The sequence below is a fragment of the Colossoma macropomum genome, unplaced genomic scaffold (genome assembly GCF_904425465.1).
Source record: "Colossoma macropomum unplaced genomic scaffold, Colossoma_macropomum, whole genome shotgun sequence".
Lineage (NCBI taxonomy): Eukaryota > Metazoa > Chordata > Actinopteri > Characiformes > Serrasalmidae > Colossoma > Colossoma macropomum.
In genome coordinates, this window is record NW_023494791.1 from 41,041,182 (window position 1) to 41,163,077 (window position 121,896).

Here is a 121,896-nt window from a genome sequence, read left to right on the forward strand (position 1 = left end):
TACTTGCATAAGGTATTTGCAAATCATGCAATGAACTAGCAATCCCACAGTCCAAACTTCAACATCACTGAACGTGTTTGAGATTACTTGAGTACAGAATGCAAACAACTACTAAGACTGAACTTTGGAGATGTGGAAAAACATCCCTGCAGATTCCCCAAGTTTTCCAAAATGAATAGAGGTCAAATATTGAATAGACTCACTAAATACTGAAAAAATAATTATTATATTTAGTTGTTAAGAATTTTGTGTAATAACCTGTACTTAATTGCTGCTGGACTGGAAGTCACAGAAACAAATTTTGATGGGGTTCATACAACAACTGCCAAAAACAGTATGATTTATGTACTATAAAAAACATTAGCCAGAAAAAAAGTGTTCTGTAATTCTGTGATCAGACTCATCTATTTGTATAGAATACAAATTTTAAGAATATATAACAATAACCCATTTTGCCGCATTGTTCCAATATCTCTCTCCCTATCGCTCTCTCTTTTGCTCGCTTTCTTGCAGGTGCAGTTTGCACAGCATATATTAGCACTGCACTCACTTAGAGACCAATAAGAGCTCTACAGTGTTTTCCACACATTTGAGTTAATAACACAAGGAGTGACTGTGATTCTGTTCTTGATATTCTAAAAGAAAACGGAAAGTTAATCAGCTACACTCAGCGCCTGACTCTTTTCATCCACCTACAGCAGACACTCGAAGAAAAAGGATTCTTCTAAAACCTGCATGGATATTTAGTGTGAGATGAATAGATGTCAGTGCCCCTCTTTGTTCTCATGGAGAGAGATTAAGACACACTGCGATGATATTATATAATTAGACAGTAATGATCCTGGCTGAAAGAAAGAAACGTCACGCCGACGCTCCGATTCTTTTACATTTGTTCTGCAGCGTGACTGCCTTATCGAAGCCTGCTCTTGAAACTTGTCATTAAAGCCCGAGCTTTGATGTGCAAAAAGAGGAATGTTCAGGTTAATCTGTCCCTTCATGTGTCAGCTTAATGAGAAATCAAAGTGAAGTTCGGAACCGTGGAATCATGAATAAATCACACGGGACCCGAGATGTGAGCTCTGTAAGGCCAGCAGAGCAGCCGGACATTTCTTTTGGGTCATGCCAGAGGAATTAATGCAAGTACAATTATTGGAACTTTTTTTTAATAAAACCAGGTTTACCCTGCAGTAAAATCTTACTTTTTCAGAGTATAAATCTCATTTATTTGTTGTGTTTACCTTAAATATAGTAATGTCAATAGTGTGTTTTTTTTTTCTTCTTGCTTTTTGAAAAAGTGAAGGCTTAAACCTGTTGACACAGAATGTAAATTGAATATAAATGTAATCTTTTATGTTAGTAACTATGTAATTAATGGCAAAATTAGATTTAAACAAGGTCATGTCTAAGTCCTGGGCTATGGTCTTGGGCCATTTTTCATTAGAGACATTTTAAAGCCAAATTATCATTACAACTTTAACAATTATTGTTACAAGGAGATCTTTGTGAGAACTTTACACTAAAACAGGTTCTAGATATTAACTGAGTAAGTGTGGGGTACGATCTCCAAAGTAGTGTGGAATTATTTTGGGTAATGTGATGATAATGTAGCCTTTACTGCTGTAAAAGAAGACACACGGCTTACGCAGAAGTCATTGTGCTTTATTAAACAGCTGTAGTCAGCCACAGCCTTGCTGTACATAAGCAAGGCTTTTAGCTAACAGCTTGCTCTACACTCAGCTCACGTCTGCACTCTCTCGCTTCCAACTCCGACTGCTCCCCAGTTCCTGTCTGCTCAGACACACATCCTCCTGAAGGTGAACTAGCCCCACCTTTACATTAAGAATCTTTTTGAGAATAAACCCAGAGAATAACTGCCGGGGAACAACATCCAGAATAAGCATGCAGAACATTTCTCAAACACGCTACAGTAAATACCAGTCTAACTTAATTACACTGAAATGATAAACAGGTTCCAGCTATAAAACTGATAAAAGGCATACTAAATAAATATAAACATTTTGACCAAAATATCTCTGTAATTTTACATTTAAGCAGGAAAGTAAAAATGCAACACCTTCAAGTACTGGAAATTTTTAAATAATGGCACAAAATATGAATATTTTGAGCTGTCTGAAGTAAAAAGTAAAAATCCTTTTACAGCCTAGCTTCAGTTTTATCTATTGCAAATAGACAGGTTTATAGGGCAGCGACATGATGTGCATTTTTGCTGTCCAAGTCCATTATTTTCTCAAAAAATAATCTAATAAATACATTATATATATATATATATCAAATTATTCAACAAGACCTCTTTTGTGTGAAACAATTTTCATTTTATTTTTTTATTTTTTTGCCTCCAAAAGTCTAAAAACACGTGGTGCAATCATCCAACCATATATGATGATTAAGTAAACTACCAAATGTATGTATGTTTGAAACCTTGAAAATAAAAACCATGTTTTAATTTAAAAATACTAAACTCACTGAAAAACCTTTTCTTATGGCCGTTTGGCAGTTCATGTGTAGCTGTTGATAACTGAGACATTTTACAAATATAGCACCATGGTGATTATAGCAAAACAAATTTGGTGAAAATCAGTTGAGTAATAAGCGAACAGTGATTGACTTGATCATGAGAACTCATCATATTTCAACACATGAGCATATGTTTACAAGTGGATATTGACCATTCGAATATGCCAGATGTGCAGACTGAGACTATTGCCACGACTGAGAACTGACAAAGCAGCGTCTATGTATGTATATCTAGGCTGAGGTTGATGGTGTGAGACACTAATAAGAACCCAAGAACCTGAGGTGAAAAATTGTAGGTGCAATTATTAATTGACTCTACAATTCCATCAAAACCTGAAGAACTGTGGCTTGCCAAACCCTTTTTACATCTGTTTGTTGTTATTATAATTATAGAACACTTCTTCTTCTTCTTCTTCTTCTTCTTCTTCTTCTTCTTCTTCTTCTTCTTCTGCCAGAATGTACAATGTCTTTTGAATGTCTTTATATTGGAAGACTCCAAATCATCTCGGCTGGCTCACAAATGATATAAGGCACATCACTCTGCTATTGTAGTCTGAATGGATGGTCACTATGTGTGACACCAATATTATGATACATTTAAAACTTATCTTTCACACATGATAATGATAACTTTAACATTGTTGATAAAGTACATCAAGCTCTTTTATATCAAATGTATTTTTCATGATATGGACCCCTGTGAAGGTAATTTGATCTTCAATCAAAATGGTTTACAGCCAGTGTTGCCCTTATTGTCTCAATACTTCTGTAAATTGTTTTGCTTTCAGGAGCCACTTATGAATCATCGTGTGTTATTAGTGCAATAGGCCTGCAGGGCCTGGGCTAACTCATCCTCTCCTGAGTAGCCTGTGGGGTATTTCGGCACGAGTCACTGACCTGTTTCTGACTGAGAGGAAACACAAAGAGGAAAAACAGCCTGATAATTAGCCTCAGTATCATAGCAATGCTGACAGAGAGCAGCACCGCCGACTGCCAGCGGCTTGTCCTGTCTCAATTGTGTTTATACAGTAATCATTACGGATGAGTGTCCCTGGTGCAATAAACACTGTAATTATGGGAAACATCTGCGGACGGCCGTTTTGCACAAGATGATTCTTCCGTGCGGTCATTTAGATGTAAATCAAACACGCTTTTTTGTTGTTGTTGTTTTTCTTTTCTTCTTTACCCTGTCGTTCCTTGCCCCTTATCATGCGGGCTAGCCAAGAGAGAAGAAAAAAAAAACAAATCAATAAATAAATAAAAAAGAAATGACAGCTCCAGCCTCCAGCTGTTCCTTAAAGGACATCTGTCAAACTCTGTGTCACACTGTGCACGAGTTCAGCATTCACTTCTGAGAAAAAAAAAAACAAAGGCTCTTAACAACCTGTAGGGGTTTTTGTTTATTCTACTGAAACTGAGTAGAATAGCCCAAAACCAGCCTCAAGAAAACACGTTGTTACTTCACTGGAATAATGACTCAAGAAGAAGTAGCTACCAAAAGTAGCAACTCAAGTAAGAACTCCTCATGTTCCATACAGAATTGCAATGAAAGTACATCCAGCATCAGCACAAGAAAGGAAAGAAGTGCTCTTCTCACTCTGGGGTCATTTTGGTCCAAAATGAAAAGTTAAGCCTCAAACGTACGAGCACTGACCCTCGTTGACTGGTTGTATGTTTGATCCCCAGTGATGCCACAGCCATCCATGGCTGGGAGTCCAGGTACTTAATTGGCCTTGCTGTCTGAGTAGGATGGCCCTCCCTCTCTCCCCATCAATCAGATGCTATCCAAAGCAGATGTCTGTAAATTCAGCACCTCCTTTGCCACAAATTCAGCTATTTAGCATAGTAGTTGACTGAGGTCTTGATAAATGAACAAATGATCACAGAACAAATGTTTAACAATCGACACACATGTCTGCAGTTAGTGCTGTAAGAGGTAGGCCTCTGGTTAATGAGATCGTAACCATCATGGCTTGCTCTCAACTGATATAACAGGCAGCTAAATGGTGGTTAAGCTGTCATGTATATGACATGCATATATGTATGTTTAACTCTTTAATGAGGATGTTTTTATTATTTATTTTTATTTTATTTTCACCCAATTTTTTAGCTATGGGCATGTCCCAGCCTCTACCTAGATCTTTCCCTATCACACAATGCTGCCAAGGTGGAAGGGTGAAGGCTAGCATGTGCTTCCTCCAAGTGAAGTATAATTTATACAAAATGCCACTAATGCAACATCATGCAAAGCTCAAAACTCATAGAAAACAACACTAACTGCTAATTCTATTACATCAGCTGACAGATGGCTGCATTAGCTAACATGGTGCTGAGTGATTGGTGGAGAAGGATTTTTATGTGTGTTTGTGTGTCAAAGTAAGATTTTGAGCACAAAAAACAAATGTGTTTGAAAAATATACACATCAGATTCTTTTATCTTCTTTTATTCTGTCATCATTACTCTGTTGGAAGAAAAGAATAAACAGCCCATAGCAAAACTATCACAGTGCATCCAACAATAAAGGCAGCATGGAGCTTCTTTCATACACTGATATACAATACAGTAGCACACACTCCACATGCTGATCCATTTTACTATGGCCAGTCTAGACATGGATGAGACCCAACTACTCTTTGGGCAGATTATAATTAATTAAAACAAAGCCAAAGACTCTGAATCCATTGCAAGTGACTCATTTCTGATTATTGTTATGGGGTAAATTTCTAATGACAAATGGACTAAGGCTAATATGTGCTGGTCATGTCAGTTAGAATGAAGTTAATGGTTGTCATCCTCAATATAATGATGTATCTAAGACACACTTACCACACTCTTCAAATTTAAGGTGGCAAAAAAGCACCACATTTGCTTCCCTGAAAAACAACAAGCTTATTTTTGTAAATGAGAACTTTTGTGTAAAGAACGTCCATGCAATGTTTTTTCTAAAACATTTCCAAGCCAACAACCATTTAGGAACCACTGTTAGAAGCACACTGTTTTGCTCATACGCACATTGTACAGTTGTGAGAAATCCTGTGTTTTTGATTCTGCTTTCCTCCTCCCTCTCTCTCCTTTACCCCTGAGCCGTCATTTCTCTGCCTTGTGTCTGACGGAGCTTAAAGAGCCAGTTGTTTTGGAAAGGCCCATGGGAAAAGCAAACAACATAGAGATTACACCGCTCTTTTTTCATCCTCTGACAGCATTTATCTGCTCTTCCTTTTCTTCTTCATCTTCTTCCTCTTCTTTCTGCTTCACTTCAGAAGCCTGAGATTTCCCCTCTCATCCTCCCGGCGTGTAAAGCTGTTGTCTCTCCAGTTCCGCTTCTAAGCCATCCGCCGCGTCGGCTTCTGTTTCTGCCTTTCAAAGCGGAGCTCACACGGCGTTCCGAAAGAGCTTTGAGAGGCTGGACATGGCGGCCTGCGCTCATCCCACCCTCCTGCTGGACTTATCGCGCAGGACAGCACACGCACACACAAACATACGATGCTGCCATATGCCCATATTGTAGACTTTGAGCTCAAGACTGAAACACCATATCGCAGAAAAAAAAACAGTGTAAGCATCAGGGGTTTTTGCCAAATCAATCAGGATTGAAGAGATTTACAGCATTCTGGAGTCGGACTATTGGAAATCAACAGAAACATTCTGTTGGCGTTGTGTGAGCTCTCAGGTGAGGATGTCAGTGTGGCCTGCATATGTTGGCTACAGATTGCCCAGGGGTGTCTTAAGGCAGGGAGAGGGGTTTAGGCTCCATAGAGGCAGGGGCCAACAAGGATTGTACCTTGTTTTTCATTTGCATATGATTATTAGGCTAAATGAAAATTTTCTTAAATGATATGGGTTCACTATTTGGCAAACAACAGGCCATTGTTGCCCTTTTTGTTTGTGTTGTGTTTTAACTGTGAGATAAGCCAGCAAGAAAACTGATTTTATCAGATTTATACAGGATATAGGTATGAGAACATGGTAGGAAAGAAGTTCAATATGTGTAAAAAAGAGTCTCAAGAACAATCTGTGATCAGAGTGTAAGGACCTAACTTGCCACCTAGGCTTAAAATAGCATGTCCAAGCCATATGAGGGACCAAATGGACTAATTTTGAGGGTAATTCTAAAATCCTCTTTAACCCCTTATCTCTGCATGCAATTGCCAGCTCTCTTGGAGGTAGAGAGATGTCAATTGTTTTAACAGCAAGGGTTCTCACCCCTTTCCTTTCACCATAATCGCTTACTAGCAGCTCAACACAGAGAACAACAGTGTCCTTGTTCAACTGATAACAGAGTTATGGTGACAACATATTTTATTTGATTGTATAGATTAAAGCATAAAGCACAATATAGTCAATTTTGCATTGAACTGGCAGAATGGCCACAAGGGGGCCTGCAGCACATAAGCATACAGCAGAAAAGAAGCATATACTTTTAATTACATTTCTTTTTGTATTCTTTTAAGTTTCCAAACTGATCTTGTGTATGACTACCTGCTAGTAATCATACACAAGATTAGTGATTTTTAATTTTCTAATTTGTACTTATTAGAATGGCAGCCCTGGTCACTTGAGGGCATGGAGAACACATTACAATCAAGTTGTCATTTTGCAAAACTTGCTTTTGCCTCTTCATGCCGGTATTTAAAGGCTGCAATACTTTCTATTAGTTGAGAAGTAATGTAACAAATCATCCAGTTACATGAAATAAAGTTTTAAGGTGGCACCCAGGGTGGTCGAACAGATTTCCACCCCTCTGGCTTTGCCTCTGACCACACTGAGAAGAACTTTAAACAATGTTACATTAATTACATAATGGGAACAGGAATTTGACAGACAGCTGCCATTCAAAAATCATGTTTAAGGAAAATGAACTATAACACATAAGCTAGTGTAGGCAGTGGAAATTTAAATACGGGCTGATAAATTGCCTTTCAACCATCTTTCTACATCTGGGCATGGTTATATTTGGAGAAAACCAATGGATGTCTTTAACTTGTTAAACATGCTGGTGAATTCATAACAGTATGACCACAATCTGCTTGTAGTCATTCATTCCAATAATTGCTCTGTTGCATCCAACATCTGATTTTACACAGCTCATAACTTTGATGAAGGGACCAGAAAATGACTGAAGCTATTCTGAAGGCAAAGCCTGACTCTACTTTTTATTAGGTTTTATACAGTGTGCAAAATTCCAAGACCACTACTCACATATTTCAGTCAATATCACTGTTAAATTTTAGTTATTCATTTTTCCATATAAGTATTTTTTTTTCATTATTACTGTCTCCATTTGCTGCCTTTAGTACAGCTCCCATTATTTTCCGGAGACTTGCTTTCAGCTCTGCGGTTCGATTTTCCAGAACTCCAAGGTTCAGTTTTAGTTGGTTGCACTTTCTGATTCTCATAGTCCAAGTAATCCCAAAGAATTCAGTGATGTTGAGGTCTGAACTTTGCAATGGTCAGGCCATTGTTCTGCGAACAAAGTAGTTGCTTTATTTGATTGGCAGGTTTTCCTCTTTGTCTGTTTCCTTTTCTCAGTAAAGGCTTCTTAACAGCTACACATCCTTTCAGACCCATATTGTTGAGTTGTCTTCTCAAAGTGGAAGGATGGACAGAAACATCAGTGGATTTTTTCAGATGTGAAGCAAGAGTGGAGCTTGATTTTCTTCTCTCTCTCTCAAAGATGAAAACTTTGAGAACAGTTTATCCATTTATCCAGTGGTGATAGTTTTGGTGGTTAATGTCCATTTTCTCCGTATCACATAATAATTTTTTGAATGCCAGTTTTTGAAATGTGTTTTTTTCCTTTGACTTTTCTTTCCTTATTCAAGCAAATTATTTCATGACTTATCTTTTCAGAAATCTCCTGAAAAATGAGTTACCTGAGGGCTGAAGATTGGTCTCTGACTTTTGCACAGTGCTGTATTTTAGTCATTTTTTCCAGCCCCACAATATACATGATTATGTTATTATGAGAACTGCCATTTTCTGATTTTCACACAGCTCTTCTTGGCCTTGCAAATAACCAACAGGTCTTGCAGTTGAAATAAAACATGATCTAAATGAATTAGCACTTTTTTGCTAATGACAGGAATAACGTCAGATCAATAAACATTAAACGTAGCTAAATAAAATATCACAAATTTGCTAAAACAGCTTTTCAGCTTCATGCACACCTCAGAATTTTTATAATCACCAATTTGAGTAATTATTATCGAGCACAACAGTAATTTCCACAGTAATTTGAGTGAATGTTGTACTGCAGTGCTAATAGGACCATTTGGACAGGTTCAAAGCTTGCAGATGGTGAAACACCAGGAAAGACACTGAGGTATTACTCTCAACTGAGAATAATTTGAAAATGTCACAGCCTTTGCTGTGGGTGTCAGGTGAATTTGTCAACACTGCAATGGTTCATCCGTGAAGGACTCTGTGTTTTGTGTTTGTGTGGACAAGTCTGCATTTGTAGTTGAGTTTTCCGTCCATCTTTAAATAGTTCATCTTTAGATATCCGGCTGTAGACTTTTAAAACATAAAGGTGACAAAAAAAGTTCTTTTTTGTTCTGTGAATTTTTTTGTTTTGTTCAGAGTTCTGTGAACAACAATTACCTTTACTAAAGAACTCATAAAGAACCCATTAAAAAGGGTGTTAAAACCCCCTTTTGGTGCTATGTATATTTTTAAAAGATTTTTTAAAAAGCCATATATGTTTTCCATCTGTGCCTTTAAATGGTCATTGGAGCTATCATGGTTCTACATCATGGTTGTCATGATTATGTACATAACCATTGCCTTTACCAAAAACCTATGAAGAACCACTTTCTAGTGTTATACAACAGTTTCTTCATCATAGCCATTTAACCATGTAAGGAACCATTTCTTTGACCTGTCACGGTTCTAATATCAAGTTGTGATGGTTCTATACCACGGTTCTTCCAAGAATTTTTACCTTAGTTAAACTAAAAGGCCCTTCACACTCATATCTCATTTACAAAATTGCTTCTCTAAAGAACTATCCACTGAAACGTTGCTTTCCTTTTTGTTGCTATGTACAACCATTTTTTGAAGGTTCTTCAAACAAACAACAGGTTTTTCATGATAGAGAAGAACCATTTAACAATGCAAAGAGCCAGTTATGTATTCATATGGTCCTTTGAGTCATCAAGGTTTTATATATTACCATGGCCTTTAGCTAAAAAATCACTGAAAAACACTTTTTTAAGGGTACAGATGTGCAAGTGAGAAGAGCTTCATTGAAGAAGACTGGGCAACTCTTCTACATAATGTTAAATGTTCTTCGGTCTTTTTCCAGAATTGAATATATCCAGGCCAAGAACCAACTGGGAACCTTTATTTTTATGAATGTTTTGGTGAGTTTCTGACATTTTTAGATCAAACGTCTGCTTATGGACAGTGTCATGTGATGCACCGTTCTGGACAACCTCGGCTTTTATTTCACCACTTTACATTATCGGTCTCTGTGTTGTTCGCCAACCCCATGGTGAGCCAGTGGTCACAACAGACAACTCGCCTTTATTACAGACAGACAGAGGTGCTTTCGGAATAGGGAAATCAGCAGGGGTTCGTTATAATGAGCTCTCTGTTCTCTCTCTCAGACAGAGACAAACTTCTCCAGGTGCAGCTCCGGCTGCCGAATCCATAGCCGTCTTGGGACGGCCTGAAAGAGCGTTTCGTGGTGCCATGGGACTGAGCAGTAAATTGTCTTGTAATTCCCAGCTACCTCGCGCTTTCTCACATACATTCACACCCGCGCCTCTTTAAAGCGCCTGTACAATAGGGAACGAGTCTATTGACTGCATGTTGAAGAGCCGGTTGAGGAGATGAAGGGGAACACCAAGAAGAGGTGTGAAACCCACATGATTTCTCAGATAGGCCCAGGGACCATGTAGCGCAAATTGCTCGGCTTCCGATGGGCGGAAGCCAATTTCTCACATTCCGTGCAGCTTCTGGCCCTCCGAGGAAAGCCAGGCCTCTCAGAGATTACCACCAAAGAGCTAGGTGTCAGCACAAGGACAGAGTGAATGGTAGCGATTGGCTTATCACAGCAAACACTTTACTAGCTGTGGCAACAGCAGATTACGGTCATTGTAACAATGCCCAAACACCATGGCTGGAAATGGCTGGGCGAGATACTAGCAGAGAAAGTCTGCAGAATGCAGGTGTAGAAATGTGCTTTAAAGCCTTAAAGCACCATTCCATGAAGAAGATTGTACAAGCTCTGATTTTCCACTAAGCCTTAATGAGTTTGTGTAAGCACAACAAACCTTTTTCATTTCACAAAAAGAAAATACCTCTAAATCACCAGGACTGTCGCTACTCTTAATTACCTCTTGGTTATAATGAGACCACCACCATGACTATTTTATTCCCAGAAACATATTCATTATCTCTTTGTAGTATTTTCTCATTAAAATATCTCTGCCATGGTTAACGCTTTGCAAAGATAAGGCACTCTGGATATGCATTTTATTGTAGCATCATTTTCCCTGCTCTAAGCAATTTTCTTTTTCATGCACATCCTCCTAATATTCTCAGAAACAGAAGAAACAGTAGTGAGTCATGACTGGAGTTAGGCTTTCAGTTTGGGTCATAAATATCAAAACTTGGTCATCAAAACAAGAAAAACATCCACTTTTACAATGTTGTTTCCAAACTTTCCGAACTAACTGAAACCTGGTCAGGCTACCGCTCATATATGCAGTCAGCGACATATCTAGGACTTCCAGAAGGCCTAGGTTTTTGTTTTTTTTTTCTCACAGGATTGGTCCCCTCCTTGTTAATCAAAAGGTGATTGGTTGATTCCACTATCACATCTTAATTACAGTGTATTGGTAGTTAATCTAATATGTAAGACCTTCTCTCCAGATCCTGAAGGCCTAATCAATGTGAGAATTAGATTGGCCGTATCTGCCTAGATACCACAGGACAAAAAATTATTGGACAATTTTCCATTGGGTGTTTTTAAGATTTTAACCCCTTTGTATCCAACCAAAACACAAGAACGATATAAGAACATTCCTTCAATACTTGCAGAGCTCAAAGCATTATGATCCTATAAAATAAAATAAAATTAAAATTTATAGACATGTATTTGTCATTTCTAGGAGATCATTTGGCCTCTTCTGATTCCCTGACACTGCTAAACTAGTATTATGGATAGCCCAGACTGAATCTGAACCTCGCTTTGAAAAATTTAATTATTAATATTTCTTCCCGTAAAGCAACTAAGCACATATGTCCTATCAGCTAACCTCTGTCAGACATCCTAAACTGTGTTACAGTTCACCTACACCTTTTCCAACCAAGCAAATAAAGAGAGCTTCATTCCAGTGTGAGGTCATTAGATGCTTCTCGTTACACAGTATTGTCTTGTCTCTCAGGTTCCCCTGGGATTCTTATCTGATCCAATGAGAGGCCGTGGTCCGCAGCCGAACGATGGTGCTTGGAAAGAAGAAAACTCATGCTGATATTGCTTGTAATTCAGTGCAAGCACAGCATCTATTAGGATGTATCGAACCCTCAGGAGCTGGAGAGAGTGCAGGTCGAGGAAGGGGTCAAAGTTACCTCGGCGCTGGAGGAACCCCCTTAAATCTGCCACAGAACATTCTGGAATCACTCAACAAGATTAAAAGGAGAGAGGGAGGGAGATAGAAAGAAAAGAAAAAAGGAAAACCAGGCACAGCCAATCTCAGCCCACTGCTGCTCTGTTGACTTAACAAATGCGATTGGGCCCACAGTCCAATTGGATTACAGACATCTTATTCCATTATACAGCCCCCCCTTTACTGCGTTATTACACAAAGAGTTGGAAACATACCTAATAGCTTTTTAAGCAGCTCCCCGTGTGAGCCACTCAAAGCTTGCCTCGTTCACGTTGAGCATCTGTGCATCGCCAGCCGATCGATCATACGATGTTCATTGATGTCTTTATATTCCCATTGCAAAGTAACTCCGGGTCTATGTCTGAAACTGAAGAGCAGACTCTTAAAATAGTGCACTAAATAAGAATCCAGTGTAAACTGAATGACGCTGGAGTAATATGTCTTTTCCTGGTTAGCACAAGCTGCTGCATGCTGAACTAGTTGGGGGCTGTTTAGAGATACAGCAAGGCAACCAGCCAGGAACACGTTTCAGTTGTCTAATCTGGAAAGGATGAGCTATGAGGGTTGGCAAATGTTTTATTTTCCATGTGTCTTTCAAGTAATAAAATGCAGTTTTAGATACATTACTGTTGACATTCAATCATACACCAAGATCATTATTCTAATATTTAGACTTAGTATATAGTGCAAGAATATAGTATAACATGCAGATGTGCACTTGGGGATATTGGAGAATATCTGGTGCACTCTTAGAACCCCACAATGCACTGCAATATTATACAACTGATGCATATAATATCCCATAATGCCTAATGCAATCTGCAGTGTTCTCCATAGTAGTGTTCTATAAAGCGCACCTGATTTTCCAATATAAGGAAAAGAAATTAGAGAGCAATTTGTGTTTAATAGTGTTCTAGATAGTGCTCCTAATTTTCTAATGTAGGGTATAATGATTACAGTGCCATTTCTGTTGTCTATAACAGTGTTCTAGATGCTGAGTTTCTAATATAGGGTGTAGTGATGTTCTCTGTATTTGTGTTCTAGAGAGTGCTCCTGATTGTCTTATGTTGGGTATAGTGATTACAGTGTCATATCTGTTCCCTATAGTAGTGTTCTAGATGGTGCCTTTGATTTTGTAATGTAGAGTATATTGATTGCAGTACCATTACTGTTCTCTATAATAGTGTTCTAGATAGTGCTCCTGATTTTCTAATCTTGGGTGCAGTGATTACAGTGCCATTTCTGTTCCCTGTAATAATTTTCAAGAGAGTGCTTCTGATTTTCTAATGTAGGGTCTAATAATTAGTGTCATTTCTGTTCAATGTCATAGTGTTCTAGATAGTGCTCTTGATTTTCTAATGTAGGATACAGTGATTACAGTGCCATTTCTGTTCCATGTAATAGTGTTCTAGATAGTGCTTCTGATTCTCTAATGTTGAGTATATTGATTACAGAGCCATTTCTGTTTCCTGTAATAGTGTTCTAGATAGTGATCTTGACTGTCTAATGTAGGGTATATTGACTACAGTGCCATTTCTCTTCCCTGTAATAGTGTTCTAGATAGCTCTCCCAATATTCTAGTTTAGGGTTTAATAATTACAGTGCCATTTCTGTTCCCTGTAATAGTGTTCTAGATAGCTCTTCTAATATTCTAGTTTAGGGTTTAATAATTACAGTGCCATTTCGGTGCTGAGGGTGCTACAGCTCCTCCACATTTTAGGATTGACTGCTACTGTTAAAAAAAGATACATAATAATAATAATAATAATAATAATAATTAGAATAATAATAATAATCATCATCATCATCATCATCAACATCATCATCATCATCATCATCATCATACATTCTGAAAAAATTGAACACAGTGAAGATCTACATGTGTTCATTTTAGAGTAGAGATTTTTATTTAATTTACATATTTTCTGAACCTGCAGTAGCCGTGCTGTAATGGGTCAGACGCTCATGGATAAAAAGCATAAAAGAAGCTTTACTAATAAGTTCATTGTCCAAAGTCATCGTCAAAAAACAGGCCAAGGTCAAATCTAATGAAGGCAAGATGCAAAAACAGACAAACATAACAAACAAGATCAGGCAAACAAATCCAATAGGGCCAGAGCAAAAAGGGCAAAGACAAAAACAGAGTAGCAAAGTCAGAACCGGAATGAAGTACAAACACCAGGAAAAGAACACTCAGTAGCTCTGTACAGAAGCAGTACCTAAAGACTAAGGCTAAAGCCTGGGCTTATAAACTATCCTAGCTGGGTCATGTGATACATAGAACAGGGGAACAGAATCAATAATCCGGTGAGACATATCTCTAGGTAGTGTGGGATGGCATCATGATCATGTGTTCACTCAGAGGATTCTGGGAGATGGAGTCCTCCAGAGAGCCAGAACCAGAGGAATGCGTGACACGTGCACTGTTTAAGTTAACTATGTTTTTTTTTTTCAACTGTTGACCCCTTTAGGGGTGTGTCACTAAAACACAGTCAGGTTGAGGTGCAAAAAGGGAAAGTGTATGCAGAGTATTAGACTATTTCTGAGCCACAACGCCACCTGTATTTTTTAAACCTTAAAGAATCATCTAATGCAGTAATGCTTTGAATACAGTTTTTTCTCAGTGTGTGACTGTTGGCATGACAACCAGTTACTGCACCACATATCTGTCTGATTGGTCGCCACTCAGCTCATTTACATAAAGTTCATCACAGAAAGAGAGAGCAGAATGAGCAAGGTGTTTATCAGTGGCTAGATGTGCATGTTATACGTGTGTGTTGTCTCTCGCTACATCATTGCATGTTATAGTAAGTTCAGTTTGCTGTAAATTAAAAAAAAATATCAAAGGAAAAAAGGCTAATTATTTTGTATGATGTCACCAATCATATCATGCTTAATATTACAGTTCCCTCAACCTAAAACACCTTCCCATACTCCTGCTCTAGATAGTGTTCCTGATTTTCCAATGTAGTCAGTAGTGTTTAGGGAACAATTTCTGTTGCCTAAAATACCGTTCTATATAGTGTTCTTGATTTTATGACATATGGAATATTTAATTGGGGATCATTTCTTTTACAGGTAATAGTGCTTTATTTAGTGCCTACAATTTTCCTGTGTAGGGAATTTTGAACACAGCAGAAGAGAGAGATGTGAAAAGGACATGAGGGGAGAAAAGAGAGAGGAATATACGAAAGCTGCAGATCTCTGCAGGTTTAGAGAGACTATCGTTGTTTTTCACCTGCTGTCATAATCATGCTGTGTACTGGCAGTTTCAAACAGCAGGACTCAAAAACACCTTTGATCACCTGTAAAAAATAAAGTGGAATTTTATTATTTTCCATTTTACTGGTTTTCTGGATTCATTTGTACAGTCTGAGTAAGAAAAAATGGAAACGTTGAAACAGAACAGAAACAGAAGAAACACTGTCTCCCTATAGAACCTTTCAATGTATAGATCGTTAAAGAACCATTTCTGTGAATGAAATGTATGAGTGTAAAGAAGGATCACTTCACAGTAACATATCATCATACTGCCCACCCAAAGTTGTTTTATGGAAAGAAAAAAACATCCCTTACTTTTATTGCCAGGTATATGGTTACAGACTCAAACCTGTTGACATAGAATGTGAATCAAATATAAATGTAATAGGCTACACTAATTACTCTGTAATTATAATGTAATTACATTAATAAAGCAGAGAAAATGTCAATAAAAACTCTGGAATTCACTTCTATGGGTTATCTGTTTAAAATCTCAGGGGCTTGTATGTTCAGTACTTTACTATCGTAACTACTTAAGTTCTATAAGTTTTGTAATAGTTACTTAGTAATTACTTAACAGTTACAGAATATTACGTTTTAAGATAGAGATTAATTCAGAGTTCAAATTGAGGGGTGGTAGAGGGGGTCCTGGACTGTTCATGAGAGTAAAGAGACCTCAGTGAGAGAGACTGAAGTCCTGTGCTATTTCCTTAAATAAAATATGAATTTTCTGATAGAATTAATTGACTTTTTTCTATGTTTTCGTCATGTTTAACATGAGACCTTTTCCTGGCTAAACTGCAAACTCATCCAACACAAATTTGTGATCTATTCTCATAATCTAGTGCTTTCACACTTTAAAAAATGTTTAAAACTTAAAAAACGCTTAAAGCTCAATTACATCTTAAATTGCTGAGAAACGTTAGATACTTTTATCTTTACATTAACAGGCATGAAGACCGAGAAAACAAATGCTGTTAGCAGCCAGACATAAGCAATCTAATCTCCATTTTTGTCTTTTTTTCAGTTTTGACATAATTTGAAAATGCCTGATGCCCTTTACATTGTGTCAAAATTTCATGATGATCAAAAGAAAAGTTACATCATAAATCTGGCCATTTTTTGATGAAAAATTTACTTGGCACCATCTAAATATTTACAATTCTTGCATGCATACTATCAAAAACACTGTCAGTTCAGACATCTCTTCAGATATGTTTAGGCTGAGTGCTAAAACCCGGATATGCAGCAAAGCGAAATCAATGGAAACTGAAAACTGAATTATTAATATTTTGTCTGTCTGTATATTTTTAGTTCCTACTCATTTTCACTCTTGAAGAGTTGAAGACGTTTTGTTGGAATGGAGCCAGTCTTCACAGCCCCCTGCTACCTAATTTCAGCCCCCCAACCCTGTTCACCACCACCCCCTCACCCATTTATTCTCACAGACACAAACAAAGGCAATAACTTCTGCCTATTAATACCTGTGAAAAACAACAGGGGGTAAAGCTCACAAAAATATACTGTGAAAATAGCATTCATTAATGCATAGGTAACCTCATAGTCAGACTTTCCACCAGGGGACCCCCCAAGACCTCAGCCACACTTTACACCCTGATTTAATCACAACCTCAACCACCTGAAGGAACAAAGGATGAGGAAGTAAAGAGCGAGAAAGGATGGAGGGAGGAAAGAGAGGAAATAAATAGGAATTCAGCTCTGTTCCGGATGACCGGAGAAAGTGATGACATCACGAGCGAACCCCCTCTCGCCTTAAGCCAGCCACACCTTCATGATGGATGAGGTGCTGGAAGGACAAGCAGGCGTTCCAGCGCAGTGGCCACAGGGACAACACATCAGAGAAAAATGAGTGAGAGAAGAAATTTGTGTATGTGTGTGTGCATGTGTGAGGGTGTGTGTGTGTTTGTGTGTGTGCATGTGTGAGTGTGTGTGTGTGTGTGTGTGTGTGTGTTTGTGTGTGTGTGTGTGTGTGTGTGTTCATGATAGAGGAGGATGACAGTGATGGAGCAGTCTCTCAGGAGACGGCCACGTTTGTGCGCTCGAGCTGATGATGAGGAGTCTTTTCTTCATCAGGGACCATGTCAGCTGGCAGACAGGCTGTGTGTGTGTGTGTGTGTGTGTGTGTGTGTGTGTGTGTGTGTGTGTGTGTGTGTGTGCACCTGTGTGCCTTCATATTTGGAGTGGATTTTACCCTGAACAGAAGAAATACTAAAAAATAAGCTTTGTAAAGCTTTTGTAAAGACTAATGGAGGTGGTGACCATTGCGCAACAAAGTAAAAGCTTTTAAGTCCAGACAGTCGTCCTACTTCCTACTTAGTTCTTGGAGTTACATAATCTATTACATATCATAAGTCTACAGTCTAAAAAATAAAGGTGCCAAAAAAGCATTATTTGGGGTGATGCTGTAGAGCAGTGGTCACCAACCGTGGTCCTGAAGATCTTCCTTTCTGCAGAGTCCAGTTCCAACCACAATCTGCCACACCTGCACCAGCTCGTTAACTTCTTCAGAAGTTCATGATTGGCTAGATCAGATGCATTAGTGTAAGATGCAGGTTAAAACTAAACTAAAACTAAGGAAAGTAAATCTCCAGGAGGAGGGTTGGTGACCACAGCTGTAGAAGAACCACTTTTGGTTCCCCAAAGAGCCTTTCCATGGATGGTTCTTTATAAAATGAGACATATTGGATATCTAAATAAAGGACTCTTTATAGTTTAAAAACAGTCCAAATAATGTAAAGATTTAGTGACAACTTCTAAATAACATTTGCACAACCTCGCCAAGGCAGATGTCATGTGCTGTGAATGCTGCATATTGCATGAAATCATCCCAACTAATTGTAACATCTTTATAATGAGACTAGGTTCAATTTGCATGAGAACATTTTGGTCAATTTGTATGTATCGACACCATTTCAACACACCAGCGGTCCTTTACACTGTGTGAAATTTTCATAATGAATTGACCAATAGAAATGCTCTAAAATCACTTGTAATAAAATCTCTTTACATTAACTTACACTGAAAGGTAAGATTGTTTTTGCCCTCTCCTGTAAATGTACTATTTTGTAGATACTTGCTTTTCTTTACACAGTGAAATATGATATATCAAAACAAAAGTATCTGAATGTTTGTTTCTCCTCATTGTAAATTGCCTATTACAAAGAACTAAAATGTATCTATGTTTATTTGCACTTGTTTCTTTTGCTAAAACAAACAATAATATTCTAATATGCTAGTATTTTACACTTGCAATCATTTTCACACTGTAGCAGGGCACTCCTCACCTGGGTGCACTCCTCTGAAATAATTTGCTCCAGTTGTCCATACAGTGACATGCATTCATCTCGGAGGCATACTGTGATAAAAAGATTCTTTATTATTCATTATTAATGTTGGAAATGAAAATGGATGGCCCTTTCGCAGCGTTTCTATAGCGACTCTTTCCACTCTATAGATCCAGTCATGAAAATCAGCATAACACTACATCATGTCTGGTGTTCGCCTGCTGCCAAAATAAATCGGACATATTCACACTTATGAGAGGCTGTTAACACGTCGTGAATGCCTTCAGGAAAGCCCAGCGGAAAAGAAGGCTGTGATATTTCAGCACGACACAACAATGTCTCTGATTTAGCATTTTTCTACCTGGCTGAGTAATTACTGGTCAGTTTGTCAAGAGACGTATCCATCTCAGTGCAGACTAAGCAAATGGAGCGGATAGAGAAGCAGTAAGGAGGTGATTTGCAGCCCAGCAGGGTGTTGCGGAGAATTCATAATGAATGTGGAAGCCGCCGCAGGATGAGAAAACAACGGGGGGCACGTACAAATAATCATTGTCATTATGACAATTATAATCAGTGCATGTGGGTAATAAACATCTTTTATCAGCCTTGTTACTGCTGTGTTAATGTCTGAGGGTTGCAGAGGCAGGTGGTGGTAGGTGCAACATTGAAGAGGGAATAAAATAAATAGATTATTGTGTGTGCTGGTAAAAGCCTTAAAAAGAAATGATCATGTTATGCTTTAATGTAGAAACGAAGCTTGAGCTACACTTTACTGAAACACCTTGCTGGTGTACAAGTAGAGACTGTAGCCCATCTGTTGATGCATTATTTGTGTTAGCTGTCCTCTAGACCTTCATGAATGGTCAGTTTCTGACTAAACTTGGCTGACTTATTTGGTAGGTGGTCAGTGATGGTAATTACCAAGCAGACATATCAAATAAAGTGAGTGATAAGTGCATATACAACTAGAAGATGAACAGACTTTAAGTTGGCTTGAGAAAGCCTTTGCTATGTTTTCCCAATTTAAGTGACTTTTTAGTCCCACAGTGGGGAAATTTCACCTCCGCATTTTGACCCTTCCATGCAGTGAAACACCACATACACACTAGTGAACACATACACACTAGGGGGCAGTGAGCACACTTGCCTGGAGTGGTGGGCAGCCCTATCCACAGCACCTGGGGAGCAGTTGGGGGTTAGGTGCCTTGCTCAAGGGCACTTCAGTCACGTACTGTCAGCTCAGGGGATCAAACTGGCGACCTTCCAGTCACAAGGCTGGTTCCGTAACCTCCAGCCCATGACTGCCCCAGCTGGGTAGTCAAGTGGCTGCTAAGGTGTTGCTAGACATCCCTGGTGGTTGCTAAGGTGTTACTTAGAAGTTGCTTTGGCATCCCAGGCAGTTGCAAAGATGTTGCTAGGCAGTCGCTATGATGTCCAAAGTGGTTGCTAACTTGTTGCTAGCCATTGCTTTGTTATCTTTGGTGGTTGCTAAGGTGTTGCTTGGCCACTGCGACTTTATTCCAGATGGCTGCTAAAGTGTTGCGAAGCAGTTGCTATGGTATCCCCAGTGGTTGCTAAGGTGTTGCTAGATCCATTGCTATGATATCTCAGATGGTTGCTAAGGTGTTGCTAAGTTATTACTGTACACAATATATACATATAAGTCAGTGGTGCTAACTCTGCTTAAGCTAATCTGAAATTTGGAACTCATCAATAAAGTGAGAGGAAGATCATTCCATATACTTTTGTCCCAGAACTCAGAAACAGTCTCGCTTCGATTCTGGCACTAATTTCTTCTCTTATCTTAGCAGGAAGGAGATCTAATCTCAAGATTAGGCAGCAGACAACTTGTCATGTAGACAATCTGATGTGAATCCAAAGGGAGTATTCAATATTTTGGCCTTCCTAGCTATAATATCTGCCCTTGCCTTTGTGCCATATTACCCACCTCAGACTTTCATTGTGATGATCGCAACAAATAGATGCAATCATAGAGGCTGTTATGTTGTGAATGCGTGCTGTCAAGGTAATGGCTGATGTTTTTTTGACCTACATTTACCTCTCAGTGATTGCTGGCTCTCATACAATGGCTCTCACAGCCTCATCCACATTACTAGAGAGACAATGGCCCTTATTTATCAAAGTTGCACTTTCAAATCTGATCATAAAATGAACATACACAAATTTCATCAGTATTTGTGTTATTCTTCAGTTTCATCTATGGCATATCTGTACAAACTCATGTCTGGCAGAAGTGCATGTAAATTTGAGTGGAATATTTTAACAGCCTCAACAACTGGTTTTAAGTTGTGGGCAATAACATAGGAATATGTTATTAGGAATATACTGCAGACTTCAGTCGCCTCATATTGAGCTATCTAGTATTAACTGCAGCAGGATAGGGCAGCATGTTGGACATGCAGCTTTGACAGTATTATCATTACTTCCTTTAACCTATTTAATCCCTCTGGTCACAGTTATGAAATTTGAAAGACTCTAATCTTTTCCATGTTCTTCATTGTTTTATGCAAATTTATGCTCATTTTGAAATCAATGCCCACAACATGTTCAAAAAAGGCAGTTTAAGACCATGAATGTTGTCAAATTGTTCAAAAAACAAATCTTAAACAGGTGATGAAGTCATGCTTGGGTATAAAAGGAGCATCCAGGAAAGCTCAAGTCCTTTATGAACAAGAATAGATCGAGGCTCACTGCTTTGCCAAAAATGCCGTAGCTCTATGGTGCTCAACAAATTTGTAAAGATTTAGGAGTCAGGGAATCCAGAGAAACCTTGGTGCGTAAATGGCAAAGCCAAAATCCATAACTGAATCAGAGAGACCCTGCAGTCCAGACCTGCCTACCATTTAAGACATGTTGCACACTATTTACAAGCCATCTTTTGTGTTTTATGAATTTTACTAAATGAATTAATTAGGAATTCATAGCGGATATCATGATTTTAGTAACATTAAAAGTCCCAAAGCTCCTGCAGTCTGGGTCTGAAAGGGTGTGTAGCTGTCAAGATGCCCTTACTGAGAAAAGGAAACAGCCAAAAAAGTAGAAAACTTCTACCTACATTTGGTTGGGCACTGCACTTTGTTGATCACTTCTAAAGTTGAGACCATAAAAATAATGGCAAAGAATGCCCACATTTGACAGACAGCTAGTGCAGGCCTAAATTCCCAATAGATGCCGGTCCACCATTGCAGAACAGTTTAATATGACAACTGTGATTACATTCAAAATGCTCAGCTCACTCACAAAGCACAAGGATGCTGTTCTCAGTCTGTGCTCACAGTGATGTGATGTCTGTTATATAGACTGGAGGCCTACAACAGCTTATCATGTGCATTTCTTCTTCAAGTCTGTTGGAGAAGCATCCCAGGTGGCTTCTTATGAAGCTGCTTGAGAGAATGCCAAGCGTGTGCAAAGCTGTATCAGAACAAACTTTAGATTGTTTTCTTTTGTTAATGCATTTTTCTGTATGTTATACAATTGTTTTGGTATCAAAAACTGATGTACACTACATGTCCAAAAGAAACCCTTTTAATTTGTGAATTCAGCTGCTTTAAGGCGCACTCTTCGCTGTGGTGTTTAAAAGCACACATAGCTTGTATAATCTGCATAGAAAAGATTTACCAGTAGAATGGGATGCTCTTGAGCTACCACAGAAGAGCATGGAAACATACTTTGAATGTTGTGAGGACGTCAGTAAGGACTGTGGGACCCTACAAAATAAATTTTAAAACAGTTCTGAAAACATTCTGAGAACGTCTATGTGCTAACTGAGTTGATATGAACAGTTTCCAAATTATTGTTAAAAGCACATATTAAAATTCATTTGGGATGATAGTGGTTCAAACATCTGAAATGTTTGAGTGCTGATGACTACTGACACCACAACGAGGGGTACACCTACCTTGTATCTACACTCATTGTCCATTTGATCAGTTCCACTTACCATATAGATACACTTTGTAGTTCGACAATTACAGACTTTAGTCCATTTGTTTCTCTGCATACTCTGTTACTCCCCTTTCACCCTGTTCTTTAATGGCCAGAACCCCCACATGACCACCACAGAGCACGTGGATCAGACACAGCAGTGCTGGTGGAGTGTCCATTCTCTGTCCACTATATTAGACACTCCTACCTCGTTGGTCCACATTGTAGATGTAAAGCCAGAGAGGATAGCTCATCTGTTGCTGCACAGGCTGTGTTGGTAGTCCTTCATCAGTGACCACAGGATGCTGCCCACAGCACTGTTGGCAGGATATTTTTAGTTGGTGGACTATTCTCAGTCCAGCAGTGACAGTGAGGTGTTTAAAAACTCCAGCAGCACTGCTGTGTCTGATCCACTCATACCAGTGCAACACACACTAACACACCATCACCATGTCTTTGTCACTGCAGTGCTGAGAATGATCCACTACCTAAATAACACCTGGTCTGTGGTGGTCCTAAGGGGTCCTGACCACTGAAGAACAGAAGGTGCACCTAATAAAGTGCTCAGTGAGTGTATGATCCTTCATTTTTACCCCACAAACTGTGAGATCTATGCAACTTTCTGTGTAATATGTCGTTATTGCACAATTACAAAGAAAACATGCTGAAAATGCTTATTATCCCCAGAAATTTAGCGTAAGAGATGACTGTATGTGATCATTAAAGCACTGCTTCTTCAATCTAGAGCAGGTATGCTATCATATTTCTAATCTAACCTCAATCAAGCCTGTGTAGGTGAGTGGGTGGCCTGCTCTCGCCCACCACACTGGGTGTAAATATGCACTTGCTTCTAATTAAGTCCATAGATTCTGTTTATTGCGCTCAAATTACGGACTGCTAACAGTAATTACAACCAGCCTCCCTGTATGAATGTTCTTCATGTCTTAATCTAATTATGTTTATTAATCAGCACAAGAAAGAGAGAGAAAGCGCGAGGTAGAACGAGAGAGAGAGAGGCCGAGGCACAGGAGGAAGCATCAAGAGAAGGGTGATGGCGGGGCATATTTGTTTTACCTTGGAGACAATTGGTGGATATTGCATTGCGCTTTGCTGGCCCATAATTGGATCCGATAATGATAAATTATGGAACATTTCCTGGAGATAAAACATCGCTGAGGCGCTTGTTTGAAGCCGGTCCCGTATACATCAAAATGAAAGGTGCGGGATAGCTGTGCTCCCTCAGCGAGGGGAGGCATCAATTACTTTTATTCCTTTGGAGTAGCGACAGAAGAACAGCCATAAACAAGGTGGTGCTACCTGTGGAAAGGCAGATAAGGGGGACAGTGGTGGGTCAGCTGTGTTTGAGCATCCGGTAAAGTGGTGAGGGAGAGCATTGGCGTACAGTCACCGTTGGTTAGCACGCTCCCCCTCAGAGCTGTGGCCAAGCTGCATGCCGACACACAACAGGACACGCTGGACAGTTATTTGGAGGCGAAATGGTCAGTTAGCTGTAGCTGTCCTAGTAAAATTCTCTCTGGGAACCCCTGCTGTGTCCCTGTGTTGGGCTGTCTTTTCTGAATTTTGTTGCTATTTGATGTCTGCGATATCTTTGGCCTCAGCTATGTTTTGGCAGAAATGCACAGTGGGATGGAACAATTTAATGCAGTTAGGACCATCGCAAGTTCACAGATGGACTGTAAAGGCCTAAGAACCTTTATGTGTCACATGTTTGGTGTTTGGAAAGACAGCTCTAGAAGCCGACTTAATGAAAATGCAATAACATTCCAATAAAAAAATAGTAATTAATCTCTAATGATTGCATTATTTGTTTTAATAATGCATGCTAAAGACTTTGACCTTGTTTTTTGTTATTGAACAGGAACAATCACCTAAATCTTACTGTATAAATGGCATATTATATACGTTCTAGGCAGTGTCAAGTGACTTTGGAGTTTATTGCTTTAGAGATAATAAGAGTTTAACAATCAGTCATATTTAAAGATTTGCTTCATTTTCAAAAAATAGAGTTTTAGTCATCATTTTTTAGGGGCTAAACAAATTATCAGTAAGTCAATTTTCATAATAAAGTCAGTAGCTATTCATATTTTGCTAGGAAAAACAGTAAAACCTACAACAGTTTAAAACATCCACAGTTGTTTGTTAATTTGGGTTGAAACTAATTTAAAATGTATGTTTTTGGCCACCAGTGTGCATGTATGTGGGTGTTTCACTGCATGGATGGGTAAAATGTGGAGGTCTGAATCCTTTGTGTGCAAACGCAGTTGGTCAATGGTTCTAATTAAAAACTTGTTTGACTCTTTTTAGCCTCTAAATAATGATGACTAAAACATTAGAATATGAAACACATCTTGAAGTATTAGTGGCTTATTAAACTCTTATTAGCTCTAAAGTAATAAACTCCAGAGGTCATTTGAGACTACCTACACACTTTAAAAGGATAGTTCTTCAAGGGTTCTAAAGTAAAAACAGAAGTTCTACGTAGAACCATGAACACTCAAAGGACCATTTGCATGCATTAAAGGGTTCTTTGCATGGTGAAAAGGTTTTTCATATTGATGGAGAATATGTTGTGCATGATATATTAAATACAACACCAAAAAGGGTTCTTCTGTTGTAACAAGCTTGCCAACATAATAATAGCAGAACCGTTTTTGATGCTATATAGAACACATTCTCCATCAATCTGAAGAACTATTTCACCATACATTAAGCATGCAAATGGTTCTTTGAGTGTTCTATATATTACCATTGTCTTTAATAATGAACCCTTGAAGAACCATCTTTTTAAGAATGTAGAAACTAAGTGTTATATTTCAAAATATTCCAATAATGCCACACAATCGCTCAGCCACCATTTTGCAGGGTAACAAAGTTAATTCAGTAGTGCAGTGTTGGTTTTTTATGAGAGGCCAATGCCACAACCACTCCAGAAAAGGCAGTAAAACAGGTTATCTGGAGTTTAAAAATAATTTTCAAAGCATATTAACATATTAGCAATATATTTGAGTGTTTTGCTTTGATTTTATTTGATTTGTTGATTTTATTTGCTTTGATTTTATTTGATTTGTTGCTATAGTGATAACAAAACAAAGATGAAGTCCAAAAAGGCTGAGATTTCCCACTGTGTTACTTCTCTCTTGAGAATATACTGTTACCTTGTTTAACTTGCCGTCTAGGCTATGTAAGCATGCTAAGGGGTGGAAGACTTGATGTGATGGTAACTGATAAAATGAAAAACTACCAACCATGCACAGCGTCAATTGAAGGCTCTTCAAAAAGCCATCTTCTGTTTTATTTTCTTGTCTATTGATGTGGTAAAATCAACCACGGCTTGACGTGATCACAGGGTTTTGATTGAATTGTTTCATCAAACCTGTTTCACGAAGTTGAGATGGCTGGAGATTTTTGCTGGACTTGGCAACCCTGTGTATGGAGTGTGGCCTCGTTCCCCATCCTGTCTAATGCAGAAGAGCTGCGTAAGAGATGGCACTGTTACTTGAGGAGCAGCATGTAAATGAACTGAGAGACAGAGAAAGAGGTTGAGTGAGTGAGTGAAGAAAAGTGAAAGGAGAGGTGGTGAGACAACCTGTCACTTGTTTAATTGCTGTCAGTGTCTTCATTTCTTAAACCCTCAGTGACAGCTGACAGCACCGTTGCTTACTGTGCACTTTTAAGCCACCTGTTGAACATACAGTGAAACAAGTGCAAAGTCGTTGAAATATATATGCACGAGAATCTTTTCTATCACCTGTCATTCTGTAGTTCCTTACTAAAACAAGTAAAACAATAATTTAGTTTCATTTCCTTTCTCAATGTAGCAGATTTTAAAATAGGCAAATTGGTTCCTGCTGATAGAATTCAATGACATACCTTGTTTTTTTCTAAAGGCCATGAAATAAAACAAACTCAACATTATTTAATGTTGTCCTATGTTGTATAAGAACAAATTTTACTAAATTTTTTAAATATAAGATGTAAATATTGTTAAAGGGTATCAGCCATGCTGTCAAAAGTCTTAATAAAATGTCCATCACTCTATAGATAAAAAAAAAAATCATGACAATTTGCTATATAGTTTTAGACATATTTAACTGTTTATATGTACGTGTTGTTTTGGGTTAGTACTCTGTTAGAAATAAAGGTTCTGTACAGGTACATTTTTGTTTATCAAGGTATAAACAATGTAAATGTGCCCTTGAAGGTACAACAGTGGTTTTAAGTCCAATTGTGCACCTTAAATAATTTTTTTCCAGGTGAAAAGTACATATTTGTAACATTTCATAACCTAATGTTTGAAAACAACACAATAAAATAAAAAGCCTGGAAAATAGACGGGGTTTGTGGAGTCAATACAACTTAGAAAATACAATTTCAATGGATTATGGTACAGTTATGTTCCCTGACTAAAGGTAATGAGATGTACCCTTAAGGGTTCCACCCCTGTGACAAGAAGGGTACTGCCCCAGTGACAGTTTAGTACCTTTATTTCTAAGAGTGTAGGTCTGTTGCTACATTGGCTACATCTACCAACATTTATGGCATTTAGCAGATGCTCTTATCCAGAGCAACTTACAAACTGATCATTTTACACAGGTAGGCAAAGGTAGTGTTAGGAGTCTTGCCCAGGGACTCTCATTGGAGTAGTGTAGGGTGCTTGCCCATGCGATGGATTGTAACCCACTCTCCAGAGGTGTTACCCACTACACTATACCAACCACCACTGACATAAACACATCCTTCCTCTCCCAGGAGTCACGAGTTTAACTAGATGTCTGTGCAATTAATAAAAGTTAACACTTTGCTACCTCAAAGTGCTAGCCAAGCGAAGATGATAAAAATGGGCGCATGTTCAATAATAACCTAGCATTTTGCATTTAACTGAAGCTCAATGGGTATTCAGAGGCCCAGTGTGCAAAGAAAACATTCTCCACACCTTTCCACCACTTCCAACAGTCTGAACTGTTCACACAAGGCAAGTTGGATCCATGCTGTATGTGTAAAATTCTGACCCCACAATCTGAATGTTGCAGCAAATTGAGATTCATCAGGCCAGGTGATTCAAATGTCAGTAATCCAGTTTAGGTGACCTTTTGCCCAGTGTAGCCTCAGATTCCTTTTCTTGGCTGACAGAAGTGAAAGTTGAGGTAAACGTTTGCTGTTGTAGCCCATCCACCTCAAGGTTCGACATATGTGATCAGCACTATTGCAAGTGTGGTTATTCAAGTTACTGTAGCCTTCCTGTCAAGTCAAACAAATCTAGCCATTCTCCCCTGACATCTCTCTTCAACAATGCATTTTTACCTAATGGACTGTCGCTCACTGAATGTGTTCTTGTTTTTCACACCATTCTGCGAGAGACTGTTGTGCATAAAAATCCCAGGAGATCAGCAGTTTCTGAAACACTCAAATCACAACATCTGGTGCCAACAACCATATCAAAGTCAAAGTTGATCAAATTTTATTCTCATTCTGATTTATGTATTGTGCTGCTGCCACATTATAGGCTGATTTATATAGTCGCATGATTGAGCATGTGTACAGGTGTTCCTAATAAAGGGGCTAATAAGTGAGGTGCACTTAATGAAGCGACTGGTCAATGTATATAAATGATCTTTGTTCTGATTGGCTGCACAGTATTATGCCTTATCCGACAAAGCAGTCCATTAAAACTTCAATGTGAATGAGTGGAGCTATGGAGCTTGTCTGATCCACTTATACCAGCACAACACACAGCAGCAAGATTACATAAGTGTCACTGCAGTGCTGAGAATGACCAGCACCCAAATCATATCTGCTCTGTGGTGGTCCTGTGGACTACAGTCTGTAACTGTAGAACTGCAAAGTGCTTCTATATGGTAAATGAAGCCGACAAAGTGGACAAAGAGTGTAGACACAAGGTAGCTGTACCTAATAAAGTGCTCAGTCAGTGTATTTCCCAAACTTGCAGACTGTTTTGCCACTGCCTTGCAATCCACATTTGGCACATAATGATATTTTCTGTTCATATTTACAGTAGTTTGAAAATTCTATGTAGTGTCTCAAAAATGGAATGTATAAAATATTCCTCCAGTGTCATTGCACTGTTGAAATTCCTCCAAGATGCATGGCTTCATACATAAGGAATGTGTCCCTAATTTGGAAGTCACTTGGGGAATTTGGGTTGAGTAGTATGTAGTAATATATATCAGTAGTGCAATGTTAAATTAGTTATTGTGAGGCATTTTATTTCTTGCTTTGAAAAGAAGTTTTTAGATTCTGAATTTGGGATCTGAGACCGTGAGCTCCATACCAAATCAAAATGAATAATGTAGAAAGTTTCAATAATGTTGTGTTGACAGTTTGTCAATGAGTTTGACTTGTATGGAAAACAGGTGCTTTGAATGTACCTATATGGTCAATAATACATTACAAACATGTCTGTCTCTGGAAACATGGACATGTTTAAAGTGAACAAGCTTCTCCAATTCAAGACAAGGTAGACAAGGAAACAGGAGGAATCTGAGATTAAAAACTGAGAACTACAGGAAATTCGGGGCAGCGTACTCAAAACTATGTCAAAGGAACAGAACATGCCAAATAGCTTAATATGTAGTAATGAACAAAATGTCCAGATGATGAACAGGTCAAGTCTGAAGCCCGAAGAAGTAAATTTTAATTTAGTCTTGTTATTCAAACTGTACAAAAAAGTACTAAAAACCTTTGTGGTTAAATTCAGCTTCAAAACAACTTGAAAACAATTTGAAAAGGCCGGGTAGTCTTTAGTTAGTGTAGTTATCTAGCACAATAGCTAATCCAGCTGAAGTGTTACTATGTTTGAAAGGAATATGGTTAGTAACTTAGAAAAACTTCAGCTAAATAAAATGAAAACTGCAGAAAAAAATTAAATAAAGACTTAAGCTAAACTAAATGCAAACTTTTGCTGAATTAAATGAAAATTTCAGAAAAAAATGATAAAATCTTCAGCTAAATGAAATGAAAACTGCAGAACAAAAAAGTAAATAAAAACTTAAGCTAAACTAAATGCAAACTTCAGCTAAATGAAATGATTACTTCAGAAAAATTAAATAAAAACTTTAGCTAAATATAACAAAAATTTCAGAAAAATTAGATAAAAACTTCAGCTGAATATAATTAATACTTCAGAAAAATTCCTGGATCAGGGCCTTGTCAAGGCGGAAGGGCCTGTGTGGTCTAGGGATCTTCAGAGCTAAGTCGTCGGGAGCAGTATGCTCCTGGTAGGGTCTCCAAGGGCGAGCAGGTCTGGAGTGAAGACCCAGACTAACTCGATCCAAAAATCCTCTATGAAAAATGGACACAGACAATTGTGTACCCTGCCCGGGAGAGGGTCACTGGGACCTACCCCTGGAGCCAGGCCTGGGGGTAGCGTCCCCCCGGCGAGCGCCTGGTGGCCGGGCAGCCCACGTAACCCGGCCGGGCTCAGCCCGAAGAAGCAACATGGGGAGACCATGTGGGCCCACCACCCGCAAGGTCCAGCATGGGGGAGCAGTGCGGTGCCGTATAGGCAGTGGGAGATTGCGGGGGGGCCCCTGGTGGCCTAGGCCCCTGCGGCAGAAACTGGCACTTGGTACGTGGAATGTAACCTCACGGGAGCTGGAGCTTGTGCGGGAGGTTGAGAGGTACCAACTAGATATAGTTGGGCTCACCTCCACCCACAGTGTCGGCTCTGGAACCAAACTCCTTGATAGGGGTTGGTCCCTCTCCTACTCCGGGGTTGCACAGGGTGAGAGGCGCCGGGCGGGTGTGGGGATACTCATGAGTCCCCGGCTGGCAGCCGTGCAGTTGGAGTTTGTCCCGGTGGATGAGAGGGTTGCCTCAATGCAAATTAAAATCACAGAGAGGAAAACTGCTGACTGTTGTTCTGTGCCAGGCATGGATTGTCCATAATGAACACCAAATTCGAACACAAGGATGTTCATAAGTGTACATGGTACCAGAGCTCCTTGGGTCATAGGTCAATGATCGACTTTGTTGTCATCTCATCTGACTTGGGACCATATGTTCTGGACACTCGGGTGAAGAGAGGTGCTGAGCTGTCAACCGATCACCATCTAGTGGTGAGTTGGATCAGATGGCAGGGAAGACGGATGGTCAGACCTGGTAGGCCCAAGCGAATAGTGAGGGTGTGCTAGGAACGACTGTCGGAGGCCCCTGTTCGTAAAAGATTTTAACTCCCACCTCTGGGAGAGCTTTTCTCATGTCCTGGAGGAGGTAGGGGACATGGAGTCTGAATGGACCCTGTTCAAAACCTCCTTTGTGGAAGCTGCCAGGTGTAGCTGTGGCCAAAAGTTTGTTGGTGCCTATCAGGGCGGTAACCCAAGAACCCCCTCGTGGACACCAGGGGTGAGGGAGGCTGTCAAGCTGAAGAAAGAGGCCTTTAGGGACTGGATGGCCCGAAGGACTCCCGACTCAGCAGATAGGTACCGACAGGCGAAAAAGGTGACAGCCGCAACGGTGGCAGAAGCAAAATCGAGGGTGTGGGAGGAGTTTGGAGAAGCCATGGAAAAAGACTTTCGGTCGGCCTCAAGGAGGTTCTGGACGACTGTCCGGCGACTCAGGAGCGGTCTGGGTGGCTGCGACCAAGCTGTATTCGGCAGGGGTGGGGAAGCTCTGACTTCAAATGCGGATATTGTCGGTCGGTGGAAGGAGCATTTTGAGGAACTCCTTAATCCGGGAGATATGCCTCCCTCATGGGAGTCAGGGCCAGAGGCTTCTGGCGCATCAAGCTCCATTTTCCCTGGTGGAGGTCACTGAGGTAGGTGGTTAGATTCATCCGGAGATGCTTAAGGCTCTGGATATTGTGGGGCTGTCGTGGCTGGCACGCCTCTGTAATATTGCATGGACCTCGGGAACATTACCCTTGGACAATGCAGATTCCGTCCCAGCCGTGGAACAATGGACCAGCTTTTCACCCTCTCACAGATTGTTGAGGGGGCATGGGAATTTGCCAACCCAGTCTACGTGTGTTTTGTGGATTTGGAGAAGGCTTACGACCGTGTTCCCCTGAGATATCTTGTGGGAGGTCCTCCGGGAGTATGGGGTGCCGGGGTTACTACCTCAGGCCATTCAATCTCTGTACACCTGGAGTGAGAGCTGTGTTCATATACTCGGCATTAAGTCGGACTCTTTCAGTGTTAGCGTTGGACTCCGCCAGGGTTGTGCCCTGTCTCCACTCCTGTTCGTGATATTCATGGACAGGGTGTCAAGGCGTAGCTGTGGTCAGGAGGGCATTATGTGTGGAGGCCGAAGGGTGGTGTCTCTGCTATTTGCAGACGATGTTGTTCTTTTGGCTGGATCACATGGATGCCTCCAGCACGCACTGGAGCAGTTTGCAGCTGAGTGTGAAGCGGTTGGTATGCGGATCAGCACCTCCAAGTCTGAGTCCATGCTGAGGTGGTTCGGGCATCTGATCCGGATGCCAACTGGACGCCTCCCGGTGGGGGTGTACTAGGCACGGCCTACCAGGACAAGACCCCGGGGTCGTCCTAGGACGTGCTGGAGGGATTATATCTCCAGGTTGGCCTGGGAGCAGCTTGGCATCCCCGGGAATGAGCTGGAGAAAGTTGCGGGGGACAGGGTCGTCTGGGATTCTCTGCTCTCCCAACTGCTACCGCGACCCTAGCTGGACTAAGCGGTTAACGACGATAAAGATGATGATGATGATGATGATGAAAAATTAGATAAAAACTTGAGCTGAATATAATGAAAACCTCAGCTAAATATAATTAAAACTTCAGAAAAATTAGATAAAAACTTCAACTGAATATAATGAAATCTTCAGCTAAATTAAATGAAACCTTAAGCTAAATTAGCAGTTGTACTAGCTAGCACCCTTGCTCATCAGACATTTAAGTTGTTCTGCCTTTACACTCTAAACATCACATTTGTGGCATGTAGCACTTTGTTTTTGTTCATCAGACTGAAGGTTTTTGTCTAATGAAAGGCTCATAATTTGAAGCCATATTAAACCGGAGGCTGCTTCGGGCTGCAGGAAACAGCATTGCAGTAATGACTACAGCAGAACAGTCAAAGTCCCATATAAAGTTGGAAACCAAAGTGGAAATGTTGGCATTCCTAATTTTTTTTCCCCTGAGGCTAAAATTTCACTTCTCGATTTCATTGCTAGTCAGGGAAGGGTGAGGGTGAGTCTGAGTGTGACTCAAGTCTGAGTCACTGACTCCAGTCCGCATCCCTAAGTTGCACTGCTGTCTTATCAATTATTCCATTTCTGTCATGTGATCATAGCACATAGTATGCAGTTGTATGTATATACTATGTAAATATGGATACATATGTTATATATTTTATGTCTATATTGTCTTCCTCATTATTATTAATAAGGTGTAATAAAGGTGTATAAAGGTATTCTATTCTATTCTATTCTATTCTATTCTATTCTATTCCATTCTATTCTATAGGACTATAGACTACAGTTGTATGCAAAACTTTGAACACCTCTGGTCAAGTGACATGTTTAATTGATTTTCCAAGTGAACGTATTCTCTACATAGAACACACTTCTGCAAGTTTCAATGTACAGTTACTGTTTATTTGATTTAACATATTGGGAAAAGCAAACAATACAATGCACCCTGTACAAAATGATGGTGTATTTTATATACTGTTTTTTTGTTTGTTTGTTTGTTTGTTTTTTTTTGCAATATGTTAAACTCATCGAGTAAATAAAATTTTAAAATTGTCCTATTTGCATTTGCTCTCCATACACTTAATTTAGAAAGAAAATCAACAAGATGTGTAATTACTGTGTATGTATTGCTCAAAGTTTGTTTTATTTAGTCAGGCTGTGATCAAGTTATCTTTTTTTGCACCACCGCTTCATTGCAGGACATGCTGTGGTCTGGTAAAACAACACTACCCTTTGGCCTGAATTTATCACTGCTCTAGTAAATTAAAGCAAAGTGGCAAGTTATAGCGTAATGTGAAAAAGTACCATTTTATTAGTCATACACAGATTCAGTCATATGCAAAACTCTGAATGCCCATGGTCATTAAATGTCTTGTTGATTTTCTAGGTATTTTCTAAGTTCTAAAATAAGTTCTCAATCTCTACATCAGGGGTGGTGAACTTTAATCCTGGAGGGCTGGTGTCCAGAACAGTTTAGTGATTTTCCTACACAAACAGATCTGGCAGGTTTAGTAGCAGGAAAACTTTGCTACTAAAATTAATAACTCCAAATTTTAATATGGCACTTTTCCACAAATTTTAGTTTAATATATGGGGAAAACATAACATATACAATTTAAATTGCGCTATAACTTCTGCACAAGAAACTTTTTTTCCAGTATGTTTAATTCAGCAAATAAACAGTAATTGTGCATTAAAATGTGCAGAAGTGTGTTCTCAGTAGAGGACGTGTTCGCTTATTATCACTTAGAAAATCAACCAAACATGTCATTTTGATCGGGCACTTAAACTTTCAAACTTTTGTATCCTGAGCAAAAAGACTGTAGGCTGAAGCTTCATTGTGGCAGCAAGACATCATGTGTGAAATATGCAAACGTAAGCTTTTAAAATCGGGATAAAACTGGATAAATTATATAAATGATTCATCCTTGTCTTTAAATACTAATTGCTACAGTAGAATAAAGCTCATTGCACCAGCTGAGATCGCAGACAAGAGACATTTGATTGCGTGACTTCACCCAGGACCTTTAAATGTTGAAGAGTCACAGACAATAGCAGCTATGCTAATGTGATGAATAAATGGAAGAGTGCATATCTTATTTAATCACAGTAATATATGGGAGAGGGGGCATTAGATTGCACAAACTCATTTGGGGTGCAGAGCATTGCTGCATGTATTAGCATAATTGCATAGTGTAAAGGCCTTGGACGGCGGTGATCTTACTTCAGGCTGTTCAGTATCCCAGGCCGCAGCTTTAAATGCTCCATGAGATTCAGATACATGCAATGTGAACTGCAGAGGCAACAAATATTCACTAAAATGTGATAATTCAAATATTTGCCCATTTACTACTTTATTAATCCACACACTTTTGTGAGGAAAGAAGCATTTGTTTATCATGCCAATGCTAGCTTGCCGCTAGTAGCATGCAGTTACCTGCTTGGCACACTAGACTCACCGGTGATTTGGCACACTTCCAGGACTTGTAAGGCAGCAGCTAAGTTTCCTACTGATCCAGGTTGTTAGCTAGCTAGCATGCTTTCCATTTCAGTTATTTCTGAGAATAAATAAGAGTGTAGTTAGCTGTAGCAGAATTACTGGCTGTCTTCAGAGCTGCTGTAGTATAAAGTGTTTTATGTGGTTTAAAAACCTTCATCGCTCCCTCTTCACTGATAAGAGCTGACCTAAAGCCGTTTTCATTTTGAGGACGATGGTTAAAAAGACGCTGCTTCCTCTGCTTTTCTGTTCTGCTCACTGCTGTTCAAACAGAGCCAGCAAGCTGTTCAGGGCTGCCAGAGTGGGCAAGATCCCAATTTAGCATTTTAATGAAACTTCCTTTTAAAATGGTTATTTATCAGTGATGTTTTTTCATAACCTTGCAGTATTATGTTTTATGAAAACGTGATGAATAAATAAAATTGATGCAATACATTTTACATTTTTTCTAAAAAAAAGCAGTAAATTACAAGAATTTATGCAATAGTACATAATAATAATAGTAATAATAATAATAATAATAATAATAGACAATGGTTCTTTATAGAACCATAAATACTCAAAGTGCCCTTAGTGTGACTTAAGTGTTCCTTGCTTAATAAAAGGGTTGTTTGGCTTGATGGAGAAAGGCTGTAGATGGTTCTACATAGAACCTTTTTAAAAAGGGTTCTATGTAGCACTAAAAAGGGTTCTTCTATTGTTATGATTTCAAGCTTGTAACAATGGAAGAACCCTTTTTGTTGCTATACAGAACCCTTGTCATTAAGGTTTCATGATGCAAAAACCTTTGATGTGTGTGTGTGTGTGTGTGTGTGTGGTGTGTGTGTGTGTGTGTGTGTGTGTGTAAAGCGTTTGAGGTGAGCTGGTCTGCATCATGTATCAAATCCCACTCTGAAAACAAGCCCCACTCCAGCTCTGTGCTAAACTGTTGGTACTGTTTTTGTTTGTTTGTTTGTTTGTTTGTTTGTTAAACATACTACATAGTGCACTAGTATGTGGTTTGGGACGCAGCAGAAGTAACGCAGCAGAAAAACGCAGTCATTTAGATTTCCTTTGTCATCACTACAGCAACAAATCAAATACATTCGAGGTTAATACTCTCATATACTTTATGTTGGTTAACAAGCTTAAATACACTAAAGATTTGTTTTAAACAAAATACCTTAACTGGATCGGTTATGGCTTTGTCATCCCATAACAAACCACCACTGCACTGCTAAATGAACTTGAAGCTGCCTGCCAAAATGGTGGCCTCATGATTCTGTGATGTTATCGGAACAAGACTTTTATATTACTGACCAACAAGACAGCAAGTGACAGCAAGTGACAGCTGTCATAACATGTTCATGGTATGATTATGTCATGTATGTATGTTCTACAGCAGGGTCCAAGCAAACTGTTACGATAGTACTTTAGGTACAGTTTTTGACATTCAGCTTCGTGTGATTTGAGGTGAAATGTCCCATTTTAGAGAAACTTAATCAGTCAGATTTATTCACAGTGGTGGTGATAAAAGCCAGACATGCAAAGAGTTGAATGCCTCTGAAAGCTCCCTCACAGAAAGTTATTACATAAAATGATGGCAAAATGGTGCCTGATGTCTGAGATATTGTTGTATAAAAGCTTTGAAATAAGATTTTGGCTTGAAACCATTGAAATTATGAAAAACTGGTAGAATTCCATTTCAGGTTGGGTTCATGTTTCATGGTAAGGCCTTTGTTATTAATTTGTCTACATAGATCTTGTCTTTTTTCTTTTTGTTTCTTAATGTTTTTCACATGTTCCTTTTCTTCTTTTATAACCGTGAAAGCTCCATATGTTTCTACAGTGACCAGAAACTGAGCAGCATGACTGGAGCTTCATTCCCTCACTGCACTGATGCTGCATGTGCTCATGTACACTGTACTCATATAGGCTGTTCAATAGTGCTGTCTTGTGGTCAGAATGATTCACTTAAAGGACTCACAGGGCAATATAGTTGCATCCTGACAGTTCACAGCTTGTAGAGCAGAGGGCAAAGCTGCTAACTTCATAACTTTTTTCCATTCTTTTTTGTGAGTGCCTCCGCTTCCCTGCTTGCTTCTTCATGCCTGCATGTCAGAAGGATGTACATTGAACTCCTTTGCCCCCATTAGGGGTAACATTAAGCTGGCGAGAGCCGCGGCCGTTTCCAGAAGTGTGTTAGGATAATGAAAGATCACAGTGAGGGTTTTATGAAACGCTATAAAACATGAGCTCCGCGTGTTTGTTAATAAGATCCCCCGAGGAACAGCCACACAGTAGAGAAAAGACTCAGGCCTACAGGATCAAAGAGGAGCTGTCGGAGAGAGAGAGAGAGAGAGAGAGAGAGAGAGAGAGAGAGAGAGAGAGAGAGAGAGAGAGAGAGAGAGAGAAAGAGAGGAAGGAAAGAACAGAAATGAGAGGAAAACATTTGGGAAAATGAAGTGAGTAGAAACTAGCTGGAGAAATCTAGAAGCTGTTGAAGATGGCGAACTAAAGAGAAGTGTTAGGCGTAGGCGTCCAGCTTACTCATGAAAGAAACATATGCAGATAAATGGATTAAATGTACTTGATTCAAATGAAGGGATGTCTCGATACTGTTGACCAATGCTAATATTTTTGCCCATATTTTTCATGTTCTTATCTGCTAATGCCAATACCAATATGCAAACATTTCATCATTGTCCAAAAAAATAAATAAATGAATTTCCAATTTCTTCCAATTTTTTTTCTTTATCAATTGAACACAGCCGCTGCCCTTTTGAAAATGTCCAAAATTGCTCCAAAATTGTTTGGAGTAAAATCTTTTTACATGAACTTACACTAAATATAAAAAAGTTACAATTTGGACAGCAACGATTTATAAAATGTACAAATTGAGACTTTTATTTAATACACAGTGTGTGGCAAGGTGGCGCTGTCACCTCACAGCAAGAAGGGCTTGGGTTTGATTCCCAGCCGGGTGACCAGGATCCTTTCTGTGTGGAGTTTGCATGTTCTCCCCATGTCTGTGTGGGTTTCCTCCAGGTTCCTCCCACAGTCCAGAGACATGCAGTCAGGCCAACTGGACATGCTAAATTGCCCCTTTGTGTGAATGTGTGATGTGTGGGTGAAAATATATGTCTGTCTGTCTGCCCTGCGATGGACTAGCGACCTGTCTAGGGTGTTTCCTGCCTTCCTGCCTGACTGCTGGGATAGGCTGCAGTTCCCCCTGTGACCCAGAAGGATAAGCGGCTTAGAAAGTGTGTGTGTGTGAATCAGTAAAATGAATGAAATGCAGATATTTTAGCACAGTAGTCCAGCATCACCTAAACATTCTGCTCTTCCAGCGTACAATAAAGACATAATCAAATATCAGCTTGAAATATCAGACAAATCTAAACATCCATCCAATGCTGATATAAATCCAATACAATCCTGCAACCCTATTTGAACGCTATATCATTTCCTACATGAATGGAAGATGACATCAACGAAATTCTTGCTAAAAGTAAGCAAATAAAAGACAAACATCCAGTACATGTTTGAATTAAGTTAACTCAATGCTTCAATGCAATGTAGCCCCCTTTAAAAAAATAAAGGTTCCAGAAAGGTTCTTGGTTTGGACACTTCGTTCTAAGAAAAATCTTTCACCACTGTAGAACCTTTAGAATCATTTGGAGGTTGTTTAAGCTTTGAAAAGGTTCTTCACACTTGCATGTGTCATTTACAAAAATGGTTCTCCCATTACAATCTTTAAGTGAACCAAAATGCTTTGAGTAGCTTCCACAGCATTACTCTAAGAACCACTTTTGGCATATATATTTATATTTATGAGTGTGTTCTTTGTGAGTTTTTTTTTAAAATATAGCTTTTCTTTGAGTTTGAAGTGTCCTCTAAAATCATCTGGTTTATTAGAGGCCTGGGTGATGTCTATTAATAATAAGCACGATACTTTCTTTTAAAATTAAATTATAATAATAGTATTTTTAACTTATATACATGCTTTTTCAACATGAACTAATTCAATGAAAATCATACATTAAATAATCACCAATTGCTTTGAAAGTGCATCCGTGAGTTCCTGCTGGTGTGGCTTCATGGCTGTTTCTCCTCTTTAAACAATGCACACGAAAGAGATTTGCATGCTAATAGATCCCCTTGTGGAGGAACTTAAGACTGCTACATGTGGTCGAGTGAATGAGTGAGCTCCAAATTCATGTCTATGTGCTTTACATATTAAAAGAAACAATGTTTTCCATCAAGACACACAATTTTTAATCAAGGCAAATCATGATGTATTACATTTTCACAATTTTACACCTCACCCAGAGCATCAAGCCTCTACAGTAACCTAATGGCTTATTAATGCCCTGTAGTAATACATTGTTTTCACAGTAAAAGAGAATTAAACACAACACATACATATTATTTAATAACTGATCCCAACTTCCTGTCTGTTCTCTTTCCCAACACGGCAGTTATCGCTTATGAAGCCTCGTTATCGTCGTACTTGTCAATCATTACCAAATCTGATTACATCACCCGGGCCTACTTTATTAGACTCAGCTACATGATGTGCTTCAGCTCGGTCTGCTCTGCTGGACTCTCCATCGTAATCCTGTCTGAAAGCGTTCCATATAAGTCTGCAAAGGGGCCTCCTGAGCTTTTTAGATGTGCGAAGGTGAAATAATTGAAGATTTGCTCCCCCTCACATCAGCCAGGCAGAGAAGAGAAAACAAGTGTAATCTAACTGCAGATATAGAACATTGTATCCTCATGTCTTCATATCGCACACTCTTTGTTTGTAGACACAAAGATGGAGCTCCATCACTACAGAGAACACAGTTCCACTGCACCTCAGTCCAATGCTGGGGGGTTTTATACCCCTCTAGCCCACATTTGGCACTGGACGTATTGAACTTAGGCTCGTGTGCAGCAACTCCAGAGCATTTCATTCCATCAACAGTGTTTTTTACAGAAATTATACAGTGTAACTGATTGCTATATTCACTAATTAGAAGGGGTGTCTGAATACTTCTAGACATGTAGTGCATTAGTTTCCTTTTTCCCATGTTATTCCCGTATTTTCCAAATTTCCTATATAGTTTTTTACAATATTATACTCAGTTCTGCTGGAGTGGACACTATTTGAAACCGTTGCCTTGTATCACTACTTTGTTGATTTACAGTTAGAGACTGTGGCTCATTGTTTGATGCACGATTTGTGTTAGCCATCCTCTAACCCTTCATCAAGGGTCAGTTTCTGACCACAAAGCTGCTCTTGGCTGGAAATGTTTGGGTGGCGGAGCACACTCACCCTAATACCAACAATAATGCTATGCCTGTTACAACACAACATCACTACAACACAATACTGTGTCACTATCATGTCCACCATATGAATAACATCTGGCCAGCAGAGGTCCTGTGGTCAGAAATTGACCAATGACAAACAGACAGATGGGCTACAGTCTGTAACATACACATATGGTGACAGAATTTCACTCATTTCAATGAGATATAATATAAAATGACTCCACGCCTTTGTTACTTCCTATGTTTAACATTGACTTCCAAGGGTTAAAGATTGGATGAAGCCACTTTAAATGAAACTGTTCAAAGCAATCATCTAATAGTTGTCTTTTCTTTTATAATCTTATAGACTTTTTTTAATCGGTTTCTCTCATCTGTATTGTTGAAGAAGGCCTGAGTGGAACCTGATTCATTCCAGCTGTGAGCAATACTCCCTCCATGGAGCTTGACACTCCTCTACTGTGCATTTGTGTTATTGCAGCTCAAAGCCCGGTTAAATCAAACAAGTGTATAAATTTGTACTTCATATATTGAATGTACACTTCCCAGCAGGACACTTTGCGTTCTTTTAAAATTTTCTGAGAAAATTTCAAATTTCGTTAAAAAGTTACTTGTAATAAACTTGAAATAAAAAATGCTTGCAAGTTTTTTTTTTAGCATAAAACAACCATTTTCTAATACTTTGAGTATATTTAGCTTCAACATTTCATGTTCACTTCAAGCTTGGTATGAAAAGTTGGTTTTGTCTAAATATACTTTTTAAAAGCACATGTTGAAACTCTTTTGGCCCAAAGGGGGGCCCCAAGTTTAATAATACACTTCTATAACCTAAGAATAGCTCATCCAGTTTACACTGAAGTCCCTGTAGTTACCGAATAATAAGCCTTATCTGTCTGGGATTTTAAGGGGTTAAACATCTAAGAGGTTTGATTGCTGATAAGTGCTGACACTACAACAAAATATAGTAAAATAGACAGGGGTTGGCATTATTCTCAAATTTCAATTTTCGGAGAGCACTCATAACCTAGTAGTGAAATTGATGTGTATAAAAAAAACACCAAAAGCATTACAACACCATGTCACTGATATGACACCACGTCACTACAACACAATACCATGTCACTATCATGTCCACCACCTAAATAAAATCTGGCCAGCAGAGATCCTGTGGTCAGAAACTGACCAATGACAAACAGACAGACAGGCTACAGTCTGTAATGTACACCTATTTAATGGACCTATAAGGTAGTGGGGGGCTCATAGTGGATGATAAGCATATACTCTACTTCCATATTTACTAGATTGGTGATAGAGCTCCATTAAATTGATATGGAATGACTCTGTTGGCAGTAAATGTATATACTTTTTAAAAGCACATGTTGAAACTCTTTTGGCCCAAAGGTGGTTTAACCCCTTAAATGGCCAGTGTCCACTGGCAGGCCCCCAAGTTTTATTATATACTCCTATAGCATAAGAATAGCTCAACTAATTTACACTGTCCCAAAATTTATTGAATAATAAGCCTTAGTGTGTAATGTGCCTGGGATTTTTAAGAGTGCTGATGAGTGCTGACCCTACAACAAAGGGGTCAAATGGGCAGGGGTTGGCATTTTACTCAAAGTAGGACTTTTATCACTTGCTTCAATTTTGAAGACTTTGCCCTACATTATAGTCTTTCCAAATGGCATTGAAAGCATGCCTTACTAAGTCATGGCCACAACTTATCTCATTTTCATGCTTTGCTAAGTCATGGCAATGACTCAATTATCTCATTCTTATACTTTACTAAGTCATGGCCATGGCTTAATTACCTCATTCTCATGCCTTAATGAGTAATGGCCACGACTACTTAATTGTCTCATTCTCATGCTTTACCAAGTCATGGCCACAACTTATTTATATCATTCTCATGCTTTATTAAGTTATGGCCACAAATTAATTATCTCATTCTCATGCTTTAGTAAGTTATGGCCATAGCTTAATTTTTTCATTCTTATGCCTTACTAAGTCATGGCAACAAATTAATTACCTTGTTCTCATGCTTTACTAAGACAAGGCCGTGGCTTAATTACCTCATTATCATGCCTTACTGAGTAATGGCCATGACTTAATTATCTCATTCTCATGCCTTACTAAGTCATGGCCTCGACTCATTTCTATACCTTATAGTCATGAATTATCTCATTGTGGCAATGACATAATTTTCTCATTTTCATGCCTTAGTAAGCTGTGGCCAAGCATTAATTTTATTAAGAACATATTATTTTTTAGACATTTTTGAGTAAACAAACAACAAATGCATTAGCTGAATAAAGGCAAAGCCAAAACATTCATGTGGCACATGAAGGAATAAAAGCACAATATTTGATAATCAGTTTTTGAGCCTAGTCTAATTTGTATGTCATTGATGAAATCATCATGTTAGAGAAATATTTTTATAATGATGTTATTGGTGTTATCCATAAGGCCATCATCAGTCTCTGCCAAGTCTCTGCATGTGACCTTCTTAGCATATTGAATGTTTCATATGTACATGACAGTCAGTAATATGGTAATATTGAATAATGCTGCCTGAGGCTCCTGTTGCCACTCAGTGTAATTGGATGTGCCTTTATTCAGGGAGGGCATTTCCCCCAAAAAAGCAAAGCAAACACTCCATTACTCCATTACAGCCATCCCAATATCCCATCCCGCTTTATTGCATCCCGCTAATTAACGCGGGCGGAGGCGGGCCCGCTCATTTCTGTCTTACACTCCATAATCAGCTCTTTCACCCCGTTAGCATGTAGAGCAAACTCAATAATCGCACGCCGGATGGCTGGAGGTGGAGCCATTTGGAGGGAGAGAGCAGGAAAAAATGTAATGAAAAGGAGAAGGATGAATTTGTAGAGGGAGGAACGCTAAGCACAAAATTAGCCAAATCAGGAACACTCATCTTTCATTCGTTAGCGTACAAAAGAATTTGGCTGATTTGAAAAAAACGGCTAATTTAAAGCCCCAAAGTTCAGCTTCCAAACAGATGTGATGGGGAGCTGAAGCATGAAGAGCGATGCATGAGTGAGGGGAAAACACACAAAACTGAAACTACATGTAAATGTGATCCCGTGGGCCTCAGAAAAGGTACTGTTGAGTTACAGAACTGAAAATACAGAGATAAAAATCAGGATAGTTGGGTACAATAATTTTATCAGTTTTTAATGTTGCATATATTGAATTAGTTGTAATGCATTGAAGGTTCACAGCTTCAAAGGTTCAATGTTTACTTTCATGTTCTGTTGGTGCCGAAAGTTACACTAGTTTGTAATTGGTCATCTTTTGAAGTTTACCATTGCATTTTAGACCAAATGTGCATGAAAACTGGAACCTGAAAAACTTCTGTTTAGGGATGTGCAGTCTGACTCATTTTTAATAAGATGTCACTAAAGCATAATGTTTTGTTTTACAGTCCCTTAAATTCTAAGTATCAATCAAGCAATCAGGTAAATGTGAGATGCCAAGATATATATACATATGTAGAGAGAGAGAGAGAGAGAGAGAGAGAGAGAGAGAGAGAGAGAGAGTTTTCTTATCTGTGGTTAAGTGAATATTTTACATATAACTGTATATATATATATATATATGTGTATATATATATCCTCTTTCTCTTCCTATGACTGTTTCTGGGCCTAGCTAACATAGACTAGTCTACTTAGTAAAAAAGCCACATCAGAGCTGGCCACACTGTCTCTGCCTTCTCTGTCATGTCTTCAAAAATGTTCTCACATTAAGACACTTTTGGCAAAGTGCTCACATTCAAGCATTCATACTAATACATACAAGTAAATCTTTCATAATTTACAATCCTGTTAAAATAGAAAACTGGCATGGAGTTGTAGGTTTGTATAGTTTCTCTATCTTGCTGTGATGAAATGTAACAAATGCTTTCAGTATTCAAATATAGGCACCTCAAACCATCTACTATGTGCATAACTACTCATGCACACCCCTACTGCACTTCCTATGCAGGCTGCCAGTAGTGGTCCAACGCTTCTTGGAAAAACATCTTTTTTTGCACTAATTTTCATTACAAGTTAAGAATGTTTTCCCTTCTCCTGTAAAGTTACCATTTTAGAGACACAATGTTTTGTTCTGACAGTGATGATATGACATAGTGATGATACATATATACACTAAGCCTTCAAATCTTAGATATTTACAAAGATTATATTATGATCTGTTTTAATTCAAGGTATTAATAGAGATAGTAATGAATAAAGTACATACAAAATCATCATTTGATCATCTTTCTATTGGGAGGTGTTTGTAACAAACTCTAACCCCTAGACAATATTTAAAAAAAAAAAACTGTGAAAACAAATCTTTTTATTTAATTTGTATTTGTATTTTTAGATTTTTTAAATCCAGGTGGGCAGAAACCCAAAGTCTAAAAAAGCAGTGTGTATTATTAAGAATTGTCACCACCAAATGAAAAATATGATGATTTTATATGTGTTCAATTGTTCAAAGCTCTAGTCATGCACGGCCATTTCTGAGTTCTCCTCAAAACAAGCTAAAATTGTCACTACAAAACAGTTACTAGTGAAACATCGGGTAAAGTTTTGGTAGTGTTATGATTTTTTGATTGTGACCTAATGAAATATTTATTAATTTCACTGAAATAAACATAATTACGGTATAGGGTCACCCAGTGCAAAGGAATTTTAGTCAGATGTCCAAGTCAGTTACCAACTTTGAACAAAAATATATATATAAGACTTATGATGTGAAATTCGTTCACAATTATCAGTGTTTTTTGTGTGTTTTGGTTTTGTTCGGATTTATAACTATTTATGACCATAAAAAGCACAAATTCTAGTATGTCAACCAATTGCTCGTGTGTTAGGCCCATACTAATATTAGAATGAATACAAATAAGATTAATACAGTAAGTAGTAATTAATGTATGTCAAAGTGTTCATTTAACATTTTTCAAATCTCTTCTTGAGGAAACTCAGTATTATCACGGTCTTTATTTTCTTTTTCAATTATGCTAATGATAGATGATGTTTTCTGCGCAGCACTATAAACTTATTAATCTCTGCTGCAAATGCTCAGAAATCACACATTATTTTGTCACTGATGATTATTTTATTGATTAAAAATTTTGAAATCACAACACAAGTACAGAAATCCGCTCCAGATGAAATAAGCAGCGCTGCCTCTAGAGGACGCCATCAACACAAACCTCAGACTAGAGAAGATGAGGAGAAGAACAGACAGACTCTAATACTGAACACAATCTTTTAATGGATTTACTCTGTTTATGCTCATGATGGCGCTGTTAAGTTTTCCACATTCATTTCTGCAGCTCTCTAGCTGCACTGACCCACACTGACGCTCTCACTCAGTGGACTGGTCAGGGCAGGGTGAGTCAGGTGGCAGGTGTAGGAACGTCCAGAGCTCCAGCGTTCTGGGCGGAGTTTCAGGATGCTGCTCTGGATGAAGGTGCCGTCGGACTGGCGCTGAGACGGACCCGTGTGGACCTCGGGACCCGCCATGGTGGTGCTGTCCTCAGTCCAGGACAGGACGGCACCATCAGGACGGAAACCCCGAGCCATACAAACCACACTGACCTCAGAGCCAGAGGGGGGAGACCGGGGGGGAGCCAGGAGGAGCAGAGAGGGAGGAGACGCAGGACGATCTGGAGAGAAAAATAGTGAGAAATAGAAGTTATAGAGCTCTATTAGAATAATTCTTACTGATTATGCTTTTATTGTTATATTTCTTGTACAGGATAATAATAATCATAATCATCAAACATTGCATTGTTGTCTGCTTTTACGTCAGCAATGGACTTTTATCGATTCAGCATCAGTTAAGACAGATTTGACTAGCTTTGTGAAAGTAAAGCTCACATAGAGTAGATGCTGAATATATATTGATATAGAAATATATATATATATATATATAATATATATATATATATATATATATATTAAAAAAATTGGATATGCATATATTTAAAACATCATATATATGCATTGCATTGTTAAATAATAAATAATATACTGTTTTTATCTATTTATCATAATTCCATAAGAAATTGTCTACCTGAGATTTCAATATGTATGCGTGTGTGTGTGTGCGTGTGTGTGTGTGTGTGTACATATATATGTAGACGAACGATTGAAAGCTGAGTGAAAATATTAAATAAAATATTAATTATTTGAATGAATGAATGAATGAATTAATTAATTAAAACAACAATGCTGGCTACTTTCAATATTTTGTCAACATTTCATGGTGAGCAAACCAATAAAAATGGCCCAAAATGACTTTGAATACAATTGTGTTGCATTAACTTACACTAAAAGTTACAAAGGTTTTTTTCCTTCCCTTGAAAAGCTACCATTTTGGACATAGGACATTTTGCTCTGAGAGCGACCTATACATAATCACATTAAAATTAAAAATGCACATATTTATGGCTTCTATAAGAATTCTTGCCCAGAGCAGCAGAAAACCATCTTCAAGTAAAAGTGTTGTTGCCTCGATGAAATAATGTTGAATCATGATCACAAGTAGCAACTTGAAAAATAAAAACCTATGAACATGAAAACTCAGCAAGTACAGAACTTCAGAGCTGCAGTGGAGCTTCTTAATACATCCAGCATCTTTTAGCACAGAAACTGAAGTTTGTCAGGCTCTGTTTTTCTCTTTTTGGGATGCTACAATAAAATGCTAAAGCTAGAAGTGAGAGATGTGATCAACAGCAAAGGCAGTACAGGAGCTGAACAAACTGACTAGAATGAAATTAAACCCAGTGAAAGCATTTAGTAGCTAAATGTGAAGGACTAAATGGGAACTGAGGTAGAAGTAGTAGAAGTACTTTCCTTACAAAGTGCTTGAGTAGAAAGTATAAACATGTCCTGTACTTAAATATATAGAACTGAATTCATGGATCTAGATAATGTCTATTGTTGTTGTCTCTGTTGTTGCTTACTTAAGTGTTTAATTAATTTTTTTTTAAAATAAAAATAGGTTTTCCCTGTTTTTTTTTTTATGATAGATTTTTGTTGTATTTTACATTGCATTACAAATATACTTTATCTGTTATTTTAGTTTAAATGTAGTTAAAAAAATTCTGCATAGTTTGAAGACAGGAGCAGATTTTACTCACCGAAAGTTACTTCAGTGCCTCCACCGAAAATTGCGTATCACAGTGTTAGAGCTCAGTACAAAAACCTCAGGGCCGTATCTCACTGCTTCTGCTCAGACTGAACACTTCAGTGACCAGGAGTGCAGAATTCAAACTAGTCTAAACAGGACAAAATGACTACAGCTGGGTCAGGATTCAGTCTAGAACTCATGATCATCTCACACTGAACTGAGTGAGTGTCACTGGGTAGAGCTGTGAGTGTTTGAGGCACATTTAAGTCTGTTTTAGGGCTTGTTGGGGTTTTTGTATGAGAGCTTTATTGAACTGCAGCACTGTGCCGGAGCCCTCACAGCCATGGCAAGCACAGTAATAAACAGCCTCGTCTTCAGCCTGAACTCCGTTAATATGCAGGTATTCTTGTGATCCAGATTCACTGTAGGTGAATCGACTCGGCAGTCCACTTGCCCTCGTGCTGTCCTCAAGCAAGAACTTTGGAGATTCACCAGGTTTCTGTTGGTACCATGTTAATGCCCAACTACTGCTACTGGGAGAGCACAGAATCTTCACATTCTGACCAGCTTGAACAGACACGGACTTTTCTTGGGTCAACACAAGACCTTCCAGACCTGTTGAAGTGAACAGAGCAGAGAGATCAGAAATCAGATTACATTAATGATCAGTTTTAAAGAACAGAGCATTTAACAGGATGTGTGGCTGATGTGTCACTAGACGGTCTGAGAGGTTGAAATGTTGAGTAAAGTTACCATAGAGACTGAGCAGGAGTGCAGTGAGGGAGAGAGTGTTCAGCATCATCATGTTCAGCTGTGTAAATGATCAGAGAGACGAGTCTTTCAGAGAAGCGTATAAGCAGCACACACACACTATCACGCCTTTTAAACACAGCCAGAGCAGAGACACATCCCCATGAGACACACACATGCTCATATATGGTGCACTCCAATCTCACTTCCTGCAGTATGCAATGAGTGGCCAGTTTATTAGAAACATCTGCCTTGTATCTGCACAATTTGTCAGCCCCCACACACCACCCCCCCCACACACACACCACCATTCCATCTAAAAATATATATATATATATATATATGGTATAAAAGTCTGAGACTCTTCAACCATTTCATTTCCAGTCAAAATGGCCATTAAGTGCGCATGATTCATTTTTCAGCATCAGGAAACATATATTTAACAAAAACCTACACTGAAGCATCAAAAACTAAATATAAAAACATATTTTTCAGTATTTTGTTTGTCCACTCCATTTTTTTCAAAAGATTTGCTTTGAGTTTTTCAAAAAATAAATAAATAAATGAATAATAATAATAATAATAATACAAGTAAGAAATCTGCAGGGATATTTTTCCAAACCTCCAAAGTTCAGTCCTAAAAGTTAGTTGCATTTTCATGATTCAAGTGATCCCAAACACATTGAATGATGTTGAGGTCTGGACTCTGGAGTGGTCAATCCACTGTTCTGAGAACACTATCAGCTTCTTTTTTGTCTATTTAATTTTCTCAGTGAGGCTTCTTGACAGCTACACATCCTTTCAAACCCACAGTGCTGAGTCGTCTCCTCACAGTGGAAGGATGGACAGAAACACCTGCGGATGTTTTCAGATCTGAAGCAGCTTGATTTTCTCCTCTCTCTCAAAGATGAAAGCATTAAGTGCTGTTTATCTGAGGGGGCAGTTTTGGTCTTTACCAGGTCTAGCATGGTTGTTAGGAGTCTCAGTTTTTAATCATTCTTTGAACTCCAGTTTTGAAAACATTTAACACTTATTTTGTATCTACCCTGTACCTACAATCTTTGGCCATTTTGTCAGGTTCTTCTACATATGGGTGCAAATCTGTTAATGCACATTTTATCAGCTCTACTCTACCCTGTTAATGACCATGTGTTATTAATCAAAATCTTGACTGCAAAATTTCTCTGAATGTTTTCTGCAGTGTTACAGATGCAGTATTTTTAATTTAAGCAACTTTCGAGAGGGAGAGTGAAGCATGACGAGTGGTGATCTGTTAAAACAGAACATGAACATAAACTGTATGTAAAGCAGGTCTCCTGGGACTCCAGAAGAAGCTCATAATAGATCTCTATTAGAACTGAAACTGCTACAGACCCATCTGCAATGTACAGATGAGCATTTCTGTTGCTTACCAACTCTGTTCAGATCATTATATGTGCTGTACAAGGACAATGAATAGACTGATTTGAATATATGGAGAAAAACAATTATAGAACTTCAGTGATAGAACTGAAAAGTCATTGGTGTTATCATTATTCAGAATGATTGAAAAAACATGTAAAAATGGGTAACAGTTTATAAGAATCACATTGATATATGTATAATGCATGCATAAGGCATATCTATTAATGTTTCAAGAATGCATTAGTCTTTATAGCATGTTTATTATGCAGTATGCATTGTACATATAATGCATTATATGTAATGTTGATAACATGTTATATTGTCAGTGCTAAAGAAAAAAGATCTGTTATTCTTTATTTATATTGCTCTTGTTGTGTTATTTTATTGCTATCCGATGTCGACCAGAGGAGGATGGGTTCCCCTTTTGAGTCTTGGTTCCTCTCAAGGTTTCTTCCTCTTCTTCTTATGGAGCTTTTCCTGCCACTCTGGCCCTCGGCTTGCTTGTTTGGAGCTCAGACCTGTACATCTCTGTAAAGCTGTTTTATAACAACACATATTGTAAAACGTGCTATACAAATGAATATGAAAGGAGCTGAATTGACTTTGGCCCCTTTCCTGCAGTAACTTCACATTTCAGGGAAGGCTTAGTTCAGTGTTTGTCAACTGGTCCTGGTGTACCACTTCTCTGCATGTCTTAGAGTTTTACAGTAAAACTTAGGGAAGCCCTGAGGGGTAAGATGAAAGAAATTAAAATGTGTTGCTGAAAATAAAAATCCAGCATCACATGTACAATTTTAACCATTTAAAAACTCAAAAGGCTCAATTATTTTCCACTTCTGTATGAAATAATATATAGTCTAACACTTCACACATTACACCAGGTTTGACCAGTAGGGGCCGGCTCTTTTATCGATTACCCTTTGGGTACCAGGTAAAAGAAAAATTCACTGAGGAGTTAAGCGGCTTACAATTAGCATTCAATACCAGCTTTGAGTAGCAGGGGGCGGCTGTTCTCTTCCCTCTTTTTTCTCGCTCGTCTGAGTAGTGGAAAAAATATGAGGAAGAAGTGAAGCTAAAATTTAGGAATGCACTTTCATTTTAATTTTTTTCCATCTTAAAGCTTCAGGGCTTCCATAGAAAAAACTACATTAGATGTTGGAACATTGCTGTGAGGATTTGATTGCATTCACCCACATCAGCATTAGTGAGGTCGGCTACTGATGTTGGATGATTAGTTCTGGATCATCTTAAAGATACTGAATGGAGCTCCAATTCTCCAGAAAAGGCAGTTCCACTGCTCCACAGGACAATGCTGTGGGCATTTGTACCCCTCTAGCTCACACTTGGCATTGGACATGGTGAGTTTAGGCTCATGTATGGCTGCTCTAGACTGTCCCATTCTATTGACAATGCTTTTCTGTGTAGATTATTCAAGCTATGCACTTGTGTCAGCAGTGGAACCTTTAAGTAGATGAATTCACTGCTTAGAAGGCTGTCTGGATACTGTTGGACATATCATGTATTTTTTCTTTAATGGTTATGAATTTATTTTACATTAAGAATTAATAAAGAATGAAGTCCTGGTTTACATGTTTTCACCAATTGCTAATGACATAAGTTTGCTTTAACTAACTGGAAGTTCAAACATCATCTCTGCTGCATATGATTACAAAAACTTCACAGACCATTTCATCAATGATAATAATTTTATTAATGAAAAAGGATGAAATCAGCAACACAAGTACAGAAATCTGCTCCAGATGAAATAAGCAGCGCTGCCTCTAGAGGACGCCATCAACATAAACCTCAGACTAGAGAAGATGAGGAGAGGAACAGACAGACTCTAATACTGAACACAATCTTTTAATGGATTTACTCTGTTTATGCTCATGATGGCACTGTTAAGTTTTCCACATTCATTTCTGCAGCTCTCTAGCTGCACTGACCCACACTGACGCTCTCGCTCAGTGGACTGGTCAGGGCAGGGTGAGTCAGGTGGCAGGTGTAGGAGCGTCCAGAGCTCCAGCGTTCTGGGCGGAGTTTCAGGATGCTGCTCTGGATGAAGGTGCCGTCGGACTGGCGCTGAGATCGACCCGTGTGGACCTCGGGACCCGCCATGGTGGTGCTGTCCTCAGTCCAGGACAGGATGGCACCATCAGGACGGAAACCCCGAGCCATACAAACCACACTGACCTCAGAGCCAGAGGGGGGAGACTGGGAGGGAGCCAGGAGGAGCAGAGAGGGAGGAGACGCAGGACGATCTGGAGAGAAAAATAGAGAGAAAATAGAATTTATGGAGGTCTATTAGAATAATTCTTACTGATAGTGCTCTTATTGTTATATTTCTTCCACAAGATAACAATAATCATAATCATTAAATATTTCATTGTTGTTAGCTTTTACGTCAGTAATGGATTTTTATTGATTCAGCATCAGTTAAGGCTTTGACTAACTAGGCTTTAGCTTTGCTAAAGTGAAGCTCATCTAGAGGCCAAACATAAAGATGTATATATATATAGATCTATATACAAAACTGTTCAAAAGGAATCACTTGTCATTGTAATAACTGCTGTTATTTTATGCAATAGTAACTTACGCATTATAGATTGAAATACAATTAACTAGTTATTAGGAGGTATTATAAGATATTTTTTTCAATATTTCATTATTAAATAATGTATAATACACTATTATTATCTATTAAAATAATTGCATGAGAAGGTATCTACCTGAGATTTCATACATTTTCATAGCATCCTGGATGTTAATAATATTATGACTTAATTATCAATGTTTTACACTTTTCTTAATCAATGATTAAGGAATGATGTAAATAAAAAAAAAAACAATATTGAAGAAATATTATATTTTAAAATATTTTTTAACTTCAAATTAATTTCATAACTGTAACAAACTGTTTTTATCTCAATCAAAATGGGTGAAAAATGTATCACTATCAGAAAAAAAATGTTTTTCCAAAATAGTAACTAACAAGACTGGATTCTAAAAAAGCAGCTTGTGTTGTCAAATTTTATAAAGTATTAAAAATCTCAAAAATGAAAGATGGACAGGTAAGGTTTTGTTCAGATGATTGAAATGTACCCTATGTCTATACTCACATATATGCCTTTTTAAACCATTAAAAATATGCTAGCTGTCCTTAATATTTTGTCAACATTTCATGCTGAAAAGACCAATAAAATGGCCCAAAATGACTTTCTTAAATTGAAAGGTCTGAATGTTTTTTCCTTTCTTGTAATTTTTCCTTCCTTCCAGTTTTGGAGATTTTTGGAGGTTTTGTTCTGAAAGTGATTATTTACAATTACATTAAAATTCAAATGCACATTTTTGGCTTCTCTAAGAATTCTTGCTCAGGGGAGGACAAAACCATCCTTAAGAAAAAGGGATGTAGACTCAATGAAATAATGATCTCAAAAAGTAAAAGCCAATGAACACGAGTTTAAAAAGTATCAGGTTACAAAACAAACTCCACTTTCAGTGCTGATAGATGTTGGTGTATTAAAAAGCTCCTCTGCAGTTCTAAAGCTTGTCAGTCTCTGTTCTTCTCTTTCTGGGATACTACAATAAACTGCTAAAGCTAAAAGTGAGAGATGTGATCAACAGCAAAGCGGAACGGAATGAAATTATACCCAGTAAAAGCATTCAGTAGCTAAATGTGAAGGGCTAAAAGGGAACTGAGGTAGAAGTAGTAGAAGAACTTTCCTTACTAATGTACTTGAGTTGAAATAAAGTACAAAGATGTCTTCTACCTAAATATACAGAACTGGATGAACGAGTCTAGTTAATTTCTACCTCTGCTTTTGCTTATTTTTATTTTTAAATGTTCAAAAAAACAACTACAAAAGTAAAAAAAAAAAACTTCTTTACAGCTTAAGCATTTTGCATCTTTTGTCTCTCATTATTTTCCTGACTTTTTTAAATAAAAAAAGATTTGCATGTTTTTATAATATGGTAGATTTTTGTAGTATTTTACATTGCATTGCAGTTATTTTAGATTAAATGTAGTTAAAAGTTCTTCATAGTGTGTAGACAGGAGCTGATTTCACTTACCCAAAGTTACTTCAGTGCCTCCACCGAAAATTGCACTGTACCACAGTGTTAGAGCTCAGTACAAAAACCTCAGGGCCGTATCTCACTGCTTCTGCTCAGACTGAACACTTCAGTGACCACGAGTACAGAATTCAAACTAGTCTAAACAGGACAAAATGACCACAGCTGGGTCAGGGTTCAGTCTAGAACTCATGATCATCTCACACTGAACTGAGTGAGTGTTACTGGATAGAGCTGTGAGTGTTTGAGGCACATTTAAGTCTGTTTTAGGGCTTGTTGGGGTTTTTGTATGAGAGCTTTATTGAACTGCAGCACTGTGGCGATATGCCGCTTTCACAGTTATGGCAAGCGCAGTAATAAACAGCCTCGTCTTCAGCCTGAACTCCGTTAATATGCAGGTATTCTTGTGATCCAGATTCACTGTAGGTGAATCGACTCGCCAGTCCACTTGCCCTCGTGCTGTCAACAAGCAAGAACTTTGGAGATTCACCAGGTTTCTGTTGGTACCATGTTAATGTCCAACTACTGCTACTGGGAGAGCACAGAATCTTCACATTCTGACCAGCTTGAACAGACACTGACTTTTCTTGGGTCAACACAAGACCTTCCAGACCTGTTGAAGTGAACAGAGCAGTTTGAGTTCCACATTATTTCAAAGTAATGCTGTCAGAAATCAGACGATTTTAATGATTAGCAATTTAATAATAGCAGAATTTAGGAGGAGGTTTAGCTGATGTGTCACTAGACGGTCACTGAGAGGTTGAAATGTTGAGTAAAGTTACCATAGAGACTGAGCAGGAGTGCAGTGAGGGAGAGAGTGTTCAGCATCATCATGTTCAGCTGTGTAAATGATCAGAGAGACGAGTCTTTCAGAGAAGCGTATAAGCAGCACACACACACTATCACGCCTTTTAAACACAGCCAGAGCAGAGACACATCCCCATGAACACACACATGCTCATATATGGTGCACTCCAATCTCACTTCCTGCAATATACAGTGAGTGGCCAGTTTATTAGAAACATCTGCCTTGTATCTGCACTCTTTGATAATTTTATCAGAAACATGTACACAATAGATAAACTTTGAAGGTTTATAGTTACTGACAGCAACCCATCTGTAGCTGCACAAGTTTACCCTACTCTACCCTGTTCATGACCATGTATTATTAATCAAAACGTTCATATACTAAAATATACATCTTGGCTGCAAAATTTCTCTGAATGTTTTCTGCAGTGTTACAGATGCAGTACTTTTAATTTAAGCAACTTTCAAGAGGGAGAGTGAAGCATGACGAGTGGTGATCTGTTAAAACAGAACATGAACATAAACTGTATGTAAAGCAGGTCTCCTGGGACTCCAGGAGAAGCTCATAATAGATCTCTATTAGAACTGAAACTGCTACAGACCCATCTGCAATGTACAGATGAGCATTTCTGTTGCTTACCAACTCTGTTCAGATCATTATATGTGCTGTACAAGGACAGTGAATAGACTGATTCAGATACACAGAGAAAACCAATTATAGAGCTGTTATAGAGCTCTGAAAAGCCATTGGTGTTATCATTATTCAGAATGATTGAAAAAACATGGGTAACAAGAATCACATTGATATATGTATAATGCATGCATAAGGCATATCTATTAATGTTTCAAAAATGCATTAGTCTTTATAGCGTGTTTATTATGCAGTATGTATTGTTAACATAATGCATTATACATATTATGTTGTCAGTGCTAATGGAAGATGATCTGTTATTCTTGATTTATATTGCTCTTGTTGTATTATAATTTTGCAATCCGGTGTCGACCAGAAGAGAATGACTTCCCCTTTTGAGTGCTGGTTCTTCTTAAGGTTTCTTCCTCTTGTTCTTGTGGAGTTTTTCTTGCCTCTCTGGACCTCGGCTTGCTTGTTTGGGGCTCAGACCTGGATCTCTGTACAGCTGCTTTGTAACAACACACATCGTAAAATGTGCTACACAAATGAATTTTAAAGGAGCTGAACTGACTTTGGCTTCCTTTTCTGCAGTAACAGCCCTCAGTTTCCTGGGACGGCTTAGATCAGTGTTTGTTAACCCTGGTCCTGGCACTCAGAGTTTTACTGTAAAACTTACACCAGGGAAGCCCTGAAGGATGAGATGAAAAAATTGAAAATGTGTTCCTGAATTTAAGTTGCACTCTATTTATTTTTATTTATATCAAACACACCAAAAACAGCTGAAGAAATATTTCCAGCATGATGTGTACAATTTCAGCCATTAAAAAAATCAAAAGCCTCTATTTTTTTACTTCTGTATGAAAAAATATATTGGCTTACACTTCACACATTACACCAGGTTTGACCAGCAGGGGCCAGTTTTTTTATCCCTCTTTATATACTCTTTGGGTATCAGGTAAAAGAGAAATTCACTGGGGAGCTTAGCGGCTAACAATTAGCATTCAATACCAGCTTTAAGCAGCAGGGGGCGGCTGTTCTCTTCCCCCTTATCTCTCAGGCTTATCTCAGTAGTGGAAAAAATATGAGGGAGAAGTGAAGCTAAAATTCAGGAACACATTATTCGTTTTTATTTTGTTCCATCTTACAGTTTCAGGGTTTCTGTAGAAAAACTACACCAGATGTTAGAACATTGCTGTGAGGATTTGATTGCATTCTGCCACATCAGCATTAGTGAGGTCGGGTACTGATGTTGGATGATTAGTTCTGGATCATCTTAAAGATTTTGGATGGAGCTCCATCACTCCCGAAAACGCAGCTCCTCTGCTCTACAGCACAATGCTGGGGGGCTTTGTACCCCTCTAGCCCACACTTGGCATTGGACATGGTGAGTTTTGACTCATGTATGGCTGCTCTAGACTGTCCCATTCTATTGACAATGCTTTTCTTTCTAGATTGTTCAAGCTGTGCATTTGTGTCAGCAGTGGGTGCAAACTTTAAGTAGATGAATTCACTGCTTAGAAGGCTGTCTGGATACTGTTGGACATACCATGTATTTATTCTTAAAAGTTATTAATTTATTTTCCATTAAGAATTAATAATAAATGAAGTCCTGGTTTACATGTATCCACCAACTGCTAATGACATAAGTTTGCTTTAACTAACTGGAAGCTCAAACATCATCTCTGCTGCATATGATTACAGAAACTTCACAGATCATTTCATCATTGATAATAATTTTATTAATGAAAAAGGATGAAATCAGCAACACAAGTACAGAAATCTGCTCCAGATGAAATAAGCAGCGCTGCCTCTAGAGGACGCCATCAACATAAACCTCAGGCTAGAGAAGATGAGGAGAAGAACAGACAGACTCTAATACTGAACACAATCTTTTAATGGATTTACTCTGTTTATGCTCATGATGGCGCTGTTAAGCTCTCCATGTTCATTTCTGCAGCTTTCTAGCTGCACTGACCCACACTGACGCTCTCACTCAGTGGACTGGTCAGGGCAGGGTGAGTCAGGTGGCAGGTGTAGGAACGTCCAGAGCTCCAGTGTTCTGGGCGGAGTTTCAGGATGCTGCTCTGGATGAAGGTGCCGTCGGACTGGCGCTGAGACGGACCCGTGTGGACCTCGGGACCCGCTATGGTGGTGCTGTCCTCAGTCCAGGACAGGACGGCACCATCAGGACGGAAACCCCGAGCCATACAAACCACACTGACCTCAGAGCCAGAAGGGGGAGACTGAGGGGGAGCCAGGAGGAGCAGAGAGGGAGGTGTTGGTGAAGCTGGAGAGTAAAAAAATTGAGAAATAAAATTTATGGAGCTCTATTAGAATAATTCTTACTGATAGTGCTCTTATTGTTATATTTCTTCTACAGGATAAAATAATCATAATCATTAAATATTGCATTGTTGTCAGCTTTTACATCAGTAATGGATTTTTTATTGATTTAAGACAATTTAAGAGTTAAGACAGCTTTGACTAACTAGGCTTTAGCTTTGCTAAAGTGAAGCTCATCTAGAGGCCAAACATAAAGATGCATATATATAGATCCATATACAAAACTGTTCAAAAGGAATCACTTGTCATTGTAATAATTGCTGTTATTTTATGCAATAATAACTTACGCATTGTAGATTGAAATATCATTAACTAGATATTAGAAGGTATTATAAGATATTTTTTTTCAATATTTCATCATTAAAAAATGTATAATACAATATTATCTATTAAAATAATTGCATGAGAAGGTAGCTACCTGTGATTTCATAATGTTAATAATATTATGACTTAATTATCAGTGTTTTACACTTTTCTCAATGATTAAGAAATGATGTAAATAAAAAAAAACAATATTGAAGAAATATTATATTTTAAAATATTTTTTAACTTCAAATTAATTTCATAACTGTAACAAACTGTTTTTATCTCAATCTCAATTGGTGAAAAATGTATCACTAGCGAAAAGAAATGTTTCTCCAAAATAGTAACTAAAAAGTGAAATGTACCCTATGTCTATACTCACATATATGCCTTTTTAAATCATTAAAAATATGCTAGCTGTCCTTAATATTTTGTCAACATTTCATGCTGAAAAGACCAATAAAATGGCCCAAAATGACTTTCTTAAATTGAAAGGTCTGAATGTTTTTTCGGTCCTTGTAATTTTTCCTTCCTTCCAGTTTTGGAGATTTTTGGAGGTTTTGTTCTGAAAGTGATTATTTACAATTATATTAAAATTCAAATGCACATTTTTGGCTTCTCTAAGAATTCTTGCTCAGGGGAGGACAAAACCATCCTTAAGAAAAAGGGATGTAGCCTCAATGAAATAATGATCTCAAAAAGTAAAAGCCGATGAACACGAGTTTAAAAAGTATCAGGTTACAAAACAAACTCCACTTTCAGTGCTGATAGATGTTTGTGTATTAAAAAGCTCCTCTGCAGTTCTAAAGCTTGTCAGGCTCTGTTCTTCTCTTTCTGGGATACTACAATAAACTGCCAAAGCTAAAAGTGAGAGATGTGATCAACAGCAAAGCAGACCAGGAGCTGAACCAACAGAACAGAATGAAATTAAACCCAGTGACAGTATTTAGTAGCTAAATGTGAAGAACTAAAAGGGAACTGAGGTAGAAGTGGTAGAAGAACTTTCCTTACTAATGTACTTGAGTTGAAATAAAGTACAAATATGTCTTCTACCTAAATATACAGAACTGGATGAACGAGTCTAGTTAATTTCTACCTCTGCTTTTGAAAAAAAAAACATCAAAAAAAGTAAAAAAAAAATAATTAACAAAAAATCATTTAAGTATTTTGCATCTTTTTTTCTCTCATTATATATTTCCTGACTTTTTTAAATAAAGAAAGATTTGCATGTTTTTATAATATGATAGATTTTTGTAGTATTTTACATTTTTATTTTAGTTTAAATGTTGTTAAAAGTTCTGCAAAGTTTCTAGACAGGAGCTGATTTCACTCACCGAAAGTTACTTCAGTGCCTCCACCGATAACTACAGTGTATCACAGTGTTAGAGCTCAGTACAAAAACCTCAGGGCCGTATCTCACTGCTTCTGCTCAGACTGAACACTTCAGTGACCACGAGTGCAGAATTCAAACTAGTCTAAACAGGACAAAATGACCACAGCTGGGTCAGGATTCAGTCTAGAACTCATGATCATCTCACACTGAACTGAGTGAGTGTCACTGGGTAGAGCTGTGAGTGTTTGAGGCACATGTAAGTCTGTTTTAGGGCTTGTTGGGGTTTTTGTATGAGAGCTTTATTGAACTGCAGCACTGTGCCGGAGCCCTCACAGCCATGGCAAGCACAGTAATAAACAGCCTCATCTTCAGCCTGAACTCCATTAATATGCAGGTATTCTTGTGATCCAGATCCACTGTAGGTGAATCGACTCGGCAGTCCACCTGCCCTCGTGCTGTCAACAAGCAAGAACTTTGGAGATTCACCAGGTTTCTGTTGGTACCATGTTAATCCCCAGTCACCGCTACTGGGAGAGCACAGAATCTTCACATTCTGACCAGCTTGAACAGACACAGACTTTTCTTGGGTCAACACAAGACCTTCCAGACCTGTTGAAGTGAACAGAGCAGTTTGAGTTCCACATTATTTTAATGTAATCCTGTCAGAGATAAGAAGTCAAATAAGATCAATGATTAGTATTTTAATAATAGCAGAATTTAGGAAGAGGTTTAGCTGATGTGTCACAAGATGGTCTGAGAGTTTGAAATGTTGAGTAAAGTTACCATAGAGACCGAGCAGGAGTGCAGTGAGGGAGAGAGTGTTCAGCATCATCATGTTCAGCTGTGTAAATGATCAGAGAGACGAGTCTTTCAGAGAAGCGTATAAGCAGCACACACACACTATCACGCCTTTTAAACACAGCCAGAGCAGAGACACACCCCCATGGACACACACATGCTCATACATGGTGCACTCCACTCTCACTCGCTGCAATATGCAATGAGTGGCCAGTTTATTAGAAACATCTGCCTTGTATCTGCACTCTTTGGCCATTTTATCAGAAACACACAATGGATACACTTTGAAGGTTTATAGTTACTGACTGCAACCCATCTGTAGCTGCACAGCCCCTCCACCCCCCATCCCCCATCCCATCCATCAATGAAAAGGGATAAGAATCTTTAAATGCTGAAACATACAGTACGGTACAGAAGTCTAAGACCACTCTTCAAGTACAAGTTATTAATTTTTCAGCATCAGGAAACATATATTTAACAGAAACCTACACTGAAGCTTCAATAACTAAATATAAAATCAAATTTTTCAGTATTTAGTGTGTCCACTCCATTCTTTTCGGGAGACTTGACTTGCTCTGAGTTCTGGAAAAAAAAAGAAAAAAAAGAAAAGTGAAATCAGGAATATTTTTTCCAAACCTCCAAAGTTTAGTCTTAAAAGTCGGTTGCATTTTCTGCTTTTCATGATTCAAATGATCCCAAACACATTCAATAATGTTGAAGTCTGGACTCTTGGGTGGTCAATCCACTGTTCTGAGATCTTTATCAGCTTCTTTTTTTTCCTTTTCTCAGTGAGGCTTCTTGACAGCTACACATCCTTTCAGAGTCACAGGGTTTAGATTCTCCTCACAGTGGAAGGATGGACAGAAACACCTGTGGATATTTTCAGATCTGAAGCAGCTTGATTTTCTCCTCTCTCTCAAAGATGAAAGCATTAAGTGCTGTTTATCTGATGGGGGCAGTTTTGGTGTCTACCAGGTCTAGCATGGTTGTTAGGAGTCCTGTTTTCTCTGCAGTTTTTAATCATTCTTTGAACTCCAGTTTTGAAAACATTTAACACTTATTTTGTATCTACCCTGTATCTACACTCTTTGGTCATTTTGTCAGGTTCTTCTACATATGGGTGCAAATCTGTTAATGCACATTTTATCAGCTCTACTCTACCCTGTTAATGACCATGTGTTATTAATCAAAATGTTCATATACTAAAATATACATCTTGGCTGCAAAATTTCTCTGAATGTTTTCTGCAGTGTTACAGATGCAGTACTTTTAATTTAAGCAACTTTCAAGAGGGAGAGTGAAGCATGACGAGTGGTGATCTGTTAAAACAGAACATGAACATAAACTGTATGTAAAGCAGGTCTCCTGGGACTCCAGAAGAAGCTCATAATAGATCTCTATTAGAACTGAAACTGCTACAGACCCATCTGCAATGTACAGATGAGCATTTCTGTTGCTTACCAACTCTGTTCAGATCATTATATGTGCTGTACAAGGACAATGAATAGACTGATTCAGATACACAGAGAAAACCAATTATAGAGCTGATATAGAGCTGAAAAGCCATTGGTGTTATCATTATTCAGAATGATTGAAAAAACATGGGTAACAAGAATCACGTTGATATATGTATAATGCATGCATAAGGCATATCTATTAATGTTTCAAGAATGCATTAGTCTTTATAGCGTGTTTATTATGCAGTATGTATTGTTAACATAATGCATTATACATGTTATGTTGTCAGTGCTAATGGAAGATGATCTGTTATTCTTGATTTATATTGCTCTTGTTGTATTATAATTTTGCTATCCGGTGTCGACCAGAGGAGGATGTGTTCCCCTTTTGAGTCTTGGTTCTTCTTAAGGTTTCTTGCCTCTCTGGACCTCGGCTTGCTTGTTTGGGGCTCAGACCTGGATCTCTGTACAGCTGCTGTGTAACAACACACACTGTAAAATGTGCTACACAAATGAATTTTAAAGGAGCTGAACTGACTTTGGCTTCCTTTTCTGCAGTAACAGCCCTCAGTTTCCTGGGACGGCTTAGATCAGTGTTTGTTAACCCTGGTCCTGGCACTCAGAGTTTTACTGTAAAACTTACACCAGGGAAGCCCTGAAGGATGAGATGAAAAAATTGAAAATGTGTTCCTGAGTTTAAGTTGCACTCTATTTATTTTTATTTATATCAAACACACCAAAAACAGCTGAAGAAAATATTTCCAGCATGATGTGAACAATTTCAGCCATTAAAAAAATCAAAAGCCTCTATTTTTTGACTTCTGTATGAAAAAATATATTGGCTTACACTTCACACATTACACCAGGTTTGACCAGCAGGGGCCGGCTTTTTTATCCCTTACCCTTTGGGTACCAGGTAAAAGAGAAATTCACTGGGGAGCTTAGCGGCTAACAATTAGCATTCAATACCAGCTTTGAGTAGCAGGGGGCGGCTGTTCTCTTCCCCCTTATCTCTCAGGCTCATCATAGTAATGTGAGGGAGAAGTGAAGCTAAAATTCAGGAACACATTTTTGTTTTTATTTTGTTCCATCTTTCAGTTTCAGGGTTTCTGTAGAAAAACTACACCAGATGTTAGAACATTGCTGTGAGGATTTGATTGCATTCTGCCACATCAGCATTAGTGAGGTCAGGAATTGATATTGGATGATTAGTTCTGAATCATCTTAAAGATATTGGATGGAGCTCCATCACTCCTGAAAACACAGCTCCTCTGCTCTACAGCACAATGCTGGGGGGCTTTGTACCCCTCTAGCCCACACTTGGCATTGGACATGGGGAGTTTTGACTCATGTATGGCTGCTCTAGACTGTCCCATTCTATCGACAATGCTTTTCTGTGTAGATTATTCAAGCTATGCACTTGTGTCAGCAGTGGAACCTTTAAGTAGATGAATTCACTGCTTAGAAGGCTGTCTGGATACTGTTGGACATATCATGTATTTTTTCTTAAAAGTTATGAATTTATTTTACATTAAGAATTAATAATGAATAAAGTCCTGGTTTACATGTATCCAGCAATTGCTAATGACATAAGTTTGCTTTAACTAACTGGAAGCTCAAACATCATCTCTGCTGCATATGATTACAAAAACTTCACAGACCATTTCATCATTGATAATAATTTTATTGATGAAAAAGGACGAAATCAGCAACACAAGCACAGAAATCTGCTCCAGATGAAATAAGCAGCACCCATCAACACAAACCTCAGGCTAGAGAACAGGATTTACTCTGTTTATGCTCATGATGGTCCTGTTAAGATCTCCACATTCATTTCTGCAGCTCTCTAGCTGCACTGACCCACACTGACGCTCTCTCTCAGTGGACTGGTCAGGGCAGGGTGAGTCAGGTGGCAGGTGTAGGAGCGTCCAGAGCTCCAGCGTTCTGGGCGGAGTTTCAGGACGCTGCTCTGGATGAAGGTGCCGTCGGACTGGCGCTGAGACGGACCCGTGTGGACCTCGGGACCTGCCATGGTGGTGCTGTCCTCAGTCCAAGACAGGACGGCACCATCAGGACGGAAACCCCGAGCCATACAAACCACACTGACCTCAGAGCCAGAGGGGGGAGACTGGGGGGGGGGCCAGGAGGAGCAGAGAGGGAGGAGACGCAGGACGATCTGGAGAGAAAAATAGAGAGAAAGTAGAAGGTAAAGTCATGGAGCTCCATCAGATTAAGTCTTACTGATAGTGCTCTTATTGTTATTATTTTTCTACAGGCTAACAATAATCATAATCATTGAACACTGCATTATTGTGAGCTATTACACCAGTAATGGATTCAGCATCGGTTACAGCTTTAAGTAGCTTTGTGAAAAAGAAGATAATTTATATATCTTTATATGTGTTACATGTATATGTAAGATGTTTTTTTTTTATTATTATTTCGTTGTTAAACAATAATATACTGCAATTCCATACAAAATTATCTACCTGAGATTTGATCATTGCATTCTGGATGTTACTATTATTAAAACATAATTCTCAATATCTTGCAGCTTTTCCTGTATATATCCAATTCATCTACTATATGAAGTGGACATGTATATATATTAAAGTTGTATATAATTGTATAATATTTTAAAGTATAACTTTTTTATTTTATTTATTTTTTATTTTTTTAGGTTTTACATCATTCCTTAATGATTGACTCTAAAACATGACGTTATCGTGATGTTAACATCCAGACTTTTTATGTTAATGAAAACTGTGATTCCAATTTTTTTAATAATGTATCAGTGCTGTCAGAACAAAAGCTTATTACTCAAAAATGGTAACTAACAATTTTTTATTCTAATTTTGGGCAATTTATATTGGTCAATTCATGTATATATGCGTATGTGTGTGTGTGTGTGTGTGTGTGTACATACACATGTAGACAAACAATTGAAAGCTAAATGAAAATAAGTTAGCACATCCACTGCAGGGATGTCATTTAATTAAAACAAAACATGCTAGCTACTCTTAATATTTTGTCAACATTTCATGATGAGCAAACCAATAAAAATGGCCCAAAATGACTTTAAATAGAACTGTTTTGCTTTAACTTACATTAAAAGTTAAAAAGGTTTTTATTCCTTCCCTTGAAAAGCTACCATTTTGGACATAGGACATTTTGCTCAGAGAGCGACAAAACATAATTATATTAACATTTAAATGCACAAACTTATGGCTTCTATAAGAATTCTTGCCCAGAGCAGCAGAAAACCATCTTCAAGTAAAAGTGTTTTTGGCTCGATGAAATAATGATGAATAACGATCACAAGTAGCAACTTGAAAAATAAAAACCTAAGAAGGAGTTTAAAAAAGTATCAGTAGGAGATTTAAAACAGCAGAGGCGCTTTTTAATACGCCCAGCATCTATCAGCACTGAAAATTAAGTTGGTCAGGCTCTGTTCTTCTCTTTTTGAGATTAAATTAAACCCAGTAAAAACATTTAGTAGCTAAATGTGAAGAACTAAAAGGGAACTGAGGTAGAAGTAGTAAAAGAACTTTCCTTAAGAATGTACTTGAGTTGAAATAAAGTACAAAGTTATCTTCTATGTAAATATATAGAACTGAATGAATGAGTCTAGATCATTTCTACCTCTGATTTTGCTTATTTTTATTTTAAATATTTAAAAAAAATATAAAAACAGTCAAAAACAAATCAGCTTTACAGCTTTTGTCTGTACAAATAACCTGGAGTTCTCAGTATGCTTAATAATAAGGATGCCTTCATGGAAAATACATAGAAAATGATTGTCCCTCGGTACTGACCAAAAGGAACCAGTTCCTACCTTCCTCTAAGAGCAACTCTACAACACTTCATGCTCAAACGCTCTGCATTTACTCTCACATAGTGTTCCTAGTTTGCATTTTACTTTTATCTGTTCTGAAGAACTTCCATTTTAGAACTATATCATCACCACCCTAAAGAATCTCCAAAATAGAAACTTTACAGAAGAAGGTAAAACATTCTTTATTTTGGAACAATTTTGATTGGTCTGTTCATCATGAATTTTAACTTAATGTAAAGGGTGGCACCTGTGCTCAAATGATATACAAAAATAAAAATCTGGCACGTTTTTAACTGTCAGAAGAAAAATCTCTGTTTTTGTTGTTTTTCAGTTTTTGACATAATTTGAACAGGCATGTTTCCCTTTACATTGTGTGTAAATTTCATGAAGAATGGACCAAAAGAAACAGCCCAAAATCATTTGGAAAAATGTCTGGTTCCATTGACTTACATTAAAAGTAAAGTTTGTTTTTTCCTTCTCCTGTAAAGTTACCATTTTGGAGATTTGATGTTTTCTTCTGACTACAGCGATATGTGTACTTTCATACTATTGTATTTTCTTAAATCTATTATGTGTTTGTTAATATTTCTATCATTTTGCCAGTAGTATCCTAGTGATTACTGTAGTTTATGAACAACTAAAATAAGATTTCCTTACCAACAGTTACTTCAGTGCCTCCACCGATGTATGCAGCATATCACAGTGTTAGAGCTCAGTACAAAAACCTCAGGGCCGTATCTCACTGTTTCTGCTCAGACTGAACACTTCAGTGACCACGAGTGCAGAATTCTAACTAGTCTAAACAGGACAAAATGACCACAGCTGGGTCAGGATTCAGTCTAGAACTCATGATCATCTCACACTGAACTGAGTGAGTGTCACTGGGTAGAGCTGTGAGTGTTTGAGGCACATTTAAGTCTGTTTTAGGGCTTGTTGGGGTTTTTGTACTAAAGGCTTATTGAACTGCAGCACTGTGCACCTGCATGGCCAACACAGTAATAAACTGCTTCATCTTCAGCCTGAACTCCGTTAATATGAAGGTATTCTTGGTTTCCAGATCCACTGTAGGTGAATCGACTCGGCAGTTCACTTGCTCTTGTGCTGTCATAAAATAAGAACTTTGGAGATTCACCAGGTTTCTGTTGGTACCATGTTAATACCCAATCGCTAGAAGCATCTGTTCTGCAGGAGATCTTAATGTTTTCACCCAGTTTTACAGTCATTGCTTTCTCCTGTGTAATCACAAGAGCCTCCAAACCTGTTGGAAAAGAACAAAAAGCATAAAATTTTGCCATTCAGAGTTTTCAGAGTTCTGAGAGTTCAGCAACAAACAGAATAAGATGGTTTTCAGATGTCAGATGCTTAAGTAGTACTGAAGATGTTGAATAGTCTCACCAGAAAGAGTGAACAGGAGGAGCAGAGTGAGAGAGGCAGCGTTGAGGATCATGATGATCTACTTCTGTCCCTTCAGAGCAAACCCTGCTCTCACAAATGGCTCTTATAAAGACAGACAGCACACTTCACACATGGGAGGTGAGGTAAAGAGTCAAGCATGACCAGTCCAGATGCACAAAAACATGCAAGAACAGAAACTATGCAAATCTGCTCTCTTGGGACTCTGAGAGTCTGTTTATAGAATTCTGCTTTCAGGGCTGCATTTGTAAATGTGTCCAGTGTAAAGTGTAGCTTTGTTGAAGTCAAGAGGAGTTTCTTCTACAGAGTGATTACAGACAACAGAAAGCAGGTTTAAAGAGGAATTCCACTGATTTTTCAGAATTCCTGTATAATATAATAGGTAAGATGTAAACAAAGTCATTCAGAGTGGTTTGGTGTGAAATGCTCTGTCCTAGAGAACCTTACAGAGTCAGAATTATTCACAGTGGTGGTGATAGAAATGCAACGTCTGAAGAGTTTAATGCTTATAAAAGCTCCCTCACAGAACGTTATTACATGGAATGGTTATGAATACACTGCTTGGTGTTGGAAACATTGTTGTTTGATAGTGTTGCAAAAAGATTGCAACACTATCAAAGCCCAAAACATATTTTTTTAAAACCATTCATGGTGGAGAGGTACATGGAGGGCTTTATTTAGCCAAATAGTCCGCAAAGAAAACGTTAGATTTAACACCATTTCACCATTGACTCAGAAGACACATCTAAATTTGGGTGCTTTGGATTGTAAATAAAATGGCTATATTTGCAGTGTAGACATTCTGACCCCTGGTTCCTATCACCACCACTGTAAAGAAAAATAGAGTCATCTAGTTTCTCTACAATGAACCATTTCACATCAAACCACTCCAGAAGACTTTTTTTCTTAGATCATAAAGTTTTGCACAAGTGTTTGGTGGGCCCCTTCCTGGCTCCCTTTTTGTAGGTGGTCACTGACTGTCTTAAAATTTCACAGCAGATTACACAAGGCCTATTTAGCACCATGATGACAGCACGGTAACTGCAGTGTTGGGCACGTGAACGCCATACTGACATTTTTTTCCAGTCAAGACAAAACAAAATCAAGATTACTCACACATTAACAAGAACACAGGTTAACATAAATGCAATGTCCAATAAAACACTTCCTTATGAAGTATGCGTCCACTCTTAACAAGCAAAACTTCTACTCCAGTGAAGACGACATCAGTTTAAATTGGACAACTGAAATGTGCATGAAGAGGAAAAGAGCAACAAACTCAAAATACCATCAAGCATTCAAGCTAAAGCAAACTGCCACAAGATGTGTGGACCTTTGTTTTTCCATGTATATCTTATCTTGAGCGAATGACAACAACAAAACTACAATGTTTGCATCATAATCAATTAAGTTTTCTACGCCAGCTGAGAGCAGCAGAGTGATGCGGTGTGATGTGACATTTTTGACATGTCATGCTGCTCTGCTATTCCTCTTTAAACTGGAATTAAAAAATCTTCCATGAAAAGGTGAAGAGCGGGATCTCTACGACCCCTCTAGTGAACACTTCAGACAGAAACTGCCAGAGTGCTGGAAGTTACTGGTGAACGCTGTTTGTTTTGTGTTAGCTAGTTAGCTAAGTAGACTTGGCAGATAGAAGTTAGCATACTTCAGCTGCTCAACACTAGGGTGTATAATGCTATTTAAAGTATGTTATTAAGACTACTGATGTTAATGTGGGTTTAAAATATAACCAGTTACATGCTCAATTAAAATATATGCTCCAAACCACAGCTGTATAGCTCCATCAGTATGCAGCTTCTTCTGGTTTGTTTACATGTTCAATGAGTAACGCAGGCTGCCTCTTCAGATGAGCTAAGGAGCTAACACAAGCTAACCAGTATGACATCGGGTAGATGCTGGAGTCTTCTTCACAAGGTTTATTTTTCTCGCTGATATTTTCTCTTTTCTCATTTTTCTCTTTTAATCAGTTTCTTTACCTAGCTAACATCGGCTGGCCTAGTTAGTAAAAAAGCCACACCAGACAGAGCTGGACACAGAGCTATCTCGGCCGCCTCTGTCTTTAATAACGTGCTCACATTAAGGCGATTTTGGCAAAGTGTAATATACATAATTACTAATAAATACAAGTAAATCTTTCACAATTCACAAATCTGTTAAAAGGGAAAATTGGCATTTCACTGAATTTTTGGTTTGTATATTTTCTGTATCTTGCCTTGATGAAATGTAACAAATACCCGATAAGTGATTTCAGTATTCAAATAAAGGTGACCCAAACAGTTTACCAAGAGCTCAACTACCCATGCACACCCCTACTCAAACTCCTATGCTGAATGCTAGATGAAACAGTTCTCTAACTTACTCTGTACTTCAGTAGCTATGTTGACCTGGTACTTTTTGGTGCTGTAACATTATAAAAAAACTCACAATATGACATGAATTGTATTTTTCTCACCACAATACTGTATAATCATTTAGAATTTTTGGTATGCACTAATGTGAAAATGTCTGAGGCATCTAAGCATATTGTTTAAAACTATTTATCTGTTGCTTGTAAAAACACCAATTATCATTAGAATAATTGCAAATAAACGAGTACAGTAAAAAGTAACAAGAATATCTTATTTTTAAAAGTAGTTCATATTTTAAGATCTAATTAGAAGTACAAAGTGTGGATGTAGATTTCTCCTCAATGCCCTCAGGTGCCACATAAATTTGCTAAATTCCATCAGCAGCACAACTGATTTAATTTAATTAAGTACTTATTAGCTGAACCAGGTGTTGGATGATAACTGCAAATAATACTAGGCTGCCACAAGGAGGAGTTTGGAAATTGTTAAACAAAAAGAAGTACATATGTAAAATCACACTTTATTGTATTTATGTTTTTTTGTTTTTATTCTAATATTAGTGTTGTTTTGTGCAATTAAATGTTTACTGCCAGATAAATAGATGTTTAAATGTGATTTTCTGAGGTAAAACAGAGATACAGGAAAAAATTATTTGTCTTTATTAATTAAAAATCAGGCCGACTAATGTTGTGCAGAAAGAAGTTAAGAAGTTAAAATGATATCATTTATTGAGTACTTTCTTATGGCTGGTGACTGTCCCAAACCATAACCATAAAATTGTGCTTGTGAAAATAATACTTAACTTACTTTTTTGTATTTTTTCAATGTTGTTTTTTCTTAAAGGTTTTTTATTTTAAAGTGAAGTTGACAGATTTTGAATAAAAATGTTTTCAAGTATTCTAATGACTGTGCTATACATTTGTTCATCTCTGCTGTATATGCTTGGAAGTCACACATTATTTTGTCACTGATGATTATTTTATTGAAGAAAATGGATGAAATCAGCAACAGTACAGAAATCCAGATGAAATAAGCAGCACTGCCTCTAGAGGACGCCATCAACACAAACCTCAGACTAGAGAAGATGAGGAGAAGAACAGACAGACTCTAATACTGAACACAATCTTTTAATGGATTTACTCTGTTTATGCTCATGATGGTCCTGTTAAGCTCTCCACGTTCATTTCTGCAGCTCTCTAGCTGCACTGACCCACACTGACGCTCTCGCTCAGTGGACTGGTCAGGGCAGGGGTGAGTCAGGTGGCAGGCGTAGGAGCGTCCAGAGCTCCAGCGTTCTGGGCGGAGTTTCAGGATGCTGCTGCCGTCGGACTGGCGCTGAGATCGACCCGTGTGGACCTCGGGACCCGCCATGGTGGTGCTGTCCTCAGTCCAGGACAGGATGGCACCATCAGGACGGAAACCCCAAGCCATACAAACCACACTGACCTCAGAGCCAGAGGGGGGAGACTGGGAGGGAAGCCAGGAGGAGCAGAGAGGGAGGTGTTGGTGAAGCTGGAGAGTAAAAAAATTGAGAAATAAAATTTATGGAGCTCTATTAGGATAATTCTTACTGATAGTGCTCCTATTGTTATATTTCTTCTACAGGATAACAATAATCATAATCATTAAACTATTGCATTGTTGTCAGCTTTTACGTCAGTAATGGATTTGTATTGATTCAGCATCAGTTAAGGCTTTGACTAACTAGGCTTTAGCTTTGCTAAAGTGAAGCTCATGTAGAGGCCAAACATAAAGGTGCATATATATAGATCTATATACAAAACTGTCCAAAAGGAATCACTTGTCATTGTAATAATTGCTGCTAGTGAGCAATGAGGGGTGAAAGAGGGGGTGAGAAGCCCCTGCTGTGAAAACAATTCACGCCTCTCCACATAGACAGCTGTGCTGAGATAAAACAGACAGCACAGCTGCAGCATTCTTCACCATGCAATTAAACTGTCACAATAAAAAAGCATTTAAACACAATAAAAACACTATTATGAGCTCGAGTTGACTACAAAGCTGGTGTCTCCTACTGCACCTTGTTTCCTACTGTAGTATATGAACAACATTTAGCAAACACCTCAGTGATGGCTTATACATTTTTTGTAGCCTATATGCCCTCTATTCGCAAATTTGTATTGCTCATCTAAAACTTTGTCCTCGTCCCACCACTGAGTGGAACTGTGTTCTCTTGAGTTTAAAGCTCCATCCATTACTTTTAGGAAAAGCTAAAGTGGAGAACTAATCATCCAACATCAGTACCTGACCTCACTAATGCTCTTGTGGCTGAATGTAATCAAATCCTTACAGCAATGTTCCAACATCTAGCGTAAAGTCTTCCTAGAAGAGTAGAGGCTGTTACTGTAGTGAAGAAGGGAAAAACACTCTTTTTGTACCCTTAATTTCAGAAGAAACTTTGGATGAGCAGGTGTCTACAAATGTTTGGACATCTACTGTGGATATTGCCAAATTTGGTTCTATAATTTGTTTTTATTAAAAATATTAACTAGGTACAAATAACCCAGAGTTCTCAGTGTGCTTAATAATAAGGATGCTTTCATGGAAAATACTCAGAAATTGACAAATCCATCAAAACTGTCCCTTGGTACTGACCAGTTCCTACTTTCCTTTAAGAGCAACTCTACTATATTTGATGCTCAAAAGTTCTGCATTTGCTCTCACATTGTGTTTATAGTTTGTGTTTTACTTTTATCTGTTTTACAGAACTTCCGTTTTAGAACTATATCATCATTGTCCAAAAGAATCTCCAAAATAATAACTTTACAGAAAAAGGCAAAAACATTCTTTATTTTGGACCATTTCTGTTGGTCTGTTCATCATGATTCTTTTACACAATGTAAAGGGTAGCTTCTGTGCTCAAATGATGTACAAATATGAAAATCTGAAAAAAAAAAATTGAGATTTCTTTCTGGGGAGCGACAATGTGTTCTTTATGCTGTGATGGATTTTTGGCATATTTGTGTGCATATTACATTTTGTGTGTATTTGTATATACGCATTTTAATACTATTGTATTTTCCGAAATCTGGTATGTGTTTTTTTAATATTTCAATTATTTTGCCAGTAGTATCCTGGTGATTATTGCAGTTTATGAACAACTAAAATAAGATTTTTCTTACCGAAAGTTACTTCAGTGCCTCCACCATAAACTACAGTGTATCACAGTGTTAGAGCTCAGTACAAAAACCTCAGGGCCGTATCTCACTGCTTCTGCTCAGACTGATCACTTCAGTGACCACGAGTGCAGAATTCAAACTAGTCTAAACAGGACAAAATGACCACAGCTGGGTCAGGATTCAGTCTAGAACTCATGATCATCTCACACTGAACTGAGTGAGTGTCACTGGGTAGAGCTGTGAGTGTTTGAGGCACATTTAAGTCTGTTTTAGGGCTTGTTGGGGTTTTTGTATGAGAGCTTTATTGAACTGCAGCACTGTGGCGATCCACCACTTTCACAGTTATGGCAAGCACAGTAATAAACAGCCTCATCTTCAGCCTGAACTCCGTTAATATGAAGGTATTCTTGGGATCCAAATTCGCTGTAGGTGAATCAACTCGGCAGTCCACTTGCCCTCGTGCTCTCAGCAAGCAAGAATTTTGGAGATTCACCAGGTTTCTGTTGGTACCATGCTAATGTCCAATCACTGGAATCATCTGTTCTGCAGGAGATCTTAATGTTTTCTCCCAGTTTTACAGTCATTGCTTTCTCCTGTGTAATCACAAGAGCCTCCAAACCTGTTGAAAAAGAACAAAAATATAAAACATTTTGCTTTTCAGAGTTTTCAGAGTTCTTAGAGTTCAGCAATGAACAGACTGAGATGGTTTTCAGATGTCAGATGCTTAAGTAGTACTGAAGATGTTGAATAGTCTTACCAGAAAGAGTGAACAGGAGGAGCAGAGTGAGAGAGGCAGCATTGAGGATCATGATGATCTACTCTAAAAGATCACAGATGAATCTTTAATGTCTCTTCAGAGCCATGTTTTGAATTGTAAATAAAAAGGCTATATTTGCAGTGTAGACATCGACCTCTGGTTCCCATCACCACCACTGTAAAGAAAAAGAGTCAGTAAGTTTCTCTACAATGAACCATTTCACATCAAATCACTCTGGATGACTGTTTATGTTTATCTATTAAGATTTAGCTTCTTGATGAATCTGTAGAAAGCAGTTTGTATAACGATAATGCTTGTGTTAAACTCTCCTCCCACTTCATTGTTATTTGCAGGCCTGGCTTTAAAAGATGCTTACAATTTTAGGTACAGCTTCAAGAGTCAGTATGTACATTTACACAGTTGGGTTATGATGAAATAATACTTTTCCCTTATGATTTATCAGATTTTCCTTTTTTTATTCTGTTTCATACTCACTCTGCATATCTTGAACTGCTCATCACAAAACCAATTTTAAACATTTGAGAAACCATTTTTAACACAAAACAATATTTTTAAGAGGTTTAACTCAGGAATTTGTATAAAACAGATTCATGTTTACTTTTACATAATTAACATTTTACGTCATCTAACAAGATATGTATTTTATTTAAAAAATCCATTTGTCACAGAGATTTTGGTCACTGGTGTTATCAGGACTCAACACAGTTAACACAGTATTTTCAGCTCTATTAAGCTGCTTCTTTGGATCGAGGCTCATCAGAGAGGAAGCATCTCAAGGCATGAGAAGGCGTGTCCACACTTGCTCACTATATTTCATTAATTTATTAATAATTACATAATTACATAACTTCTATGTGTCATCAGTGTTATATGCTTTAATAACTGGATAATTAACATTTTGTCAAAATAATGCGATATATCATTTATATTACTGATTTTACATAGTTGCACAAGGTCATCTGACCATCAATGAGTCAGCCAATTTACAAAATCCTCAGTTTTAACCAGAATGTCACTGGAGTCACAGTCACTGTGTTACACCATATTCATATAACACCAGTGACATGTAGTGACACCAGTGACTAATGTCAATGTCATGAATTATCAGAACACTTGAAAAAGTGGGAAATGCAGAAATTGTAGCTTAATTAGTATTTAAGTCTGTTAGTGCTTATTTCATCATGTTGCCACCCCTGGCTAGGTCAGACAAACAGATTGCAGGAGAGAGGCAGAGGCTGTATAGGTAGCAAAGGTAGTATTCAGGTAAAGCTGCTTACTTGGCATAAAAAACAAGAGATGTACCCTCCTCAGTCCTGAGACTGGACAGTTTAAAAACAAGTAATGTTTTGTTTTGAAACGTGTCCTCTGCTGCCTACTGGTAGTGGGTAGCGCTGTTGCCTCACAGCAAGAAACGCCTGGGTTCTGTTCCCTCGCAAAGGCGACTGTACGTTCTCCCCATGTCTGCGTGGGTTTGGACTTGTGACCTGTCCAGGGTGTATTCTGTCTTCTGCCCTATGGCCGCTAGGATAGGCTCCAGCAACTCAGAAGGATAAGCAGTTTAGATAATGTGTGTTTACTGGGAAACACGAGGCAAGCACTGAACTTTTTCTGTGTTTACTGTATGAACATTTGCAAGAAAAAGTTTCTGAACTCTTGGAACCACCTGGACTTCCGCAGGAAAAGCTCCTAAACTATTAGACAACTGTCACTGGTGTTTCAGATTTGTTATGAAAAGTTGTTCTTTTTGATTAAATATTGACTGTATTAGCAGTATCTTTCTTGAAATATTAGAATGATTGATTTTTGCACTGATTTTTTATCTCAGTAGTTCAATTTCCATGTTTGTTGCACAACAATGTATTTATTTATTTATTTATTTATTTATTTATTTATTTTTACAAAATAGTACATGGAGTTACATTAAAATATATTTACATTTTTGTATTTTATTTAGTGCATGTGTATAAAAGAGCTTTGGTAATATGATTATTCAAATTGAATTTCTTAAATAAATACAGTCATATTACATGTTAATGAAAAATAAATACATTAATCACAAAAAGAATGCCTCCATAAGGGGTAACACCAGTGACAAATCAACTAAAAGTTTGCATTTTACAATAAAATAAATTAAAATATGTTTGTATTAAGCTCTCCTTTTTGCTTATATGATAATAGGAGATGTTAATGGACATATTAAGATTGTTTAGTTTTGGGATGAAAGAAATTGATTTTTTAAAAATGTATCCATATGAATTTCCACTCCAGAAGGAGAACGACCCATATTTCTTTTTCCAATCATGACCAAACAATAGGCAGATCATTCACACATTTACATAACAGGTTAACATAAACTCAACAAAAACAAAACATGTGCATCCGCTCTTGACAAGCAAAATATTTACTGAAGTGAAGACGACATAAATTAAAATTGTACGGCTGAAAAGTGCAAACAAATAAATAAAAAAAAAAGCAGCAAACTCAGAATACCAAATCATGAAGCATTCTAGCTAAAGCATTCTGGCACAGCAGGAGTGGACAATGTTTTTTTTTCCACTGTTAAGTTACTTTACATGAGCGACAACAACAAGATTAAAACACCTGTCTTATAATCAGCGAAGCTGCCTACACCAGCTGAGAGAGTGTAGAATGCAATGCGGTGTGTTGCGATGTGCCATTTTGGACTTCCTGAAGGTTTTGCAATGTGATGCGATGCTACGTTTGAACACTCGCTTGCTGTTAGGACAAGATGTTAGCAGAGCCTGTTTATGAGGAGCCTGGCCTCTTCCTATTTCCCCCGTTTTATCAAAAACATGAGTGCAAACAGCAGAGGGCGCCTGCGAGCGAGTCCTCAATGAATAGAAGTAAATGGAGCTCAACGGCTAAAAACGCAACATTAAAATAGTTTATAATCCCTCGTCCAGAACTTTCCTTTAATTTTAGAAAGTAGAAGGATGTATTTCACTAAAAAGGTAAGAAAACGAACCCGTATGTTTCCTTTTATCTACAGCAAATGGGTTTTGGGCAGCAGGACACTAACATTGCTGCTACTAACTGCTGATTGGTTGGCGAGCGGAGCAGCTCATTGGCTGTTCGCACTAACAAACGTCATGAACGTACATGAGGCGGCGTATAGCATAAATAGCATAAAACATTTTATCACTGCTGTGATATTTTTTTAAAGAGCTTTTAAACTCAAAGTTTAAAAAGTTTAAAAGCTCATAAATATAAAAATATAACAGCAGTGATAAAATGTTTTATGCTATTCAGTGTTCAGGAAATGAGTGTATCCTTTTACATGTTTAGCAAAATGTTTTAGCATTTATAAACTATGATTTTACTGAAATGCTCCATATTAATCCATTCATTTTGGACTCGCTCGGGAGCGCCCTCTAGTGTTTAAGAAACCAGGAAGACATTACAGAGTGGGAATTCTCCTCTCTACAAGTTCTCTGATGTTAGTTTTTACTTTTCCTACTGTGATGCTAGTAAAGTTCCCACCACAAGTCAAAACAGCTGTTAGATGATTGTAATCACTTGCAGGTGCCCCCTAGTGGCTTGGAACCCTGGACACACACCCATACCAACCATTGAATGAATGATCCAGTATTATGGTATTTTGGAAAGGCTCTGTATGGTTCATTATTGTTTAATAAATTTTTTATTGATAGCCCTTTTCTGAAAATTCAACCGACGCCTTTTAAAACTCTTAAACTGCACTTCTTTTCAAAGAGAAGGAATTTTCACTGAAACGTCAGTATTCTCACTACACAGAGGTAGAAAAAATTGCAAAATAGTGTGTAGACGAACAAACATTTATATCTGCAGATCAAAAGACAGGTGTACATAGGAACTTTTATCATGTGCAGGAGAAACATACTGACTTGTAACTGCAGCAGGTTCTTACATGAGTCTGTGCCATTTCAAAGCAGTAGGTCTAAAGATGATCTACACTATTTCCCCAAAGTGCACTGCTGCTCCCTGGTGGACTGCGAAGGTATTACAGCTCCACATAGATCAGACCTGTTCATTGTTTTCTGAGATTTTCTAGAGTTCTATACAAAAGGCTGCCTTTTTATTTTCAATTTTCTATGTATGATTAATTTTATGTATCTTGCTTTGTCTGTTTTCCTGTCTTAGTAACAGCTTCTTGACAGCTACACATCCTTTCAGACTCATAGCCCTGAGTTGTCTTCTCACAGTGGAAGGACGAACAGAAACACCTGTGGATTTTTTCAGATCTCAGTCAGAGTGGGGCTTGATTTTCTCCTCTTTCTCAAAGATGAAAGTGCTGTTTGTCTGTTTTGGTGGTCTATCAGGTTTTGCAGGCTGCTATCAGGGTCCTCATTTTCTCTGGAGCTTTTGATCAGTTTTTGAACTCTAGTTTTGGAAACTCCAGGTTTTTCAGTTATTTTCCTTTGATTTTCTCCATTCTTATGTAAGTGGATTATCTTATGTATTATCTCCTCAGAAATATCCTTATCCAATATCCTTAATAATTACATGAACTTCTTCAATGTGTCTTTTCAGTGATTACAGACATGTATTTTTTTTTTTAAACAGTTAAATAATGAAAACGAGTTTCTCTTTCGTCACACATAAGACATAAGGAAAGGACAGTGACGGATCATCACACTCTGTTTTATTTGAATTTAAAGCACCGAGTGTTGGTTTGTTGAGGGAAACCTGAAAACGTTCAGAAAAAGTAAAAAATAATAAAAATTCAAGACAAATATACCGGTTACAAAGAACTGATTTAATCAGCATTAGAAGATACTGTCAAAAAATAATAACATGCACATACATACATGTGTAAACAGGTACAAAAATTGCTGGAGGACAGTTTCTCTCAGGGAAGAAAACGGAATTGACTCAGAGATGGTTTCCTCTGAAATACTGACCGTGGACTCACAAGGAAGCCTTGAGTGGAAATTTCACAATGCAGCACAAGTCATGTTCTGAACACTATTCTATAACGACAAGGCCTGGCCAGCTAAAACGTCTGCTGTAACTTTAGCCCACTGAACCAAAATCATGTTTTCAGAATGTGTTTCTCAGTTACTTGGTTAACTATGACCTCTATAAAAGTGCTGAAAAAATTGCTCAAGTCCAGCACTGCGTCCAGCAGAAACTGCAGAATTAGAGAACGAGGATCTATTATAGCGAATATACACCACTGTTCAAAAGTTTGGAATCATTTGTCATATTAACCATTTATTCTAAATACCACAACATATAACTTAAATAAGTTACTTGACAAATCTGATTTCTGCAGTTATCTGATTATTCAAATGGTCATGTAAACAGCATACTCCGATCTAGAAATCCGATTAAGAAATCTGATAAACAGAGCTGGATTCTGGCTCAGTAATCAGATTTCTCAGTGCATGTAAACTCTTACTCTGTTTCTTTCGGATTTCACAGTCTGTGCATGTGCGAAAACAGACTGGAAATAGGCAAGCAGTGTTGCCGCGAGACGCACCAAAACGCTTATGGAGCGACACTGAAACCGACTACATGCTTGACGAAATGAGGAACTTAAATATTCTTCATATTCTAGATGATGTATGTTCATATTTTCAGGTAAAGTGGCGCAAAGTTTGAGGCTACGTTATGTTTACGTCACGCATTCTTCAGTGAGTCTACTGGCTGGTTGTAAAGCAGAAATCTGACAACTGCCTGACTCATAGGGACCCGGAGTTTCCCATTATCTGATTACTCAAGTGCATATAAACACATTGATCCAATTACTGACAAAATCTGATTTTCTGCAGTTATAGGATTATTAAGTGCATGTAAACACACTCAATGGTACTTTAGATGTTTAGATGTCCACTATTTCCAGAATTCTGTGAATGAGAAGTTATTCAATCACAAATAAATTGTCTTGAGGTTTGATCTCCACTTCTGAAATAAGAATTCTGAATTTTAACTTTATTACAACTTCCTCAATGCTTTCACAATCATTTTATAATAATCTACAACTTTAGTCATCATTCTGGACACTTCTTAGTGTCCTTCTAATTACTGGAAAGCTGAGAAATTGCACAAGACTAACATGGTAGTATCATGTCATTCATGTGCAAAGAAATTGGTTTATCGGTTCTACTGAAAACATTGATTCCAAACTTTTGAAATGTGTATATTACAGGCAGAGATGACACTGATCCGATATCAGGTATTGGTATTAGGCTGACATCAGCTGAAAATCTGGATCAGCCACCAGAGGGAAAAGAAGAATAAACATGATTCAATCCTGTAACAAATCTTGCCTGAAACACTTCACTGGGTGATGTCATGTTCTTCTAGTTAAAGGGCACTGAGTGGGTTGAATGACCATTTCCAACCTGTGTTTATCCCTTAGAACTAAACAGGATGTTTTTGTTAATATGTCTTTAAGACTGATTATATGTAAATCAGGTCTGTTCTTATTGGCTGCCCTCATTTAAAAAGCAGTCCAGGCTAAAACACTGTTTATAACTTCAGCATCAGTGGGCAGGCTAAACTGCTGTAGGCTAAAAGGAAGATCTAAGTAAATGTATTGGTTTTTGTGACATCACAGAAATGACGAATTCAAAACAGGCTGTTTAACAGCTTGGTTTCCATGTATGGACTGGGGAATGAACTTTAGCGATGTTTATGGATTATATCAAACTCTTATTTTAAAAAAAGTGAGGAAGCTTTGTTTTTGCATGATATGGGCCCTTTAAGTATGTGAGTAGTTTAAGAATTATAGCCTACTTTTAAATGAAGTGCTTCATTTAAAAATAGCTCATTTTAAAGCTTAGGATACGTATCAGCCAAGGTATGGGAAAAGAAAAAGTGATAATGTGCCATCTCTAACTCCAAGCACTGAACTTTAGTGTTGCATTTTGGAGGAAAGAGAAATGGATACTTGGTTGAGTCAGTCATAGCACAACTGCAGCTCACTTAAAAAGAGGAAGGATTCTTTTCACTTACACAACTTATTCACATTAACTGCTTATTGTAGTGTGAGGGGCAAAAATAAAACGTACAAAGAGTTACAAAACTTTTGTGAATATATCGGCAGTAAAAAGTAGATACACAGCATTTTTGTGTTAAAATAGGAATATCTGACAGATTTTTTTTGGTTTTTTGTTGTTTTAGAAAAAATCCGGACTACACTTGACCATATTAACTGTAGAATATGTGCATGTATATATATATATTGCACTAGGATCAGTGATTAACTTGGTCCTCCCTTTTGGAGAGATGGACAGGTTATGTGTCCAATCCAGTCCATCTAAACAGGGCAGCAGAAAGCAGAGAATTCCAATAGAAAGCATGTAGGCATCTCAGAATACATGTGAGACTTTAACATAAAATGCACACGTAGGTTTGCGTGCTGTCTATCTTTTCACTCTCTCTCTCTCTCTCTCTCTCTCTTTTGCACTTGGCCTTCATCTCGTTTATTTTACTGGTCCCTTGACTCGTACAGCAACTTGGCAGCCTGTGGATGAAGCAAAATCAGAGAATTAAAAAAATTATCATAATAATTACAATCATTCAGTTATTAAAATAAGCATAAAGTACCCACTGCATCACACACAACTGCAGAAAGATATCAAATATTTGCAGTAAAGATGAATTAGAACTTAAAGATAAGAATATATAGAGGAGAATTTTAAGAGAAATATAAAAAAAATACTAAAATATGATTAATTAAAAGTAAACATCATATAACAAAATCACATGGAATAATAATAATAATAATAATAATAATAATAATAATAATAATAATAATAAATGTAGTTGAAAGTGCTTCACAGTACATTTATATAAGGCATTAAGAACAGCAAATAGGATGTAGCAGTAGCAGCAGTAATAATAATAATAATAATAATGATAATAATGATAATTATAGAAGCATAAAAACCTAAAGGGCCCATATCCTAAATCCATTTTTGTGGGTTTATGTACCAAAAACAGTTATATTTTTACATAACTATTTCCTTTCTTTATTAATTAAAATTAAACAAGCAGCCCTTAAGAGTGATACATGTTAGTTTCCATGTATTCCAGTTATACATGTTCCCATACATTGACTGTATAAACTGGAGAGCGAACAGCATGGTTTCTAACTTTAAAAATATTGACAAACTACATTAAACTCTTATTTCACAAAAACAAAGAAAATTTGGTTTTCCATAATATGAGCCCTTGGAGAGGCAAGTTAAAATGAAATAAAGTTGCTTCTGGTTTTCTATTAAAAACACAAATTGTATACCTGTCCATACAGATCACAGCATCTGCCTTTTTCAAACAATAATGCCTACATGCATGTCTGGGTACAGTTCTAACCCTAACCCTCATAGCCACTGGTATAGCCCGCATATCTATATATAGTCTATCGCGTGCTTGTCTATATGCTGAATAAGCTCATGTAAGCTCAATGTTTCCCAGCTTCACAGCCACATAAATTGTTAAAATGGCTGATTCAGTTCTTGGTAAAGCGCAAGCATTTTTGTCAATGATTTCTTTATGCTTTGAGGCGGCTGTTGCCTTTACTGGACTTCCCAGCTATAGACAAAGATCCGAAAAACTGATGCTCCCTTTTAAAAGGGCACCCTTGTTTTAATATTTTTAATATTAATATTAATATTAAAAATAACATAATTTAATAACATGTTCTCTTCTTTTTAAATTTGCCATAACCAAACATTTTAAATAAACTGTTGTTTAGATGTTGATATGTTTTTCTTTTGCACAAACTGCAAAACTGAAGGAGCAACTGACAAATGTGCATATTCCTTTGGAATAATGCTACACCCCACAAATTTTATGTAATTTAGCAATAACCTACTTGGCTATGATTCCAATTTAGATCAGTAGTTAGTTAAATCTGCCTGTGAATTCATTCGTGACACAGTAGGTGGTACAGCATGTGGGGTGTACCTTGTGCATGGCTGCTAGCCAGGCTGAGGCGATCCTTTTGTCATCGGCGGCCTCCATGCGAAGCTGCTGGGGGTCCTGAGAGCCGGGGGGCTTGTACTGCAGCAGCATGCCAGTGGCACGAGACAGACCACCTGCACGAAGAGGTCAAATGTCAGATGTGAGCGCTTCACCCAAAAGCTACCACAGACTGAAGCAGGAGTATGTTTAAGATGAATAATGGAAAATGCCTACCCAGCTGGAATGAAATGGAGAAATATTACAGCAAAATGAAACATCAGCAGTAGGTGGTAAAGCATACACTACTGCATTATTAATAAGAGGACATCAAAACTGTTACCGCTCACAATGCAACACATGATGATAATGCAGTCATTTACAGAAAGGTTGGCTACATCGGAATCCAGCCACAAAGGACCACAGTGGACTGTTCCAATGAGTCAAGCCATGGGCGAGTCACGTTAGGATGTGGCAAACAAAAAAGGGATAAGACAGGAGTTTTTTCGTAAAGGAATAATCCAAAGTCTCTCAACCTAATTGCTATCTGCCATATCTATATCAGGCTGATATTAGTCAGATTGCCATTTAATATAGTAATATTAATATTCATCAGTCCTGAAGTGGTTGGTGTCATTAATTCTGTTGATACTGGGAAACAAGTACAGTACAATAGTAATTTGCTTTATAAGCAACATTTCCTTCTCTAATTATCCATTAGCATAAAGCTAATTTGCGCATGTATTCCTATGAAAATTCGTAGTGTTGTTAGCGCCAAGCTAGTGGTGATGTATGATGATGCCGATTCTAGCTTAAACATGGGCACGTGAAGCTTGTAACAGACATACAACCATCATATTCATTATTCTTTAAGCAGATGCATCACGACTCTGTAAAGCTCTGAATCTGAAGTCTGTTTCTCAAAAATTATGGAACCAGCCTATCAGCCTATTAGCTACCTGCTCTTCTAATAAGGGCAGAATATAGTTCAGTTACGAAGAATATGAAGTGTAAACCAGTTAGAGAGCCTGCAGCAGCATCCAGTGGCGTTCATTTGGAAGCTATTTATTTGGTTGCCTTTTATAGACAAGGATTTTAGCAAAAACATTTTTTCATGCTGTGAAATGGTACTTGAGGAATATTTCAGGTGTCTTTCACTAAACGTATTTTAGCACTTTTTCAAATTAATATTTCATCTAATAGGAAGTCACTACATAGATGAAATTTGATTCTGGAAAAATTAAAAGAAGTCTTCATTTAAAAACAGCAAATTTTAAATTGTAATTGTTTAATAAAAAGAATTATTAGATAAGTGTTTGTACGGGACGATACCCAAGGTTTCAATATCAGTCTTGGCTCTTGGTACCAGAAGTGGTGACCATGATTACTACGATTTTACGATTTTGACCCTTCAAACCCGTAATGCCACCCTAAATCCCAGTTGCTCACATGCTGTTTCTATGACTCTAATAGTAGCCCTAGTTTAAATACAGCTTTTTTCGGCCAAGTTTCACTGACAGCTCTCAGGATAAAAGCTATTTCCAGCTACTGCCATGGCATAAATGTGTTCAACACCAAAGTGATGCCAGTGAATGCCAGTAATATCAGTAACATTAGCACTGGAGAACACCTCAAACAGACTAAACTGGACAGAGCTCAGCGACTGGAAAGCTCCAGTACCCCTCAAAACAAGGTGTAACGTAGTATGAGAGTGAAAGGTTGAGTTTTATTTTGTCCATTTATATGGCTATAGAAAAATGCACTGCTTTTTAAAAGGGATAAAAATATTTAAATTAGAGAAAAATGCAATTGATCACAATTAATTCTCCTGATCATTTGTTTTGAGACGATGTTTTTTCTGTTTTTTATACATACAGGGAAATTATTATCCATGATAAATCAATCACATGCTACAGACCTGGCAGATAGAGATTACATTGGAAAAACTGTATTCCTTTAACATGCAAATCATGCTGAAAGATGTACAGATCAATAAACAAGAAAGGAGCAATTCACAAAGCACAGATGCACAGCTTTTAATATGGTTGCCTTTTGTTTTTCCAAATCAGTAATGGTAGAGTTTATCACCACCAAATTATACTCTAAATATATCAACTATATTTAAAACAAAAAGATTGGGAAAGAAGGCAGACCCATTTAAAAGCAACCATAAATAGGGCATTGGACACAAAGAGAAAAAGACACAAAGAGAGAGATATGCTGACCTTCTGATATATAATCACTGTCCAGCAGAGTGGTGTAAGTATGAATATCTTTCTCTGGGCCCAGAAAAAACAGAAATCAAGCAGGCCAGAGAAAACAAAAATCAAATTTAAAAAAGGAAGCATAAGAAGCATTAATATAAAACACAACCTAAAGAGGCATTACACCACACATTGTTTCTTTCTTGCAAAGAAAAGCAGTGGTCACTGCAAGCTGCAAGCATAGAACTACCAAATTAGTAACATGTTATAAGCTAAATCAAGCAATTAGGTCATCCAACATTAAATTACAGAGGAAAGAAATTTCTAAAAGCTGATGTAACTGATTCTCAACTGATTCTAACATTGTTCTGTGCCAGTGTTGACATATGCCTGTGGGCTACAATGTATTTTTAAGCAGTTCATGGCTGAGGGGTACATGCACAGTAAGGCAAAACAGTCCTTAACGATTGCCCCCCCCCAATTTACATTCTTTTTTTACATCAACATTACATATGTAATGTGTAATGTAGGTTCCCTGGTGTTTTTAGATAGTAAATATAATGGCTATAAATTAAAATTTGCATTGTTCCAAACTCTGGTCAGTAAGTTTCTTTACAAAAAAACTTTTTACATCAAACCACTCTGAATGAGTTTGTTTACTTCTCAACCACTGGATTACAAAGACATGTTTAAAAATCAGTGGAATTCCCCTTTAAGAGGTAACAAAGGGCATGTTCTACAGCAAAACTTACTAAAAATCAAGCAGAATCTGTACAGTCATGCTGACTCATCATATTCCTTTTTAAACGGAGAGGAAACTGCATTCTGCAGATCAATAACAACCACAGGAAATCACAGCAGTCCAGGATCGATCAGCAGAGGAAGTCAAAGAGCTTTTAGAGTCTATTACTCTTTAGGTTCTCCCAAAGACTGTTACTGTTCTTTGGGCAAATACACAACCCAGTTTCTTTCTACTAGAAATGAAGTCCTATTAGCATAAAATGAGGCCTATATGGATTGACACACTTTGAAATTTGTGAAGACAATTGTAAGAATGTAAATTCTGTTTAATATTTAAGTGTATGACGTGTTGTCTTGCTGAAAGGTAGCTGTCTATGTATAACAAAAACATTTAGATTAACATATTTCACTAATGAAAAGCCTCCATTTACATTATGTAGTCCAGGTGTTAGTCAGGGATCAGTCTCATTCAAACAACTTTTAATTCCACCCCAGACAAAAAACTTCAGGTTCAGCTCAGAATTTCACATGCAAAAGTAAAGCATGTTTTGTCGATTTTCTAAGTGAAAGTAAGTCAAAACATCCTCTACATAAATATGACATTTTCCTGCAAAGTTTAAAGCACAAATTCTATATATTTGCTGAGTTTAACACAAAAAACAAAAAAATTAACATGAAATAGAAAATGTGCCATAACTTTTGCACAGGACATATGTTTCATTTTTTTCCAATATGCTACATTCAGCAAATAAACAGTAATTGTGCACTAAAATGTGCAGAAATGTGTTCTCTGTACACCTTTGCATCCAACTGTATATTAAATTAAGAGACACTGTGAACATAAAACAGAAAAACCTACAGTAGGAAGTCTATGTTATTCCTTTTCATCTTGACTATGCTGCGTGAGACTGGATTTCCATTCAATATCTACTGTCAACTGCCATTTAAATAGGAGCTTATTGATTGCATATTATGCCAGCAAAAATCAAATATACAATATACAGTTACACTAATAAACTTTTATTCTGCAATAGAATTAGCATGTCTGTAAGATTTAGCCATGAAAACATACCCTTTAGGCCCACCGTCTAAATAATTACTAATATTATATTAAACAAAAGTACACTATAATGAGTTTTTGAGTGTTTCTTTTTGAGCAATAGCCCATTAACTATCCAGACTTTGTGGGGCCTGACTTTAGCTGCTAACTCAGAAAAGCTACGTTTTAAATACACTGTCATATAGGTATTCCATTTACTCATTAATCTTTATATTTTATAAATGTGTTAACATTTATGTTGCTTGTCCCACAGAATTCAGAAAAATTTCAAGTTTTCTTGATGGCTTTAACGTGTTCAGGACCAAATAAAAGAACCGTATTGGAGCAACATCCAAATTAACAGACAAAGAAGATGCTAGTGTATAAAAACATGATGCCCAATATTCTTAATTTTTTTTAATATTACACATTTAAAATGCCATTGGGCTTAGTGGTTTATCCTCATATAAAATCAAATATATTAAGCATCTTGCAGTTCTTGATTCAAACCACATGAGGGCACCTACCAACTAACACTCATCTAACAAACTGATACGTTTTTAACTCGAGGAGGAAAAAAGGGCTGGTTGCCTTTAACCAGTGAAGAGGATGTGACAGTAAACTTGCCACAGTAAAAGTACTATCAGATCAAAAATGTTTTATAACACAGTATACATCACAGGTGTATTCAAAGGTAGAGAGTGCTTCTAATGGGGATTTCAACATTCATAATAAAGGTGCACACAGGGACACGAGTGTTGTAAGTTGAAATGTTAAGCAGTATTTAAGTGACGTGACAGGTGAAGTCATGCAAAGTTATTTGCCTTTTTTTTTTCTTTTTAATTTTGTTTGATAATTTACATCAATCAGAGCGTGTCACAGAGCGAAAGACAACAATATACCCATACAACAGTCAGATTAAACCACTGACACGCACCCTGATTTCTCTGCTCTCATCTTCTGGAATGAGTTGAATAATGTCCAATCAAATCGCTGATTTGTGGCATGGTAACTAATTTTGTCACGCCCACAGTGACGCACTCGAACACACACATAAAATAGATGAAGAAAAAAAAAAAGAATGTGAACAGTGGGACATCACTGCGGCTTTTTTAAGTTTAAAAAACAATATTAGACTCTTTTATGGCTTAGAAACCGCCTACAGCTCTGCACACGCTTTCCCATGAGGTTTCCGACAACCTGTGTGTTTTAGTGACGCGTCCTCAACGCACTAAAACAAGCAGATATAGCAGCTGCAGATACACAATCCTGAAATCAGCATCCCTACTTCTCATGTCCCTGCGTGCACAACAGAACCAAGTTCAAAATAATGTACAAAAACTAAATATCTGTGGCACTTTTTTGGGTTTAAAAACCTCTAATTATAACACGGCTATGGACAAAACAAAGCAGCACCCACAGAAACTGAATGAAGATATAAAGAGGTTGTTAATATTAACAGATTTATTCTCTTCCCTAATCTCAGCCTTACCTCCAGGTGTCGATCCTTCTGTCTGCACTTGCATAGTGGAGATTTTTGACAACTCCACCTCAAAATGGCTCTCTCCATCCAGGAACAGATATCTGAGGGAAGGACAGAGAGTCTGTGTTTAAGCTTTCTTAAGCTTGTTTAGGCCTCTGTGTACATGTGTACATGTGCGCAGGGATACCTGTGGTTGTTTGACAGACGGCACGCCATCGTCTCCGATTTCTCCGAGGAGCCTACTGTCACCAGGAACGTGCCACCTACAACAGCAGACACACAATGTTACAACAAAAGAAGGAATTGCAGGTATAAAGATATCCATATAAAAGTTTAACAGCCCATTATTAAACCTCAAGCATAAATAGAAAAGCAAAAGTACAGTCACATCTAGGGATGCACTGATACAGATACTGGCACTGGGCCAATTCCATGCTCATTTATTCATACTAAAAATTCACTGATGCCAAAATTCCGCTACCGCGTGATCACGTACGCTGCTGCGCAAATGAACAAACAACTAAAGCTGACAGTGAAGGAGGATCTGCTCAAACAGAGAAGTGTTACTGACACTGTGACGGTTGGACACAAAACCGTTGGTCGCTTTAAACATTTCACTTTGGTATATTCCTACCTGGAACACACTGTATGATTTAAGCCTGTTTTTAAACACACATGATCACAACCGCCTCCCCAATATGGGTGGAGAGAAGTAAACTAACAAACAGGGCAGAATAGGTCGACATTTCCTACCAAAGTCTGTACTGCATACTTTACGTTGTTTGACTGAGTAGAGTTGCGAGGGATCATTTTTTAAGCTTTTTTTGTGAAATAGACTGTAGAGAACCTGTACTGTCCTACTGTGTACATTAGCTAGCTATGCTATATTAGTTATCTTGGATCAGCTATGCGATCCAAGGTAACTAGTATAGCAGAGCTAGCTAATGCTTCATTTAAAATCAGTTAGATTTGAATGATTTTATGGTAATTCGTTATGGTATCAGACTCGTTATCAGCGAGTACTAAAAAACTTAGTCATAATCGGTCTGAAAAAAATGGTATAGATGCATCCCTAGTCATATCCAACATTGTTTTGTTTTTTTTCCCTACCAAAGACTGCTTAAGATGTTTGTATAGGTTTGCGTATCAAAAACAGCTGTAACTTAAAAATGAAGTCTATTTTCTTCGCCTCCACATTATTTTTCCCATGTTTCCACTTTTAAATGACTATATCTGTTCTTAAAGTGAAATGTACAAGTTGAAAAATAGGTTTTTCCTAGTTTTAAGACATCATCTGAATGCCACTTGAAAAACTCCTTATAGCGGCAATGTGAGTGGGCGGGGCTAAACTGCAATAGGTTATATAGGCAATGCGCTGATTTTCATGACATCACAAAAAAAAAAAGAATTCAAAACAGGCAATGTTAACAACAAACTTTCAAACTCAATTCTGCATAGAAACTAAAGTTCAGATGACATGGTAAGAAACGCGAGTGAGAGGATTGGATATTTTTCATTTATATCAAATCTGGGCACTGATACAGAACTCAGTTCAGTACTAAATCAGAACTAATATTAAAGCACTGACATACACCACAGACTGCCTAGTGGCTCTTCAGTTAATGGATTACTCATTACACAGTGTGTGTCTGCATATGTGTTCCATGGTTAAAGAGCAAAAACACACACACACACACACACACACACACACACACACACACACACACACACACACACAACCAACCCCAATGACTCTGCAAACAGAGTACAGCCAAAAAAAAACAACACCTCAAACTTTTTAACAGGAACAGCTCTGATACTAATACACTTTTTTATTTAGGGTATCCACATGTTCAGGCAAATTCAATTTAACACATTTATACCAGTTGCAATGCAATGTAAGACCATTACGCCACACAATGCAGTTGGCTCAACAAAGATAGACTCTTGGAAAATATTTTGCATTGGCTCAGGGGATCAAACCAGCGACCTTCTGATCTCAAGGCTGGTTCCCTAACCTTCAGCCCACGACTCCCCCCCAGAGAGTAAACTGGTTAAAAAAAATGAATGGGACAGCTTGTAATGCGCCCATATGTACATAAGTGTATACACACTAACAGTATTATATTTAAGATCTCAGGGGGGAAAACCCAACAATTTTCACAGACTTTTCAAAATCTTTGAATAATTTTCTCATTGAGACAGAAAGTAGAGTGGTTTGATATTGAAATGGTTAATTGTAGTACATTCCCAGATTTCTTTACAGTGGTGGTGCTAAAACCAGGGGTCACAATGTCTACATTGCACATAAATCCATTTTATTTACTATCCAAAACAACCAGTGAACCTACAAGTGTCTTCTGAGTTCTTATATGTAAATGGTAATAATGGTTAAACTAGTGGTAAATCTGAAAATGTTTTCTGAGAACGGAATAAAAAACATTTACATTTTAGGCCAAAACTTTCAAAAATATTGTAAAACAATGTTTCAGGTATTAGAGAACATATTCATCACTACTTTGTGTAATAGCTTTCTGTGAGGGAGCTTTTAGAGACCATATTTATATGGCAACTCAGGTGTCCTGGCCTGTGCGTATGCTTTGTCAGACTCACCAGCAGTGAGCACTTTGAGCTGTTTATCGTAGAACTCCACTTCCTTCTGAGAGATGAGGCTGCATTCCCCGCACTGCCTCACTGGGTCCACAAAACACATCCTGGGCAAAGCCACCTTCTTACTGCAACATTTATCACAGAAACACCGGCCACAGCGCCGACAGTGGTGCTGAAAAATACACGCACAGGATAAACACAGGGCACTCACATAGATAAATATGACAATAAGGCAAAAATATAACATCACAATAAATATTTGAAGATATTCTGAAGACACTTTGAAGACACTGTCACAAAGCAAATGTATCATGAGGTTTCAGAATTGATAAAATGCACACTCAAAAGTGTAGTGCCACATTTAAAAGGGTTTTGAAAACTATGAGAATAATTTCTTTTCATTTACTGGTAGCAAAACAAAAAAAATTAAGAAGAAACCAATTAAACAATAAGTAAAACTAATAGCATAATGGGTTGACATTTAATCAGCTCCTTGTTACTGAAGTTTATGTAACTACAAACTGGTTGTTATTGCACGATCACTAAGTGCACTTGCACTGTATTTGTATGGTGTTGCTGCTCCTACACCAAAATATTTTGCACAACTCAGTGATACATCCAGTTACCACTTACTTTTGATATAGCATGCTTCATGTTATTTAAACAGGCAGCTCATTTTTTGTTAAAGAATTTAAATAAGTAGGATGCACAATGATATCAGACTCATAATGGTAGTGGCAGATATTTTCTTAATTGGACAGATGTTCAACAAATAATTTAACCAATATTTGATTTAAATCATTACTACTGAATTCAGGAAGAGCAGCATGTTTAACCGATGCCAGGCTTTCTCACCAAAATGCCAGTACTTAATTAACTTTATTGCATTTGTAGCCCTACAGAAACATATTATACATCTCTGTAATGGCAATCAAGGTAGATACAGTCCCAATCGCTACATTTTATAAATGTTTTTGTATCCGCAGATATGTAGATGAAAAATTTTGAATATCAGCCCACAATCCCCATACCAGTGCGTCCCTATGTTAAAGGCAAATAACCACCTCCAATCAGCTACGTGTCACTGAGCAGTTTGTGTAGTACTTGGTGGCTCTCTATATTTGGTCTAAATCAGTTCATTTTTGTGATCCATGCAGTTCAGAGCTCTAGAAATGCTGTTGATACCCATGATGTACTTAGAAGTACATACTGTCTCGTAACTCATCACAATAACCACAACATATCTTCGTATTTCCCTCTACTACATATGAACGTGTGTATCTGCATGCAAGTGAACATGTGAATTTGTAAAATCAGCGCAACTTTTTTAGCACACATGCACACAACACCACAAAAAGGAAGTAGTGGAAAGCAGCAAATGGAATAAAGATGAATTGTGCAAAAGCACGACTGCAAAAACATGAGAGGAAGAAGAGATTCCAAACGAACACCAAGTTACTCAACATAAAGAAGAAGTAGACCCTCCAATCTTTCATGGCACTTGATGGACCTCACTTACTTTTCTGGTGATGAAGTCAAATTTTGTGTCACACTGCATACATCTGGGACACTGAAACAAGAGGGGAGATGTATTCTGTCAATAACCACTTGAGCTCAGAGAGAGTGCATTTTTAGTGCCTTACTTCGCTAACACATCCGCTTTAACCTCATTTTAACTGTGTTAACCTTTTATGAGGTTTGGTGAGTGGAATTAGGCTGTTAGATCAGGAAAAAAAACAATAAAAATGTGCTTATGCAGACTCCAGGAACAAGACTGAGAAACACAGACCTAGACAATAAAACCTTCCTCCAGGCTGACACAGCAAAACAACAAGGTCATTATAGTCATGACTCTTCAAAACAGCTAACCATAACCAAACCAGTCAAGAAGTTCTTCCACATGTCAGTACAAGTTTTGTGGTTAATGGTGACAAATCAAGGTGACTAGGTTTGTTGATTAGCTTAAGAAACTCCCTAAACAAAAGTTTCTGGAGGGAAAAAGTCAAATTAACATGTACAAAAGTTGGGACCACGGCCAAGAGACAGGGGCTTCACTATAGGGACATTATCATAAAGCTGAGTAAAGTGCAAACATATTTACTGAATAAAACTCAACGCCCACTTTTGAAAAAGTTAAGGCATTAAGTATGCTATTTAATAATAGTAGTAGCAATACATACATTAGGTGCTGAATCCCTTTTTTTTTAGCGTATATCAGATTTTTTTTCTTGATAAATTACTTTGATACTGACTGTAAAACTGAATGAGGCTTTTGGGAATGTGATATGTAGGCAGACAATAGTCAGGCTATAAGACCTGACCAGACTGACAAAAACAGATTTATTTAATAAGAACAGAGAATTAAATAGCAAGTAGTACTGAATGCATGTCATCAGATCAACAAATACTGACGCAATCCATTAGGGGTGATCAATTTAAGCAATAGAACACGAGAGGGAGTGTTTTAGCGCGGAATGACATCACGACTGTGATTTGGTTGCAGGCATGAGCCAAAGGTGTTAACACACAACCTCGAGTGTTCTATTGCTTTTATACAACAGTTAAATAAATAAAGTAAGAAATTAATAAACTGGGTGGTGAACGTGTCACTTAATATGTTTTAATGTTAACAATTCCTTCCGCCAAATTATAGTTCCTTAACAAGCAGCTTGTTGCAATGTCAGAGTAACGAGCTCCGCCCACTCGCTGCACAGCTGGCAGTTCGTTCTCCAGTTCCTTACACTAAATTCCCAAACTGTCATCACCGCTGACCAAGTTTTTGTTGCGGCAGTTTTATGGCTCAGTCTGATTTGGTCAGACTCTGAAGACGAGACTACACGTTTGGCGAATGGTACTTGGTTCATTTCTGGCTGATTCCAGGTTGTTTAGCTGTTCTTCTGTCACAGCTGCCAACTGAAAAGCTGCTCAGTGGTGATGACAGTTTGGGAATTTAGTGTAGTCTCATCTTCAGAGTCTGACCAAATCGGCTGTCGGTCTAATGTGATCTTAAAAGTATCTATTTTCTGTTTGTGGCAAATTAAGAAGTATAAACGTTCAAATGGCTTGAGCGTCTCCTACAGCTGTCACTCGTTGCTTAGCAACGGCGTCTTAGCAGAGTGATACAGTGTTTGTGAAAAAAACCTGTGATGTTATGGCAAAATAACAGCACGGTTAGAACGCTTCTCAACCAATCAGCTTGCGTGGTTGGAACTAACTGTTGTATAAAGGCAGACAATAAACAGGTTATAAGACATGACCAATTTGACAAAAACAGATTTATTTAATAGAAACATAGAATTAAACAGTAATTAGTACTGACTGCATGTCATCAGATCAACAAATACTGATACATTCCATTAGGGGTGATCAATACGACAATATTTTATTATTGTCGTGATGTCTCAACCCGCATTATCATTACAAAGTGAACATAATTAGACCTGTTTAAATGGATTCAGAGCAATACGGTTTGTACTACAGTGTTTTTACATATAATACTAAAGGTTCTATTGTGTGTTTTGACTTACTATCGTGAAAATGTCGTCAAATATCGCGATAAAGCAAATATTTTTGCCATATCGTCCACCAAATCAAGACTTCTGAAATCTAAGGCGCTCAGCCTGTTATTCACCATTACATCAACGCATGCTCAGCATACAATTAACTGACATAAAGTTTCTTATTTTCCATCTTTGATCGAATTATTTGAGAAAAAACGTGAACAGTCACGGTATTATTCTGATAACTAGCTGACTCTTCACAGCTACAGCTGACAGAGGCGGATTAGACTAGTTTAGCCAGCCATCCGAGCCTGTAATATTAGCTTTGTACGAAGCTGAAGCCAGCTTCTTCTTCGAATTTTTCCTTTCCACCTTAAATGGTGCAGCAGTTACATTAAATGGTGCAGTAGTTACATTAACTGCTGCCCCATTTAAGGTGGAGCGGAAAAATTCGAACAAGAAGCCAACTTCAGCCTCGTCATATTTGTTAAAAATGTATCTGTGAAACTTACATTAAATGTGCAGATATTTGCACAAAACGCATAGTGGCTACTTATTTAGATTACGATATAGTAACTTAGCAGTCTGTGTTTCTGCTTGAGAGACCGAGTTCTGTAGAGAGACTGGGACTGGCTGGCTAAGCTAGCTTAGCTAAACACCAACGCCCAAGGAGCAGCACCAGCTGCAGCCCGGAGTTGGAGCGCAGCGCTGCGGCTCCAGCGCGCTTCACCCGCCGCCGTTACCTCTTTATCCGGAACCCACTGAGGCTCGTCTAGCGAAAAAGGGCTGTTGAACGCTCCGTTCTCCGGTACCATGCGGAGTCCGCTCGGGCTTCGGACCAGCTTCTTGCCATCAGGCACCGCTGACATTTTTCCATCAAACTATCTGTCTGTCTATCGCTGTGAAGTGTTTTGTGTTTTTATTTTTTCCTCATACTGAAGTCACTCTTCAGGTTAAAAGTCCCACTCGCCAAACAGAGCAGTGCCGTATATGAAGGAGATTTAGAGCTCAGACCAAATAAAATAACATATAAATCGTATAAATCAACTAATAGCATAAATAATAATACTATATAATTTACATAATATGCAATATACATATACATGCTATGAAATAATTTTAATAATATCACGGTATGTCCTGCATTCACGCAAAATAACATAAGAAAAAATGCAGTTATTTAAAGAGGTCTTTGTAAATCACTCTTGGAGTGAAGTGGATGAAGTAGGAGTGAACTGACTGCATTAACAGCATTATGGATGTATTTAAATGCTGCTGTTACACCTGTGTATGTCACGGCATACTTGCACACTGCATGACTTTTGGCAAATCCAGAAGTTACTTGCTATATTTATTTAAATATTTATTTATTTAAATATTTATTTGAATTATATTATTTAAATAACCAGCTGATTTTTTTGTTTAAGACTTTAAAACGACGGTTTGCTGATTAAAGGGGAATTCCACCCATTTTCTTATAATTTCGAAATATCAAAATTAATCCATAATTCACTCATTGAGATGTAAACAAAGTCTTTTTTTGCTGTGAAATGAAATGGATTATTGCAAAGAAACCTATCGACAATTTCTTTGCAATATTGATAATAGTGGTGATGGGAACCATGCGTACAGCTCAAATTTAGCCATTTTATTTACTATCCCAAATGACCAGTGAACCTACATGACTGATAAGACTGATTATATATTGCTGCTGTTGGAACAAAACCTTATATCTCCATTTTTGTTGTTTTCAATTTTTTTGCATAATTTATAAATGCCTGTTGCCTTTTACGTTGTGTGTAAATTTCATGATAAAAAAAATTCTGGTATATATATATATATATATATAAATATATAAACAGCCCATTTCCAAGAAAGCTGGGACGCTGTGCAGAATGTAAATAAAAATAAAATAAAACCATAAACCATAAATTTATAACCATATAAGGAAAATACTGCAAAGACAACATATCAGATGCTGAAACTGAGAAATGTTATTGTTTTTTGAAAAATATATGCACATTTTGAATTTGATGGCAGCAACACGTTCCAAAAAAGTTGGGATGGAGGCCTGTTTACCACTCATCACCTCTTCTTTTAACAACACTTTGTAAGCGTTGAAGAACTGAGGAGACCAGTTGCTGTAGTTTTGAAAGTGAAATGTTTCCCATTCTTGCTTAACATAGGATTTCAGCTGCTCAACAGTTCAAGGTCTCCTTTGTCACATTTTTCATGTCAGAATGCGCCAAATGTTGTCGGTGGTGACAGTCTGGACTGCAGGTAGGTCAGTTTAGCACCTGCACTCTTTTAATATGGAGCCATGCTGTTGTAATACATGCAGAATGTGGTTTGACATGGTCTTGCTAAAATAATCAAGGCCTTCCCTGAAAAGACGTCATCCAGATGGCAGCATATGTTGCCAAAACATGTATATATCATTCAGCATTAATGGTGCCTTCACAGATGTGCATGTCACCCATGCCATGTGCACTAATGCACCCCTACACCATCATGAATACTGGCTTTTGAACTGTGCACTGATAACAAGCTGAGTGGTCTTTAGCCCGGAGGACACAGCGTCCATGATTTCCAAAAAGAATTTTAAACGTTGATTTGTCGGACCACAGGACATTTTTCCACTTTGCCTCAGACCATTTAAATGAGCTCAGGCCCAGAGAAGGTGGCAGCATTTCTGGATCCAGTTTATATATTATTTCTTTTTTGCATTTTAGGGCTTTAACTTGCATTTGTGGATGCAGCGGCAAACTGTTTTCACAGAGTGTTTTCACAGAGTGTTCCTGAGCCCATGCAGTGATTTCCTCTACAGAATCTTGTCTGTTTTTAATGCAGTGCCGCCTGAGGGCCCAAAGATCATGGCTAGCCAATACTGGTTTTTGGCCTTGTCCCTTGCATGCAGAAATTTCTCCATATTCTCTGAATCTTTTAATGATATTATGTACTGTAGATGATGAAAAGCAAAGGTCTTTGCTATTTTATGTTGAGAAACGTTATTCTTGAATTGTTGCACTATTTGCCCGTGCAGTCTTTCACAGAGTGGTGAACCCCTCCTCATCTTTACTTCTGAAAGACTCAGCATCTCTGGGACGCTTTTTTATACCCAATCATGTTATTGACCTGTTGCCAATTAACCATGAGATGTTTTATTTAGCATTACACAACTTTACCAGCCTTTCGTTGCCCCCTTTTTTGGAACATGTTGTTGGCATCAAATTCAAAATGGGCAAATACTTTTGATATGTTGTCTTTGTACTATTTTCAATGAAATATAGGGTTTAAATGAATTGCCTATCATTGCATTTTGTTTTTATTTACATTTTGCACAGCGTCCCAACTTTTTTGGAAATGGGGTTGTGTATATATATATATATATATATATATATATATATATATATATATATATATATATAAATAAATAAATACACAAATTACAATGATTAAACAGTGGTAAATTGGAAAAAAAAATGTGGGTATTTTATACATATACTGTATACATATACATATATAAATTGTCATACAATGCTGCTCCACCATGAATGAATGAATTTTTTAAAAATATGTTTTTATCTCAAAACTATCATAAAACAGTATCTCAGACATCAGGCAAAGGAATCGCTGTAAAAATAACGATCGGCACGTTTGTAGTACATACTAGTCACTGGTACTTTTCTGAGTGTTCAAATAGGTGAAGAGTTCATTTTTGTTGTTTTGTTATGGTGAGTAAATTGTCCTGTTATGTGTGGGGGTTGCGTGATCTCCGTTCCACCTGACGTTCAACAGTAAGGCTTTAACATAGATCATATCCATTTATAATTTATATACCAGTTAAATGTATTATTATTATTATTATTATTATTATTATTATTATAATGATTTATTTAACTTTTATGTTTTTTTTATTTTTTGAATTTTAAATTAATTTTACTTTGTTAGCTGTGTGTGGATGTACGTATTGTCTTGTCATTAGAATAGGTTCAATATAAATCTGTATGTTTAATTTCCCCAAAATGTATTTGGAGCTGTACATTTATATGGACACCCTAAAGTGCCATTGCGAAGAAAAACTGCAAAAGCATTGCGTTCACCCGCAAACATTTTGTGTTCCTGCATTTTCTCGCAAAAGTACAGAGCCCTGCTGGTGACATCCTGTATTAATAAAAATAATGAGTGGCCACGCCTTATTAACATGTGGGAACGAGATCCTAATGCGTGGCCACGACTTAGTAAGGTGTGGGAACGAGATTATGGCCTACTAAGTCGTGGCCATGCATTAGGATCTCGTTCCCACGCTTTACTAAGTCGTGGCCATGGCTTAATCATCCCATTCCCATGCCTTACTAAGTTGTGGTCACGCATTAGTTTTATTAATACAGAATGCCACCAGCCGGGCTCCGTACAAAAGTTATGCGTCTCCTTCCAATATCTACTACATTTGTAATATGTCTACTACACTGCGTAAGAAACGCAATCCGTACATTTACCCACGCACAAACAAAAACAAACAAACAAACAAACAGTCACTGGCTCGCACTGACTGGCTCAGTGTCTCCCGCTGCTGGTGGCCTGCAGGACTGCTTTGTTTCTTGGCCATGGAAATGCCACGGTGGCCTTCAGCTGGCAGTGTTAAAGGTGGATAAACTCACCGGTCCAGGTGGATGTTTCACAGCAGCCGGGAGTCGCAGGAACCGCCAGCTGTTCTGAGGACTGAAGCTCGTCGTCGTTTTTTGTAGCGATACATTTTCACTGTTATAGGTCACTTTATGAAACCTGCAATCTGGATCGCGGCGGCAGAAACAGAAAGAAGATAGAGGATTTCTCTAGGTCTTCTCGCGAAAAACTCCTCCAGTCCAAGAACAAGATGTTCTCAAAATTCACCTCCATCCTCCAACATGCGGTCGAGGCGGTAAGCTCCCGGACTGAGGTTAAGATGAGCTGTGTTTACATGACGAAGCGAGAACAATGTGCTACTGGTTTTGTTTGCCTTGCCGGACGGAGGGCCGTGCGAGCTAATTAGCTAGAAAACTAGCCTGTGGCTAACTTACCTGCCTAGCTTGACGAAGCTGAAGTCAGCTTCCTATTCTTTTCGCCAGCTATCCACTTCCAATTTTCCCGTTCCACCTTAAATGGTGCCCTGGTTACATCTCAGCCTAAGGCGCGAGAGTGTAATTGCTGCACCATTTAAGGTGGAACGGGAAAATTCAAATTAGAAGCTGACGAGTATGAAGCCCAACTTCAGCCTCGTCCTAGTAGACTTCATGTTAATACTGAGATAGCGTTATATAAAATATGAATAACTATTTACTCAACTGTTTTGATATTAGTAAAAGTAGTAACTTGCTACGTAGATGCCCACCTTCGAAGCTTATAATCTTCTTAGTTATTTTTAATGACAGCGTAGCTTAATCAAAAGCAGCTTGCTAATGCTAAGTTAATGTTAGCTGGACTCCTACGTTGCACTCGCAGCTTTCAAATAAATGCCAAGCTGTATACAAAGCCTAGTTAACCAGCGTTCTCTTTAGTTGTTAGCTAAATGTTTAAAATACATTAAATAACAACAATAATAGTAAACATAATAATTACAATTATTATAAATCCGCATTGGGGCTAAGCTAGCTGACTGGCCAAGTAGCTAGCTAACCTAGCTTTGTTAGTGAAGGTTGCTAACGCAGCTAATGTTATTTAGTTAGGTAGCTAACCGAGCATATTCACTGTCTAGTACCATACCTTATCGACTAGATACAACACCGAGATTAAAGTGATAAGGTAGTTTGTTTTGTAAAATTTTAGCTAAATAGCTAGCTAGCTTGTCATTGTTATTGTCAGGGCCTAGATATCTTGGCTAGCTGATAAGCTAACTTGGCTAGCTAACGTTAGATAACGTTATCTTGCGCAACTCTAACCAAATTGATTAGGTAGTGATTTGATACTGGTTAAGTTTTATGGCATGATTTGCTTTTGATATACAATGAATAGTCGTTACTCTGACTGACCGAACACTGAAACGGTATCTTAAGAATGCCGTATTAATAGTTATCTTGCTAAGGGTCTTGCTCTTCTCAACATTGTAAACATTCGCTGGCTGCTGTGACAGGGGAACCTAATACTCCTGATAAAGTATTCACCCTCGAGGTTCTGCCCAGTTCAGGGCAGGATCCATGTTTATTTTATCTCATTTATAACGGTACATTTGCAAGAGACGCCCAGATCAATCATATTTCTGAAAATGTCTTCAAGTCTGTCAGATATCTAATCTCTCAGTATAACCGAAACCCAGCAAACTCTATTGATTTGCCTTGTGCTTCAGTGTAGGGCTGGGCAGTATGACAATATTTAGCGTTATTGTGATAAATATGTGACGATATGCTTCTTGGTTTATATCGTTGATATTGTTGGTGCTTAAAAACCTTTACCACCTCCATGTTTGATTACAAAATGAGCATAATTAGTTCTGTATAGTCAGGTATAGTCCAGCACAGTATGTGAAATTGTAAATACAAATTAGTGTATTGATGTAATTTTTAATACCATTTTGTTAAATTTGGACTTTGTCTTTTGCAACTTATCAAATTCATAATCCAAAACACTGATCCTACACATGTCTTCTGACTTTATATTTGTAGCGCTAATAATGGTTAAATAGTAGTAAATATTTTCTTTGGAAGCTGTTTTACTTTTCATTCTGCCATGACTGTATTTTTAAACTACATTTTGGCCCAAAACATTTCCAGATTATCATAAAGCAGTGTCTCGGGCATCAGGTAGAGTACTCACAACTATTCGTTATTTTTTGTAACATAGCTTTAAGATTTAAACGCTTTGAATGTCTGTTTCCTGTCGTTACCACAGTGCATGTTTCTGAATCTGTAGGTTTCTCTTCGCTGTTAGAAATAAAGGTTCTGTGCAGGTATATTTTTCATCAGGGTACAAACAATGCAAATGTTCCCTCAAAGGTACAACAGTGGTTTTAAGGTCCGATTGTGTGCCTTAAATTAGTTTTTCCAGGTGAAAAATACGTATTTGTACCTTTTCATAACCTAAAGTTTTGAAACAGAACAATAAAATAAAAGCCTGGAGACAAGACGGGGTGTGTGGAGTCAGTACAGCTTACACAATATCATTTCAATGGATTATGGTACAGTTATGTTCCCTGACTAAAGGTACTGAGATGTACCCTTGAGGGTCCCACCCCAGTGACAAGAGGGGCACTGCCCCAGTGACAGTTTTGTACCTTTTTTTTCTGAGTGTGGAAAATGTTTGTACATTCTGGATGACTTTGTTTACATCTTAACTATTTAATGATACAGACATTTTGAAAAATGGGTGAAATTGTCCTTTAAGAAGATGTGTTGAATTTGAATTGCTTGAATTTTAATCTCTGTAACTGTTCCTAATATAGCATGACTGATGATCATGAAGGCTCATGTTTCTTTGCAGCTTGCACCATCACTGCCCTTGCAAGAAGACTTTGTGTACCACTGGAAGGCTATCACGCATTACTACATAGAAACATCAGGTATGGCTGATCTAAACGATTTCAAATACATCTACCCAGCTCATCAGCATTCACACCACAGTAATAGAAAATAAGGGCTGTTTTCTTAAACAGTATGAACTCACTAGTTTAAAGTATTGGCTTACAGCGTCCCCCATGATGTCATCAATCTCTTTTGATTGTGTTCACACAGTTAATCAGACTAACATTACTCTTTATAGATGATAAAGCCCCAGTGACCGACACCAACATCCCTTCTCACCTGGAGCAGATGCTGGACATCCTGATCCAGGAGGAGGGTGAGAGAGAGTCGGGTGAGACGGGGCCTTGCATGGAATATCTGCTGCATCACAAGATTCTGGAGACCCTCTACACTCTGGGCAAGGCTGATGTAAGCAGCATTCTTTTAATTGTTCTGGATAAGAATGGAAATTATCCTGGACGTTTAATTATTGATGAACGATTCTTCACCTGTTAAGAGCCCAGTTAAGGGGGACCTAACTAAATGGTTAGACTGGTAAATTAAGAGTAAATACAGCTTTGAACAGGTCAAAAAGAAAGCTGGAAAAGAGCCACAGCTTTTTTTATGGAAATGTTATTTTGTGCAAGGAGACTGACTGATCAGCAGAAGGCGCATTTGTAATTTATTAAGTGCCTCTGCGTACCAAGATTCCTTTTCAAGGAAGGTATTGCAAAGTAATACGCAAATGAACCCTCTAACCAGTCACAGTGTTTTGACAATGTGCTGGACAGTCTTTAATCATATCGCGTTGACAGGGCCTTTTTAATATACTGGAAAGAATATTACAGTCACAATATGTAGCGGTAAAATTCATTTATAACATTTGTGAGAGGCTATGTACAGTAGTGTGCAAAATTCAGAGAGCGTGCTTCCTTTATTTGATTTCCTGTCAAAATAGCCATTAAGTGCAAGTTATTGATTTTTCAGTTATTGAGATTTCTGAGGAGATTAGATATAAAACAATCAACTTGGAAAAATATTCCTGCTGATTTCTTTGAAAGCAAGTCTCCCCTAAAGAATGGAAGTTATAATTAAGGCAAAGGGTGGACACACTAAGTACTAAATAAAAAAAAATGTTGAGGCTTCTGTGTAATTTTCTGTTAAATATGTTTTCTGCATTTTGTCCCCCAACACTGAATGTAACAACTTGTACTTAATGGTCATTTAGACTGGGAATGAATTAGATGAAGGGTCTCGGCCTTTTTCTTCAGTACTGTATGTGTTGAAATGATGAATGTTTACTGGTTATTGTAACATTTCTCTAAATCTCTGTTCATTTAGTGTCCTCCAGGTATGAAGCAACAGGTTCTGAGCTTCTACACCAAACTGCTGGGTCGTATTCGTCAGCCTCTTTTACCTCACATCAACGTGCACAGACCTGTACAGGTAAGACATGCTCTAGCACAGAATCAGTTGCATTTTGTACTGTTTTTCTCTCTTCTTGTATACTTAAGCTTATAACCCTCATACTGTGTCCCCAGAAACTGATCCGTCTGTGTGGGGAGGTGCTGGCTGCTCCTACAGAGAATGAAGAGATTCAGTTTCTGTGCATAGTCTGTGCCAAACTCAAACAGGACCCTTACCTGGTTAACTTCTTTCTGGAGGTAGGCATCTGTTCAACTTGAACAATTTATAAACAGCATTAGATATGCTTTGTTACAGTGGATGTGCATCTGTTTTACACATTTTGTACCACTTTTTCTGGCTGTGTCAGTTTATTCATATTATTTGTTTGTTTTTTGTATCCTGTGTTGTCTGTTTATACATGCACCCATTCCACCTAGACATGCAGTTGCCCAGTAAAGTGATGCTTGTTGTGATATTTATATAAATAATGTTTTGATCTGATAGATTGCCCACTGTGTTAAGACCCTTTGGGTACTTGTTGTTGTTGTTGTTGTTGTTGTGAAAAAGAAGAAAACAACAACATCTTGACGCCTCTATATTTGCCTTCAATCACAGAATAAGGGAAAACGGGGGGACGGTAAAGACCCAGGAGCTGACGGGTTAAAAGAGGACCTGTCCTCTCCAGATACAGGACAACAGCAGAGTCTAAACATAGGCCTGGATGGTCCAGCGTGTGCTGCACGCAGTCCTGCAGAGGGAGCCAGTTGTCCTTCCAATAACAGCAGCAATTACAATCTGGTCAGCTCCCTGCTCAACCTCACCAAAAGCCCAGTGAGTCATCCTCGTTTATTCTGATGCCTGCTGAGGGAGATTTATGTGCATGTCCTAAAGAGCATGTGTGATACTGATGAGTTACTGAAAATGTTTAGATGATCATTCATGCTAAGCAGTACAGATCAGTGTTTTATTAATGTTTGAGTATTTAAACAAAGTTATTAAGAGTGGTTTGACGTGAAACGAGTCAGAGTTGTTCACAGTTGTGGTGATAGGAATCAGATGCTTGAAAGGTTTAATGCCTCTAAAAGCTACATTATAGAAAGATATTACGTGAAATAGTTGTGAATATGTTGCACAATGCCTGAGAAACCGTTTTTACAGTAGCTTCGAGAAGGTTGTGGCCTAAGCTTTCTTGGCAGAGAGGTACATGCAAGATGTCAAAAGGCAAACCAAACAGAAAATGTATGGGGTTTTTTTTTGGTCACAAGTTATCAGGTTATCACAAGTTACCATTATCAGTGTGTAAAAATTCAAAAGACATGTAGGCTCACTGGTTGTTTTAATTATTTTAGTAAATAAAGTTGATATATTTGCTGCAGAGATATCATGACCTGGTTCATGGTACTATAAAGAAATCTTTCGGTAAGTACAATGTGCCATTTCAGATCACTCTGAATGACTTTGTTTACATCTGAAGGTCGAATTATGCATATCATGATATTTCCTTTTAAATGTAGAGGCTGAAATACACTGATTTTCATTGCCTATTTTCTGCTAGTGAGTAGAAGCGTTCTTCTTGGCACAGTAATTTTAAAGATAATTCTGAATTTTAATGCAAGTGCGTGTTTAATAACATTCCATTTAAATGGTCTTGATTTATTTGGTTATTTTGTTTATCTTTGCACAGTGCTGAAAGTGTGTCTCTTCTTTTCTGCTAGGATGGCCGCATTGTGGTGAAAGCGTGTGAGGGGCTGATGCTACTGGTCAGTTTGCCTGAGGCTGCAGCGGCTAAGAGTCTAACAGAGAGCACAGATCTGTGTCAGCTGCTGACAGACCGCCTCGCTTCCTTCTACCAGGCTCTGCCACAGTCTATGGATCCTCTGGACATCGAGACTGTGGAGTCTGTCAACTGGGGGTGCGTTATGTTTTCAGATAGTAACTTTCAGAGAGTTAGTTCAGTTGTGCTAAAGAGAAAATATCTAGACATGTAAGGCGTGTTTCACACATACTACCTCTGCGTGTCCTGGAAAATATGTCAGCGTGACTGCTGTGGCTGTTTTGTTTATGAAGCTAAATGCTAGCGAGTCACTAGTAGCTTGCAGTTGCAGAGAGCTGTAGATGATCTGCACTGCATGATAGGGCTATACAGATGAGCTTAACATATGCGCAGGTTTTTTGATTGGCTTAAAAGTTTTGTGTAGTCATAAAGAATCTAAAACATGGCCACCACTTCACTTATTGACCAGAGCTGACCAAAAAGCTGTTTTTTAGTTTTTAAAACAGTGTGGTCAAAAGATGCTGTTTCCTCTGCTCTCCTGCACTAACCATCAATGACACAACTTGGTCAGAGTTGCCAGATTAAGGAGAATTCCCTGGAATTGCACAGTAACAATAATAAACTACGAAAAGATTAAAAATTTATTTTAATTACTTCATTTCTCAATGGCTATTCTGTATATGCCACTCCGCTTTTCCAAGTCTTCCACGCTGCTCATGAAAGCATGTGAGCGCTCTAACCTGTTAATATGGGCACCAAAATTAAAAGTGAGGCGTTTCAAGGGGTAATATTTGTGAAACCTAATAAATAGCAAATGTTTTGAGAAATAACACACAGAGTCTATTTGCATAAATTTGTAAATGTTTTAGTCACGGTGTCTGTGGGACCATGAAAGTCTTAACTTGTCTGAAGTTGCATTTTATATGTTAAAAGCCACATCACTACACTATACATGATTTGAGGATTTCTCTGGTGGAAATCTGTAACTGCACCCAACATGTGGAAGAACATTTGTACCGCGAGTTGTGCTTCAAATGGATGAATCTGATCATTGCGAGTATTCAAAGAGAACTGAGTCAAAAAATTATCTAATTTATGCTTTTTCTCCTTATCCCAAATGTAGTTAATCATGTTTGGTGTCTGAAAATCTTTTTTTGCACTGGAGCTACAACACGGATATAGCTTATGAGTAATGGAAACTTAAACCTGCAGTTAGCGTTGTGGGAAGTCCATGTCTAAATTACTGACGTACTGTTATCTATAAAATTAGACAGAAATATGTGGCGTAGCTACAAGCTGTACCTGCAGCCTTGTCATTACAGTTTAATTTTAGACTAGGCTTAATCTGTGTACAGGAAGTGACTGTCATACAGTGTTAGAAACCACATTAACAATCCTGTTTAAGGCAAATGTGTGATTTAGACATTCAGTTTGCACGATGCTAATTAGTGCTCTCAAGCTTCCATTACTCATTAGCTACATTAGCGTCATAGCTGTAACACCAAAACTAAAGAATCAAACTTCAGACAACAAACATTGACTGACTAAATTTGAGGTAAGGGGAAATGTGTGTAAAATAATTTGCTGAACTGTTCCTTTCATCAGTCTTTGAGCGCATGTCCACCCGTCCAACAGTGCTGCCGTTTTCTGAATCCAGATGACAGTTGATAAAAGTCCATTTTGTCTGTTTTTATGCAGGCTGGACGTTTATAACCTGAAGGAAGACGCTGCAGCTTTTGCTGGGAAGCGAGCACTCATTTCCTTCCTGTCTTGGCTGGACTATTGTGATCAGCTGATCAAGGAGGCCCAGAAGGTAACTTACAGTCATTCAAAATAAGAGCAGTCCAGAGATGTCTTATGATAAATTGTTTAAAAACTGGGAGCATCTCACACGTCAGTCTTGTACAGAAGAACGCTTAAGAAGATAAAGCAGGACGAGGGTATAAAGCACATTGTTCTGTGACAGATCTTGCAGTTATCACATGATATAAACAAAGCTAAACTGGACCGAAGTTATTTATGCTTTTACACACACACAGGAAGTGTAGCAAAAATGCAAACTGTAGATGAATGTGGTTGGGAAATGCGGATATTGTTCTATGTTGCAGTGAAAGCTGGATTTTACTACAAACTGCCAAGCTGACTTGAAATTGTTTAGGGAGTGCACTGATGTACTGGCCCCATACATTCAGTACATTATAAAGGCACTCGCACCTTACCAGCAGCCTGCCTTTCTATCTCCACGGTGCCCTGCTCACAGCTTATTGCCTGTACCACTCATTCAATGACATTGATTGGTGTTTCACACTAGAGGACTTGTGAACATTTTGAATAGGACTGTAACTATCATATTTTTATTTTTGATTTTTCTACCAAATTTGAATCACATTTGAATGTTCTTTAATTATTAAAGAGAGAAAATGTATTTTCTTAATCTTATTATTCATTGTGGTTACAGTTATTGTTATAATGCTATGATACAACAATTATTATTATTATTATTATTATTTTTATTTTTATTATTATTTCATTAATAAATAATAACAATATAACTAAAATAAGAATAATAATAATAATAGTTATAATGCAATGATACAACAATATTATTATTATTATTATTATTATTATTATTTTGGTTATATTGTTATTTATTAATGAAACCTAAAGTGCTAGAAGACAATGAAAAAACATGACTACTAAACAATTACTGTCAAAGTAAGTTTTAAGTTTTCTTTCTGCTCCGGAAGGCCAGCTTGTTAGCCAGCACTCATTTATTCTTAGAAATAAAAAAAAAACGTGGAGAGCATGCAATCCGGAGCAGCAGGAAAAGCATTTTGGCTAAACTCAGCAATAAAAACCAACATTATCACCTCAAATTAGAGCTCTTATACTGTCAATTAAGAATGTCTTAGAACATCAAGAGTCTTGACAGCCTGACCTCTAAAATGTGGCCAAAATGGTGGCTTTAGTGTGTAAAATGATAAGATAATGGGGTTAGATATGTTATGTGTAGAGAGGATAAAGATTCCCTGCAGGTGTGTGTTCCTTCCTGAGTGTCCTTCTCTGTTGCCCTGTAGACGGCGGCTGCAGCTTTAGCTCGAGCGGTGAGAGAGCGCTTCTTCATGACTGTGATGGAGCCACAGCTAATGCAAACGTAAGTGACCTTCACGCACACAGAGACGTCTTGACTGTGCAGTAATAGAGGTTTAATTGCATGTCTCTGCATGTGAAGTTCAGAATTTTCTCCTTCAGAGGCCATTTAGAAATATACTGGGATGGGCTGTTTTTTTTATAATCTGTTTTGTTTTCTCTGTTATTTTTCTCTCTTCTTTTTTGCTATCTCTGTTTTTCATCTCTTTCTCTTTTTTTTTTTTCTCGCTCTCTGTCACTGTTTTTTCTTTTTCTCTTTCTTCCCTCCTTCTCTGTCTGTTTCTCTCTCTCTCTCTCTCTCTCTCTCTCTCTCTCTCTCTCTCTCTCTCTCTACTGCTATCTATTTTTTTTCTCTCTCTCTCTGTAACTCTGTATGACTCAATCTGTCTTAATCTGTCCATCTATGTAGGTCAGAGGTGGGTATCTTGACATCCACAGCGCTATTGAATAGGATCATCAGGCAGGTGACGTCTGAGGCCTTACTGCAAGAGACGGTCTACTTCCTGTTGGGAGAAGAAGTGGGTCCTGAGACAGCTGCCAGCATTACCCAGATCCCCCTGAGACACAGGCTAATAGAGCACTGCGACCACCTCTCAGATGAGGTAGACCCCTCCAACATACAGTTTCATGTACATAAAATTATGGATCTTACCAGGATTCTGATTAGAATTCAGTTTAATAATTTTTTCTATTACTACAAAACCCTTCAGTTGTCATATTGAAAAAGTCACTGAAAAGTTTAAACATGACCTCATTCAGCACATTCTGAAAGAAAAATGAGCTATGAGAGGAGAACATACAATATAGTCTAACGTTCATTCACCTGGTATTTTAAATTAGTATAAAATGGGTTATACTTTGTGTAGTTTGTTTCTAGGAGCATATGAAAAAAATAAATTAAGTTACATCTGCTATTATTATGATCAACTTTTAAGCCCTTAAAGCTGGTATTGGCCACTAAATGGTCTTGTTGGCCTGTGTGTTATCTGCAGTTTGTTTCATCTATAGGCAGAATATGTAGTGTAAGACTGTTTAAGTAAAGCATCAAAGGTTAGAGTACTGAACTTTTGTAGTATTATTTGTAATAATAATGTATAGTTTTTTATTTTATTTATTTATTTATTTTTGTAGTACAAAACATTGTGCAGCACTAGTGATGATCATAGATCTACACACTCACCCCACCTCCCCCAAACCATTTCAGAAATTGCTCATGGGTTTATGATATTCAACATTCATAGACTTTGTGAAGAATTCTGGTAACTTTGTGAAGAATTCTGGTAACTAGTTAAATTTCCTGCTTTAATTTAGCTGGTCCTAACTGACATGACTTTCTGAGCTTTTTTTGACTTCATAGGAATCAGTGGTTTTTATTATCATTATTATTTTTTTTTAGCATATTTGACGTTTTCAAATATTGCCAGTGTTAAAATTATCCTGTTTGGATACTGAGAGCTGAGCACGGATGTACACAAACACGTTCAAGTCTAGGCTTTCTTTTTCTTGAGGTGGGAAGTCATCAAGTTGAGTAAGAACTAAGTGACTGTTGCTGACTGTCTCTGTGCAGATCAGCATCATGACCCTGCGGCTGTTCGAGCAGCTGCTGCAGAAGCCATGCCAGCACGTCTTGCAGAACCTGGTGCTGCGCAGCCTGGACGAGCGCAACTACATCGAGAACAAAGCGCAGGAGGAGCGCGAGGAACGCGAGCACATGGAGAACGGCCAGCCACACGATGCCGTGTAAGGGCTGCTCAGAATGGTTCTTCAAATGTGCAGTGTGATCATGAGACCGGAGCTTCAGTGATGCAGCCCAGCAGCCTCAGTGATGCAAATAAAACTGAACTGCAGCATGAATGTTGTCATAATCCACATGAATTATTGACCTATCACTTAAAGTGACAGGTTGGCAAAATATCAAATTTGTTTTCCCCTTTTCCACAAATGTAGTCCAGCAAAGGCATGTTTAGTGTCCAAAGTCTGCTTCTTTAGAAGCTTTGAGGCTAATGTAGTTAACGAGTGCTAATGGTTTTCAATTAGCATTGTGCAAAAAAGTCATCATGGCTAAAATAGCACTCGCAATCTTGAAGCAAGAATTTTGTCTATACTTCAGTCAATTTTTGTAGATAACAATGTCAGAAGTTACATAATGCTGCAAATTTCAGGAAAAAACAGGAAAACTGAGAATTGCGACTATTTGAAAACTCTGAGTTCTGCATATGACATCAGCATGGCTGCTTACACAGTCAACAGTAATAAAGTACCACTTTTTATACTTTTTAATGAGATTATAGTAGTGCTGTCAACATACAGACAGAGTAGTTGGTTAAATCTATAACAACAAACATGAAGTTCACTGTTTTGAGAAGATAAATACATCATGAACATTAAATAACTGTCAGCTGGCTGTCTTACCGCTAATGATACTTGCTTTCGTGGAGGTGTCCGCGTTTTTCCCACTAAATCGAACATGTTGAGGTGAAAAATGATGTCTCTGAATTCTCACCTTCGAGTTCAGTAAAAAGCAGCATTTGCTTCTATTATTTGTTATCTTGTGTTTTGTTGATTTTTCTCATTTGACCTGTCCTCAGACAGGGAACGCACTTTAAATATGGCATTTATTGTACATTAAAATGTGCAGAAGTATGTTCTGTGTAGAGGATGTGTTAATTTCATCATGCCATTTGGTCAGGGGTGCCCAAACTTGCTGATTTGACTACATTTGGAGTAAGGGGGAAAATTGTCAATTGTCAGTGTGATAATGTAAATTTGTTGTAAATATGGCTGAATTTTTCATATATAAAGTGAATTCACAAGTGAAAAAGCAATGGCATGGACACACATACAGTATGCATAATAACTGTTTCTGACATTCCTATGTATACATTCTTAGCTGTATACAGTTCATATGGTGCTGAATCTGTGTAATAGATTAATTCTGGAATAAGCTCTCCATGAAAGTAGAGCAGGGAACAAAATTTGGAATTCCATGGTTATAGACGGCCCTTTCCTGTCAAAGTAGGCGGTTATCTGTCACAGTAAATAAAAGACACACAGACTCTCTGAAGTTTGAGAGTGAGAATAGGTGCTTACGATAAGGAGGTCGTCAGCATGAAACCGTATATTGTCATACTATATTAAAAAGAGTAAACTGTAATGTTCTATGGTATTATCACGTTTCCTCATAATTCATATGGTGCGGTTTCTGCGTTTTAGGAGGTCTTGCATGCTCATGTTTTGCTATAAATAATATACATTCTTCTAAATTACTTTAATTAAATTTATTGATATCTGCAGCTGATTTGCATGCACACACATGCTTCATGATGACTCAGATGTTCATATAAATATTTTTGCTTTTCTTCTGGTTGTCTCACCAGTGATTTAGAAGAGGACCCACTGTTCTCAGACCTGTCTCCAGACACCAGGCTCTCAAGCCCTGATTGGCTCAGCTGCTCTCCCCCACAGAGTACAGAACACACAAAGCCTGATGGGAAAACGGAGGTTCACAAAATTGTAAACAGGTTTGTAAGCAGTTTCTGTATTCTGTGCCTAAATCTGACTGTTATGGTAAATCATATGAGGAAACTTTGCTTAGTGCCTTGTAGGCCTGTTACAATTATTACACAGTCGCCTCATCACAGTTATTTAAAGCCACAAGATTTGAAGGAGAAAAAAAAAACATGCTAAAATATGGTGTTAATGTGCTGCTGCGAGTTGCTCAGTAAAGCATGAAATAATAATTTAATGATCATAATTTAATAATCATATAAATGTAAATTGGGTTTGCATCAGTTGGGTTGAGACTAATGCATGCATGTCATGGGTCTTGTGAAAACAGATTTGTAACACCTTTAGAAGGCAGCAGTGAATAATGATTGTTTATTTGAGCTTAAGCTGTGTCTGTCATCAGTTAGGAGCTACTGAGTACTGACAGCTAAGAAGCAAAACTTTAGACTTGAATAGTTGCATTAAATGAACAATTAACCTGTTAATCAAATATATTCATATGGCAGTTTATCGTCAGCCAAAATGTTCATGATTGTGACAGGCCTAGTGGCTTTGTTTATGCAGATGTAAGTGCTGATGTTTGAATTCAGACATGACCATGCCTTCGTTTCCATGGTTTTTCAGTTTCTTGTGCTTGGTTCCGGATGAGGCTAAATCGTCCTACCAGGTTGAAGGCACTGGCTATGACACTTACCTGAGAGATGCGCACAGACAGGTGAGTAGTATGATCCTCACACTCACCCATCCACTTAAAGAATCTGCTGTGTTTATGTGCTTTAGCTATGACAGTTCCATGCCAAAAATGTTCTATGCCTTTAAGAATACAGAGGGTTTTGTCCAACACCCAAGCTATAATTTGCCATGATTTTAATTATTGTTTTTGTGTGCGTGTGCAGTTTCGGGACTACTGTGGCATCTGCCAGAGGTGGGACTGGCGAAGCAGCCCTAAGCCCATTGAGAAGTGTAACCTGGACAGGCCTTTCTTCGAGGGACATTTTCTCAAAGTACTGTTCGACAGAATGGGTCGCATCCTAGACCAAGTGAGTTTGTGTGTTTGCCATGAATACATGCGTTGTTCACTTTTCACAAGTGGTAATGGTAAATTGAATTTGAGAATAATGTCTTAGAAGAAAGGCTCACCTATTTTCTGCGAACATTTCACTTCAAGTGACTACACAGCAAATATAGTCTAGTTCCCTATTGTTATTTTAACATGGAAGAGAAACACTACCATTAAAAAGTATAAATTTGCCATTTGCCATTTAAACATTTTTTTTTTTAAATTTTGTACACAGTAGTACAACCCCATTTCCAAAAAAGTTGGGATGATGTGCAGAATGTAAAAAAAAATAGGATGCAATAATATGCAAATCATGTGAACCAAATTTTTTAAATGAACATACTACAAAGACAACATATCAAATGTTAAAACTGAGAAATTGTTTTGTTTTTTGAAAAATGTATGCCTACTTTGAATTTAATTTCAACAACATGTTCCAAAAAAGTTGGGACGGGGGCCTGTTTACCACTGTGTTTCATCACCTCTTCTTTTAACAACACTCTGTAAGTGTTTGGGAACTGAGGAGGCCAAATGCTGTAGTTTAGAAAGTGAAATGTTTTCCCATTCTTGTTTGATATAGGATTTCAGCTTCTCAACATTTCTGCATCTCTTTTGTTGTATTTTTCATTTCATAATGCGCCAAATGTTTTCAGTGGTGACAGGTCTGGACTGCAGGCAGGTCAGTTTAGCATCTGGACTCTTTTAATATGGAGCAATGCTGTTGTAATGCATGCAGAATGTAGTTTGGCATTGTCTTGCTAAAATAAGCAAGGCCTTCCCTGAAAAAGATGTTGTCTGGATGGCAGCAGATGTTGCCAAAACCTGTATTTATCATTCAGCATTGATGGTGCCTTCACAGATGTGCATGTTACCCATGCCATGTACACTAATGCACCCCTATACCATCATGAATACTGGCTTTTGAACTGTGTACTAATAACAAGCTGAGTGGTCTTTAGCCCAGAGGACACAGTGTCCATGATTTCCAAAAAGAATTTCAAATGTTGATTTGTTGGACCACAGGACACTTGTCCACTTCCCCTTAGTCCATTTTAAATAAGCTTGGGCCCAGAGAAGGTGGCAGCATTTCTGGATCCTGTTTATATATGGTTTCTTCTTTGCATTTTAGAGTTTTAACTTGCATTTGTGGATGCAGCGATGAACTGTGTTCACAGACAGTAGTTTTTAGAAGTGGTTCTGAGCCCATGCAGTGATTTCCACCACAGAATCATGTCTGTTTTTAATGCAGTGCTGCCTGAGGACCCAAAGATCACGGCCAGCAAATACTGGTTTTTGGCATTATCCCTTGAATACAGAGATTTCTACAGATTCTCTGAATCTTTTAATGTTATTATGTACTGTAGATGATAGAAAGAAGAAGTTCTTTGCTGTTTTATGTTGAGAAACATCATTCTTGAATTGTTGCACTATTTGATTGTGCAGTCTTTCACAGAGTGGTGAATCCATCCTCATCTTTACTTCTGAAAGACTCAGCCTCTCTGAGATGCTTTTTTATACCCATATCATGTTACTGACCTGTTGCCAGTCAACCACCAGCTGCTTTTTTAGCATTACACAACTTTACCAGTCTTTTGTTGCCACCGTCCCAACTTTTTTGCAACGTGTTGTTGGCATCAAATTCAAAATGGGCATATATTTTTCAAAAAACAATAAAATTTCTCAGTTTCGACATTTGATATGTTGTCTTCGTACTATTTTCAATTAAATATAGTGCTTAAATAATTTGCACATCATTGTATTTTGTTTTTATTTACATTTTGCATAATGTCCCAACATTTCTGGAAATGGGGTTGTACTTGGGAATTAAAGTGAACTTATGTTTTGAATATTACAAACCATTTGCCGAAAAGTAAATGTTTTTTTAATTGTTTGTCAATATTTCGAGACTCCTGTGAATAGAGATAAATGATAAATAATATACTGTAATTTTCTCTCTATATAACAGTGGGGTCCAAAGTCTGAGACCACATTAAAAATCTAGAACTTTTTCTTTTAAACTTGGAAATGAACAACACAGTTTTAGAATTTTAAAATTATATATGTATATGTTAAGTTATATGTAAGTGAAAAGTTGGCACAAGTAAAATGAAGTATTCAAGTTTGTACACTATTTCAAGGTCACTATTCAAATTGAAGCAGATTTGTCAAATTGACCGTGTTGAATCCTTTAGTATTATTTCTTCTATTGAAACACATGTTCAGACCACTCAGGGATGGATTTGATCTACTGATCAGAGACTGTCAGGTTGAGGTCCTGCTCTAAAACTCTGAAATTAATTTTCAAATTTTAAAGATTCTACTTGTCACTCAAATTGTAGTGATAAAGTACAAAACAGTGGTAAATAGAGGCATTTTCTGTAGTGGTCCTAGACTTTTGGACCTCACTGTATATGTAAATAATATACTATAATTTACATTCTTTTTTTTGTCAAGTTAACCGCCTTGAGATTTGATCTCCACTTCTGAAATATAATGCATTGTGGGTGTTAATTGTATTGTAACCTTCTCAATGTTATTGACCTTTCACACTTATAGTCTTCTACAGCTCTGTTCATCATTCTGGACACTAACATTTCTTCATTTTCATTTTCATCTTCCTGGTGCCCTACTAACTATTTGTAAGCTGTAAAGTTATACAGCACTAACATATTAGTCTAATCATTTTATTAACTTATCTGCAACCAGACTTTGAAACTTTTGAACTGTAGTGTAGCTCCAAGAATATTCTTGGGCTTGCCAACTAGTTAAATATGTGAACTTTAAAAAAAAAAAAAAGTAATGATGATATCCATTATACACTTAGAAAGCTTCCTGTATTGTAACAGTAAATGTAATGTATCATCATATTGTCCATACCTAGTTTACACTTGCCTTTATTTCTCTCTTTTCCCTACAGCCATATGATGTGAACCTGCAAGTGACATCAGTGCTGTCGAAACTGTCGCTGCTACCGCACCCTCACTTGCACGAGTACCTGCTGGATCCCTACATCAACCTGGCACCTGGCTGCAGATCCCTGTTTGCTGTCATAGTCAGGGTAATGCTGTTTATCTTTGCACACTAGACAGTTTCCTCTCAGTCGATATAATGTGTGCTCATGCTCAGATGTGTAGACCTCATCCTTCCTTATCCACTGTAAGCCAATTCTTGTGTCCATTGATGCATCAGGTGGTGGGAGACTTGATGTTGAGGATTCACCGTATTCCTGATTTCACCCCTAAACTGCTGCTGGTGAGGAAGAGGCTGCTCGGGCTGGAGCCAGAGGGCTTGAGGTAACACACATTTGCTCAGCAAACGTTACAGGACAGTTAATACAATTTGTAATGTGATCGAATTGTTGCTCTTGTTTAAATATTTGGTGCAGTTTGGTGCAACAAAGGCTTTGAACTAATAGCTACTAAAATGCACATTAAGTGCATTTGCCCTGCTCTTCATTATGTTGGTCCAAAAGGCACAGGCTTTTAGTGCTTATTATTAAACGTGGAACTTGGGATGGGCATATCAGTCAATTTTGTTATCAGAATTTGTGACGCATTATTCAAAAAATATTCAGATACACTTCCTGTAGTGTGTACTGCGGTCTGCAAAAACATCACTGCATGTATAGTCGTGTGCGATAGTTTGGCTGCCCTTGATCAAGTGACATGTTTTGTTGATTTTCAAGTGAATAAAGTGAAGATATCTTTTTCAGGGAACACACTTCTGCACATATTTTATGCGCAATTACTGTTCATTTGCTGAATTATAATTTAACAAAAATCACTTTCACTGTGCAAAAGTTCTGACACATTTTATGTCGTATGAATTATTTATTTATTTATTTTTATTATGTTTAATTCAGCAAAGAAATAGAAATTACACACTAAAATTAGCAGATGATGTCATTTTTAAGTTTGTTCCCATGTGGAGATTGTGTAACTTTATTTTCACTTAGAGTGTTTGTAGGGCAGAGATAAAAAGCAGTTTTGAAAAAATGATAAATTGGTATCTATTTCAATTTCCATTTGTGGCAGGGGGGTGACGCATCTTGCCATATACATGTATCACATCATAGCTCATGGTTAATTTGCTCATTTTAATGCACAGAGCCACAAACTTTGTTTCTGCTTCCTCTGCATCGTCTTCCAGCGTTCTCAGTGTTACATTAAAAAAGCACATTCGACTTGATATGAAAGAAACTAATTCTACTCAGTGTGAAAATACCTCATGACGACTAAACATCAAGCTATAATTAAGCACAAAAAATAATGTTTCTGATTCTGTTTTCCTTGAATCAGCACACCAGTGTGACTTTCGCTCATCTTGCGGCAGCCTGTCACCATTATTGTAAATGAAGTCAAATCATAACTGAAGTTTTAGAAAATGGAGTGGTGTGCAGAAAGATCATTCAGACAAAATGTAAAGAACAAAAAACAGTGTCATTGGTAAGTGATCCTAGCCCGCTCTGTAATCGATGTTGTTGGTGACTAAACATCTACTTCTTGCAGTTTTGTTTTGAATATGCTATTTTATTTTAATGGGTAAATATTTAAACTGTTAAGGAAAAAAGTGTCATTCTCTCTCTCTTTCATGCACACACAGTACATACACACGCACACCCTCACACTAACCGTGAACTGATGGAAGTTACATTTGATGAGCTAATGACATTACATGACAGCCATAATCTGACCTTAATCCAACATTTAATCTAATGTTAGTAAACAGACTAAAAAAGGGACGATTTATTTGCATTGCCATTCGTAATCTCAAAATGACGTTCCTTTTTTTTTTCACAATGGCATGGGCATCCCTAAACTGTATGCTCATGTTCTCTAAATAGGCCGTCTTCAGGCTCTTAAGTACCTTCATGGCAGCCATGTCCTCTAGCGCTGATTTTCCCTGTAGTGTCTTTCTGACCTGGATGTGGCATTTGGGTGATTTGTGGTCCTTTATGGCTTCCAATTTTAGTTTTTTTTAGTCATAACAAAGTAACTAATAGTTCTCTTATTCACATCTGAAGTTTGTTGACAACCTACCTAACAGAACATTGTCCGATTTTCGTGGGGCGTTGTCTGCCTTTCTTCACTTCTCATTAAAAAGTCTCCTCCTTGCTCCCGAGTGGCGCAACTGTCTAAGCGTTGGCCCTATCATCAGGAGATCGCGAGTTCGATCCCTGGTGATGCTACAGCCGGGAGTCCAAGAGAGCACAATTGGCCTCGCTCTCTCTGGGTGGGTAGGATGGCCCCTCCTTCTCCCCCCATCACTCAGCGCGATGCTAGTCAGCGCAGGCGTCTGTTAGCTGACGTAACAGATCTGGCGGTTGGCGCTTTCCTCCGAGCGCGTTCAGCTGTCCAATGACGTTGCGTGAGCGGCAGTTCGAAAAGAGGCGGTGGCTGGTTTCACAGGTCTCGGAGGAAGCCTGTGTTAGCCTTCACCCTCCTAGCATTGATAGCATCGTGTGATTGGAGGAGTCCTAACTAGCGGGTGGAATTGGAAACGACTAAATTGGGGGGATAAAAAAAAAAAAAGTCTCCTCCTGGGAGGTTTAAGCTGAAGGCCTCTTAACCCCTGCTATGTAACGCCATGTTTTTTTGTTTGTTTGTTTGTTTTATTTGTTACAACGCTAGCCAAGGTTACTTGACCTGAGGGGATTCTTTTTAACCACTGGTCACTAGTTAGTTTTCTCTGCTCAAGATGCCTCAGTGACCCCCATGTCTCTTCATGAAAGTGTCTAGGTGAAACAAGTAGACTCACGATTCAATCTGCATTGTAGAATGTAACAAATCACTCTGCTACAATTTGCATTATTTTTATTTACCCGCCACTGTGGCTGGTAGGTTGAGCAAATTCATCACTACACAAAATGACCCGTATTTGGCAGGTGGTGGGTGCTAATTTCCAACCCTACTGTGTGTTGCAAGTCAGATTGGAGCGAAAATCTGAGTCCCTTGAGAACCACTGTCTTATTGCACCTTCTGCATTCAGCACAGTGAACAGTTCTGTGCCTGCTTTCATCAGTGTGACACTCTTCTTTTCTCCTTCAGTATTGATCACGTTACGTTGCTGGAGGGAGTGATCGTTCTGGAGGAGTTCTGCAAGGAGCTTGCGGCCATCGCCTTCGTCAAGTTCCACGCCTCCACCTCCACCTCCCCCTGAGCCTCTCCCTGCTGCAACCCGGGACACGAGCATCGCTGGTGCGCCCGAACCGGCGCCCAGAGGTGGGCGGCTGACACAGGAACCACAAACTGAACACCATTCATCCCTCAGACTGCTGCCCACAGCAGGACACGCTCATAACGGGATTTGATCCAGGGGATACGTCCATGTCTATGGCCACCCACGCTAATCTGATGGACAGACCGGCAGAGGAGATCAGGACGAAGAAGCCCAGAGGTCAATCTCTCAAAGCTTTGACGCTGGGACAAGGATGTAGTAGCATTCACACGCCCCCGTCGTCTCTCGTTCTGTGTCTGTCTTTCGTCTGTTTTTTGATGGAGTCATACAGTTAGCCCCCACCACACCTTCTTTGTAAGACTTCTCTTTCATTTTTAATTTTTGTGTTCATCTTTTAAGCCATCTGTTGTTGCGTTCCTGTGGCTTTGCACCTGCTGACTTGAGGAAATCGTCTATTATTTATTCTCTTCCCGAGATAATAGTTCTGTAGTAGCTTGAAAATATATATGTAATGCCAAAAATTAAGTTCAAAAGCAGTTGCTGATTTAAAAGCTCTAATTAAGAGAACTTAATGTACATGGAAATTGACACGTTTGTGTGTGAAATTGAAATTTGAAAAGCTACTGTAGTTACAGTAACAAATACTATGCTTACATTCTGCTTTTTTCTTATGTTTTTTCCTTGAAGGAAATTGTTAGATAGGCTGAACAAGAATGCCAAACGGTGGATCAGACATTACAAACACAGCCTAAAACTTAAGCTGCGATGTTGACATTTAGCAGCTCAGAATTTGAGCTGTTTTTAAACATAAAGATCAGCAAACAGACACGCTTTAGGGCTGAGATGATCAACTCGCTAAACAGAACGTAGGCTCTGAACGGAGAGATCGATTCGAATCGGACCGCGCGCATTTGCACGTCGCAAAAACCGGATCCCACTGGAACATCCCTAGAGAACTGTGCATCCTGTACATGTCCATAACAGTGTTTATAGACAGTCCTATTTTCATGGTTTAACTTTTACTCCACTGCATTAATATTGTGTGAATGTGTGTGCCTTGTACTTCTCTAGCTCTACTCATCGCTCTGTTTTTGCTTTTTAAGTTATTTATTGAGGATAAGCTGCAAGCATAGTTCAAAAATATTGCTCTGCTTAGGAGTGAAATGTTGTTATTATAGGGGATCTACTTTTTTTTAAGCAGTCATTATGAAACGTACACCAGCAATAGTGTTATCCAACAGGCTCTCTCTCTTCTCTTCCTGTAATTTAGGCTTAAGAGTGAAAGTGCATTTACGAGGTCAGCAAATGCCAAGCGGTCTGTCTGAATCAAGCCGAAATGGACAGCTGGCGTTGGAAACCCCCTTAAGGCTTGTTATTAAGCGGATTGCGGAGGGTTTTGGGAAATCTACCAGTACAATTTTTTTGTAGAAATTCTTTGTAAAACCTTGTAACTTTGAGAAGTTGTGATGGATTATGTATAGTCGTATGCAAAAGTTTGGGCGCACCTCTTCAAGTGATATTTTGTTGATGGCGTAAAAATAAGTACACATCCTGACTATTTGCTGACTTTAGCATATAAAGGGGGGAAAAAGCACAAAATATGGCCTGTTCAGAAATTATGGCCCATTTTATGTTTTATTTTTTTCAGTATGCTAAACTCAGCATATTATGAAAGCCTCTTTCTGCCACTAAAAAAAATATATAGCTGTTTATTAAGTCATAATGAAAGTTTCCCATAATTATCACTTAGTATCTCATAATTATGACATAGCATCTCATAATTGACTTGCTATGTCATAATAATGAGATCATACCTATGACTTAGCATCTCCTTACGAATTACTATTTCAAAATAATGAGAATCTGTGCCTTAGTATTACACAGGTTTGACTTACTATCTCATAATAATGAGGCCCTGTCTCATAAGTATGACTTAGTATCTTAATATTGTGACTTGCTATCTTCTAATAATGAGATCTCATAATATTGATAGAGTTAGTATGTCATAATTATGAGGAAAGTCAGTATTATGAGATCTTGTATCGGAAACTTTACCTTTTTCCCCCCAGGAGCAAAAACAGGCTTCCATAGCAAATAAATAAAAATTGTGCATAATAAATTTGCAGCAGTGCCCTTTGACTTAGAAAATCAACTAAACATGTCATTTGACAGGGGGTGTTCAAACTTTTGCATGCGACTATATCTATCACTCTGAGCCACGCTCATCAGTGCCCCCTACCTTGCGCAATACTTGATCCAGGAGTAGAAAGTTGAATGATTTGCACATTCACAGTAGACGACGTTGTCCTTTATATGTGTTAAGTGTACACGTACATTTAAATGTTTTTATTTTCATTTTATTTCCTTTACAAACCAAAGGGTGCATCACGTCAGCGTGACTTGTCTGTTGTAGAGATCTTTTTATTCTCAATCATGCACATATGTTGTTTTAATCCAACTAAAGCTCCGAAGCTTTCTCTATTTATGTATATACGTGTACAGCGATAGCCGTAGTGCTGTCTGGGTGTAAAATGCATGCAAGCTCATTCATTGCATTTTGGTGTGGTAAGTAGTAAATGTCCCCTTAACTTTTCCATCCGAAGTCCTTCCTTCTCTCAGTCCCACACCTTTTCTTTTTCTTTTCCTCAATTGCCAATTAATGGGGACGTGACAATGTGACAAATGCCTTACTTTATATGCAGTGGACATCTGCGGCCTGTATTTACACATTCTTGGTTTTAAGTCTTACACTTGCGCCCTTATTTCAGTGTCTGTTTTTTAAAGAGTACAAAAGATGTGTTTCATGGATAGTGTAAAAGAAAAAAAACAGCTGCAGAACTGTCATTTTAATTAATATCAGAAAATATATATATATATATGTTCTTTCACTGGTTTTCATTCACTTAGACCAGCCACTGTTCTGCTTGACCGATGTGTACAAATGTAGCTTGCCACAGCATATTGCCTCAGATTAGTGAAGTAAAAGAACAGTTTTTGACTTGTGGTGTGACTGTCACTGCCATGATGCAACAGTGATTGTTTAGATGAGCAAGACTGTGTTGCATGCTCACATTTTCTGTCCATTGAATTCGAGTCGGGGCTGGTGATGCCATTTAAGCGTCTTAAAGGGAATTGCCCACTGCACTATTATTACAGGTCCCATAGACACTGTACAGTGTACATTGCATTGACACCTTATATTCTGCATTGAATGTGTCTGTTGCACCTTTCATCTATTTTGTATCTTTAAAATGGCTTTCTTATACTCTTCCCAATTAAAATATTCGCTTTCTTCAAGTAGACGATCTTCTGGACTTTTATTTTAAGACACATGTAGGTTTGTTTGTTGTTAAAAGTGGTTAGAACTGTTACATGAAATGGATTTGAATACCCTGCCTGATACCTGAAACACTGTTTTTTATGGTGGAGAGGTACGTGCAGGGCATTGTGAGGCAAAATAGTCCTGAGAGAAAACGTTGTTTTTCCAGGTGTATTTTTTTCCATTATCATTACCATTACTTCCAAAAACTCAGAAGATGCATGTAGGTTCACTGGTTGGATTGGATAGTTAATAAAACGGCTTAATTTGTGTTTTAGCATTGTGAAAATTCTTAAGTCTGAGATCTGCTTTGTTTTCATGTCAACTTCAGTTAAGACTGAAGTTCTGCAATGGCTTCTGTCCTAACAGCAGCTCTTAAGTCCATAATCTTATTTCCAGACAAGAAAACAGTATTACAGAAACATCCTAAGTTTCCAAAATATCCTAAATATTTTCTTAACTTTAAGACAAACCTAGACCTGTCTTAACTTGTTTTAACCGTCTGTTTCTACAGATTTCTAGAAGCAGTGTCAGGCAGCACAGTTCACTATAAGTAGCAATGACGCTACATTTATCTACTCTGAAAACGGCGCTTTGACTTAAGAGTTTTTTTTCTAACAGCGTTTAAAAGCCTCAGACGATGCAGAAACGATCCCCACTGTCCCTCTTATTACCTTCGCGTGTTATTGTTGATGAAAACTCGTCAGATACACTATTACAGGGATGGCGGTGAATAATGAGGAGACAGAGCTGAACGTGTCTGTTTACTCGGCTAAAGCGTTTGGGAAATGAAACTGTGGAGCGGCGACGCTCTGATAAACAGC

General features: G+C 38.0%; 5 protein-coding genes and 2 pseudogenes across 6 annotated transcripts; 1 reads left to right on the top strand and 6 right to left on the bottom strand.

Annotated features, from left to right (window-relative positions):
• Window positions 1-45,342: 45,342 nt before the first annotated feature.
• Window positions 45,343-48,161, bottom strand: LOC118809992 (immunoglobulin lambda-1 light chain-like). The gene is made up of 4 exons (XM_036573511.1): window positions 48,041-48,161; window positions 47,609-47,902; window positions 47,298-47,324; window positions 45,343-45,818 (listed from the first exon to the last, which is right to left on the bottom strand). Exons 1-4 carry the CDS (start codon window positions 48,090-48,092, stop codon window positions 45,490-45,492), a joined length of 702 nt encoding a protein of 233 aa, XP_036429404.1. The 5' UTR covers window positions 48,093-48,161; the 3' UTR covers window positions 45,343-45,489.
• A 3,001-nt stretch (window positions 48,162-51,162) lies between these two features.
• On the bottom strand, window positions 51,163-54,421 carry LOC118809993 (immunoglobulin lambda-1 light chain-like). The gene is made up of 4 exons (XM_036573512.1): window positions 54,295-54,421; window positions 53,828-54,125; window positions 53,513-53,547; window positions 51,163-51,702 (listed from the first exon to the last, which is right to left on the bottom strand). The coding sequence occupies exons 1-4, from the start codon at window positions 54,344-54,346 to the stop codon at window positions 51,374-51,376; spliced, it is 714 nt and encodes a 237-aa protein (XP_036429405.1). The 5' UTR covers window positions 54,347-54,421; the 3' UTR covers window positions 51,163-51,373.
• A 2,363-nt stretch (window positions 54,422-56,784) lies between these two features.
• On the bottom strand, window positions 56,785-59,841 carry LOC118809994 (immunoglobulin lambda-1 light chain-like). Its single transcript, XM_036573513.1, has 4 exons — window positions 59,713-59,841; window positions 59,263-59,538; window positions 58,931-58,960; window positions 56,785-57,237 (listed from the first exon to the last, which is right to left on the bottom strand). Exons 1-4 carry the CDS (start codon window positions 59,762-59,764, stop codon window positions 56,912-56,914), a joined length of 684 nt encoding a protein of 227 aa, XP_036429406.1. The 5' UTR covers window positions 59,765-59,841; the 3' UTR covers window positions 56,785-56,911.
• Window positions 59,842-63,030: 3,189 nt separating this feature from the next.
• LOC118811100 lies at window positions 63,031-66,501 on the bottom strand (annotated as a pseudogene).
• Window positions 66,502-69,997: 3,496 nt separating this feature from the next.
• On the bottom strand, window positions 69,998-72,750 carry LOC118809995 (annotated as a pseudogene).
• Window positions 72,751-77,344: 4,594 nt separating this feature from the next.
• zfyve21 (zinc finger, FYVE domain containing 21) lies at window positions 77,345-94,157 on the bottom strand. Of its 2 annotated transcripts, XM_036575083.1 has the most exons (8): window positions 93,950-94,157; window positions 91,226-91,276; window positions 89,710-89,878; window positions 87,284-87,359; window positions 87,106-87,197; window positions 83,855-83,908; window positions 81,636-81,766; window positions 77,345-80,190 (listed from the first exon to the last, which is right to left on the bottom strand). In XM_036575083.1, exons 1-8 carry the CDS (start codon window positions 94,073-94,075, stop codon window positions 80,155-80,157), a joined length of 735 nt encoding a protein of 244 aa, XP_036430976.1. In that variant the 5' UTR covers window positions 94,076-94,157; the 3' UTR covers window positions 77,345-80,154. The 2 variants fall into 2 exon arrangements, with proteins under 2 accessions (XP_036430976.1, XP_036430978.1); XM_036575085.1 differs by lacking the exon at window positions 83,855-83,908 and having other exon boundaries at window positions 93,950-94,154.
• Window positions 94,158-97,762: 3,605 nt separating this feature from the next.
• Window positions 97,763-121,053, top strand: fam160b1 (family with sequence similarity 160 member B1). The gene is made up of 17 exons (XM_036575086.1): window positions 97,763-98,127; window positions 100,659-100,737; window positions 100,938-101,107; window positions 102,020-102,124; window positions 102,220-102,342; window positions 102,701-102,916; window positions 103,801-103,997; window positions 105,558-105,672; window positions 106,937-107,013; window positions 107,419-107,611; window positions 108,577-108,749; window positions 110,387-110,530; window positions 111,141-111,231; window positions 111,413-111,556; window positions 114,494-114,634; window positions 114,766-114,869; window positions 117,624-121,053. Exons 1-17 carry the CDS (start codon window positions 98,083-98,085, stop codon window positions 117,733-117,735), a joined length of 2,229 nt encoding a protein of 742 aa, XP_036430979.1. The 5' UTR covers window positions 97,763-98,082; the 3' UTR covers window positions 117,736-121,053.
• Window positions 121,054-121,896: the final 843 nt, after the last annotated feature.

Excerpts from the sequence above, each read along its gene's own strand:
- LOC118809993 (XM_036573512.1), bottom strand. The coding sequence starts at position 54,346 with ATGATGATGCTGAACACTCTCTCCCTCACTGCACTCCTGCTCAGTCTC. Across the intron at positions 54,126-54,294 it reads ACTCCTGCTCAGTCTCTATG|GTCTGGAAGGTCTTGTGTTG; the intron begins GTAACTTTACTC and ends TCACTTCAACAG. Across the intron at positions 51,703-53,512 it reads AGGCACTGAAGTAACTTTGG|ATCGTCCTGCGTCTCCTCCC; the intron begins GTAAGTGAAATC and ends TTTTCTCTCCAG.
- LOC118809992 (XM_036573511.1), bottom strand. The coding sequence starts at position 48,092 with ATGATGATGCTGAACACTCTCTCCCTCACTGCACTCCTGCTCAGTCTC. Across the intron at positions 47,903-48,040 it reads ACTCCTGCTCAGTCTCTATG|GTCTGGAAGGTCTTGTGTTG; the intron begins GTAACTTTACTC and ends TCACTTCAACAG. Across the intron at positions 45,819-47,297 it reads AGGCACTGAAGTAACTTTCG|ATCGTCCTGCGTCTCCTCCC; the intron begins GTGAGTAAAATC and ends TTTTCTCTCCAG.
- fam160b1 (XM_036575086.1), top strand. The coding sequence starts at position 98,083 with ATGTTCTCAAAATTCACCTCCATCCTCCAACATGCGGTCGAGGCG. Across the intron at positions 98,128-100,658 it reads TCCAACATGCGGTCGAGGCG|CTTGCACCATCACTGCCCTT; the intron begins GTAAGCTCCCGG and ends GTTTCTTTGCAG. Across the intron at positions 102,917-103,800 it reads TCAACCTCACCAAAAGCCCA|GATGGCCGCATTGTGGTGAA; the intron begins GTGAGTCATCCT and ends CTTTTCTGCTAG.
- zfyve21 (XM_036575083.1), bottom strand. The coding sequence starts at position 94,075 with ATGTCAGCGGTGCCTGATGGCAAGAAGCTGGTCCGAAGCCCGAGCGGA. Across the intron at positions 87,198-87,283 it reads CGTCTGTCAAACAACCACAG|ATATCTGTTCCTGGATGGAG; the intron begins GTATCCCTGCGC and ends TCCTTCCCTCAG. Across the intron at positions 83,909-87,105 it reads AGAAGGATCGACACCTGGAG|AGAAAGATATTCATACTTAC; the intron begins GTAAGGCTGAGA and ends TTCTGGGCCCAG.
- LOC118809994 (XM_036573513.1), bottom strand. The coding sequence starts at position 59,764 with ATGATGATGCTGAACACTCTCTCCCTCACTGCACTCCTGCTCGGTCTC. Across the intron at positions 58,961-59,262 it reads TTACTGTGCTTGCCATGGCT|TTATCGGTGGAGGCACTGAA; the intron begins GTGAGGGCTCCG and ends GATACACTGTAG. Across the intron at positions 57,238-58,930 it reads AGGCACTGAAGTAACTTTCG|CTTCACCAACACCTCCCTCT; the intron begins GTGAGTGAAATC and ends TTTACTCTCCAG.